This window comes from Solea solea, chromosome 21 (genome assembly GCF_958295425.1).
Source record: "Solea solea chromosome 21, fSolSol10.1, whole genome shotgun sequence".
Taxonomy (NCBI): Eukaryota; Metazoa; Chordata; class Actinopteri; order Pleuronectiformes; family Soleidae; genus Solea; species Solea solea.
In genome coordinates this window covers 6,610,618-6,751,357 of record NC_081154.1, presented here as the reverse complement: position 1 = coordinate 6,751,357, position 140,740 = coordinate 6,610,618, and the positions used below count along the sequence as shown (strand labels likewise).

The 140,740-nt window shown below is 40.9% G+C and overlaps 8 protein-coding genes across 18 annotated transcripts; 7 read left to right on the top strand and 1 right to left on the bottom strand.

The window, feature by feature from the left end:
• The first annotated feature begins 12,062 nt into the window (after positions 1 to 12,062).
• csnk1db (casein kinase 1, delta b) lies at positions 12,063 to 20,455 on the top strand. Of its 5 annotated transcripts, none has more exons than XM_058620713.1 (10): positions 12,063 to 12,561; positions 14,765 to 14,875; positions 15,371 to 15,519; positions 15,702 to 15,930; positions 16,055 to 16,225; positions 16,317 to 16,465; positions 16,641 to 16,809; positions 17,030 to 17,169; positions 17,615 to 17,683; positions 20,389 to 20,455. In XM_058620713.1, exons 1-9 carry the CDS (start codon positions 12,486 to 12,488, stop codon positions 17,666 to 17,668), a joined length of 1,248 nt encoding a protein of 415 aa, XP_058476696.1. In that variant the 5' UTR covers positions 12,063 to 12,485; the 3' UTR covers positions 17,669 to 17,683; positions 20,389 to 20,455. The 5 variants fall into 5 exon arrangements, with proteins under 5 accessions (XP_058476696.1, XP_058476701.1, XP_058476700.1 ...); XM_058620718.1 differs by having other exon boundaries at positions 17,030 to 17,076; positions 17,610 to 17,683; positions 20,389 to 20,449; XM_058620716.1 differs by having other exon boundaries at positions 12,064 to 12,561; positions 17,610 to 17,683; positions 20,389 to 20,449.
• A 5,252-nt stretch (positions 20,456 to 25,707) lies between these two features.
• slc16a3b (solute carrier family 16 member 3b) lies at positions 25,708 to 32,959 on the bottom strand. 2 transcript variants are annotated; one of them, XM_058621208.1, is made up of 6 exons: positions 32,903 to 32,959; positions 28,856 to 29,131; positions 28,606 to 28,749; positions 27,882 to 28,486; positions 27,214 to 27,394; positions 25,708 to 26,265 (listed from the first exon to the last, which is right to left on the bottom strand). In XM_058621208.1, the coding sequence occupies exons 2-6, from the start codon at positions 29,076 to 29,078 to the stop codon at positions 25,979 to 25,981; spliced, it is 1,440 nt and encodes a 479-aa protein (XP_058477191.1). In that variant the 5' UTR covers positions 29,079 to 29,131; positions 32,903 to 32,959; the 3' UTR covers positions 25,708 to 25,978. The 2 variants fall into 2 exon arrangements, with proteins under 2 accessions (XP_058477191.1, XP_058477192.1); XM_058621209.1 differs by lacking the exon at positions 32,903 to 32,959 and adding an exon at positions 32,340 to 32,475.
• Positions 32,960 to 34,109: 1,150 nt separating this feature from the next.
• ccdc57 (coiled-coil domain containing 57) lies at positions 34,110 to 49,186 on the top strand. 2 transcript variants are annotated; one of them, XM_058620178.1, is made up of 19 exons: positions 34,110 to 34,171; positions 35,673 to 35,833; positions 37,033 to 37,155; positions 37,591 to 37,734; positions 38,327 to 38,435; positions 38,558 to 38,659; positions 38,745 to 38,902; positions 38,986 to 39,060; positions 39,239 to 39,439; positions 39,534 to 39,692; positions 39,801 to 39,963; positions 40,142 to 40,234; positions 42,948 to 43,224; positions 43,898 to 43,983; positions 44,288 to 44,510; positions 44,675 to 44,769; positions 45,297 to 45,431; positions 45,597 to 45,777; positions 47,368 to 49,186. In XM_058620178.1, exons 2-19 carry the CDS (start codon positions 35,691 to 35,693, stop codon positions 47,574 to 47,576), a joined length of 2,676 nt encoding a protein of 891 aa, XP_058476161.1. In that variant the 5' UTR covers positions 34,110 to 34,171; positions 35,673 to 35,690; the 3' UTR covers positions 47,577 to 49,186. The 2 variants fall into 2 exon arrangements, with proteins under 2 accessions (XP_058476161.1, XP_058476160.1); XM_058620177.1 differs by lacking the exon at positions 34,110 to 34,171 and adding an exon at positions 34,196 to 34,344.
• A 1,246-nt stretch (positions 49,187 to 50,432) lies between these two features.
• fasn (fatty acid synthase) lies at positions 50,433 to 71,786 on the top strand. Its single transcript, XM_058620728.1, has 42 exons — positions 50,433 to 50,877; positions 55,166 to 55,301; positions 55,410 to 55,562; positions 56,220 to 56,393; positions 56,480 to 56,680; positions 56,768 to 56,890; positions 56,991 to 57,106; positions 57,242 to 57,376; positions 57,558 to 58,020; positions 58,323 to 58,510; positions 58,679 to 58,868; positions 58,963 to 59,057; positions 59,154 to 59,288; positions 59,527 to 59,730; positions 59,864 to 59,979; positions 60,109 to 60,284; positions 60,376 to 60,567; positions 60,690 to 60,770; positions 61,161 to 61,343; positions 61,462 to 61,641; positions 61,732 to 61,935; positions 62,058 to 62,374; positions 62,464 to 62,865; positions 63,077 to 63,241; positions 63,325 to 63,440; positions 63,569 to 63,723; positions 63,894 to 64,097; positions 64,190 to 64,340; positions 65,203 to 65,381; positions 65,507 to 65,626; positions 65,786 to 65,908; positions 66,068 to 66,291; positions 66,414 to 66,615; positions 66,775 to 66,926; positions 67,069 to 67,160; positions 67,270 to 67,664; positions 67,750 to 67,941; positions 68,167 to 68,394; positions 68,500 to 68,711; positions 68,855 to 68,953; positions 69,633 to 69,884; positions 70,317 to 71,786. The coding sequence occupies exons 2-42, from the start codon at positions 55,175 to 55,177 to the stop codon at positions 70,452 to 70,454; spliced, it is 7,554 nt and encodes a 2,517-aa protein (XP_058476711.1). The 5' UTR covers positions 50,433 to 50,877; positions 55,166 to 55,174; the 3' UTR covers positions 70,455 to 71,786.
• A 707-nt stretch (positions 71,787 to 72,493) lies between these two features.
• rab3gap1 (RAB3 GTPase activating protein subunit 1) lies at positions 72,494 to 85,311 on the top strand. 4 transcript variants are annotated; one of them, XM_058620799.1, is made up of 26 exons: positions 72,494 to 72,568; positions 72,698 to 72,753; positions 74,072 to 74,150; positions 74,258 to 74,390; positions 74,537 to 74,615; positions 74,733 to 74,852; positions 75,086 to 75,251; positions 75,609 to 75,708; positions 76,054 to 76,135; positions 76,824 to 76,892; positions 77,013 to 77,086; positions 77,240 to 77,332; positions 77,434 to 77,606; positions 77,709 to 77,816; positions 78,093 to 78,265; positions 78,350 to 78,404; positions 78,587 to 78,955; positions 79,548 to 79,685; positions 79,773 to 80,000; positions 80,085 to 80,181; positions 81,134 to 81,237; positions 81,362 to 81,403; positions 81,530 to 81,645; positions 81,750 to 81,852; positions 82,082 to 82,105; positions 84,391 to 85,311. In XM_058620799.1, the coding sequence occupies exons 1-26, from the start codon at positions 72,551 to 72,553 to the stop codon at positions 84,622 to 84,624; spliced, it is 3,033 nt and encodes a 1,010-aa protein (XP_058476782.1). In that variant the 5' UTR covers positions 72,494 to 72,550; the 3' UTR covers positions 84,625 to 85,311. The 4 variants fall into 4 exon arrangements, with proteins under 4 accessions (XP_058476782.1, XP_058476784.1, XP_058476783.1 ...); XM_058620801.1 differs by lacking the exon at positions 81,362 to 81,403 and having other exon boundaries at positions 72,515 to 72,568; XM_058620800.1 differs by lacking the exon at positions 82,082 to 82,105 and having other exon boundaries at positions 72,515 to 72,568.
• Positions 85,312 to 85,583: 272 nt separating this feature from the next.
• Positions 85,584 to 91,232, top strand: galk1 (galactokinase 1). Its single transcript, XM_058620803.1, has 8 exons — positions 85,584 to 85,915; positions 86,575 to 86,764; positions 87,649 to 87,768; positions 87,891 to 88,026; positions 88,133 to 88,314; positions 88,936 to 89,086; positions 89,175 to 89,337; positions 90,619 to 91,232. The coding sequence occupies exons 1-8, from the start codon at positions 85,751 to 85,753 to the stop codon at positions 90,691 to 90,693; spliced, it is 1,182 nt and encodes a 393-aa protein (XP_058476786.1). The 5' UTR covers positions 85,584 to 85,750; the 3' UTR covers positions 90,694 to 91,232.
• Positions 91,233 to 91,785: 553 nt separating this feature from the next.
• llgl2 (LLGL scribble cell polarity complex component 2) lies at positions 91,786 to 112,071 on the top strand. 2 transcript variants are annotated; one of them, XM_058621213.1, is made up of 27 exons: positions 91,786 to 92,022; positions 99,525 to 99,644; positions 100,263 to 100,360; positions 100,636 to 100,717; positions 100,844 to 100,959; positions 101,236 to 101,394; positions 102,257 to 102,419; positions 102,526 to 102,658; positions 102,746 to 102,800; positions 102,901 to 103,055; positions 103,888 to 104,099; positions 104,659 to 104,726; positions 104,826 to 104,979; positions 105,146 to 105,250; positions 105,474 to 105,569; positions 105,657 to 105,853; positions 106,141 to 106,288; positions 106,399 to 106,546; positions 106,638 to 106,754; positions 106,840 to 107,006; positions 107,881 to 108,145; positions 108,276 to 108,405; positions 108,501 to 108,520; positions 108,753 to 108,800; positions 109,180 to 109,222; positions 109,764 to 109,826; positions 110,237 to 112,071. In XM_058621213.1, exons 2-26 carry the CDS (start codon positions 99,570 to 99,572, stop codon positions 109,801 to 109,803), a joined length of 2,994 nt encoding a protein of 997 aa, XP_058477196.1. In that variant the 5' UTR covers positions 91,786 to 92,022; positions 99,525 to 99,569; the 3' UTR covers positions 109,804 to 109,826; positions 110,237 to 112,071. The 2 variants fall into 2 exon arrangements, with proteins under 2 accessions (XP_058477196.1, XP_058477198.1); XM_058621215.1 differs by lacking the exon at positions 108,753 to 108,800.
• Positions 112,072 to 112,861: 790 nt separating this feature from the next.
• On the top strand, positions 112,862 to 139,899 carry myo15b (myosin XVB). Its single transcript, XM_058621109.1, has 67 exons — positions 112,862 to 112,942; positions 113,255 to 115,605; positions 115,806 to 115,958; positions 116,151 to 116,215; positions 116,312 to 116,375; positions 116,886 to 116,995; positions 117,091 to 117,165; positions 117,596 to 117,689; positions 117,808 to 117,911; positions 118,019 to 118,082; positions 118,297 to 118,410; positions 118,487 to 118,648; positions 118,720 to 118,833; positions 118,908 to 118,966; positions 119,260 to 119,383; positions 119,469 to 119,564; positions 120,446 to 120,577; positions 120,732 to 120,857; positions 121,029 to 121,106; positions 121,200 to 121,348; positions 121,808 to 121,853; positions 121,951 to 122,075; positions 122,326 to 122,440; positions 122,522 to 122,697; positions 123,221 to 123,314; positions 125,096 to 125,155; positions 125,253 to 125,310; positions 125,437 to 125,561; positions 125,955 to 126,050; positions 126,124 to 126,356; positions 126,904 to 127,073; positions 127,159 to 127,231; positions 127,317 to 127,484; positions 127,580 to 127,689; positions 128,237 to 128,304; positions 128,567 to 128,651; positions 128,901 to 128,933; positions 129,073 to 129,153; positions 129,778 to 129,881; positions 129,966 to 130,301; positions 130,654 to 130,732; positions 130,815 to 130,946; positions 131,051 to 131,201; positions 131,294 to 131,381; positions 131,557 to 131,788; positions 131,910 to 132,016; positions 132,201 to 132,260; positions 132,906 to 132,981; positions 133,200 to 133,318; positions 133,405 to 133,529; positions 133,702 to 133,843; positions 134,035 to 134,146; positions 134,248 to 134,566; positions 134,651 to 134,714; positions 135,221 to 135,293; positions 135,380 to 135,456; positions 135,549 to 135,625; positions 136,461 to 136,591; positions 136,676 to 136,770; positions 136,880 to 136,957; positions 137,045 to 137,141; positions 137,370 to 137,518; positions 137,620 to 137,747; positions 138,244 to 138,377; positions 138,486 to 138,619; positions 138,719 to 138,859; positions 139,381 to 139,899. The coding sequence occupies exons 2-67, from the start codon at positions 113,281 to 113,283 to the stop codon at positions 139,465 to 139,467; spliced, it is 9,771 nt and encodes a 3,256-aa protein (XP_058477092.1). The 5' UTR covers positions 112,862 to 112,942; positions 113,255 to 113,280; the 3' UTR covers positions 139,468 to 139,899.
• The last annotated feature ends 841 nt before the right edge of the window (positions 139,900 to 140,740 follow it).

Genomic DNA, 140,740 nt, shown 5'->3' with positions numbered 1-140,740 from the left:
GGTTCATGACCTGGTCCAGCCATGGGTCTTTCTCTTCTATGGAGTTTGCATGTTCTGCTCATGTACAAATTGGTTTCTTTGATTTGCTGCCACAGTCTAACACACATGCAGAGGTTAATGGACACACTAAATTGACCATACTGTAGGTGTGAGTGTCTAACCTGTCCCGGATGTACCCCAACCTTTAGCCCGATGTCGGCTGGGTTTGGCTCCAGGCAGCGACCCCCGCAACCCTCATGTGGAGGATGAAGCAGTAGACGATGAATAAATGAACTGATGAAGTGAGTCACTGACCAATTAGAAAACAATACAGCATAGAGTATTATAGCTATCAGGAAGACATGTTTCCTTTATGTCCTTACGAGGAAGCTCAACAGTAAGGAAAGCTGAAGCTTCACAACCACACACACACACACACACGTAGAAAAATCTGTCAGACAATAGCTGAGGTCCCCCCACGGGGCAGTCTATTAGAGCTAATACCCACCATCCTTTGTGCATTGTTCTCTGCTCCTGATGATTACACAGGGAACAACCCCTGTAACAACACACAGCCCATCGTCTGATATCACGTAACCCATGTAAGAGATGTGGATGGTAGCTGAGGGAAGGGGTAGTGGACGGGGGGTGGTGGGGGGGGGGGGGGGGGGTTACTGGCAAAGCATTAATACTACTACTCAGTGGTGCGGTAAATTAATTTTGGATTGCTTCTCTGGGTTTAAACAAAATTGTTTTGTTGAGGGGAAAAAAGAGATTAAGGTTTTTAATTATACTGGGTAATTCATTCCACAAAATAAATCCCCAATATAACTGTCTCTTCAGTGGCAGAGGAGATGTGTCAGACATCTCATGGTGTTGTTATTAAGATATGCCACGTGCACACAAACACACTATCAGTCCACCATCAGTCATGTTCACCATACGGCTGCCACTTCCTCTGTTCTGCAGTTTACCACCCATTTAAACTTCATGTTTATGAGAGGAGCAGGTTGCCACATTAAAGGGTAATTCCCGAGATTTTTCAACCTAGGCTCTATTTTTATTTTTATTTTATTTTATTTAATGCCGGTGTGTAAGTTAATAGGACTTATATATATGCCACAAACTGATTCAAAAAGATTACAATCGGTCAAACTGATCTACTAATATTGTATTTTCATTGAATGCCAATAATCGCTGAATGTGTTCCTTAGTTCGCTTCAGTTAGCGGGGCCAATTATTTGTTCATGCTTCTACCGTCATACGATTTCCTGTCATTCCAGGGTCAGGTGAGCTGTGTGAAGTGTGTGAACCTTATATTTATGAGAATCATGTTTGAAATAGAGGCGGAGGGAGCACAGTTCTGACCCTGTCCCCAACCATTTTTTTTGCCAAATTTTATTTGAATGATATCCAAAATATTAGTGTGACAAAACAGGGCGTATTTGCTGTAATGGATGGTTTACACCAAGAAGCATTTAGCATATTCTCATTCACACATACTCACACATTGTTGACATGTGTGAGAGAGTGTACACTATCCTGCTGTGTGGCCAGCCTTGCTCACTGTTGGCTGTGAGGAATAGCTCTATTTACCACTGGTCATCTATCTCAGTCACATCCGGTGGCTTAAACACACACACACACACACACAGAGGGGGTCAATTTCTCTCCATGTGTGCACTTTCACATAAATACACACACACACACACGTAGCCAGGCAGCTCAGTATTTAAAATGGAGAAATGCAATCAGAGTGGGATGCCAGATTGTGTTTACAACACTATCCACTTCTACTGCCCTCTTCTTCCTCTTCTCATTTCTATTTACTGCTCTTGTTGAGTTTTATTTCCACTTCTCTTATCCTCTTTCCCTTTATTTTTTTCCTCCGCTTTTCTCCCGGCCTGAATAAAACAAAGTGTCGTGAGTTGTTTAGAGGGGAAACGGCGGGGCAGGAAAATGAGGCAGGGCTGGAGACAATAAAAGGAGGAGAACTCCACTTGCTAAATCTATTCCTCTTGCTCGAGCTGTTACAAAGAGTTGCTGTTTTTGCAGTGAAACATATTCAGAGTTGAATAATATTTGATCATATTTTTTTGATGATACATAGAAGTAGTACCAGCAAAGAGTTGTCGTTTGTTATTCATCAGTCACAAAATCACAACATGTTTCTGAATGAAAAGTATTACGATGCAATGAATATCCTGCACTCTTAATCATACAGTGGCAACTTTTATTATTGTAACAATGCCATATATAAAAGGTTAGCATTGCCATTATGCAACATCTTTATTGTTGATATAAATTTAACAAAGTGTATCTCAACTATTCAGATGTGATACAATAAAAAAAGAGTTTTACATGTGAAAAGTGAATATGTTTAAAAAATAAAGCTCCTGCGTATAAGACGTTGAGTGTTTGTACATTGAAATTAGAATAGTGGGCAGCATATTATATCTGACAAGATTTGAACTGGCATCACTCTGGTGACAAGCCAAATTCCCTTCCACTTATCCATGGGCTGGCTCCCATGGCAGTGTTCAGGAGCCGGTGGTCATAGCCTGTGTTTGTCTGGGTGTGCTGGAATTATGTGCTTGTGTTTTTATATTTGAGGGACTATGAATTAACCTCTGTGTGTGTGTGTGAGTGTGCGAAAAGTTAATCGCCATGGTGTGCTGGGATAGCTCCTTGCCCTTGGCATGTGTTTGACAAGAGCTCAATCTGTAAATCCATTAATTACCACCATCCGCACCGGCGTTGCCGCTGCCGCTGGATCCGCGAGACGAGATGTGCTGGAAGCAGCACTGGGTGCAGTGGGGGGGGGAAGGGTTTGATGTATAGGTTTGGCTCGCGAGTGGATGAACGGTGATGAGACATCCAAAGGACGGCATCTGGACAGACGGCAGCTCTTCAACGAGACCAATAAAATGCTTCAAATGCTTTGGGTTGCTGAATGCTTTATACCGTTATACTGTCCACGTGTCTGTCTTTCTGTGTATTCACTTCTCTCTCACTCACACGCACACACATAGTTTAGTCATTAGTTTGAGTGCGATTAGGTTCCTCAGAGGAAGAGCCTCTGTGGCAGACAGATTCATTTCACCAAATGAGCTCTTATTGTTCTGGGCCACACCAAAGCAGAGGTTTAGTGTGTGTGCGTGCATGTGTGCGTGTGCATGCATGTGTGTGTGTGTAGGAGACGGGTGTGGGACCATAGACCATATCACATCTCCACTTGACACATCACCACTTGACACAGTCGGCTGAGCGCTGATGAAGCAGGTCCCCGGAGCGCACACAGACACGCACTCGTGCAGCTACGCACTTAATATTGCATGTGGACGCAGACTCAACAACCCAGAATTTATGCTCTGAACACAAACACCAACACAAGGGGCGGCGTTTGTCCTAATATCTCACTGATGGGCCTTAGTCATTAAATATCTTTGAATTCAGATTAGGCAATTTGCGTGTGCTCTAGATTTGCATGTGAGGGTTAGAGGGTCTGAGTCCTGGCTTCTGTCTGGACGTTTCCAATGTCAGTGAGATACAGACAGCTATGAAATCGATAGGCACTCCAAAAATCATTGAATCAATAGCAACGGGACTCAAATCTGCAAATGCAACACATTCAATTACTTTGGGTTAACTATAACTGAAATGAATGAATTAAAGTTCATCAAAAGCTATAGGCATTTTCTGGTTATGAATATGTTTAAGAGCACAATTAATGGGATCCTTCCACTTTTAATCAGGAGCAAATATCAATCTCTGAATACTTAACCTTTATTGTAATCATTTTAAATAATAACTTCTTTGAAAATGTTGACCATGATCATTTTTGTAGCCCCAATGTTTTAATCTTGAAATGTCTGAAACGACACTGTTGGTGTTACAGTATTTCTGTCCCCTTTGCGCCTTCTTGCGCTGCTTTTTTTGCCTACAATTATCCCTCTATCATTATCAAACTCTGTCTCTCTCTCAGGCTCTGCATCACCTTATCTCCCTCCCCCTCCCCCTCCCCTCACTCTCTAAAACCCATTCGGTCTGATGTTTAATGTTTCTCTTGCATAGAAGCAGCTTTTAATCATTCCTGCATTTTTGTTCCTCTTTATTAGTTTCTCTCCCCGGAGACGTACAGTAAGCACAGAATTGAGACAGAGTGGAGAGGGAAGGAGAATGGGAGAAAATATGTGTATTAATGTTTCATATTTCCCTCGCTTTGGGGAAGGAGCTGATATTTATTTAATGTCGTGGGCATTGTCTTTTTCTTTATCTCTTACTTTCTTTCTTTCTTTCTTTTTTCTTTTCTTTTTTTTGTCTTTGGTCTCTTGGGTGTTAAGATAGTGGCACCCAGACAGCCATCAGAAAGTGGGGTCGTGCTTGCACACTCACACACTGGTTTCCATGACTTCAGAGGACATTGCATTGACTTACATTCATTTCCTGAAGATTTACTCTAACCTGAACCATAAGTAATACTGGCCTAACCTTAACTAACCCTAACCTCAGCCTAACTTACCTTAAAATGTAGTAATTTACGGTTTTTGTCCTCATAATGTGACTGTGTAAACACATTTAGGTCCCCACAGCATAAGGAATACCAATTACGCACACACACAGTTAGCTATCTTTTTAAGGACACTGCTCTGACTTCTTTTCATTTAGACAGCTTAAACAATCCCTAACCTTACCAGGTTAACCAGCCCATGCCTAAACCTAACCTTAATCTAACCACAATTCAAATCTTAGCCCTCCAAACGGTAAAAATGGTCTACGGTTGATGCTAACTCGCTAGAAGCTATCATTAGCACCTGATGACATGAGCAGGTAACCATACAATCTTCTTACTGCAATGCTGCTAAACAGTTTAACCATATACACATTAAGTGAGGGAATAATGGTTATGTTAACTGGCCTATTACACCATATAAGGTTGCCTGTGAATCACTTATCTTATTTCTCTGTCCCATTCACCACATACGTCGGTGAGGGATGGCGGCAGAATCGAAACTTGACTTAACCTTGACTTAACCCTTGTGGATGTGGTCATGTTGAATTACTCCAATAGAATTTACTGTAAAGTTTTGCTCCCACTCTATTGGACACAGGTAATAGTTATACTCCAAAATGAATAATTATGACTCTTTGGGAGGAAAATAAAAGTAGTTTTTGTGTGTAGGTTCTGCCTCATTAGAACCAGGTTCTTCATGAGGACAACTGGTCCTGACAAGGTCAGTATTTATGCCAGATAAGGTCCTGAAGAGGTAAGAAATACAAGTACATACACACACATATACAGAGAGAGAGGGCCATGCTGTTGGCCACAGAGACACACAAAAAAAGATATTTTTCTTAACTTAAACTAAGGCTTTGAAAACCAACTTTCCTTCATGGATCGCCTAAACCATCTCTAGTTTGAACACTAACACACTTCTCCCACAGACACAGTTTTCCTTCTCTTTCCCTCTATACCCCCCTTTTTTCTTTCTCATCTCACAACAGATTTGTGGCCATAAAAGGCACAGGAAGAAGACAACTCTCTACCTGCTCTGATTGCTGTTGAATAATTAAAGACGATGCTCAAAGCAGCACCACTGAGCCCCAGGTGACACACAAACACACTTGCTTCTCTCAATCTTTGCTGTGTGTCTCTCTCTCTCTTGCATTGTTCAGCTGCTCCTCCTGCTCGCTTCTGCGCTTCTTATCTTCATCCTCTTTTATACTTTTATGAAGTGTCTTTTTTTTATCCTCTGTCATTGAACTGTCTTGACATGATTCGTCTTTTTATCCAAAATGCACCATTGGAGAATTAAAGCACCCCAGTTTGCCTAGACTAGTCTTTGTTTGGCATTCAGTGAGCGCCACAGGTGGGAATATCCGTGCCAACGTAAAGATAAGACACGGAACAAGGGGAAGAAAAGCCTTTAAATTAAACTCAAACAGGAGAGCAAATTTATGAATACAGTTTCCAATCCAGGTCCGGCTGTAACTTGGTCCTTATAGGGACTGTGGTGTCATGGTTCCAGATAACAGATCATGCACATACATTTAAGTAGTTTTCCTGCTTCCTTCCTGAAGTCAACCTGGAAATAAGAATATATTGAATAACCACAAGGGGGTGAAAATAACTCCTTTTAAATGAAAGGCTATGGTTTTGTAACATCAGGAGTTAATGGCATTAGTGTCAACACATGATATAGATTTTGTGAATTATGTTGTATGGTGTTTGCATGTGGGCCTGGGTTTTCTCCGGGTTCTTCGGGTTCTCCAGGTTTCCTCCCACAGATGTTTCTATATGTGGCCCTGTGATGGACTGGGGACCTGTCCAGGTTGTGACCCAGCTGGGATTGGCACAGCCCCCCCGACCCTCCTGTGGAGGATGGATGGGTGGATGGATGGATGTTCGCATTACGAGTAAAATAAAGGATAAAGCATGGCACAGATTAGTGGAAACAGTGTAATTGACCTCTGATTGCAAAATGTCAACATGGCGAATCTCAAGACGTCAAAACAGGAGTTGCAGATTCCTGAAATATTGTGGCCAGACAGGTATAGAAGAGCTGGAGATGCACATTCTCGTCTGCCTTCACAATAAACACATACAATAAACCTAGCGGCATTTTAGGGGACTTATGTGTCCCCAGGAAAGACGAGACATTAAACCAAATCGAACAGCCAGCATGGGGCCTCATTAGGGGTTTGCTGACTATGATTTCATTGCAGTCTTTTATACATAGCCAATCATAGAGTTTCAGGGGATTCCCAGAAAATTGTTTTTTTTTTCGTTATTATTCACATAATCAGTCATTCTCAGGGCCCTCCTCACAGCTCAGGGCCCCAGGCACTTTCTTGTTTTGCCTACCATGTTGCAGCACTCCAGGCTAAGACCTAGGCCTTGTTTGCCTCTGGTGCTTGTTAAAGATGCTCTTCTGTACCTGCTAAACTTCATTATCGGCTCCGGCTCTTCCTCTTTGTACATTTCATTGAAGGTTTGATTTACATTTACCTCACAATACTGCAGTTTCACTTGTTTTATGATGATGATGAGATTTTTCTTTTTTTCCTTGCATCAGTGTAATGTGAGGTCTAATTAATCTAGCATTTAATTCCTTTGTTAAATCAAAAAAACAGACATTCCCAGCTGGGTATTCTATCCAAACGCTACTCACGTTTTCTCATTTTCTGAATTAATTTCCCAGATAATCTATTCTATACAATATTTATTGTTGTAGAGATATACAATTACATGCGCAATAATAGGGGAGTTTATCCATATGGATGCATTAAACAATGCATGATTTTAAACAGTATGCTTTGTCTCAGTCAGACTGTATGCATGTAAGTTATATGCACTTTTTCAAACTCATATGTGTATTTGTTTTATACTGATGCTATTCATACACAGTTTCACTTCTTTACGCCTAGAAAACAGGCATTAATGTAGCTTCACTATAGGCCATCATGCCTTATATAAATGTTTCTTACTGTATTTGCAACGGCCTGCATATACCGTCTTGTCTCCTTCAATGATAAGGATCACATTTCTTCTTAACACTTGCAATTGCTTATAATAATATATGTCTCTGTCTGTTGCTGTCAGCCTCCGGACTGCGGCGGGGATTTTCTTTGACAGTTTTATAAACATTTTTTTTTTTCCCGAGATCTTGATCTCAGTGAGGCCACATGATTAAATAAAGGATGGATGAAAAATTGAAACGCACACCCACACAGACACAAAGGAGGCTGATGAGCGTCTCTGATGTGCTGTGGCTGCGGAGAGGAGTGCTGACACAGCCAACGCTGTCCCGTCATCGATTGGTCTGAGCAGAGGGAGAGTATCATGGTCAGGAGACACAAAAGAAAGTGGGAGAGGTGTCTCGGGGTTTAATCTGCCGTATAGTGGGTTCAACAGTGTCCTCACATTCACTGCTTCACATCTCGTGAGACACACATAAATGGCTAATCACTACACGTCTATGCCTTTAGGCATGTTTTCTGACCAAACGCTGATATTAAAAAAAGAATTTTTGTTTTCATGTGTGCGTGCTGTTTGTTCTCTTCTTCTCCTACTTCAGTTTGATGCTCAGTAGCTCCGGGACTTCAGATAAATCTTAGTAACGCACGAGTGGTGTTTTGCTACTTCATTTATGATTCTTTAGAAAGAATCACACCCACCTTCATTCTGTCCTTTCCCCTTTTTACATAACCCTCTTTCTTTCTTTTATTTATTTTCCCTCACCCCTTCTTTCTCTCTACCTTTAAACCATTCAAGATCTCTGTTTGTCTTTTTGTATTTCCCCTATTTCACTGGTTCCCATGCTTTATTTGAACCATTTTATGGATTCGATTGGATAGAGACAACAAAATGCTGCGAGTCAATTGTAATTTTCAACCATTAAATATTTTGTAATGTTACTAATCAATTGGTGCGCCCGTTGTTTTTGGTCTTATTGAAAAACTTCATTGGAGAACTTTGATATGTCTGGGATTTTTTCCAAAACAGATTTCTAACCTATTTATTGTTTTGCCCAGAACCATAAAATCTGATTCACTTTGACTTTGAGGATTTCTTTTATTGCAGTATAACAGGATTTTGTTCACATTACTGGATTTAGTGTACTGTATATTGACATCGGACCAAAGAACTCTTTAACTTTAGATTGTTTTTTATAAATGGCCTCCAGAAACAAGAAACATCAGTGGAATCGATAGAATATCAGTAACCGATATAGTCCTAATAATGACCATTACAATTTGAGTTAAACAAAAGACCATCAGGGAGATGAGAAATGTATGTGGCCCAGTTGAGGACAGTGTGAAATCACAGATGTTCCTGTTTGACATGTAATTCAAGCTTGGCTAGAGACTATAAAATGTCTGAGGGGGGAACGTGAGCTCAATCTTTAATAGCTAACAAACCATGATGGAAATTACATCTGGGATAAATCTATGTTTACATATACACAGGTACAGCATGTAATATGAAATATCAATGCCTCACTGGTCGCCCCTGTGAGGGTGATTATTTAATGCCGGCCTCCCATCGACATATGCTAATAAATAGACCACACTGTCGTGTCTGTATCAGTCCATTCCAAGTGCTTACTGCTCACTGAATTAAAAATTGATATTGCTCATATAGCCTTCACATATGGAATCATGTATCCAGCACTGTGCTTATAGGAGCTCTATTTATGAGTATACCTACAATTCCCTGGGGGGATGGCTCGCTGTTGCAGCCATAACACAGAACATGTCATGGATTTTCTTTTTCAAAATTAAAAGAAAACAAAGAGTAAAAATGTTACAATGATACAATACAGCAGAGGCTTCGTATGTCAACAGATGTGTAAGTTCTGGACACATTTCAACATTTTGTTTGTGGTTAGTTTTTCACGTTAAACACGTTATAAGCAGCTCCTGTGGTTCAGTTATCACTGCAGTGCAGTAAAGGACACTCTTAAGTCAGTACAACTGCTTAGTTTTACTGTTTACACACAGGTTTCAGGTCCATTTCAAGACCAAAAACACAACAAATACTATCTATGTAATGTTTAAAATGTGTACAGTATTTATTAACCAAATGTTCATTTAAAAGAATAAATAAATGAATAAATAAATTAATAAGACGACCATGTTTGAATGTTATTGCTACTTAAGAGGGGAAAAAATGGGGTGTGAGATTGGGCCGCCTTGCATGAGACTCACTCAGAGGAAATTACAGTCAAGTCTGCCATCATGTGGCCTGAAGGTAACAACAGCTTCTTACAGCTTTTGATGACAGACTTCTTTTAAAAATGCCTTGAGCAAAAATGTGTTAGATTCCAGATAAATCAAATATATCTTATTTTGAGGATTCCTCATGCAGCAGGTCTCCATGCACACACAGTTAAGAAATCACAACACTGGAATATTTGTAATATTATATGGAGGCACAACCCACAGCTTATTAAGATATAAGCAACAAAACATTTTCATTATACATACAGGTGAAATATTATTCTACAACATTGCTGCAAATGCATGGTAAATCTGGAAAAAAATATAAAGCAGTACTTTTAAAGATGCCAATGTTTCGTTTGTGTTTTTTAAGGCAATTTGACATAGAAAATAAATAAATAAATAAGTGCACTTGCATTAAGTTTACAGTGAACCTTAACTTAAATATAATTGATATATAATGGATACAAAAGCATGTGTCTCTCAGAAGCAATGTAAACCAGTCTTCATGTTCACTTATTTCAAGTGTCATGTACAGATTTTTATGCCAGATGCCCTTCCTGTGATCAGTTTAGACCAATTAGCAATGGGGATCGGGTACCTCAGTCGGGGGCACTCCAGCCCTTGACCTGGCAGGGACTTGAACTGGCAACCCTCCGGTAAATGCACCTTCACTGTAACTTATTTGGAACACAAACTACATCAGAGAACTTCATCCAAGAATCCACTTCATTGCACTACTGTCAGACATCCACTAGAGGTCACCATTAGTTTGAACAACTGAAAACATCATTGAGATGAAACTCTACAGCCTAATAATCTATAAATCTGTGAATCTTTCTTAACCTCGCAATTTTTGTCATTGACATTTGGATAGTAGATTTTTACAATAACATTGTAATCCTATTGTATTCTATTTTTAGAGTAGATTTTGGATGTACACATAAAAAATTTACTTTTTGTGTAAGTGTGTGCATTTACTTAAATTATGTCATTGTTATTAACGGCAACACTTTTTCATAGTAATGAATGTACGGTGCTTAACAAATGTATTAGAACACCACCCAATGTAAAGAGTATGTCACAGCTGCCCTAAATTCACAGCATTGGCAATTATCAAAATCATTTTTTTTATGTTTCTGTAATGGTCAATACACCAGTATATAGTAGCTCTTTAACTGAAATGATATTTTTAATGCTAAAATATAGTTATCATTGTTATCCATGAATTTTCAAATTTACTGTTGCACAAAAATCCTTAAAAAGTAGTACATCATTATTTCTTGATTAAGATGTCAAATTATAGTTATTTACTTGCATCCCTGAACAGAAAAATAAACTTTAGTGGTTGACTGTTATGATTGATTAATTTCTCAGAGACCCAAGTGAGTTGGCTCAAATTTGGGTATGAATAGGTGAATTCAGTTTGTTATTTTCCAAATAAGTAACAGTAACATTTTACACAAGCTTTTTTTTTTTAAAGTTTTTTCGTTTTTTTGACAGGTGGCCTAATACATGTGTGTGTGTCCATGTGCATATCAATATCTATGTGCACTACAATACTTTTCATGGTGTATTATGTCTTATATGGATGGTTGTTTGCTGTATGTAAAGGAAATAAGAATTGTAGGGATTGCACTCAAGTGGGCAAACTTACAAATTGGCTGTAAAAAAAAAAATCTGACAAAATGCAGACTAATTTACCAATTTGTTTTGTAAAGACAAACATTATTCCTGTTGTTGAATGATTCCAATATAATGATCTTACGCTGTAAGTCACAGTCACGTGACACAAGTACAGCCTGCTGTGTGTGAAAAGCATTGGCGTGCACGTGAGTTCCTGTTACCCAGTCTGTAAAACAACAGTTGTGCCATGTGAGCTGCCTCAGCTCTGCGGAGACTGGCTCACGAACAGCCAATGAAAAAAAAGCTCCTGTGGACAAGGCAAAGGCAGCCAATCAGAAAAATCAAGACGGAGTTTAGCGGGCGTGGCTACAGAGCTGGAGCTTATTGTGAAACAACGCTGCATGTGCAAAAGCACGCACACAGTAATATTCTAACTTGCTAATGTTTTGCTATTTTTTTCTTTTTCATTGGTATTTTACCAACAGTAAGTAAAACACAAAACTTAGTCAACGAGTAATGTAAAATATTCGGGTTACACACTGTTGTCTTTATTATTATATTTGTAATACTTACTGTTTTATTAACGACACTCTTTACTCTCTGCTCTGCTGTAACACTGTACTTGTTGGAATCATTATTGCATTATTAGTAGTTTATTATTTCTTTTAAGTAGGAAGAAATATTTTTACTTCCTTTATTTTTCCAGATTTGCCCATGGTTGCTAGGGGAAGTGACGTCAGCTCCGTCAATCAGTTTTCATAGTGGAGGAGAGGAACTCAGTGTTCTGAAGCTACGTACGGACCGGGCTGCAATCTGTCAGAAAAATCCGTCTCCATCCTTACGTTTTGGGTCACAATGGCCCATCTGACACGCAGAACATAAACTAGACGCTTCCCTTGACTGGATCACATCGATATTGTAGCTGTGCGCTGCTCAGAAAGATATAAAAGGAATGGTGAAATTTGGACTGTCAGAGAGGGAAGTGGGATTCTGGAGGGGAAGGGGCTTGTAAATTCAGGGGGGGGGGTTGTGAACCGTTCAGAGAAGGCGGAATATTCACCGAGGAAACGTCAACAAACAGGTGAAACGCTTAACTTTTATGAAAAAAAGCAAACTGCAAAGTGAGGCAACAGAGGCAACGTTAGCTTACAAGAGAAATGGAGCTACGAGTTGGGAACCGATATAGACTGGGCAGAAAAATCGGAAGTGGGTCTTTCGGGGACATCTATTTGGGTGAGTAAAAATCCATCATCTTTGTGCGTTCACGTAAAAGCCTCTTCATAAGCAACATTTGTGGGGCTTTCCCTTCATCCACAATAACAAATCTTCACGTCATGTTGTTCTTAATCAATTTACGTCACAGCTAAGCTAGCTGACATTACCTAACCTCTGTCCTGCTAATTACTGTGCTTGTCTGCTTGATATTGTAAGATAAAGCATCGTCGATTTCAACTAATACGTTGACAAATTAATGATAGTGCAGTTATTTTGCAAACTGACTCATTTAACGACGAAAAACAAGAAATACCAATAAGAAAAAAAAAAGTTTTTGCCTGTAGCCACCCTTTTCTCATTGGTATCATTGTGTTTTATAAAACTTATGATGATAATGAATATTATTAGTATTAATTAATAATGTCATATTTTGATGCATTCAGTTGGGGAATTGGCAGAGTTTGCACTTTGCTGCAAACTCTGCCAATTCCCCAGCTGAATGCATTTAATAGCAGTTGTTCATTGATGACACATGACAGTGGTAACATCATGTGATGATTAAAGTACAATATTTATATAACTGTCTATTCCCTATTGATTTCATTAGCTTAATACAGGATAGATATCTTACAGTTGAGAATCAGCGCTCACTGTCGAGCTGCTCTGATTCCTGTTCTTTGTTGTTTTCTGGTTGTCTTTGTTAAACTCCTTTGTAGACTTAAGTTACTGAGTAACAGAGTCCATGCTGCCTTCACAATACATGTATTAAGAATGTAGTTGAACATACACATAACAACAGCTTTGATATTGATTTTTACTGGGCTAAAGTATTAAACTAAAAGGCCAAATCCTGTGCCATCACTAAAATCAGGGCCATTATCCAGGTCCACACTCACACACATGTCTACGTTATTACTTGAGAGATTAAGGAAAATATCTCTACCCTTCTAATCTGGTCAATTCCAAAGATTAATGCTTTCTTCCTGGGCCCCCATTCCACAACAGTTAAGGAAAACCTCTTTAGTAATTTTTTGTGTAATCCTACAAACATGCAGACCAGTGTCTTTAAAAGCAACTATCATGGTGGAGGTAATTAAAATGACATAGTTGTAGCCCAGTCCTGTGGCTTGATGACTGAAAATCTGACTACTACCCAATCCCATTTTCATTCTGTCATGTTGTCCTGTTTTACGTGTTTGTTTGTTTTTACATAAAAATACTTGCTACACTGGTTTTTTATGGTGTCATTTAGGTTCAATTCCCTCTGACTTTTCTTTAAAAGACATAGCTCTTTCTCAATATATGGATTTATGGACCTGTTTACCTCAGATTAACATAGTGTAACTAACAATACATGCAATATAATAAGTCTAATTATTATTGTCAAAGGTCCCTGAAAATATTGAGATTATATTGTTTTCCAATATTGCACACCCTTATTCTATGAATGTAAATGCTCCCAAGAAATATTGAGTCAATCATTCAGACCACAGTCAAGCGGTCTGCATTGAATATGGTCATGTTCTGTTAGCAGTGTGAGCTTAAATTGCTATATAATGTTGTGGTAAATTTTATGACTAGCCACAGTTTAATGATGAAACAGAAGTGTGTTTACTATGCAAAGAGGAACAATGTTATGTAAATGCTGAAATGAAATAAACATCTCTCAGGTTCCTCCATGCATTTCTTGGTTTAGAAACAAAGAAGTCTGAATATTGCATATTTCAAGACTGTTTGATAAAATTTTGGGGCTGCAACTAACGATTCTTTTCATAATCGATTAATCTGTCGATTATTCTCTCGATTAATAGTTTGGTCCATAAAATATCAGAAAACCTTAAAAAATGTTGATCGTGTTCGTCAAGCCTGGAAATAATGATGTTCTCAAATGTCTTGTTTTGTCCACAAACCAAAATGATACAAAATGTGAATGATTTCTTCGTTATCCACAGCAAAGACATTAAGAAAATATTCACATTTAAGAAGCTTAAAAAATCATAAATCTTGTTTTAATCATGAAAAAAGCTTCAGACCGATTAATCGATTATCAAAATAGTTGTCGATTGATTTAGTAATCGATTAATAAACGATTAATCTATTAATCGTTTCAGCTCTATAAAATTTCAGATCTGTGTTGTTAAGTTCCACAGGTTGCTTGTGTTTAATTTAGTAAAATAGAAGATTTAAATTAACCATGTTATTATTCACTGTTTTTTTCCAGGCACAGACATTTCAGTGGGTGAGGAGGTTGCAATTAAATTGGAATGTGTGAAGACCAAGCACCCCCAGCTCCACATCGAGAGCAAGATCTACAAGATGATGCAAGGAGGAGGTAAAATATTATCCTGCATACTGAATCCACATCTCTCATCTTCCCCATCCTCATTTCATACTTAGTTATGTGGTCTTTCTCCCTTGTACCCAACGCTTTCTTGCACTCTTCTTCCTCTTCTACCCACATTACACCAAAATGAATGTGCAGATATGTGTTTGAATAGAGACAGTTGGATTTTGTCAAACAGCATTGGAAATTGTGTGTCCGTCTTGGTATTACCAAAAATATGACCCCATGCCATTTGAGGGAAAAATTTGGGTTACGTGGACAAGAAAAACTACCACTTATTTGCTATTTTTGTATGTATTTATGTTGTGTCAACTAAAATGCACGACAAATGCATTTATTTATAGTAACCATATTTATTTACAAATACTAAGTCATTGCCTTAGGAGTGTTCTGCCATAAAATGGCATCATTTTGTGTGAGCAAAACATATAATATGATGAACAATTGTAACTCTTTTTTTTTTTTAATACCATTTTTCTGCAGTGGGGATTCCAACAATAAAGTGGTGCGGAGCAGAAGGCGACTACAACGTGATGGTGATGGAGCTGCTGGGCCCCAGCCTGGAGGATCTCTTCAACTTTTGCTCGCGCAAGTTCAGCCTCAAGACGGTCCTGCTTCTCGCCGATCAAATGGTGAGACGGCTTGCTTTCTTAAGCAATGCATGCTTTAACTTTTTTTTTCATCTAAATACTTAAACCTTTATTGCTGTTACTTGAAAAAATAAACAACTCTAAATGATATTTACCAACTCTAAATGTTTACATGTTGCACTGAACTAACGTTAGCATTTTTCTTGTGTGCTTCTTCACAACAGATCAGCCGTATTGAATACATTCACTCCAAGAACTTCATCCACAGAGATGTGAAGCCCGATAACTTCCTGATGGGACTGGGCAAAAAGGGAAACCTGGTCTACATAATCGACTTTGGCCTGGCTAAAAAGTATCGCGATGCTCGCACACACCAGCATATCCCCTATCGTGAGAACAAGAATCTGACTGGCACTGCGCGATATGCCTCAATCAACACACATCTTGGAATTGGTATTGTTTTTTCCCCGTCTTTTATTCACTAACAGTGAATTTAAAGCTGCATTTACATCTAACTGCAGACAGTAATTTGTCCTTCTCTTGTTATCTTTAATTTCTGTCATCTTTATCTCCACAGAGCAGTCAAGGCGCGATGACCTGGAGTCCTTGGGCTATGTTCTCATGTATTTTAATCTGGGATCACTGCCTTGGCAAGGCCTCAAGGCTGCTACCAAGAGGCAGAAGTACGAACGGATAAGCGAGAAGAAAATGTCCACCCCTATTGAGGTGCTTTGCAAGGGTTATCCATGTGAGTATTAAACTTTTCTATGTTTTCATTACTAATTTCATCATTTCAGTCGTTCCGTCATCTGAGAAATGTTTTCTCCTCTTTCAAACAGCCGAGTTTGCAACTTACCTGAATTTCTGCCGCTCACTGCGTTTCGATGACAAGCCAGACTACTCGTACTTACGGCAGCTCTTCAGGAACTTGTTTCACAGACAAGGCTTCTCTTATGACTACGTATTTGACTGGAACATGCTTAAGTTTGTGAGTACTTATCATATTGTCTGAGCTGAACTGTATTTGCTTGAATCATCTAAGTGATCATTTTAGTTTAAAAATAGTAACTAATGGCTTTGAATGTACAGATTTCAAAACACAACATTAGTCCGTCATTTCTTTTTTGGCGTGTGACAGTGTTTGCTTTCGTTTGTGATCACAGGGAGCCAATCGTGCTGCAGAGGAAGCAGAGAGAGACCGCAGAGACCGGGAAGATAGGCTGAGACATGGCAGGAACCCGGGTGCCAGAGGAGTGCCTGCTGTATCAGGAAGACCAAGAGCAACGCAGGAGGGAGCACCGCCTACCCCACTAACACCCACATCACACACTGGTCAGTTCACATAAATGTGATAAATGTGCTGCAGAACCATCGACTGTGTGTTCAATTATTTGTACTTTTCTCTGTTGGCTTGTACATGTACAGTGTTAAGACATTCATGATGAGAGTATCACATTTGAATTTGTATTAGGAGACTCCATATATAATGTATAAGTACAGAATGTACCTTTTTTTTGTGATAAATGAATAACCTGATTTCTCGTCTCTCCAGCAAACACATCTCCTCGACAAGTGTCTGGTATGGAGCGTGAGCGCAAGGTGAGCATGCGACTGCACCGCGGTGCTCCTGTCAACGTATCATCCTCAGATTTAACAGGACGGCAGGACACCTCCCGCATGTCCACCTCTCAGGTACAAGACATCTTCCAGATGTATCCTAACGTCGCACCAAATCCAAAAGACAGAGAAGACACTGTTCTTAATAGAGATTGAACCACACCCCAGGCTAGGACTGCAGTAGGAGCTCTCTATCCTGGAGGGAATTTATTCTAAATACTATTTAAATTTCTACAAATCGATCCCAATTAATGTCTGACCTAAAGCCGTCGAGCTTCTTAATAATATTGTATTATTATTCTCTGATAACTGCTGACCCTCTTGAAGGGTTTGTCAACATGATTTACACAAGATCCAAACGCAAGACTCAAATTCAAATCAGTAAGAACAAACCGTCATTTCCTGATAGAGAAGTGCTGCGATTCAGCCCATATTTCTCCAGGTGTGTGGTTGGTACAGCATTTGGGTTCTGACTTGACATATTGGGCCTTCTCTCTCCCTTCCCCAAACCTCAGAATAGCATTCCCTACGAGCATCACGCTACCAAGTAGACGCTCGCCACGTCCTTGTGTGACGGCGGCAACACTGGGTGAGTTCTGCTACTAAAGCACCAGGGATGCATGCGGTTTAACTCCAGTTCTCCGCTGGGCTGCATCACTTCCAGCACGTTTAATTTCTTGCCTTCATAATCGGTGTCATTTGAGACATTATCTCAACATAGAACAGGCAACGGAAGAAAATCATCATATTGGTATGAGATTAGATAAGCAACATGCTCATGCAACACCACAGTAGATGTGGAGCTGTTGTTTGTAAATTAGTTACAGCCATTATTATTATCAATTACTTAGCTCTTAATAATTTTTTCATAGTTGCATTTAACAAGTCTCAACTGATCAATTAGATGTTGACTACTTCCTGCAAGAGTGAGCAGCCCGCTTGAGAACTGGGGGTAGATAATGCATCGCAGTGCATCAGAGCCTAAGAATGTAACCCCTGCCCCGTTGATCAGCTCTGTGCCTGTGGCTTGTTGCTTGCAGTGTTGGTTTTGATATGAGGCCACATTGATAGGATAGCAGGCCGACAGCCATAGCACCAAAAGGAACAAAATCTTCCTACACCCAACACCCCCTCACCCCCCACCCCAACCTGATGTCTGCGTCTCTGATCTTCTACTCTAAACGCTTGCATGGAATGAAGGAAGTTGTTAAAAAGTCAGCGTTGAGCTTGCTCATGGCTGTGGCTGAAAGTGTGTGATTAAGTTCAGACACGGAGTTCATGCTCTATGTCTTTCTAGAATGGAATTCTTTCCAATTAACTTGTTAAGTTTGTTGTGGGAATAAAACACCGGTATAATAAAACTACATTTTACACACCTTTTGTAGGCCTTTTGGTTCTAAACTGTATTTTGAAATCTTTCTGGTGAAAAGTGAGCAGAACATGGAACCTACATTTAAAGCATCTCTGTGTAAATATATTATATTCACAATTTAAATGTCCATTTGTGGGCCACAAACTCTGTTTATGCTTTGGTCTGTTATGCCCTGCCAACCACTCAAGAACGCAGCTCATAGCACTTACCACACCCAGGTTGTCATGAGCGTTAATTAAACACAGTGAGCATGAACATGAACCACACCTAAAAAGCCTCACTGTCACAAAAACCCGGCAAAAGAAAAAAAGGTTTTGCTGTGTAAAGTCATTAAAAACATAAATGGCTGTTGAGAGGAAGTTGATGACTTGCGGGGAAGCACACAGGAAGCCAAGGTTAGATACAGTTCTTTCTTCCTCTCCCTCATACACATTGTTCCAGAGACAAGCAGCTCTGTGTTGAAGTGTTGTTTTTTTAAACATTTATATGATTCTAAAGTGCCATATTACGTGTTGCAAAATGTCTAATGTAACTAATGTTAAATGGCACCATGGATTTTTGTTCATATCATTTTATATTGAAGTCTTTCCACACAAGGATTACTTTATAGTTTCTTCTACCACAGTTACTTCTTTCGCCCTTTCACTGTGTGGTGCAGCAGTGAAAAGGGTCCCCTGTTGTACAGTGTTTGGCTGCGCCACACTCTACTCACATACCAGTCTTGTGATGAATTAAAAATTCACATCATAGGAAAAAAAGAAATACCGCCTAGCACTACTTTCATGCCTTTATGCACTGAGTGTATTCTTGTTTTTGGAAGTCTCACTGGTTTCTGAGTGGTTACCTCATTACTACGTCATGTGTCTGCCGCTGGTTCTCAGCTCTGCCGCTAAACGCACTCGCTGACCTCCTTTACTCGGTTATATAAATGTACAGACTGATGCACATTTCTTTTGCCTCATGGCTGTAAACGCTTCCTTCATCACGGCAGTATTAAAGGCTTTTGTTTTTCAATTAAATGGTTTAAATGTAGCTTATTACTGTCGAGTTAAGACAACAGTGAAAGGAGATTAATAAGAGACCACAAACAATTGGGACATTAGCCCATCTGTTTCTCATTATACATTCACAGTGGTGGTGGAAAAAGTAAACCTTAAATTAAATAACTGTTCAAACCTTCATTGGTAGTGTGTCCTCAAGTTGTGACAGTGCTAAATTGTCTCTCTTTACAATTAGTTTGAACTTAAGACTGATGTACAGTGTATCTAGTATTTGAGATGTAGCTTCATGCACATCAACAACACTTGTTTGTTTGTTTTTGTCAGTAAATGTGTCTTGTGAAGAGTGAAGTCAACAGTTCTAGCTCTTTTCCAAACTTGTTTAATGTCATGTAAACGTGTTAGTCTGACTAAAATCAAGGTAGCCTTAGTCGGACTAACGTACCTGGGTCATAGTCCAATTACTCCTGCATGTATACGCTTAGTCAGACTGGAGTTGGACTTGGCGTTCTGTGCATGCACCAAAGTTTGACCTGGAAGTAGAAGAAGAAGACGTATAGACGCCGGCGGCGGCATCTTTCTTTGGACAACACGGCAACCTCAAGAGCCATGCTCGATCTAATTTGTATCACGATTAACATGTAGTCAGACATACGTGGCTAATAATTCGATTTTCTCCTCATTTATATTCAGAGATCATCATTAGCCCAGGGGAAAATTTACTTTGACAACGGCCACTGTGAAACTTTACATAATAACAGTACAAATCTTGTAATTAGTACAAATGAATGCAAAAAACAAAAACCCAGGCGATTCTAAAGGCGACACATGCTTTTTCTTGCCACTGTATTTCTGTAGTTTGAGCAGTGTCACTGGTGCTTGTTGAATTTGACCCTCCTGCTTCTTGTCCTGTATTTCCTCTAGGTGGCGCCTGGTGCACTGCCTGCAGGTCACCATCTTCTCACTCCTCGATGAGCCCCCCCCCCCCCCCCCCCCCCCCCCCCCCCCCCCTCAGAGTAACCTGGCAGACCAAGCCCCGCTTACTTGGAAGCAATCTGACACACCAATACGATCACTGTTAAGTACTACTACTACTACTACTACAGCCACCATTGGGAGTGAGCTTCTGACCCGGCACAAACTTGACTTTGACTGACTGTACACCCTCCATTCTTTTTCCAGTCCTGTGTTGGTCTTGTCATTTTTTTTAAAAACAAACACCAACATGTCAGACCCCAGAACTTTTCTGTCCACTCGTCCAGGAGATATTTGCACAACCCTCCATTCACACTTCCCCCACCCCCACCCCTACCACCAAACTCCAGATGGGCATTGTATTGTCCAGGGAACGCATGGTCACCCAGCTATTTTTCTGGGTCACTGACTGATTATACAGCTACTGTGGAAGAACTCTCTTCTGGTGTCTACATTTCCACTGTCGGTGATTTACTAGATCATAAATCTGCATTTTTGTTATTATTTTATTTGCATTAGGCTCTATTAAGCCAAACCAGTTGCTCTTTATCTTCTTCATCTATGGGTAGTTTTGTGGTCTGTGATGCTTTTCATTGATATTTGCATTTTTTTTGCCCCCCCCCCCCCCCCCCATTTAATTTCCTTCCTACAAACCACCTTTCCCGTCTTTTTTAAAATACTAACCACCACTGACGGCAGCAGCTCTATAGCCATTTGTAAGAAACAAAAAGAAGCTTCTTCTTTGCATGTTTTCGAGGTAAGCCTTCACACTCAGGTCTGGAGGCCTTGAGTGCTAGCCGAACCCATGAACATACCAAAAATCTGCTTTGGTATTATGGATGCAGGAGGTTGTTTTCACCCATGAGGTGCTAACTCCAGACGCTGGTTTACTGTCCAATAAGCACTGGTCTCTCTCTCTTTCCGAGGTACTTCACATACGAATTAGGGACACGGACGTCAATCGACACAAAACATGTCCTTTCACTGTACACAGAAACATTTTCCTTTTTGTTTTATTTTGAAGCTGTGAAGTACTTGTTATACTGATGTAAATGATTTCTCATGTTTTTTTGTTTTAAGTGGATTAGTGTAAAGATTGGGTTTGACCACAGCTACCGCTCTTCAGTACGAGAGCCGGAGCGATCCTGTTACCTGTGTTGCAAACAGCAGCACTTCATAGGCATTGTGTTAATCCCCTTAACACGGTGTGCGGATACTCTTAACATAAATGGTCACAGAAACCTGGAGAGCAAAGCTCAGCTTCACCGTTTTTGCAAGCTTCTCCAGCAGCAGTGATTTTGATTGGGGGGGGGGGGGTATGTTTGGCTGGACTTGTTTGATACTGGCTGTAATAAACAACAATGTCCCGTCTGTCCGAATGAAGTGGCCCATTGTAATTTCTCCTTGCTGCTGCTCATTCCACAGTAGTTGATCTGGAACTTTGATCTCTAACAGCCATTCTAAACCCATTGTAATGCGTGAGAAACCAAATCAACAAGAATTATGTTCTCATTTATATTTGTTTGTGTATTTTCTCGTGTAAATAAATGAATTACTTGTAAATGTAAAGTGTCGTGACTTTTTAAATGGATGAGTCGGCTTTCCTCAAACACAACAAGACCTTTTATTGCAAATATCAGGTTATGTACAAATATCAGGTTTGATTGTGCCACAAAGGTGCAATGAAGCGACCGTGTATTTGGTGACTGTTAGAATAAATTGGAAAAAAAAAATAATCTAAACGCGAAGAAACGTTCCATTTTCTCCACCAAAAATATATTTATTTGGGAACAACTAGCAACGTATTAGACATTAGTCAGAAAAAAGTGCTAGTGCAGCAGGATGTGCGATACATTTCTTCACCACATGAGTAAAAGCTTTCTAGTATTGGTCTGCTGAGCGTTGTATCCAACAGATCTACAGAAAGGCATGGAGCACACATACATCACGGTATCTGAGACACAACGCAACATCACAGCAGCGTCCAGTAACAGTAATTGCAAATCCCCCCCCCCCCCACCCACCCAGAACACTGAAGACAATGTAGGGCATATGTATGATCAGCAATAACTACAAATATACATCTCCCCAATATATTGCACACACAAACCGAGTATCCTGCATACATTGTCATCAGGCGAGTGTTACACACGGCTCATACGACACATACACACACACGACAAAGCAGAAAGACTTCGGACTTCAAAGCAATGCGGTTATGCTTTAACAGTTATTGTGTATGTTTTGAGTTGTCCCCCTAGTGGTTTAAAAAAAAAACCACACATTTCAATAAATACCTGGAATAAATAAAACACAACAATGCAACAAAGGACATTGAAACATTTTGAGCGTGAAATGAAAGTCGTTTTTTTTTCCCCATCACTTGTTGCTGTACTTCAGTCATGAGAGTCATGTGATGAGAAATGGTGAGTAATTGTTGGTGAACTCATTTGGAAGAATAATAAAAATCCCCACAGTAGATGTGGAGAGGACACCCGAACTAGGTCCATGTGCTGATGAAGGCTGTGATATGATTTTAAAACTGCAGAAAAGGCAGCATGAAGACTGATTTGTTTAAAATCATTAGCCCAGACTGGAAAGAAAGAAAGAATCTGGTGAAAACTGGAACCCCAAAGTTTTTCTGTGTTTGACACAGTAGGAAACAGTAACACCAAAGGGATTGCTTTATTTGCAGCACGTCAAGTATGTGGTGTGGCTTATTTTAAAGCAACACTGTGGAACATTCGCTGGTTGTTGCTGTGGCAAACACACACCGCAGTGACAGCAGGTGTATTCGTTAAAGCTGTAGCGTGTAACTAAAATATAAACAAATATCCGCGACAGCTCATCCATGACATTCTCCGTGTTTCTCGGAATAGCAGTGTTTACATCTTGTGTTGCCTAGCGATATTCTAGTGAGCGTGAGGTGGCTGCAGCCGGGTTAAAGAATGACTGAAAACACAAACAAGCACCCAGGGAAAGTTTCAGAGCTGGATTCTACTGTTGTAGAAAAATTAAAAAAAAGGAAAATATCAGTCATTCCGCAGGTTGACGGGACAAACGCGTCATGCCCCCACCTGCCCCTGCTGCTGCTGCTGTATGCACGCTGATAGTATTGCTTCAAAGAGCCCACTTTGTGATGGAGGGGCGCAGCATGCTAACCACTTTACATAGTTTCTGTTCACAAAGAATAAAAAGAGGCAGAATAATAACAACATCGACAAAGTCAAAAGTTAACTTGTCGAGAACTTACTGGCAATTTGTGCCCTCAAGCCGTAGAATGAAAGAAGCGCCATTCTCTCTTATTACAAGTCAATGACCCATCAAACAGATTTAAACATTAATATTGAAAAGAAAAAAGTTGGTGTGTTGCTATAACTGCATGTTAAAGGCAAGAGAGAGAGCATGTTGCATTCAATTCAGTTTGGATAAAATCACTTCTAAATGAGGAACCTTCTCAGCATGTTATTAAACTAGATTTCAGTAGTTTTCATTTTTAAACCCCCCCCCCCCCCCCCCGCTTTGTTCCCTGCATTCTCTATTTGGGTCCATGTACATTACCGTGCAAAAGTCTTGGGCCACCAATAGATTTGTCGATTTAGCAATGTTATGACTATACGTTATAACGATGTTTCACTTTAATCGGAACACATCCAGAGAATATGTAGTTTTAAAATAACAAATAATAAAAAGAGTGAGCGAAAACAAGTAAAAGAAGCCTCTACAGTTAAAAGTGTCAAGTATTTTGTGCGTCCTACCCTTAAACTTGAACAGTAATATGACATGACATGGACTCCCTTCAACCTGGACTAAACTAATGTCACTGGTGTTAGTCCTTACTACTTGTCAACAAATATCTGCTGTACAAAAAACAAATGTGCGAATATACAGTGGGGCAAAAAGGTTATTTAGTCAGCCACCGCTTGTGCAAGTTCTCCCACTTAAAATGATGACAGAGGTCTGTAATTTTCCTGGAAATCACAATTTTTAAAGAATGTATTTGTAAATTATGGTGGAAAATAAGTATTTGGTCAATAACAAAAGAACTCAATACTTTGTAATATAACCTTTGTTGGCAATGACAGAGGTCAAACGTTTAATGTAGGTCTTCACCAGGTTTGCACACACTGTAGCTGATATTTTGGCCCATTCCTCCATGCAGATCTCCTCTAGAGCAGTGATGTTTTGGGGCTGTCGCCAGGCAACACAGACTTTCAACTCCCTCCACAGATTTTCTATGGGGTTGAGGTCTGGAGACTGGCTAGGCCACTCCAGGACTTTGAAATGCTTCTTACGGAGCCACTCCTTCGTTGCCCAGGCGGTGTGTTTGGGGTCATTGTCATGCTGGAAGACCCAGCCACGTTTCATCTTCAATGTATCTGACGATACATGGCCCCATTCATTCTTTCCTTAACACGCATCAGTCGTCCTGTCCCCTTTGAAGAAAAACAGCCCCGAAGCATGATGTTCCCACCCCCATGCTTCACAGTAGGTATGGTGTTCTTGGGATGCAACTCAGCATTCTTCTTCCACCAAACACGACAAGTTGAGTTTGTACCACAAAGTTCTATTTTGGTTTCATCTGACCACATGACATTCTCCCGATCCTCTTCTGGATCATCCATATGCTCTCTGGCAAACTTCAGATGGGCCTGGACACGTACTGGCTTAAGCAGGGGGACGACGTCTGGCACTGCAGGATTTGATGCCCTGTGGGCGTAGTGTGTTACTGATGGTAACCTTTGTTACTTTGGTCCCAGCTCTCTGCAGGTCATTCCCCCCCGTGTAGTTCTGGGATTTTTGCTCACCGTTCTCAACATCATTTGAGATCTTGCGTGGAGCCGCAGATCGAGGGAGACTATCAATGGTCTTGTATGTGTTCCATTTTCTAATAATTGCTCCTGCAGTTGATTTATTCACACCAAGCTGCTTGTCTATTGTAGATTCACTCTTCCACTAGCCTGGTGCAGGTCTACAATTTTGTTCCTGATGTCCTTCGACAGCTCTTTGGTCTTGGCTGGTGGAGTTTGGAGTCTGACTGTTTGAGGTTGTGGACAGTTGTCTTTTATACAGATAACGAGTTCAAACAGGTGCCATTAATACAGGTAACGAGTGGAGGACAGAAGAGCTTCTTAAAGAAGAAGTTACAGGTCTGTGAGAGCCAGAGATCTTGCTTGTTTGTAGGTGACAAAATACTTATTTTCCACCATAATTTACAAATAAATTCTTCTTTCTTCTCTCACAGTTGAAGTATACCTATGATGAAAATCACAGACCTCTGTCATCATTTTAAGTGGGAGAACTTGCACAATCGGTGGCTGACTAAATACTTTTTTGCCAACGTTCAGTCTCACCATTCCAATCCGGATGCCACTGGTCACAGAGTTTGACCCACACCGAATCAACAACGCTGCTGGTGCCCTGAGACTTTAGCACAGAACTGTATATCACACTGTTAAACACTATTTCTTGTGTGTGTGTGTGTGTGTGTGCACACTTGAGGGCAAAGTTCATCTCTTGCCTCCGCTCCACTTGTTCTCTATAAAGACGTCTCAGTGTTTGGCTCTCCGCTCTCCTTCATCGTCGTCACCTTCTCCTTCGCATGCTCCCCATCCTTTGGCTCCTCGTCCCCCGCGTCCCCCACAGAGTTCAGTCCCTCCCTCTCGGCGGCGGTCACCGCCATCTCCAGCTTGGCCTGCGGGTCTTCCGGTTTCTTGTTCATGCAAAAGCAGTTTCCAAAGGTCAAAATAAAGGCAGCGAGTGTGACCTCGCAGCCCGCCAACAGGAAGATGTACATGTACTTGTGCGTGGCATCCAAGAGGCGACCTGGTGGGAGAGACCAAGTGTTAACATCTTCTGAAGGGAAACAACATCACTTTACCAAGTAAAACAAGGAGAGCAATGAGAAAACACACCAGCAGGTAACAAGGTGTCATGACTAGAGACTGTGGTACAATCTAGTGTTGGATTAAATGTGCCAACTTGTTGTAAATGACTACTCTTTAACCAGTTATTGTACTGCCACACCTTCACCTGGTTTACCGTAAATAGTGCTTCTTTCTTTCTTGTCTTTGTGATTTTAAACTGCACAATAACCCCCAGTTCAGATCCGGTTGTGTCTCGGTCTGCTCTTTTAATCTGAGCAGATCATAAAAAGCACCACACAATGTGGTTTGGATACTACTAGATCAGGGGTGTTAAACTCAAATGACCTGGGGGTCAATGAGCATCTAGTCTGGTCAAGCGGGGGCCGACATAGAGGAAAAAAAGTGGAAAAACAACTATTTAGTAGCCGGTGGGCAATATAAGATATTCATTATGATATTAGACAGAATTGCAGAGTAAAAGTGCTTGTTTTGATATAAAATGATTCACAATAAAAACATATTTATGATGCACAAGAACGGAGAATTAAATATATATATATATATATATAATAATGATAATAATAATGATAATTGTGATTAAAACAGCTTAAATTTTGAGTGGAATACATTTAATAAAGCAATGATTACAACCGAAGGTCTTATTACTATTATAAAAATATTGCCGGCAAATACATTTAGTCTTATATTCTCTCTCTATTCCATCACCTTGCACAGTAATGGGCGGGCCGCATGTAATCGATTGGAGGGCCACATGTGGCCCCTGGGCCACCAGTTTGACACATGTGCTCTAGATAGACTTGGTTCAATGTGCTTATTAATATTTATTCCCCAGTCTAAGATTAGTACACGTGTCAGAGAATTGAATCCCTTCCTGTTGTGCTCTAACCTGCTCCAGGAGGTCCCAACAGCACAGCGATAGCTTCCATCAGCAGCACCAGGCCGATGGCACTGGAGAACTTCTCCGTCCCCACGATCGCCATGAGGACCTCGAACTGCAGGGCCCCCACCATGCCGTACGATATCCCGAAGAATATGCAGAAGATCACGAGACCCTTGTAGTCAGTCGCCTGCAGGGAGACGGATAAGAGTTTTTATGAATGTACAACAACTTCAAAGAGGGACGGTGCTGGCGATCTGACACGAACGCCGGAAAATGTCCAGACAATGGGGATAAGACATTTTTCCAGGCTTTACTGATCACTTGTCAAGAACTCAGCGGGAGATCGCCGGTGTCAGAGGCTTTCACAGCAGCAGGAAAATGGAAATGGGACATTCAAGCGAGGGGCGGTGCCCGGGTCGAGCACACAGGAGACAGGACACTGTCCCATATTGCTTGCTGTGTGTTTTCCTGAGATTTTCCCTCACATGATGAGCTGTCTTTAGTGCAGCCTGTCTTAGTGAGGAATGGACAGATTCTCAAATGGGTTTACTTGAACACCTTTGAGAAATATGTGTCCCTACATTTCAGCACATGTGTGAAAGCAGCTCCACAACAAACTAGTAAAGACATACTTTGTTATACAGGCCACTGTGGTGTGCGTGCTGCATGGTTACCTGTGATCCCCCAAGGTCGGTGATCCCGTTGAAGATCATCGCAAAGGCAAACAGGTAGATGCATTTGGGTCGCACGGACTTCATGCCGGCTACGAGTCCTGCGAGGGGACGAGCGAACATGTCCACAAATCCCAATATGGTGAGCAGCAGTGCCGACTGAGTGGCTTCGTAGCCGAGGCCTTTGGCATAGCTGACCACGAACACGGGGGGCACAAACAAGCCCAGCACCATGACCGACGCGGCGATGGTATAGATGAGGAAACCTCGGTCCCTGAACACGCTGAAGTCCAACAGTTTCTTCTTAGTCGCGGGCTTCTTCACTTCCACTGCGGGCGTCCCATCAAGCTCATTGGCAGGTTTCTTAGGGGCCAACAGGGGCCTCATAAGGGCGCCACACGCACAGCAGTTGAGCAGTATGCCCCCCAGTATGAGGAAACCCCCCCTCCAGCCATAATTGTACTGGAGGACCTGTCCTAGTGGGGAGAGACAGCACAGCGCCACAGGGCTGCCTGCTGCTGCCAAGCCATTGGCTAGAGGTCGTTTTTCACTGAAGTATCGATTCAGCATTATCAGAGACGGCTGGAAGTTCAGCGCAAGACCCAGACCTGGCGACAGACAGAGAGACAGACAGACAGACAAGGTCAAAGGAAAAAGAGTGACTGAGCAAAACAGTTCAATGAAAATACAAAGCCCTAATGCATGTGTGCTGTTATGACTGCGATACCTGTTATAACTCCAGTGCAGAGGTAGATGTGTAAGATGCTGGTGGCAAACGAGGCGAGAATCATTCCCAACGAGGCAAAGAGCCCTCCAACCATCATTACCGGTCGGCAGCCAAACCTGTTCACCAGCACACTGCATAGAGGACCTAAGAGGACACCAATCCATGTATGTGTTATACATGTATGGAGTTAACAGACAAGAGTTACAGTGTGTGTGTGTGTGTGTGTGTGTGTCATCTCATCCCGTTCTACCTGTGCCATACAGCATGGCGAGCAGTATCGATGAGATCCAGGCAGTGTCGCTGTATCCGACGTCAAACTCTCGGATCAGCTCTTTGAAGAAGACGCTGACAGCCTTGGGGAAGGCGTAGGAGAAGCCAGTGATGACAAAGCAGCCAAACAGAACTGCCCAGCCCCATCCGCCATCTGGCGCCTTCACCCCACTGGGCCCATCGTCCAGCGCGACTCCTCCCATGATGCTCTGTGGCTGTTGTTGTTGAGGTCAGTAGCTTTACACAATCTGTGATACTAAAAGAAAAAAGGGGGAAAAGAAACATATTCTTTTATTTACATAGTCTGCTTCACAAGTTTCCCATGTTCTAAAATAAATAAAGGTCAACCGATTTTGGGTTTTCTACAGCTGATATTGGTCTTTAGCTGTCAGGTCTTTCTCTGTGATTCGATTTCGTATATATCTATATCTTTTAAATACAAATAATGTACACATTTCATGAAAAGAACTAATCAAATACATTTTGGATGTGATTATTAGGTTTTTGGGACTTTGCAGCATTTGTCAAACATTCTGAGCACATGGATGTGTAAACTTGACTAGAAAAACTCTGTACTATAGTTTACAACAAGACATGAAGCCATAATTACAGAAATGTGCAAAAAAAAGTCTGTACAGGTCACTTGTGCAGAAATCAGCTACTGTACAATTGTATTATAAGAAACAATCCACTATACGTGTTTGGTTTTGGTACAGCGTGTGTGCGTGAGAGGTTTTATTTAAGGTGCAACCTATTTCAAGACTGTGTGAGTGTGTGTGCGTGTGCGTGCGTGTGTGTGCGTGTTGTGGAAAGTAGTATCCGTGTGCTGCACAGGCGAGTAAGTGCTTTGTCGTTGAAGAGTGTAAATATGGGAACACAGTGTCCGTGGGGGCAGATTTACTGGTGACTGCCCCTGAGAAAAATTCATACTCAGCCACGGGACGGATATACACACACACACAAGTACACAGAGATTTGCAACTATTCTTCTTAGGACTGTAGGACACAGAACTGACTTCCGTTGATTCAGACAGCCTAAACAACCTTAACCATAACCACCAGGGAATGGCTAACCCTAACCTAACCACAATTCAAATCTTAACCCAAAATTGACCGGTGGTCCCTTAAAAATTAGGTCCTCCCTCTTTTGGGATCAAGATCAGTGTTTATGACAGAAAGGGAACAAATATAAACACACTCATACACTCTGTATATCAATATATGTATATATACATATATATATGTGTATATATATATACATATATATATATATATATATGTATATATATATACATATAAGCTGACACACAGAGACAAGTTTTTCTCAGTTTTACCACCAAACCTTCAGATGACACACTGCGTACATACATACACACACTTCATGTCAAGGCGGGAGACACTTATGTAGCACTTATGACATCAATATCCTGTCACAGACAGTGCACAGTGTGTGCAATGTGCATACATCCTTTCTACGCCTTGCCTTTATTTTCAACCTGTCCACCAGATGCCAGAGTTTCCCACCCTTTGTCGGTCACCTGATTTGTCCCATCCCTTAACACTCTCTCTCCCTCTCTCTCTCACTCACTCACCCACCCACACCTGTCGCGTTGCTGCCATGCTCCCATTGTGACCCGTGCAACATTCAGCAGCAGCCCCTAGTTACCACCACCACCACCTCCATCCACACTGAAATAGGACTCTTTCATTCCTCACACTCACACACACATAGATGCCGATGAAAGGCAATTGGCACAAATCCTTCATTGTGTTTGTATTACAGTGTATAAGCCTATCAGCAGTGGTGCAAAGAACACCTCTAGAAAGCCAGATTTAACAATAGAATAAAACCATAGTTAATACTTGTAAACTTGTTGGGGAAAAAAAGTTGCCTATACCTAAGCATCACATGCGTCTAATCGTTACAGGGCACTAATCTCTTGTGTCCATCTGTTGAAAGTTTAGTGCCATATTCAAACTCTTTCTTCACCAAATCCTGAGGGAAGTCTCTGGCTCATTTGTTGCTAAATCCTCCACTGCATTCACTAGATAATCTACTGTATATAAGTACACTTCCAGACAGCAGACCTACATGTGACACAACTAATGATTAGCCGAGGATCACATTTAATTATGTTTCACATTCAAGTAGGATCAGCCAACAAACGTTGTACCCATACACCCGATTTAATGGGGTCTACGAGTCTGCAAGCAGGTGATCTATAATGTACAGTACATTTTTACATGACACGACAATGGCTCCGAATGAATGAAAAGGATGCTCTGAGGTATTCTGACGTATCATGTTCACAAGAATACGAAGGAGGGAACAAATCTGCCTCCAACATGTTGCTCCAACGTGCACGCTGAAAGCAAGTGGTCCACTGTCCAAAAGGTCGTTGGTTCGATCTCTGGGCAAGAAAAAAAAAAAAGCCTGCCCGAGGGCTGTGTCACTCGTGTGTGAATGGGACGTGTGAGTGATAAACAAAGAGCTAAATATAGCAGCACTGTGTCAATGAGTGAATGTGACTTTGAGTGTTTGGGATGCTATGCACTATAAAAAATTATGTGCATTTATTATTGACCACGAAGTGGCGATAACTTTTTATATTTGTTTTTTTATTTATATTTATTTTATATTTATTTGCATTTATATTTGTTTGCAAGCAATTTATCAATGTGACATGAGTTTACCTTCCAGCGCACTATATAATTTAGAGTTTAATTCATAAACGCACTCTGTTCTATCTTTAAATTGACTTACATTTAAACAAAGTTTCACATCACAATGTCATGTTGCTATAATTGTCTAGAGTGGTTCTCAACTGTGGGTGCCCAGGACCACTGGTGGTCGAAGATTCATTCATTGCAGTATTTTTTAAGGATTTATAGTGTAATCATTGAGTCAACTTATTCCAACATGTTTATTAACATGTTTTATCTTGTAGACAAATTAGAGAGAAAGAATGTCTGCCCTAAATAATAGAAACACATAAATAATATCTGGGTTTATATGAAAAGACTTTCTGTATACCCTCACATTCATGTGAGTGGAATCCGCTAGTGATACGACACTAATTTCAGTACTTTACACACACACACACACACACACACAGAGAGAGGAAGAGGAGGGGGACTGAACTGTGAGACAACCTCACACTTGATGAGCAGACAGAGCAGTTTCAGTCTCAAGGTTATAAAACTAGGAAATGATGAATTCTATGGCTTATAGTGCACGTACACACGCTCTGACACACCTCTGCGTCATATCCACTACATTTAACTTTATCAGCATCTCTCTCTCTCTCACTCACACACACGCGGACTTCATCACCCGGCGACAATCCTCTCTCCTTATATGTGTGCGCGTGTCTGTACGTGATATAACGTTGCGTCACTTTCCTGCGTGTTTTCAGACGAGAATACAGCCAAAGAAGCTCCAGTTTTAAGTCAAAAAGCTTTACCTTCGTTTTTTAGCGGCCTCTTTTTCCTCGTTACGTCTTCTCTGTATAAAAATAGCCCGCTCCCGTTTGACCGTGCCGCCTCTGCTACTGCGCTCTCTCTGTGATGTTCATCTCGAGGACAGATGTTATATACCGGTGTGTGTGTGTGTGTGTGTGTGTGTGGCGGGCAGACCCCGGTGGTGCCTACGTGACGACCAAGGTGTAATTCCTGTGCATCCCCTATCACCGTGATGCCTGACCGGTCCTTTTATCCAGACCGCCATACAACATCAGCTATATTCAAAATAAAACACACACACACACACACATAATTCATAGCACTCACAAACTAACCCAAAATGTCAATATACGCGGAACATCTTCATCTAGCTACTTGTTCGCCCGCCTGTCACCTGTTACTCTGGCGCACACTGCTACATAATGATGTATATGAAACAGGAAATTAATTTAAAACATGTAGAATGACCGACATGTGAGTATATAAACATATGTGTATATATACAGACTGGGGGTTAGAAATAATTTGGTATTAGATTAGATTAAAGTAAGAAATCCCACAGTACCTGGTGTGATGCTGTCGTCCACTTTCAGATGCGCTTATCATGTGCGCGCGCTTCCGTCACCGTCTTATTTATCACGGTGGCGCGCAGTCCGGCCTGTGCATGTAATGGATGTCTCTAGCCCCGCCCCCTCTGCCACTGGTGTGCACGTAGGCATTTAAATCAATCAAGAAATAAAGAAATAAACATAAAACCGCCTTTACGACGTAGTAACACTACAACAAACCAGTAAAACTGACTTTAAATGGGGTTCACTCAACAATTAGCTGAGAATGGGTGAAGGTTTTATGTATCTATTTATTTATTTGTCATCTTGCTTTTTAAAAAATATATGACATTTGTTGTTCTGAATGTTGTTGAAGCTCTTTGGGCTGTATTATTATCCTCATCATCATCATCCTCATCATTATTATTACATTGTTTGTTCCATATGTGTTTAAAGGTCCATTTAGGACTTTTTAGGAGACAGAAATTGAATACCATACGCATGTGTTCGTATACATATGTGATTTGCTTTCAAATAAAAATGATTTGATTTTCTCAGCCTTAGAATAAGCAATTTATAAGTACTTTAGGCAAGAGCCTTGCCCCCTCAGTCACTTAATCCTGGTGCCAGCCCTGACTATAAACTGTACTGCACAGTATAGTACAGTACAGACTGTACTATTCTTCACTATACTATACTATAAGTATTTGAAGGAAGGACCTAACAACACGATTATGTATGTATATAGGCCTGAAATGTCACGAAATGCACGTCATGCTGCCTCCCAGTGTACTGTAGGAGAGTGTCACATCCACATAACCCATTGTTCTTATCAGCATCAGTCAGGTTAGAACTGCTCTCTGAGACGTTTTTGATGCCTGGACCAATATAAACATCCGTTTTTGTGTTTCATGTATTTTAGTTACTGATCATCTCATTGTGTGTGTTATGTCCCTTCCGTGTACCCGACATGGGCGTGCTGTGCCCCAACAATTATCAGCCGCCACACAATGGATCTTAATGTGTATCTTTTTTGTTCGGTCCGTCACTGACGCTGTGGAACAAAGTAGTTAAGTGCAAAAAAAAAACACTAAACACTTCACTCTGGTATCAAAGAGCCGGGATCGTTATGTAACCCAGCGATTATTATTATTCTGATTCTGGAGGACAAGGCACCACTGTGAACGTGGTCAGCCTGCCGGAAAGCGAAGCACAAGAAGGAACCATTGTGTTTCATAACAAGGGGGGGGGCAATTTCTCAGACGTACCGGTTTCCATAGAAACAGGTAGAGCGCAGCGGGCGTGCCAAATTTGTAATTCACCTGTACTGCAGCTTGTTTAATGATGTAATTAATGAACATATTACTTTTTATTTGTCTAATCGCTAAATGAGGATTTCACCGTTAAGTATGGCGACTTCGGGTACAGAGACTGAAGCTAGCTAAAGCTGCCTGCTATGGTAGGCTAAGCTAGTATGTGTGTTAGCGTGTGTATACTTGAGGACCAGTTTGACTCATAAACAAACCATAGGAAACGATAACATTTTTGGAACGTAAGGATATTTTGGCTCGTCTTCATGGGTTTAGATGTGGTTTGGGTTTGAGGTAGAATTAGGTTTAGGGTAGTTATAGGTTAGGTTAGGCATTTGGTTGTGGTGGTTAGGGATAAGGCAGTGTATGTATGTGTGTATTTGCTACCTCTTGAAGGAACAGTGTAAGAACTTAAACATTGAACATTGAACATAAAATAATCATACTTCATTGTTGTTAGTGTATAAACACCTGGTTGTATGAATGAGGCTTTTATATTTGTTTCTAAATCGTGTATATGTGTTGTTACAACAGCCCCCTTTGGACAAATTAAACATCTTTTTAAGTTTCCGAGTTTTATGCTCACCGATGGCTGCATAGATTCTCCAACACACTTTGAGGATAATACACGGAACTTGTAAGGACCTTGTTCTGGTATATAAACAATGACTTTGTTCTCAGGACCAGTTGTCCTTATAGGGACCAAACCTCAGTGAACCTAATGAACCGGAGGCTCATTTCTGAGGTTCTGTTCTGGTTAAGAATGAGGCTTTGGTTTGGCTGTCTAATTAGGGCATTTTAACAAGAATAGGCACAAATATTTCATGGGGCAGGGGCTCAAGTGACAAAAGGGAAACCTAACCCTAATACTTAATTGTGACAAGTCTTGTACTTACTTGCATATCTATTAAATTCAACAACTATATACTCATGCAGATGTTAAATAGGCATACATACAAATCTCTACAAAATTATTCTTTAAAAAAATGTCTGCTGTCTTACAGAAAGTACAACTCGTCCTGATCAGGGAGCAGAAGGGCAGATGCTTGAGTCTGTACGTGCGTGACAAATTTTGGCTCAGTACCATCATTGTAATGGGCGGTCCTCACAGCTTCTTTATCTTTTGTAGTTGAAATCTTACAACCTGTCTGTTCTGCTATTATTAGTGACACGTGAGAGTTTTGACAAACCGGCTTTGAAGTTGAAGGTTCTCACAATCACAGTCCTAGCCATTTGACCCTCTCGGTTTCTGCGTCAACTGGACTTGTACATTTCTTGAACTGTATCTGTTTGGTACAAGCTCACATGTCACTTTTAGGTTCCACGGAAATAAAACGTACAAAATATTTTCACCAGTATAATTGCAGTAGACTATATCAAAACAGAAAGTAGACATTCCATGGAACAGATAATGTGGAATAAATAAAAGTAATTGTGGTGCACACAAATGAATGATGATGTATTCTGTGGTTCCCAGGTAAATCCTAGTACCATTATGCAGTCACATGGGGACAGTGGATTTGATCTGGAGGCCCAGCTGGCACGAAAAGAGAGGGAGTGGAAGGAGCTCCAGGCTGTAAGAGTTAATCAGCTGGAGAAGGCCTTCATAAAAGCCCAGGAGGAATGTTCCACACTCCGGTATATGTCCATCTCATTTTAAAGTAACAGTGAATGTGGATTTCCTTGTTGAAAAGTTCAATGGCATCTGTCTCCATTTCAGAAAAGGAACAGGAGGGAAATAATCTATACATTCAACTTTGCTCATAGATTTTGCCCCATGTTCATGCCAAACTTTCCTCATTAAGGCCCTTTTTGTCTGTGTAAATGTTTGTATATCTGGTGGATATGAGACTCACTTCATTTATTACAGTCATTTTGAAGGTTGGCATTTGATCAAATAGAATTAAACACAACCCTTGCAGTAACCGACATAAAAATGACATATTTTACAACCTTCCCTTGCTAGTTAATAGATACCCACTGGCTTCTGTTTCAGGCCACAGTCAGGTGCTTAGAGCAGCCCACAAGTGTTGAGTGTTACCACAAAGTGTGAAGACTCAGCTGGGGAAGTCTCAGCAGCTGACATTTCTTGACCTGCCTTAAAAGCCCTAGTGGCAGTGGGTGTTAAGTGAGACTGAATGCAAATTACTAGTGTCCACAATTACTCTTCATTTCTCTTCTATTTTTTATTCATAGAATTATATATATCAGTGCAATAACATTTAAAAAACAGACGTATAAAAGATATATGATTTCCCTTGAGGAATACATTAATATATAATGTATACATATATAAAAAAAAAAGATATAATCAAGTCTCCAATTAATTAAAAGGATACCTGTTTAACATGACACCAGCTTGAACTCTGTAAGTGTTGAGCCAAGTTACAAAAGTCACCCAGCAGTAATGGTATCAGGTCGCTTTGGCTCTATTTGTGCAAGTTTGGAAATATGTGTCAAAGATAATTGTCTCCAAACCAATACAATGTGCGTTGGTCAAGAGAATACCATTTCATTACGAGCCAGCAGACTTTATCTGGACACACATGTTGCTGTTGAAATGTTTAAATGGCTTTCCTCAATGGCATCAGCCACACAAACTGAACACTGCACACCTTCATTGTACTGGGGTAGAGAGAAATTTCTCAGAGACAAACATCTCAGTCTGAGCATAAAAAAAAAACCAGAAAAGAAATCTGATATGAAAGATTTAAAAAAGATGATACAGAGCCGTTTGCAATTGGCTGAGTGTGTTGAAGTTGTGTCCACTGAGCCAGTTTGTTGTGGCTCAAATGAGGTCATACCAAGTTACTTGTTTCAATTGCTTCAATTGTCAGAGAACATTACCAGCAACTGAAGGAAGACTTCCAGTTCAACTTGGCCATCTTAGATGAACGAGACAGAGAGTTGGAGAAGTATGACATCATAACTGCCAGAGCTCTGGCTGCAGAAGACAAAAGGTATTTGTATTTGGCCCTCTTTGGTATCTGTGGTATCTGTGTTGATTCACATCACCCTGGCCATAGTTATCTCATGTTATTGAATCAGTAGCAAATGGACTTGTACATTTCTTGAATGTAGTTTGGTACTAACTTGCGTGTCACATTTAGGTTTAAATGTAAGTAACAGGTTTATTACAGGTCTTTATTACATGAGTGCATAACTTAAGTAATATTAAAGGCAGTCCTGAGGTGTGTATGAAGTATCGTATGATTCCATTCTGACTGATTTTTCCAGGTTAAGCAGTTAGTTCAACTTAGTACATTTAATCAATTTTGTTAGACATCTCAACATGAAATAATGCTCTACATCACTCCTGAAGCTAGACACAAGAAGAACTGTGAAGTGTGTTGACATTAGTCAACCAACTCTGACAGATTTCTGTCATCTTGCAGGCAGAGGGAGCTAAACCAGCTCCACGCACACATCGCAACGCTGGAAGAGGAGTTAGCCAGAGAGGCTGAGGAGAGGCAGAGGGAGAAGCGGGAGAGTCAGCACGCTGCTGAGCAGCAGAGTTTGCAGATGCAGGAACTGAAGCGGTGAGTCGGGTGGAAGAAAGTCAGAATAGAAAGAGACAAAAAAGCATAGCGATTAAGTGTGTCAGCACATTTTGCCATCATCAACCAGTGACACCAGTCAGTGAGACTAGTCTTTGGAATGTAGACAGGATTTCAGCTGTGATAGCAGGTGGGGGCGGAGTTTTGCTACAGCGAGGGTGGGATCTTTTTAGCACCACAGAAGTTAGTGTGAGGATAAGTCGAGTGATGTAGATTACACTGTGGCACGAATAAATAGCTTTAGCATTTTTAAACATTTTATTTACTTGAATTAAGGGCTCTTCGTCATACAGGAATAGACTCTGATAGTTTCACATGATCCCCTTTTTCAGTTTTTGTACAGTGATCATATATATGTGGATATGCAAAGAAAAATGTCAGTTGTCGTGTTTGTTTGCCACAGATCGATCATTGAGGAACTCTCTGACCTGCTTAGCTTTATAGGGTGAACAATGTGTCACTTCAGTGTGTAATTCAAAACCTTTAATATCTCTCTATCTCTATCTGTCTCTCTCTCTCTTTTCAACTCTTTCTGTCTGTCTCTGTTCTTGTGCGTGTGTGTGCCGGATGGTAGCTCCATGGCTGGCGAAATTCAAAAACAAACAGAGGAGTATGAGATGGTGAAAGTGGATTTGCAGTGCAAAATACAAGAACTAGAGGGAGAGATGACCTTGCAAAGACAGGTGGGCACACACGAGCATGCAAACATAGTGTAAAGTAAACAAACTAGAGTTTGGCATGGTACCTCTATGCAGATAGGATGAATTGTATGTAATAATCTCTGAAGATGACTCTATTCTGATAGGAGATGACAGCAACCTTTGACAGAGAGCTCAGGCAGCGGGAACAGGAGATCAACTTGAAAATGGATGAGATGTGCGCTCTGGTGATGTCTCACAATCTCAAGGTGAGGAAAGGATTGTGTGTTGGCGTGATGGTATGTCGTCATTATTTGTTGCTGCATGTGTGTGTGTATTTGTGCCCTTGTCTAGGTAAAGCTCCTATCTACAGAGAATGAAGTTCACTGCCAGGCGCAGGTGCAGGCCACAGAGGCTCTCAAAGCGTCTGAGGAGTTTTATCGGCGGCTGCAAAGCCAGCTCCAACACAGAGACCGTGAAATTAAAGACATAACTTCTGTCAAAGACCACAGGTAGGCACCTGTAATGGTTTTGTGCCGGTGTGTGTTGACTTGATTGGTGTTTTAGTTGAACTGCGGGCTATTTTCTGTCTCAGGATAAAGGTGCTGAAGGACGAGGTGAAAAACATGGAGACTAAACTGAAAGAGATGAAGGAGGACTTCATGAAAAAGTCAGTCACTGATAACAATACGTCCTCATGTAGTCATAGCCAGCTGGTGGCTCAATAGTAGCCCTGAGAGTAAAAGAAAAAAACAAGTTTGTGCCTGTTTCTAACATTCAGCTATAGTGGTAATAAATGCTGTTACCGCCAAATCATATTGTCTTAATAACATGATGGATCTGTCAAGATATGAGAGTTTGGTCCAAACTCTGAAGGTGTGTGATGTACGACTCGAGGCTCAATATCAGGCCCACACAGGGAAGCTGCAAGAGGCTGAGAGACACATTGCTAAACTAAAGGACAGAATGAAAGTCCTGGCAGCACAGGTACGCTGCACGGAGAAAGAACAGCGAGAGGCCTTGGAACAGAAGGATAAGACAATCCAGAGGTGAGACGGACAATGATGAGGAAAAAAGCAAACATCATCATATCAATATTAACTTGAGAACCTGTGACGTGTGCATGTTTTTGTGTTCTCAAAGGCTTTGCACAGAGGTAGAAACAACACGGACTGGCTGGGAAAAGTATATGAGTAATGTCTCCAGGGAGACGGTTGCCAAGGATAATGAGATGATCGCCCTCCAGGACAGAGAATCCAGAGTTAGGGCTGAGCTTGAGAGGAGCAGGGAGGACACAGAGAGGTGAAAACACTGGATAATACAAACATTTGAATGTGATTACAAAAACAAAGGAAGAATCTTAGATATCAGCTATATGACCAAGTCTAAAAGATCTGTTTGTATTGTCAGGTACAAGCAGCAGCTGTGTGACGGTTTGAAGAGAGAAAAAGCCTTGGAGCAGAAGAAAGTCCAGGTGGAGCTGGAGTGGCAGAAACACTGTGAAGACATGAAGGCCAAAGTCTACCTCACCAATGAGAAGCTAATACAAGAACTGACGCAAGCTCGAGATCAGGTCTGCCTCTCAAACCTTTCCTATTGATGTGTGATAACATTGCTCTGTGTGCTCTACTTTTGCTTGAGTTTGTGACGTCAGGAATGTTTTAGAAACAGAAAGAAGTGTAGCTTTTACCTCCTGCTTTGAATGCAATCAAAAGTGGTCCTAGTCGAGGCTTTATTTTGATCTCTGTCAGGCAAAAGCCGAGCTGAAGGAGAAAGAACAAGAGCTACAGGAAATGACTGCCCTACTACGCTGTGTGAAATCGGAGAGAGACCAGGCAATTCAAGTAAGAATATCTCCACCTTACACTGTGCAGGTTAACAGAACTATTAAAAACCACTACTCTTTATAAGCCTAAACGTAAATAAAGCAAACAACTAACTTAAATAACAAGGGACAATTACTAATTGAGATACTGACATGGTATAAATAATTGCCTTCTACGTAGAGGTACATGTTTACTGGATCTAGTTTTTGCACCAAAGTGTATTTAAACAGAAATTCAAATTTAATCTATCTCCATCTCGTGAGTTTAATGGCTCTTTAGCTCTCAATACAATTAGTGACTGAAGAATGCTGTATTCCTCCCCAACAGCGAGGATAAAAGTTAATGGGAGCCTTTCGAATCAAATAATGCTACAACGAGGATGTAGGCAAGGCTGCCCACTAAGCCCACTACTTTTCAATCTTTTATCGAGCCCCTTGCCCAGGCTCAGAGAGGAGGCTGCTCTGGAGTGGAATAGATGTGGGAAGTGTATAAAACAAATTGTTTCTATACATGGACGACGTCCTTGTTACACTTAAAAATCCTGAATCTGGTATCCTACTGCTTATGAACATCCTGAGAATGTATGGGAAATATTCTGGTTATACACTTTGCGCCTTCAAAGCAATTGATGGATAGGCACCAATTTAATTGGCACCAATCGCAACTTAAATATCTTGGTGTCTTACTGACAAAAAAGCTTTCTCAATTACATGATGGTAATTATGAACAGATAAATAATAAAATATATGATGATCTGGGTAGGTAGAGCTTGCTCCTCCTCGACCTCTGTGGTAAAATCCGGACAATCTAAATGAATATTCCCCCAAGGTTATTATAGCTATTCTCAGCACTTCCAATAGAGGTTCCTGCAAAACAATTCAGAGAGTGGGATAAACATTTTTCAAGGTTCGTCTGGAACAATAAACAACCAAGGGTGAGATACCCAACATTACAGCAGCCAGGAGAGAGGGGAGGCTTATTATCTGTCAGCTCAGCTAAGGTATCTTGTATGTTAGTGTAACCCAGCCTACGAAGCTAGGTGGAAAGATATAAAGCTATCTTTAATGGAAATATCTATTCAGTCAATTCTAATTTAGTTCTAATCCAAGCCCTAATTTAGCTAATCTTCATAGGCGCTTACAATTGTAAAAGCACTAAAAGTATCACTGGAAAACTATACAAAAGCTTTACTTTATTGAATAAAAACTCAACAGATTACATTGTTCAGCGCTGGGACTCTTATTTCTGGTGAGAACTCCCTGAAGGCCTCAGTAAAAGAGACACATATCTCCTGAAGACTTTTATTGTTGCAAGTAAGAAAGCAATTACAGTACTAAATGCTGGCTTCAGAGGAATCCTCCCACCATAAGACTCTTAACAAACATTATAAACTCTATCCAGGCAATGGAGAAATTTACTTTTGTGCTGCGGCTTCAAAAGAATAAAGAAGAGGAATACTGGAAAAATGGGATTGTTACAAACATTAAGACTCTTAATTCTATTCCAATGTGTGGATATCTGTATTGTGTACTATACCTATGCTTTTATTATTTTCAAAATGTGTGTGCTGGCATGTCCTAGCCCTCTTTTGTTTGTTTGTTTCTTTTTTTTAAATATTCAAATTAGTCCCAAAATAGATCCTTGAGGAACACCTGTTGTTACTATCAGAGGTGCAGACTACTAATTTTCTATGGGCTTATAGTACATTCTTCCAGTCAAATAAAATCATTAAAACTTGTAAAACTTAGTTTCCCATTAAAAAACCATACAGAGTGTACACCCGATAAATGTTTTTATTTTCTATTTTTTTTTATCTTCCCAGTCTTTAATACAGACACTAAATTATCCAGGGAGAAATACTAGCTCCGGCACCAGTTCAACCTCCTTCTAGGAACAGCATTGCAGAGTGTCTTAAAGGTCCCTCAGCAATGACAGCAACTCGGAATATCTGCAAATGATCTTCCTCACAATTATCAGAAAATAGAGAGCTGCGGTATGGAGGCAGTCACACTGGAGAGAATTATGACCTTTGACAGCCCACCAAACCAGCTGATGCCACACAGTTGAATTTAGAGTTGTCCTATTATTTACCTTTGGCCTTTTCCTTTGAGTGTCCTGAGCGGTATGGTGGCCTTTCTGTCCGGCTTAGTGCTTCCCAAACATACCAGACCTGCTAAGCTCCACTGGCACCCAGAGGAAAAACATTCCAGGGTCCTGGCTGAGTTTGGTGGGCTGGTTAGATGATTTATCAGTGTTCTTTGATATTCATTATGTATTTATTTGGTGGTGTGTGTAAGTACTGTTTGTATTGGAATGAATATCATTTTAAAACAGTTGTTAAATATGGATAGCTTCATTTTGGGTGCCTAAATATACACTTTTTGTTCAATATCTCAGTCTACAAATATAGAAAACTGTATCGAGCCTCACTTGTAGGGGAATCAAGTTTCTACTGTCCATCGACCGCATATAGACATTTAAAGAAGACAAATCTTAAGTGTCAGAGGAAATGTTATGGTATTTTGGAATCAAATATGCACACAGGCAAGGCAGATATCAGATAAAAGTTTATGAAATAAGAACAAAAATTAGAAAAAGGAAAAAGGAAAGATCTGAATTAATACAGATTAAATAAACAAAGCCAGTGTTATGTTTTGATATGTCTAAAGTGACTATAAATGCTGTCCCTGAATTACTCTGATCAAATGAGTGTCTACTTATCCACAAACAGGGTCTCACACCAACGTCGGACTCCCTGGCATCAGAGCAGATTTGTCGCATGCGGGAGCAGAACAGCGTTCTACGGGCTGTGGTTACTCAGATGAGGAAAGACATGGAGCATCTCAGCCATCCCACACTGCTCTCCCGGGCCCAGCCACAGGCCTCGTCTCCTCAGCCATTTCAGCATCCACCTGTTGACACGTCCATCACCTCTGCAGCTAAATCCCAGATGGCAACAGAACCACCTTCCGAACCCACTGACATCACGTCCAAAGTCAGCCATGCAGGTGTGGACAATACTCTTTCACACAAAAATGGGTATATTATTGATTTTCAACATTTTCAGTTAAACACAACAACTTTCTAGATAGACATCTATTCAGTTCAGTCACAGTTTAGTTTAGTTTAGTTGTCAAAAAGTGTGCCAAAGTACTAATGTGTAATTTTCAAAACAAAATGGATCAAGCAACTTATCACATGTGCATTTATTGCTACACAATGTGGCTTTATGTTTTGTGGTGAGGTCCTCAGTGATGTAATAAAAGACAAGAGGCAACTTTTCACAAGTATTTGTTTACCCATACTAGTGATTTTGCAAGTTAAGGTCAACTACCATCTGCTTAGACCTTCCATTAATCACCAGACATGCAGCCATATTTTAGTTTGTTGCTGACCACCCATGCAGCAAGGCAAATGTGCTGTGTTAAAGTGCCATAATTCTGAACATCTCAAAGCCTCATTCAGGTGGTCTTCCATGGTACTAAAATCAGTTATTATGGTTAATTTTTATTTATATAGTGCCAAATCACAACATACATTATCTCAAGGCACTGTACATAGTAAGGCAGAAACCTTTATTATTGTCAGTCTTAACAATCCTTTCTTTTAGAATGTCTTTTTATTTTTCTGTTTGTTTTTCTTCGCTATCATTTACACTTTCCCCATTTGGTCGATTTTTAGAGGGTCGTGCCGAAACCTCTTTAATGAAGAAGCAGCAGAACAAAGTGGCACCTATTGAGGCTGCTGTCACCAACACCATGCAGAAGGTACAAAAGGAAAGAATGAAAGTAGTATAACTTGTATCCATGTGACTGTCTGGACCATATGTTTGGAAGACAAGTCTCTTAGATGAACCATGTCTCAACATACAAATGTCACAAATCCCCCTTGTCTTGAATGTCAATATTAAATTACCAAAGTTAAAATTGTGTTCTGTGCCCTTTTACTGTGTGCCACACATCTTCCCTGTCTACTCATTTCCTGTCTTCGTCTTGACAGCATGAATACAGATATTGTGTAAGTGAGAAAAGTATTTCAGTTTCTTCAAGTTTTATCTTGCACTCCCTCCAGAATGCACGGGTGCAACAGCTCCAAGAAGAAAACTTGTTCTTACGGCAGCAGCTAGCCTCAGGTTTGGCTGAAGATGTCTCACACACTAAAGGCAACCATCCTATTTTGCATAAGAAGCTGAAGCAGGCGGCATCTTGCATTGCTCGTCTGAGCAGAGAGAAGCAGCAGCTGATAGAGATTGGCAATCGCCTTCGTGCCGAGATCACCACGGCTGGACTACAGGGTACAACAACAACAACATTTGTCCTATTTCATTGATGTTATTACTGTCTGAAGCCATCATTTCTGTCCCACTGTGCGCAAGGACAGGAGGAAGCATAATAAACTGAATCTAATTAAGTTGTCTAATTCACTGGAATGTCCTCTGCAACACTGTCTGTCTAACAGAACCCATGGAGGCAGAGAAGGACACTGAGGAACAACAAGAGCAACATGACCGGCTGTCTGCTCTGGAACAACTTCAGTACCAGCTCACCACACAGGTACGTGTGGCCTAATACTACTAATAATAATCCTTCAAACGCTTAATTGACGTATTATGACATGTGCTGTTCTGTGCTGATGTAGAAATACCCTTGAGCGTGACAGGACATGAGTCAGCCACTGTGAGAGGAGTGGCACAAAGTGGGCGTGTAGTGTTGCTTTACCAGTTATGTCAGTCATGCAATTTCATGTCAGTGAACTAATTATGGCTTGAATTTCTATACATATTTTAAAGTATTCTATACATATTTTTAAACTTAATTTGTGTTTTTGTGCCAACTACTCAATTCATATAAATACAGAGAAGACTGTAAATACAAACTATTTTAATCATATAGGATATTACACAAATATTGGTATAATAGTCAATGAGTGTGGCCAACTGGGGGATAACATGATCAGCTGATGTGCTCAGAGACACTAACATGATGTGAAAGAAGTTAGAGGAAGAAGGAATCATGGTGCAAGTATTTATTTCACCACTAGAGAGCGCACTTTGTCCACTTGAATGCACTTCTGCTTTCAGGAGCTGCAGTATGCCTTGAGGCAGGCGGCTCGCACTGGTGCAAAACAGCTTTCCCCGATAACTGAGAACCACGGTCCACCCACAAACGGTACAGCCAACACGAGCCACAGTCACAAAACCACAGACACATCTGAGGTAAGAGCAGTGTCTTAAATACAGCATTAATAGAGAAACAACAACAGACTGCTCAATCCACTCCTCTCATTGAATCATTAAATTATTCATATTTTTACATTCACATTTAAGATAAAAGTGAAGCATTATAGCATGAACTCACTGCCCTACTCACGTCTTCTCCAGAGCTGCAAGAACAAAGAAAACTCTCCTCCGCCCAGCCAATCACAGAGCTCAATGGATGCAGGGCCTCAGCCCCGCTCAAACCTGTCTAACGTACAGTTTTCTTCAGTGGATTCACTGCAATCGCTAAAGGAACTGTGGGCAAAACTTGACCATGTAAAGAGTCCATCTACTTTCTCAGAAGGTAACCAAATGTGGATGTTTTAGACTGAAACTGCAGCTTGTGTGAACATGTCGTCGATTTACCATTATTTGCCTTCAATGAATGTCTTGAGGGCAAATATACAGGAGAGGTTTTTTTTTTTTTTGAATATTTCTGTTTCATAAGTGTCAGCTGATGCTTATCTTGTATATACTGTACTATACGTAAACACAATGTGTTTGTTTGTGGGCTAGCAGACCTGTTATTTGATGAAGAAGCTTTTATTATAATGCACAGCTGTTTGCAGACTAATGCCGTGCATCATAAAGTCACATCCATGGAAACTGTTGAGATCTTAATTTGCGTCATTGCTCATTTTATCCCTTTTCCTGTTGAGCAACCACACATGTTAACTTGAAGTAACCACAGTAGCAGATCATAGTATCTGTGAGGACTAAAGTCTGGTGAGTGGATATATGGATCAGTTTTAATGCATGCTCTGGGATATTAGGAAGATACAGGTCCCTGTACAACTACTATTCTCTAATGTTTTACTATAAAGAATCTTAAAGGCAGCTAACTCTGAGAACAGGTCATTTAATAGATGTGTCTATCACCACTAATATCATACACAGTAGCAACAGAACAGCTACAGAATATCCCTCTGACGAAATACAGTATACGACCCTTAAACCCAGACTGACCACCTTGGCAATGGGTGACTGAGTGCAGGACAAATTCAAGGGTTGTTGCCCACTGTGTGGTGACAGTTCCTGGTCAGCTCTGCTGAGACCAGTTTCCCAACCGGAGCTGTAGCCAGATCAGGCAGGGACTCCGTGATAAGAAACATTGTACCATCAAATAATTGTGAAATCTGACTTTTGCAACAAAGGGCATCAGTACATATAATAAAAATTAGATAAAGTATTCTCCTATTGCATTGTTATACTAAGAGTTTTGTATCTTTGCTTCAAAATCCAGCACAGCCTGTCTAGGAGTCATAAAAAATGTATTTATACACCCTCTAGCCACTTTATTTGGTACACTTGTTCAACTGCTTGTTAATGCAAATATCTGATCAGCCAAATAAATGGCAACAAATTTTGGCATGTCAAGACGAACTGCTGAAGTTCAGCCAAAGCCTCGGGATGGGGGAAAGAAAGGTGATTTAAATGGCAGGTGGCTTGAGATGATAGAGAGACAACAGTGACTCAAATAAGTACTTGATACATCCAAGGAATGCAGAAGACCATCTTAAACCTTAAAGCAGATGGGCTACAGCAGGGGAAGAACATGCTGGGTACTATGTGTGCCATTTTATTAGGTTTCCTGTGTACCTAATAAAGTGGCCACTGAGTGTGTGTTTTCTACACGGTCTCTTTCAGAAGAGAAATGATAAGTTGAGTACACTAAGAGATGTCATGTTGAAATGTCCTCCACAATAAATGACATTTAAACAAAACAGTAGAAACTGTTGCTATGAATTATGTACATAAAGGCTACATGCACAGGAGGATGTTATTTAAGCACAGTTTATTCTCTTGTCAAGTTCAATTATAGGTTTAACCTGAACAAAGAATGCAAATGATAACATGTCATTAATAAATGTACCTATCCTGTTTGCACGTAAAGGTAACAGTGAGCTCAGTGTGCGGGAAGTGGCCGAGCCTGGTGGTGCTGAAGTCCAGATGGCGGTGCATGGCATAAGTGCCCCCATTCATAGGCATTCCCAAACTGAGGTCCAGCAGAGGACGGACACCGTTAAAACTCCATCAAACACTACCAAGACCCGCAGACCTGGAGCGTCTGGCAAGATCAGAAACTACAGTGTTAAAGACTGACACACACAAGCAGGGCAGTTTGTTAGTATGCTGGTCATGTCTTACTCAGCCTGACAACAGTTGTACAAAATCATCAATGGCTCTGCTGAAGCCTTGCAAAGCCGGGCACCGTCGGATTTATCTCGGCAACAGTTTCCTAACAGAAAAGTGTACATTGCAGATTGTAGGCATGCAGTCTATGACGTTTCTTTACTTCGAGTTTTCTCGATAACTAGACAATCATAGGATTGCACATGTTGCACATTGTAGTTTTAGCTGGACTCGTACTGAGAGATAAAGATTGGGATAAGACTTTGTCCCAGTAATCTCTAATCTGTCTCTGCTGAGTTCACAAGATTCATAAAAATAAGTGAACACAATGTGTGAAGAATTGGTTATATTTTACATATAGTCTCTGTATTTTTGTATCCATTTTCTATGTTTTATTTCTTGGTAATGAACTTTTCACATTGCATTTTTGTTTTCTATTGTTTCCCTTTAAAAACAAAAACAAAAAAAACACGACCAGTGCCTGCAGTTGGATACAGATTGCACATGGAAGAAGTTTGCCTTGAAACAAACCAAGTAGGTTTTGTTGCCAGGGGCCACATCTGGGTCACATAACGTGCAATTTGATCTCAAGTGGGCCAGACAAGTAAAGTAATAGCATAACTATAAACATTTAATGAAGTATCTTTTTACAAAACAAATAATGAAACAACAAAAAATAACTTACAACACATTGACATTTTCAAAAAATTCATCCTGTATGTTTGACACCTCTGATCTAACCAAACAGTGACTCACTCTCACTCATCTTCTACCGCTTTATCCTCCACATGAGGGCCACGGGGGGCGCTGGTGCCAATCCCAGCTGACACGGGGCAAAATGCCAGTCCATCACAGGGCCACATAGAGACAAACAACCATCCAACTCTCTCACTCGCACCTACGGTCAATTTAGAGTGTCCAATTTGCCTAATCCCCAAATCTGCATGTTTTTGGACTGTGGGAGGAAACTGGAGAACACGGACATGGTGACAGTAGCAGCGGCAGCAGTGCCAGTGTATGTTTCAGATTAGTAGTGTGGTAGCAGGCATACAGGTTTGATACAGTAAAAAGAAAAAAAAGGGTGTGTTGGTTGTGCGTTTGCCGTGAGAACAGTATAGTATCTGTCACGTGAGTGTAGCAGCAAGCAACGCTGGGCCGCCTACTAACTAAAGCTGTCTATGAATTTTCTATGAGATGTTTTATATTTCGTAAATTGTGGTTTTTATACAGAAAACCATTTCTGTCTGACACAACTTATACACTTGGTTTATACATTTTTTTGACTTTGTTTGATTACAGTCAATAACCCCATGTATTTGTTCATTGTTGACATTATTGATTGTAGGGTCATAGTGTGCTGTTAAAGCTTATCACGGTGTTGCTTCAGTAGGTCAATGGCAGAGAAAAGGGATGCTGCTGGAGAAGATCATGCTATGTGAAGTGATGAACTCCAGTAACCCTCCAAGAAGTCAGACGAGCTTTCCTGCATACGTCATCACTGGCCCCGCCCTGTAATCACCCTATCTCCCAGCAGCACCCTCCCACAAACTGTGATTGGATTAAAACTCACATCCCTACCATGTGATTGGCTAATTCTTATGCTTTCCAGAAAACCCTCCTCACTGGCAACCACGTGTGCTGAAGAAGCAGCACTTTCACACTGTAAAGATATGTCAGTGTGAGTGTGAGAGATAGTGTGGATGTGATAAAGCATCACAGACCTTTGTTTGAAGGCAGGGAGATAATGAATGTCATTAGACTCAATGTGGACTATACTTTGTGAATGTTTTATACATAAATGGTCCAAATTTGGTCTATATTAGGGCTGGTGGGTGTCAATAAAACACATATTATTACTGTGTGTTTCACATGGTCAGTTATGAACCTTACAAACATGACATACATAGGCTCAATCAACATGGTTTATAATAAGAATTTTGTATTTGGCTGAATTCTGCAGAAATCAGTGCAGCCCATTGTTGCTATATGACGATCAAATATAGCAGATAATCAATAACAAATGATACACAAAATGGCTTTACCAAAAATACGCTATCTTGAGCAACACATAGTATTTATCTACAATCTGCATTTTGTGTCACTTGTATAATATTTTAAAGTGAACATAATAAACTAAACTAAATGCACGGAACAGGAAATTTGTCAAATAAACATTTAAATGGGGGAAAAAAGTACACCTAGCAGCATTTGTCACGTTTCTGAGAACAACAATATGTAAACTTACCTGAGTGAGTAATATTGAATAATGTAACTATATAAGTCTGTGTGAATAATTAAACAATAATGAGCTAATGTCACAAAAATGGACACATATACACAAAAAGAGTATAAAAGGGAAACTGTGGTGGATAATTCACAACATGTATTGTGATCATTTGATTTATTAATGCACATTTTGAGTTCTTACATTCAGATTGTTCCCTTATTTCTTGTATTCTCCGTACAGTTGTGGAGTATCTTTCTTTCGTCCTTCCTTGACACACTTCTTCCAGCCTATCTATCTATCTATCTATCTGTCTGTCTGTCTGTCTGTCTGTCTGTCTGTCTGTCTATCTATCTATCTATCTATCTATCTATCTGTCTATCTATCTATCTATCTGTCTATCTGTCTAAACGCGTTGTCATCCAATCCATTAATCCAGCACGTCATTTGCGTCAACTGTAGTTCCATATGTCGTAAAGCGTGCTCACCAGGAAGTATTTCATTATTTCACCTTTCAGGCAGAAATAACACTTTTTGGTGCAGTTTCGTGAGGATGAGGAGGGGGACGGAGGTGAGGAGGGTGGCGTTGTGTTTGAACTCTGGTAAACTCACCGCATCAGTGAAGGTTTTTTTTTTCTCTTCTTCCTTGGTGTGACAACACGGGGGCGTTCAACGAATTACTCCATCACTGGCTGTCTCCAAAAAGGCCTACCTCTTTTCTCATTGGACTGTCCAAGTCGTCAGCCCATGTGGCGTGGCCAGACAGTGTGAGACATTTAAATTCATCGGAGGAAAACACACATACACACACACACACACACACACACACTGGTTCACAGGAGCTCAGGGGCTAACGTTAACGCAAACGACGACAGAGAGAACAGAGGCTGCCCTTATTTTTCCCTTCCCCTGCGGTACAAGTACGAGGAACAGCACCGCGGACGGTCGCAAACTAGCTTAACGGAAATAACGAGGGAGAAAGACGTGCCTTTCACTTCAACCTGTCGTGACTTAGCAGGGAAATCACGTAGCGTGGGAACAAAACCGGTAAGTGAGTGTTGTGCCTGTCTTCTCTGACTGTGACATTATTGTGCAATTTCTGTTAAACCTGTTACTCAAAGCTGAAGCTTTTGTCACAGTGTTCTTTGTGTTATGAAGAAATCATTTTTCGACTGAATGACTGAGCATTTTAAAATGTTCTTTGTGTTTATTTATCTGCGACATCACCTCGTGTATTAGGCACCACATCACACATCACTTTTGCATGTGACAGTTGTTACTGTTCCTGGTTCCTCTTGATGGAGATAAACGACATTGGTTGGTGACTTTCAAGGGTTTTTATTCCACATTAGTTCAACTTATTGTGCAAATAGTATTTACTATGACCTATTACATCCTTAAAAAATCCTTACAAAGATACAGTATATTGATGTTGATGTGTATTTGCCCAGTCACCACAGTCAGCAGGAGAGTTCTGCTTCATTGCTCTCAGATGATAACTGAAGCTACAACAGGGCAACAGTGGAACAGCCAGGAAGGGGTTTATTAGTGAATGCTAACTTAATCTTATAGCATAGAGCATAGAAACACTAAGATGCAGGTAAAAGTACAGTATGCAAATACCCTTTTTGCTAGGAATGGGCATTTCCTAGCAAAAGTGGTATTTGAATATTCAATGGTACTATTCATCTAATATTCTTAACTGCAGTGCATGAGCGCTAGTGTAAGTGATGCAGGTTACTTCACATCATGTTGAGCTAACAAGATGCATTGAAAGACCCCAGAAAATTCCACTTATGTGAGATCTGCAGCATGTAGGAGCAGATTGAATATGCATTCAAAGAAGCCTCTTTAATTACGTCACTTCCGCAAACCTCCTGCCACCGTGCGATAATAGATGCATCACAAATTGGGTCATTGGAGTAGGAAGATTTGTTCTTAAAAAAGCAATCATTCATTTGTTTTGTGTCTTATGTATTACGAAAAGTAAACAAGAGAACAATCAAATAATCCCTAATATTAATAATAAGACAAGTTGGTGTTTTTTTGATCAACAGTTTACTCGAAAAGTAAATAAATGTGGGGGAAATGTAAAGCGCTGTCAATCAAAAGTGTATTTATAAGCTGTGCAAAATTACATGGCCAGTAATGCCACTTACGTTAGCCATGACTTACACGTGAACTGTTGTGTTGACGGAAATAAACATTGTGCAACATGCACACCAGAACAGCACTGTGGGAAACTAAAATCTTAAAGGTAAAGCGTCAACACAACCTCACATCTGCAGTGAAAATGTAGATTCTTAAAATGTCTTCCTGTGAGGTTAAATAAAGATACAGTATGTGATGACAATAATGACGGGGATGCAACATAGCTACCATCACATGCAACTTGCTATGTTAACCGTTGATTTATATTGTTTTACTCAGTCGTGTTGTAAGTGAATGTTACACTAATTCACTCTACAATTTCCGCAAATCTCTGTTTAAAAAATGTAGCCAGGAAGCTACAAGCTAAGAAGGCATGTTTCAGTCTTCAGTTGCCCCTCCTTCATTCCAACCACAATGGGAGATACGATGAGTCAGGCACTCACAAGGTTACATTGGCTGAGTTGTCACAGAGACTATGGTGTTGTCCATATTTCACTGGGTCATTTATCAAACTCCCTGTGAGCTTGCATATGTCTCATCTTAGTCAGATTAGGGTGCCACCTTAATTCAATGTACCTTGTTAAAATAACTGCTTCAATTCAAAATGCCTTAATCCGCTTGCAGGTGTGTTTATGTGGAGCTGTGTTTGTTATCACACGTTATGCAGAAAAAAGTGTGCGCTATGTTGTATGTCATGTCATGTTATATTATGAGCTGGTAGATACCAAATGTTAAGCCATGATTAACACTATACATAAAGGCCTTTGTCAACAATGATAACCTGCAGGTGACCGAGGCCATTAGTCATCCTGGTACTAAACTGGTACCAAGAAGTGAAGATTTAAAAAGTAAGATTAAAGAAGCATCTCAAATGTCCTCTACTTTAGTGACTGGGAACACAAGGCACTGTGGCTTCAACCTGTTTGAGTTCATCAAAAATGATCACATTTGTCAAAGAGGCTCAATAACATGACCAATCTGAAAACTGTTTGTCACCAATTAGACAACAGAACATAATCAATTAAAGATACAGTGTGTACAATTTATTTATTGGTGAAGTTGCATGTTGCAGCACTCATTGGTGATGTCTTGAAGAACCTAGCCTTCAGTTAACATCAAAACTCAAAAAAGATATTTAGTTTGTCCATTGGGGGCTACTGTAAAAACATGGTTGTCCAAAGATTTGACCTGGCTCCTGATATAAATATAAAAGGCTGATTCTAGAGTAATAAAAAAATAAAAATGAATACAATCAAAAATGAAGTCTGATTCATTTGACACTGTGGACCTTTAAGACATTGTAAGAATGGACACAGGTAAGAAAATGAATGTAATTGCATACAGCCATGTTATGCAAGACACAATTTCAACAACATTGCATTCCTCTGATGTCACCATGAGTGGATGAGGAGCCACCAGTGTGTTTGCACCTTTTCTTTTCAACAAGCTATTTGGTAAGCGGGGGCCTTGTTGTTCTTGTGCAGTGCTGCTGTTGTGTTCGGGCGGATGTCGTCCATGTTGTGGATTGTTGATCAGTACCACATGAGGCCAAGATGGACCTAGCCGTGGTCATGGAGTCACAAGCAATTGTTCTATTCGTGTGTTGACTTGGCCAGCTCATAGTTTCCTAATACGTCGCCTAATGCCCGCAGTGAGGTGCAGGGGGATCTGGGTCAGCAGTTGGGCAGCCATAGACTGTTAGTTTTATCTAGGGGTATCGAATAATTTGCCAACTGTGTGTATGTTAAGCACTTAACCGTTGCTCTGTTAACATGTGCAGTCATGTGTGCAAAGCATCTGCATCCACCACTGTAGACCACCGTGGACATAACGGCAGCAGATAATGAAATTATAAAATGTAATTGCTGTATTGGTTAAATCCTGTGTGTGGTGTTGGCGTGCTGATTCACTGTCTTCTTACCAGCAAACGGAGCTTATGCTAATCTGCCACCTTGAGCTGCTTGAGCTGTTTGTTATCACTCTTGGCAAGAGAAAACGAAGAAAGTGAGGCCCTCCACTGTAGCTTTGTGTTTGTCATTGTCACACGTATTACACGTTTGCTTGGTACAAGTTTTTATCCGTTAAGATAACAATACATTAGCATCTTAATGATTGAGTCGCTCAGTCTCTAGTGTCAGCTGGGATTGGCTGGATGGATGAATAATTGAAGAAATGTTGATATTTCATCTCCCTAGCTACAGAAGACAGCATGTGAGTGGAAGGGCAGGCAAGTGATCTGAACCCTTTGATGTACACATACTTTTTAAAGGAAGGAGTCGGAGGATGATGGATGGACGTCTGCCCTAAACTGATGAGGAGATACAGTGTAACTCTGTTCTAAGCTGCTTGCTCATTGGTTGATATTTCCAGTCCCGTTGGCACGAAAAGGCCTGGCCTAGAAACAAGGAACAAAGGCCAAGCACACACACATATAAGCAGACTTCTTTGTCTCCCGTAAATGCTCATTCATGCGTGCTCAGTCACCATTCAGTGTCAACGCAATGACAAATCTGTCAAAACACATTTGGTTGTTTGCTTTTGATGGTTCTACATATTTTGCTTGCAGTTCATTGCATTATATACACAATATGGTGTTGTGCAGGTGAAATGTGACTTTATCAGGCGGTATCCTCCTGTGAATCAGCTGACACACGTACACGGAGATATTCAAATTGTGTTTTTAAAAATGTCTTAACCTACATATAGCTCAGGTGCAGATTAAAACATTTAGTATGAGAAATAGTTTAGTACACTTCTTATCCGTGCAATATACACACCCCACACACATTCACTCTGCTGTTCAATGTACAATGTACTGTATCATATACTGCATATTTCCCTTACTGGCTCCCACTGTAAATACTTTGAATACTTTTTTTTTTTACATATCCTTCTAATTTTGTCGAAGGTGCACTGTTTTGTTTCTTCTTCTACTCTGATCTCTTCACTTGCACTACTAGAGCTGTCCTTTAATCTCGTTGTACACGGTATAATGACAATAAAGGTGATTCGGATTCTGATTCTGAGTTTGGATTATGTTAAAGAACTGTAATATATACTTTCATAGAGTCATTCAGCTGTATATGTATCCAGTAGTGCTCATTATGTTCATCACAATGTATATAAAATTGTATACCTCTAAATATTACTGAGATACTGTACCTCCCTCATACTCTGTTCACAGTGAGTCAGCATGGATGAGATAGTTGTAGCAGGCATATCAGGCCGTTTGCCTGAGTCCAACAATCTGGAGGAATTCTGGGAAAACCTTATCAATGGCGTAGACATGGTGACAGAGGATGATCGGCGGTGGACACCAGGTGAGACCCCATATACAGCTGGATTTGTTGGATTGTTAATGGTTAGCCTAGTCCTGTGGACTGTTTGTGAAATACTACCTTGAATGAGAATATCTCTCCTTTTTTAAGGTTTATACGGTCTTCCAAAGAGGAACGGTAAACTGAAAGACATCAGCCACTTTGACGCAGCCTTCTTTGGAGTCCATCCAAAACAAGCCAACACTATGGACCCACAGCTCCGTCTCATGCTGGAGATTGCCTATGAAGCTATTGTAGATGGAGGTGAGTCGGTGTCAACTGCATTCTGTGTTTTTCACCTGGTGCATCATTAAAAATATTAATGTTCACTTTAAAATGTGATCCCAGATTAGGTACTTAAATGCACCTTTTATGTGATATGACCACACAGTGCAATTTAATTTAGTCTTGAACTTTAAAAAACAGTTTGATTTGAAAATACACAGCCTAGAAGTGCTTTTGACAGTTTTGAAGTAATTTCCAAGTTGTCCAACAAAGAGCAGTGTGAACACAACCTGTTGCGCAACCACACCCTCCTTGACGACAACAGTGACGTTATGTTGTGTTGCGGTGACAATTGAGGACACAAACAAACTAAACTGCCCTTTTGAGTGGACATTTACGTCACCAAAGCACCTGAAAAACAAGTAGTAGCAAGTATTTCAGACTTAGATGTTAGTGATACTGGAGCTAATGGCTTATGGTCGTGCAACTTTATTGGTGTCAAGTCTCACATAGTTTGAGATTTGTGTAGAGGATACAGTAAATGGCATGCACTGTGTTATAACACTAATCTGAGGATTGTCTGCATTGATGTCGGATCTTTCAACTGAAGATCTATTTGAAACATTCTCGGAGACAAAAGGTATATGATGAAATGCTGAGATACTGGTTTAACAGCAGTAAAATTCTGCTGTGCAGGACTGAATCCGGCCTCCCTACGTGGCAGCAAGACGGGCGTTTACATTGGGGTGAGTGGTTCAGAGGCTGGTGAGGCCTTTAGTAGAGATCCAGAGGAGCTGCTGGGTTACAGCATGACAGGCTGCCAACGCGCCATGTTGGCCAACAGACTATCGTACTTCTTTGACTTTAACGGTAAGAAGACACATGTGTTTTGATGAAGTAATCTTTCAGTGAGTTTTTGGTGGTCTTATTTATGGTTTCCTCTTTTCTTCCTTCAGGTCCCAGCACTGCTATCGACACAGCCTGCTCCTCCAGCTTGCTGGCTTTAGAGAACGCATTCCACGCTATACGCCAGGGCCAGTGTGATGCTGCCCTTGTGGGGGGAGTTAATTTGCTGCTCAAGCCAAACACCTCAGTGCAGTTCATGAAACTGGGCATGCTCAGTCCAGAGGGAACCTGCAAGTCTTTTGATTCATCAGGTAAAGGAAGATCTTGTGGCTTTGTAGTTAAAGTTGGCAGCCATGTACAGCAACATAATGTTTATTTTGTAATGTTTTGTTGGCCAGGTAATGGATACTGTCGTTCAGAGGCAGCAGTGGCAGTGCTGTTGACCAAGCGATCGGCCGCAAAAAGAATCTATGCCACAGTGGTGAATGCCGGCAACAACACAGATGGATTCAAAGAGCAAGGTGAGCCTCGGTCTTTGACGTGAATGTAATAGCAGAATAACAGCTACCCAGCAGTTATGATATGGCGTTCTTGTCCTTTCTTACTCCTTGTTCCTTTTAGGTGTAACATTTCCTTCCGGTGAGATGCAGCAGAGGCTGGTTAGCTCCCTCTACCAGGAGGCAAATATAACTCCTGAACAGGTGGAGTACGTTGAAGCCCACGGCACGGGAACAAAGGTTAGAGCACATTCTCTATTTTAAAATTACATTTGAAAGGTCATCCACTGCTTGTTTCTGTATCACAGGACAAGAAATGAAACTTTCAGTCATGGGGAATTTCTCACCTCCATGTGATCTTGACTTTACATGCAGGTTGGGGACCCACAGGAAGTGAATGGCATCGTTGGTGTGTTCTGTCAGTCAAAGCGAGAGCCTCTGCTTATTGGCTCCACCAAATCCAACATGGGCCACCCTGAACCAGCATCTGGCCTGGCAGCCCTTACAAAAGTGAGTAATTGTCTTTCATTCAACTCTTACTGCATATTTGTTTTATAGCATTCATTGCGGCTGCACCTCTTTTCACTCTTAGTCTGAAACACTTGTTCCACTTCTTTTGTGACTGTTTAGCTTGGTGCATGAATCTGAAATGGTTCCTTTTTAATTTGGCTGTTCTATGTCCCTCAAATAGGTGTTGCTTTCTTTGGAGCGAGGCGTCTGGGCTCCCAACCTGCACTTCAACAGTCCTAACCCTGACATTCCAGCACTCAGTGACGGTCGCGTTCAAGTTGTTGACAGGCCTATTCCTGTCCGAGGCGGCATCGTAGGGGTCAACTCATTTGGATTCGGTGGCTCGAATGTTCACGTGATTCTTCGTCCCGTTGAGAAACAAACCAATGCAGCAGCTCCACCCAGAAAGATTCCCAGGTTGCTGAATAACTGTGGTCGCACAGAGGCTGCAGTAAAGACAATACTCCAAAAGGGGCGGGAACACGCATCGAATGACAGCTTCTTGTCTTTGCTGAATGAGATCTCTGGAGCTCCCACTTCCAGCATGCCCTACCGAGGCTTCACGCTGATTGGCTCTCAGAACGATGTCATGGAAGTGCAGCCGGTGCAGGCGGCAACCAGGCCCCTCTGGTATGTCTGTACAGGTGAGTCATCAAACACGTGAATCATAACATTGTATTTCAGGATTAAGATTATTGTACGATGAAGCACTCTACTGTACTTGGTTAAAAAATTTTACTTAAAGATGTTTTTAAATTTGATTTGATTGTGAGGTTGGTCGAAGCCAATGATCAATTTTTGTCAACAATGGTTATATAAATTATAACTCAAATGTCTTACCCATAAGTATTTAAGTCATGGGTAGCTTTCAAAATGTGACCACAGGTGTCAAACCATCTCTGATGATTAATTGTTAAAATTCAAATGTCCTATTTTGTATGAACAGGTATGGGAGCACAGTGGGCCGGTATGGGCCGCAGTCTCATGCAGCTGGACATCTTTAGAGAATCCATCCTGCGGTCGGACATGGCCCTGAAGGACACTGGCCTGGTTGTCTCTCGTCTCCTCATGGAGGCTGATGATGCCACTTTTGAAGAGACTGTTCATGCCTTCGTCGGCATCGCTGCCATACAGGTAGAGTGGAAACATGTGGGAACCCTGGTATACTAACACGGGGCAAATAGGTGTCATTTACAACTCTGTGATTGAATAGAGTAGCTGTGCATCCATTTATTATCAGCAAAATAAACACAAGCATTTTAAAGCAAATCAATTTATGTTCTCTGGTTTACCTTGTTATAGATTGCTCTGATTGACATCCTCAACAAGTTGGGTCTGCAGCCTGATGGCATCATAGGACACTCGGTGGGAGAGCTGGCCTGTAGCTACGCTGACGGCTCGCTCAGCCAGACTGAGGCCGTCCTGGCCGCTTACTGGAGAGGCCGCTGCATCAAGGAGGCCAGCCTTCCTCCAGGAGGCATGGCTGCTGTCGGTAAGAAAGAGAGAGAGCAGTGATTCTTTTCAACAATTATTAATCTATTTATTTACTAGAAATCTCAGCATTTTCCTTGTTGTCTGTTTTCCAGGTCTGACCTGGGAGGAGTGTTTGGTCAAGTGTCCTCAGGGAGTCGTTCCTGCTTGCCACAATGCTGAGAGTACTGTCACCATCTCTGGTCCTCAGGTCAGACCTTCTCTCGCACCTTTTGTAAATCATCTAAGTCCTTTGCAGAGTAATGTGTTTTGACGGTTGTGGTGTGTGTTGTTTGTGTCTTTCCAGGAAGACATACGTGCATTTGTGTCCGAGCTGAAAGAACAGGGAGTATTTGCAAGAGAGGTGCGCACTTCTGGTGTCGCATTCCACTCCTACTACATGGCGTCAATCGCTCCTACCCTTCTGGCTGCTCTAAAGAAGGTGCATAACTCTGCTGTGTTTCATGTGAAGCTGTTTGACCTGTTGTTACAGAAGGACTGCATTCTCACGACTATTTGGTTAATAAATAATGAAATCCACTGTTTCATGTATTATTGTTTTATGCCATACATAATTGTGTCCTGTATTGAGAGTTTTGTTCATTATCGTCATTATTACTATGGTGCTCTATGCATGCATTTGAAGTGCCCAAATCAACAAAGTGCCATCTTGTGTACAGGTGATTCTGAAACCTCAACAGCGTTCACCCCGCTGGGTGAGCACCAGCATCCCAGAGGCTCAGTGGGCCTCTCCTCTGGCTCAGTACAGCTCAGCTGAGTACCATGTCAACAATCTGGTGAGCCCTGTGCTGTTTAAGGAAGGTCTCAGCCAAGTTCCAGAAAACGCTGTGGTGGTGGAGATAGCACCCAACGCTCTGCTGCAGGTACACACTCAATATGTACAAACAAATAATTAACCAAATTGCTTGTATGAATGCCTAAAACCAGGAACCAAACGCTGGGGTACTATGGTTTTAAAATGTTCTGGAATTAACCTATGAATTTTCTTTTGCACAGTCCGTCCTGAAGCGCAGCCTGAAGTCTACGTGTGCCATCCTACCTTTGATGAAAGTAGGCATTGCCAACAACCTTGAGTTCTGCCTCTCCAACATCGGCAAAGTCTACATGAATGGGTCAGTAGACACCGCAATCTGTCTGTATTCAGTCACTTTTCATGCATTAATGTAGGTTACTGCAGGGAAGCCTGTTGAGCAGTGTTTGAAGGTTTGTGAGCACTCATCATTTCTGATGCACCCTTTTAGCATCAACATGGATAGTAACGCTCTCAGTCCAGCTGTTACGTACCCTGTGCCTGTTGGTACTCCTTTGATCTCCCCCTTGGTCTGCTGGGATCATGCCCAGACCTGGGATGTCCCCAAGGTTGAGGATTTTCCCTCTGGCTCAGGAGGATCCAGTTCTGCCACTATCTACAACATCGGTAAGTAATACTATCTGGATAAGTAAGCTGCAGTCATCTTCTTGAGTGTGTATTTTTCATTTCATTTGGCCACCTCTTTAACCAACCACAGACATAAACCCAGAGTCTCCAGACTATTACCTGATTGGACACTGCATTGACGGGCGCGTCCTCTACCCGGCAACGGGTTATCTGTTCTTGGCCTGGCGGACGTTTGTGAGAAGTCTTGGAGCTGTCATGGAAAACACTCCTGTCATCTTTGAGGACGTCACCATCCACAGAGCCACGATTCTGCCAAAGACAGGTGAGAGCAGGGCAGCAGAGGTTAGGAAGTTAAAGTGATGATATAGATGAACCGATCGATCAACTTTTATCTGTTTCTCCCACGGTGTCTTTGGTTTCATTTTGTCTTTCTACACTTCTTAGGCTCAGTCCAGTTGGAAGTGCATCTCATGCCTGCAACCAACAGGTTTGAGGTTTCTGAAAATGGAAACCTGTCTGTCAGTGGTAGGTGTTTTTTTCTTTGTGTTGTGTATAGTTTTTCGAATAGGAAGCAGAGGTTTTTTTTTTATTTAGTATATTTTAAGGTACAAGCATTTTATTGCAGTACTTCTGCTAGCACGGACAATTTCTCCTTGAGTCTGCTGCAGTTTGTCAACTTACAGAAAAGGATCAGGTGGTAGGAGTGCGATGAATCAATCATGAAATAAAGTTCAGTCAGGAAGCAAACACCGAGAGCAAAAGAAAAGAAAAATTATAGTAAGAGATCTGTATAACTCTGGAGAAAGCAAGTCCTGTGTTGGCTTTATTGAAGGAAGATATTATTCCTTTTTAATTAAGCTTAAACTACCATATGATAAAGACAGCGTCACAGAATATCCCATGTGTGTTTTTCAGGTAAGGTGAGCCTTCTCGAGGATGCAGCCCTGGATTCCTTCCATAGCCAGATAGGTCAGCAAGTTTCCAACGACAGTGACCCCAAAATGAAGCTTACAGCACACGATATCTACAAAGAGCTGCGACTGCGCGGCTATGACTATGGGAAAACCTTCCAAGGGATTCTTGAGTCCAACAATGCAGGTATCAGTGATTGTTTATGTTTAAAGTAGCATTTTCCAATCAATATTCATCTCCCAGCTTTTAGTAGTGATCTGGTGCTACACAATGCTCCTGCTTATTGTCATGTGACTATTTCCAGGTGACAGTGGGAAGCTGCAGTGGACAGGAAACTGGGTGACTTTCCTGGACACCATGCTGCAGATGATCGTGGTCGGCCTGTCGGGTCGCAGTCTGCGTTTGCCGACCAGAATCCGCTCGGTGTGCATCGATCCAGCAATTCATGTGGAGAAGATCTGCGAGTATGTGGAGGAAAAGCAAGGTGTGCTATGCAGCTATTTATTATAAGCACATTTATGTTCTGTGTATGTTGAAGTCCAGACTAAACTTTGCTCCCTTTTAATTTCTGTAGCTGTGGATGTCCATGTGGACCGTTGCCTTGACAACATTGTCGCGGGTGGAGTCCAGATCTGTGGTCTGCACGCCACCGTTGCCCCACGTCGGCAGCATCAGCAGAGTCCCCCCACCCTGGAGGAATTTGTGTTTGTTCCCTATGTGGAGACAGACTGCTTGACTGCCAATGGGAAACTTGCGGAGCAGCTCAGGCTCTGCAAAGGTAATTAGATCAAACCCTTTGTGCTAATTACTGCTTCTTCTTTTTCATTGCAGTAATAATAATAATTTGTAAGTTGCTCTCTAAAACTTCTACAAATACCTCTTTCCACTCCCTCCTCACAGGTTTCATTCACAGACTGCAGCAAAAGTTGGCCCCTCATGGCATCAAGCTCGCCATCCCTGGGCTACAAGGGGAATCGAACAACTCAATTCCCATTCAGGAGCCCTCCGAGCCCGGCCTGGTGAGGCTGCTGTCCCTGCTCTGTGGCCTGGAGCTGAATGGTAATCTTAACTCTGAACTGGAACAGTTAGTTGAAAAGGAGAGGGCATGTCTGCTGCAGGACAGCTTGCTGTGGGGCCTGCTGGACGACCAGGCCCTCAGACACTGCCTGGACATTGCCATGGAAAACAGCACACCCGGAAAGATCAAAGTCTTGGAGGTAAGAGTGAAAGCTAGAAGAAAAGTGTATGTCCTCATTCATAGTTAAGCTTCAGTCTCAACAAGCTCTACTTCTCCAACCCCTGCCAGGCTCTTTCCAATGATGGCCAGCTCTTCTCTCGTGTGGTACCACTCCTTAACGTACAGCCCATGATGCACGTGGACTACACGGCCACAGCAACCAACTTAGATCTCCTGACTCCTCACCAGGCCACACTTGACGAGCTGGCAATCACTTCAGCTCAGTGGGATACTCTGAAGTGTGCAGCTCCTGGAGGTATGGCGAGAGGAGCAGACCTAGTGATATGTAATCATGCATGGGCCCCTCTAAGGATGGATCCTGTACAGCTGGTGGAAAATCTATCTTCTGGAGCCAAACAGGGAGGATTTGTGCTTATCCACACGCTGCTGAAGGGAGAGACTCTGAGTGAAACGGTGTCTTTCCTCTGCAGCACGGCTCAGAGCAACAGCCAGCAAGGACTACTTACACAGGTCAGTGGAGACAGTGATGTGATCAGTGAAAGATGACTATAAATACTCTTAATCCTTTTTTGCCTCTTATAGGTATTGCTATAGATAAAGCTGGAGCTTCAAACTAAAAAAAATTCTACACCAAAACTCAACAATTTCATTTCTTATTTTCAATAAAGTGTTGCAGGAGATGCTAGCTGTTTTGCTTATATTATCTTCCTCTTCTCTTAAGGCGGAGTGGGAAAAGGTCTTCTCTGAGCTCTCCCTCAGTCTGGTGGCTGTCAGGAAGTCCTTTTATGGCTCGGTCCTCTTTCTGTGTCGCTGTCAATGTCCCGGCAAACAGCCCACTTTCCTGTCCGTGGACAGCACTGACTACGAGTGGGTGGAAACACTCAAGGTGGGGGCCCCATGTCCTCTCTATGTTTTACATGCGAGTTCAGTCATCATTTACAGAATAATAACAATGATTGTGTCTGGCAGATGAAGATGCAGGAATCATCAGACTCTCCAGTGTGGTTGACTGCTTCTCAAGCCAACTGTGGAATTGTGGGAATGATTAACTGCCTGCGGCAGGAGCCAGGTGGACACCTAATACGGTAGGACACATGATCAAATATACTGCTGTCAAATTACAAAATAAACTAAACCAAACTCGATTTTTGTATGTTTTACATCTGTTATAATGAGTGTTGTCTTTTTCTGGTTTCCTGCCACCATGTTACAGCTGTGCATTTGTGTCCAATCTGGACGAGTCCTCAGAAGCACCGAGCCTTGAGCCGGCTCATAAGTCAATGCAGTCGGTGCTAGAAGGGGACCTGGTTATGAACGTGTTCAGAGATGGACTCTGGGGTGTCTTCAGGCACCAGCTCATCACTCGTGGTAACAGAATATTACTTGTGCTTTGGTTTTGATATAGTTGTTTGTAAGAATCATAGTTGTTTTGTCTATAGGTTACTTTTGTGAGACTGTTATGAGCAGTTGTTCAATAACATCTCTATTGTGACTGAGTGTTGCCATTGATTTGTTTGTCTGCGTTTTGTGATCTCCAGATCAAAATGAAGAGTTGACGTCGCACGCCTATGTCAATGTGTTGACTCGTGGTGACCTGTCCTCACTGCGATGGATTACCTCCCCGCGCTCTCCATCTGTAGCCAACAACTCTACCGTGCAGCACTGTTCGGTATACTACAGCTCACTCAACTTCCGAGATATTATGCTTGCCACCGGCAAACTGCCACCAGATGCTATTCCAGGTGTGTGTATAGAGAACCGTACACAAAATAAGCCCAATAATCATGTTTCCCACAGTCTCTTAAATTACTGTTGTTTGTTGTTCATGTGACAGGTGACCTAGCTCTGCAGCACTGCATGCTGGGCATGGAGTTTTCAGGGAGAGAGCCCAGTGGTCAACGTGTGATGGGACTGCTACCCGCTAAAGGCCTAGCCACAAGTGTGGATGCTGACAGTCGGTTTCTCTGGGATGTTCCATCCAATTGGTCAGTGTCACATTTTTAAATATGTCACATGCATTTTTGGTAGAGGTTAAGGTTAAGGTTAAGTTTAGGGTAAATTAATCAGTTAATGAAGACAAGACTATGCAAAGTCACCAAGCGTGACCTATGGCATAATTAAAGCATAACTAAAGTTGGATGGTTGTCAAATGCTGTTCCTGGAATAGTTCCTGGACTGATATGTTACTTTAATAGGACGGTCACAGGCTTAACTTGTGATGTAACTAGAGGAAAGTTCAAATTGAAGCAGAGAGAAGAATTCAAACCATCTAATGCTTCACTACAAATAAACTTACCATTTGTTCCTCCGAGTAATAGAATAAAAGTAGTTTGTTAAAGTGTTAATGTCACATAAAATCCTCTATTTCTATAGTATTGTTGTAATGTTAAATAAATACTATCAATTTATGGCTTGGGTTTTGTCTTTGCCTGAAAAACACCATATAATTTAGTTATTTAATGACACACTTCTTAGACTGGTTGTTTTTTCACTACATCCTTTAACAGACGGAGGATTTATGTCGTCCGACCTTGAGATTTTAAAGAGACGAGCAGAGTAAAAATGGGTCACCTATGTTTGACAGTGAATATGTGTCGAGATGGATAATGTTCTTATTTTGACTGGAAAACTGTATATAGCCTGCATGAACTACACTCCCATTTTTATACTCTTGGAGATCATGTTATCTAGTTGGTTATCTAGTCTTTAGCTTCGGTATAGTCTCCTGAAGTATTTTGACTGAGTGAATTTTGGGAACACGTACAGTAGTAGCTTTTTCTGCTCTCATGCATGTGTTTTATGTGGTACTTTTCCCATGCTTTATCTTGCACCTGTGTGTGTTTGCAGGACACTGGAGCAGGCTGCCTCAGTGCCAGTGGTCTATGCTACTGCCTACTACTCTCTGGTGGTGCGTGGGAGACTCCGCCAGGGAGAAAGTGTTCTCATTCACTCAGGCTCAGGGGGCGTCGGCCAGGCTGCCATCGCGATAGCGCTCAGCAAGAAATGCAAAGTCTTCACCACAGTCGGTTAGTACTCAACTTTGGCCTCGTAATTCATTAAAACTCTGGAACATGTTGTCATTAAATGCATTTTAATCAATTATGAGTTGTATTTATGTTGATGAAATCTCATGGATGTGTGTTGTCACTAGGCTCAGCAGAGAAGCGGGCTTACCTGCAGGAGAGGTTCCCTCAGCTCTCAGCTGAGTCCTTCGCCAACTCCAGAGACATTTCCTTCGAACAGCACATCCTGCTCCACACACAGGGCAAAGGTCAGCATCATTCACTGTACTAACTTGGTGTGGTTGACTTCGTGTAATTTCACAATTTCACAATCACAAACGAACACTCGTTTACGTTCTCAGACATACACAAATATACAAAAAGGCACTGACTGTGTTGTGGTGTTTTCTGTTGCATGTGTTCCTCAGGTGTGAATGTGGTGCTGAACTCTCTCGCTGAGGAGAAGCTGCAGGCTAGCGTCCGCTGCCTCGCCCGTCACGGACGATTCCTGGAGATCGGCAAATACGATTTGTCCAACAACTCTCCACTGGGTTAGTTTGAAGCCTCGGGATTACACACACTTAGCTCATGGGTGTCAGTGACTCCTTACATTTGAGACACAACCTTTCTTTAATTTGTATTTCCTGGTGATAACTGGTGGTTAGTTTTAACAGTGCCTAACTCTAACCGTAACCCTGTGATTTCTCTAGGTATGGCTCTTTTCCTGAAGAATGTAGCTTTCCACGGCATTCTGCTGGATGCTCTCTTTGAAGAGGGGAACCAGGAGTGGGAGGAAGTGTCCCAGCATCTGAAGGAAGGAATTACGGGGGGTGTAGTTCAGCCTCTAAAGACCACAGTGTTCGAGAGGGACCAGGTGGAGGCAGCATTCAGATACATGGCTCAGGGCAAACACATTGGCAAGGTCCTCCTGCAGGTTAGTGTCATCTACAATCCTCAGAACCTTTGATATTAGTGTGATGCATCGGGCTGTTCCAAATGGATACGATCTATTAATAAATACTTCCATCCTCTTAACGATACTTCTCTTTTGCACAGGTGCGTCAAGAGGAAAGCGGTGCAGAAGTCCAAGCTGCTTCCCCTTTGTCTCTCCCAGCTATCTCCCGCACTTTCTGTGTCCCCTCCCACTCGTACATCATCACTGGTGGACTCGGGGGCTTTGGTCTGGAGCTCGCACAGTGGCTGATTGAGAGAGGAGCCCACAAAGTGGTGCTGACGTCCAGATCAGGCATCAGGAATGGTATTGCACAGTGATATATGGACACTGATTTGATATGATTACAAAGTCCATAATACAAACCTGAATCTAAACCATAAATAATACAAATAGGTGTACCATCTTAAACCTTGTTTAGCTCTTCTTCTTTTTTTTTTACAATTCTTTTCTATCTGTTCATAGGATACCAGGCAAAGCGTGTGCGTGAATGGCAGAGTCAAGATGTGGAGGTGCTGGTGTCGACCAACGATGTCACCACGCTGGCTGGAACCGAGAAACTCATCACAGAAGCTGCTGCACTAGGACCTGTTGGCGGTGTCTTCCACTTAGCCATGGTAACGCACCGAGCAAACTCAAAATCAGTTGTCTTGCACTCTATTTTTAAGACTGAACTCGTTGCTGTTGCTGCTTGAATAAACTGCCTCCCAGTTTATTCCACTTTGTATAAACCCATATTGTTTGCTGTGTCTTTCTCAGGTGTTGAAAGATGGCATGTTGGAGAATCTGACCTCTCAGCACTTCCTTGATGTCAACAAACCAAAATATGATGGCACCGTAAACTTGGACAGGTAAGGCCCTCCCTTTAACCTTCTGAGTAAATCCTGGTAAATCAGATAACTTATGAATACTATTGACTTCTTTCTTGATCTTGATGCACTCCCTTCATTTCCTCTCCAGGGTGACAAGAAAGTTGTGTCCAGACCTCAGGTATTTCGTAGCCTTCTCCTCAGTCAGCTGCGGGCGCGGCAACGCCGGGCAAAGCAACTATGGTTATGCCAACTCTGCAATGGAACGTGTGTGTGAAAAGCGCCGTTACGATGGTCTCCCTGGTCTGGCAGTTCAGTGGGGTGCCATCGGTGATGTTGGGGTGATTCTGGAGACCATGGGTGGCAACGACACAGTGATCGGTGGCACCCTGCCACAGCGTATCGCGTCCTGCATGGAGGTGCTGGACCGCTTCCTGTGCCAGCAGAAGCCAGTGATGTCTAGTTTTGTACTGGCAGAGAGGCTGGTGGTGAAGAGCGAGGCAGGAAACCAGAGGGACCTGGTGGATGCGGTGGCTCACATTCTGGGTAAGAACTAAGCTGATTGAAATCCTTCCCACCAAACATAGTTATAATGTCTAATCTGACACCAATAACTGTCATTGTGCTTTAGGTGTACGGGATGTGAACAGCCTGAACGCCGATGCATCACTGGCTGATCTCGGCCTGGACTCCCTGATGGGTGTGGAGGTTCGCCAGACTCTGGAGCGTGACTACGACATCGTCATGGCCATGAGGGAGATTCGCCAGCTCACCATCAACAAGCTGCGAGAGCTGGCCAATTGCAAGCCAGGAGGAACAAATGGTATATTTATGAGCGTTAAATTCCTTTCTCATCAATAGATAGAGATCTTCTTTGACAAGGCTCAAAAGATGTATGTAATTCCCATCAAAGGACATTAAAACACTTAAAAATGTGTAATAAAAGGTGCAGTGTCTACTTTGACCTGCATTAACCGTGGTTGACATTTTAAATGCTGCATTTCCATTCAACACAGAAGTTTTTTGTGTTTTCATTTCTACTACTCAGAATCTAAACAAGGTCCAGCCAGGCAGGATAGCATTCGCTCCCTGCTCGAGTCTGATCTGACCCAGCTGTTGGTAAACCCTGATGGTCCCACGGTGACGCCACTCAACAAGGTTCAGAGCAAAGAGAAACCCCTGTTCCTCGTCCATCCGATCGAAGGCTCCATTACGGCCTTTAATACGCTCACCTCCAAGCTCCCTGTGCCGTGCTATGGTTTACAATGCACAAAAGGTATACTACGTTCACAGCTCATGTATGGCCAAAAGAAATGGAAATGACAACCAGTGTGTTGCATATATTACAACCTTCTTAGTGAATTGTCTTTCTCTATTCCAGCTGCTCCTCTGGACAGCATTCAGTCCCTGGCAGCCTACTATGTGACCTGTATCAGACAAGTTCAGCCAGAAGGGCCGTACCGAATCGCTGGCTACTCCTTTGGTGCGTGTGTGGCATTTGAAATGTGCTCTCAGCTGCAGAACCACAATCAGTCTGTGGAGTATCTCTTCCTGTTCGATGGATCGCACTCCTATGTGGCAGCATACACACAGGTTAGAGCAAAAAGCTCACTTGCACTAATGAAGTCAAATATTATATTTTTCTTATTTGTATGGGAACATCAGCAGTGCATTGTATGAAATATAAAAAAGAGCTTCAATTGATAAATTCACATTGACTCTCACATTGTTTCTAGAGTTACAGAGCTAAGCTGACACCTGGGAAAGAGTCTGAAGCCGAGACTGAAGCTCTGTGTGCCTTCATCCAGCAGTTCACTGGCATCGAGTACAACAAGGTATTTAGTGTGTGACAGATGTACACACCAAGAGACACACAGGTCTGTGCAGTTATTCTTCTTTAAAAAAGGTTTTATCCCTAACCTTAACAATGACCAGTTAATGTCCAACCCCAACCTGTCTGAAAAGTTGTAAGGGCCATCCAAAATGTCCCCACAAAGATGGTTTTGGATCAAAAATTGGCCTCCTACACAGCTGTGCACACACAGTCTAGTTTCCAAGTCTTTAGAGGACGTTACATTTATTTCCTGGATACTTACCTTAAACGTAACGTAACCTGATTCTGACCATACAACGTGATTTACATTATTGAGACTTGCTTTTTGTCTCCATAATTAAGACAAGTCAAGTCCCCATAATGTGACTGTGTAAACTTATTTAGTTCCCCCATGAGATTTAGTTCCCCCATGAGTAATACCTGGAACACACACACACACTCACACACCACAAAGATGCTGTTAAAACTCAATATGATTGACATTTGTTCCCCTCATTGATATAAGAACATCACTGTCCGTGTAATATAGTCTCACTATAGGTGTGTTACATCATGTGTAACCCTCATGGGGTTTGTCCTTGTTATCAACCGGTTCTGTGGTCTTGTCTTTTACTATATATACGGTATATATTGCTTAAACAAATTAATTGTTCGTGTTTTTTCTCTTTGATATTCTGCAGCTTCTGGAGACTCTTCTCCCGCTGTCGGACCTGGAGGCCCGCGTCAACATGGCGGTGGACTTGATCACGTCCAGCCACAAGAACATCAGCCGAGACTCGCTGCACTTTGCAGCCACGACCTTCTACTACAAGCTAAAGGCAGCCGATTGTTATGTGCCCGCGACGAAATACCGTGGCAATGTGACATTAATGCGTGCCAAAACCAACAGTGAATATGAACAAAACCTGGGAGCTGACTACAAACTTGGCGAGGTAACGTGCACCGGCACACAGTTGCCAATGTGTCTAAAAAAGAGACCTAAGAAAAAACTTTATTCATGTCTTTGGGATGAAGACTTCTGTCTGAATGAATTGCCTATAAGCATCTCTAGCATTCCTTGTTACTGCACATTAGCCTGTAGCACATCCTCTTTAAGTGTGCCACCACCTCACATTTTACTGCTCAGCTGTGTGACTGTGTCTTAGGAGGAAGAGTGACTCATCCACTAATCAGAGTGGCAGCTCCTCCTCTCCACATGTCAGTGTAAACCACCAATTCCCCCAAACACTGAGCTGGTAGAGCTATTTACAGAAGCACTGTGTGCATATGAGTCAGTGTTCTTTTAGTCGATAAGTAAAGTGTTTACATTATAACTGTATGTAGTAAATCTGTGATCTTTCTACTTTGCCTTTGTCTCCATCCAGGTGTGTGACGGCAATGTTTCGGTCCACGTCATTGAAGGGGATCACCGCAGCTTCCTGGAAGGAGAGGGCGTGGAGTCTATCAGAAGCATCATCCACAGCTCACTGGCTGAGCAGAGGGTCATGGCGAGGGAGGGCTAGATGCACCTGATCCAACCCTCAAGCCTCAACCCTCTCCCTTCACACTTAAATCCACAACATTCCCAGAACCAACCTCTTCTATTTAGTTTACATTGTAGCTTTACCTTGTAAATTAGGTCATAGAACAAGTTTAAAAAAAACCTCATTGGATACTGCATGTCTAACATCCCAAATGCACCTTATTGCTCGTTCTAGCACCTTTTTTAAAATAGCAATGGTCAAAGCGCACACTGTCCTTAATTTATCCGAGCTCTACGTTACCACCTGCCTATTGTGTTTATAGAATAGATGCTGTTATATTTAGTAAGACTCCCCTAAAGACCACACTGGTCTATAAAAGCGATGGGTTTGGAGAGCGTTGTGAAAAGACTGTTTTAAAATTTGGTGTATTCTAAAGTGTTATTTTTGTCTATATTTTGAAATACCAAGAATTTTGAACACTTGTAAAACCCCCATATACCCTGACACTAATATTACACAGTGATGCATGTGTGTAACCTCCACCACTGTCAAGTTATTGGACCTTAAAATGTCTTTGCTGCGTAACACGGAGCACCTTGGTCGGTGTGCAAGTCAGTCAGTCGTATTCCTGTAATTTACTGCAGCTTCAATGCAACAAACGTGCAAATCGTGTTATCTCTAATGTGATGTTTATGAAATAGCAAACCAGCTAGCAAGTGCCACTTAGTTGATAACCTCTCATCTTAAGTGTTGACCAAGGGTAAAATTACCTTTATGCTGCATTGCTGAAATGAAATATTATAGAAGAATAGAGCTGACACTCATAGGGGACTTCTTAAAAAATTGTTTACACGTAACCTGACTTGTGAAACGAGACTTGTGTTGTTACTCTGATTGACATTTACCAGTGATAGAGTCATAGTGAAGTACTGAACAAGTTTAGTACAGAAATGTCTCGCTTGATTATGTTTTTTTCCCAAATCTGTGCTCAGGTTGTAAAGGCACCTGTTGCATGTGGACGTAATTGTTCTGAACAACAGGCCACTGAGCAGCAACGGGACCCTAACTGTCTTGGGATCATGGCTGAAAGGCTATTTCCTCCTAATACTGTCTCTGACTCCTATGAACTCTGCTGCTTTTTTTTTTTTACCCCCAGTTAGCTGTTTTGTTTCTGCATATAACATCAGTTAGATGGACTTCTGAGACCTTAGTTCTGGTCTGTGAAGAGTCCGGCGACTCGAAGCAATTGTGGTGACTGATTGCATTGTGAAAAGGAGAAGGAAGTGACAGTATATGGTTTATACAACTCTCTTTGTTTTGTGTAATTGCCAGTATGTATTTTTACAACTAATAAATATATCTCACTAAGTATTTTATGCCTCTTTTTTTTTTTTACCCACATTGAGAATGTAATGTGTGAATGTCTTGATCTCTACCAAGAATTCCAAAAGATGTACTCTGAATGTACAGAATACAGTGAAAACAGCGTGAAGAACACAGTGGAATTAAGTCTCACAGAGAGTGGAATTGGGATCAGAGACCAATTCTGCCATCTCTGCCTCAACAACAACAAAACAGCAGAATGAAATAAAGACATTTGAATAAAAATTAGAATACAAAGAAATAATACCAGTATTAAAATACCTGAGACACCATATCACGGTCTACCTTAATGTTTTATACAATCTTTATACAATGCACTCTTCTAAATTGTGTCATAAAACTGCATATTATGAAGCATAAGTACAAATACAGAAGTTATATAAAAAGTCTATGTATTTACAAATAAAACTACTGTATATTGAAGTGTGTGAAATGTAAATTAATGTATTTATATTTCATAAATGTATTTTTTTTGCCAAGTAAAAAGTAGAATAAAAGAGATTTAAAAAGTAAAACTTAGAATTTAGCTTATTCATTCGTTTATTTAATGATAATTAATGATTAATGATAATTTATTTATTTACAAATCTTATAACGTCATGACTTGATTAACAATAACGAGAGTCAAACACTAGAGGGCAGCAACACGTCACGCAGCGTTCATAATACCGGAAACAAAAGAAAAAGAGTGAGCAGCTACAGGAAGTGGACGTACAAGAAATTGACAACAACATCAACAGCGGGACCTCGTCATGGCTGCCGACAGTGACGTGAGTTCACTTTATGGGTGTTTTTCAGGGGCCAAATGCTTCTGTAATGAGTGGCAGTGAAGTGTGAAGTAAATCGAATACAAAACAATTAATCTTGGTCAATTTTCAACGTATGTCTTTCTCCTGCAGCCCGAGTCTGAGGTGTTTGAGATCACCGACTTCACCACAGCGTCGGAGTGGGAACGGTAGGCGAACTTATCATCACTGCCACACAAATACATACACGAAGCAACATTTACAATGTCGTACTAACTGTCCTTAACCCAAAGACAACGCTTGAGGTTGTTAAACAAAGAAAAGCCGTTGACATTTGACAAACAATGCGACATGCCCACGTCATTGTGAACTTAATCTGAATTCCTGGCCTTCATAAAACCATAGGAGACAGCAACACTGGTATTATGACAAGCCTTTCAAAACATTTATTCGCCACATTTGACCATTACAGATATATGTGACGTCATTTTGACCAGTCGTAATCTCGTATGTATTCACTAGTATGAATTGTAGTTGTAGATATCTGTGACGTTATTCTTACTAGTTAAAACTACAGTTTCAGATGTCTGCAATCAGTTTTTACTAGTCAAAATGACGTCACCTTTGTCATTCACGTGTATGGGGTTTGTCATTACAGATATCTACAATTAAGTCACAATTCAAGTTTGAGAAACCTACGACTTCATTCTGACTACCTGAAACTTAAAGATATGTATAAACGACAACGTAGATATCTTCCATTGAGGATAATTAAAGATATCTTGAACTTGAGTTATGACAAGTCATAATGACATTGTAGAAGATATCTACAATATCCACAACAAAATTGTCAAACCCCATAAACATAAATGGCAAAAGTGATGTCATTCTGATTAGAAAAATTGCAGATATTAGTAGTGAATATTCCTGTCTAACGATTAAATCTGCTTGCCATAGCCCATGGCCCTTTTTCTCCTACAAAGCTGCACTGGGTAAACTCCCTTCATTACAACATAACCCTAAAATCAGTAAACAATAACTATCATAATGATAAATCCTGTTAGACGTGGTGGTATATATCTTCCTAGGATTTTATCTATACCTGGTAGAGCAGCCTTCTGCTTCCTGGGCATGGAAGAACCTTCAGGACACATTAAAGATGACTAATTTTGCCTCCCCTGAGTTAAAAATGTGTATCTGTTGTTATTCCTAAGGTGGACTTGGTTTTGTGTGTTTGTTGTCTTTTGTTGATTTTAAATGTGTTCGTTTGATTTGTTCCTTGTATAATTTGTACTTCGGTATTGTGAATTGTCTTGGTTTTAACCTCAAGGGGACTTCCTGTTCAAATATAGATTAAATTAAAATGTAAAGACTGCAACCACAGAAAGTTTGGAAGTTTGTATTTGTTTATTTGTATGTAATGTAATTTCAATGGTATAGGGTTTCATGTCAAGTTAATTCCGTCTTATTCGTGTAATTAAACCAATCCCTGCTACTGGTGACACCAAGTCTTTTGTCTCCATGAAGGTTTGTGTCAAGAATCGAGGAAGTGCTTAATGACTGGAAGCTGATTGGTAATTCTGCAGGACGGTTGCCCGTAGAAAAGGTGTGCTGCTCCTATTAAGCCTCAAATATTCAACAGAGCAACAACATTATGCTGCCAGTTGTTGTTTTTTCATCTGCCCTCCATGACCAAACATTGTTTGATTACAGGGTGAATACAACAGATGCTCCTGGGGCGAGAAAGCTCAAGAAATAAATTTCGCTGACTTTAAGTTCTTAATAACTCACTACTTCCTGATAGAAGAACAGGAGACGAACGATGAGAAGGACAAGCATGAGGAAGGTATGACCTTGACTTGAGTGCTCTTTAACATGTAGTTTACATAATAGAGTTATCAGCCATGTTTTAGGATTTGCATTTTAGTTTAATATTCCACTGAGAGAGTGCAGAGCTCAGCATTTGACATGGCTCACTTCTTCACTGTGCAGATGCCTTCCCCTTGGCAATGCAGGACCTTCTGTGTATGAATAATGATTTCCCTCCTCGAGCCCACTGTCTGGTCAGATGGTGAGTTCTGTCAGCCATTGCCATTTTGTTTTCTGCCATATATCATTAGATTATTATCAGTGCAATAATGTAAAAACATGATTTTGATGTTTTGATGTCATTCCTCTGTGGTGACAGGTATGGTGTACGAGAATTTGTGGTCATCACCCCTGGAACTAACTGTGAGGCCGTCATCAGCGAGTCAAAATGCAATCTGCTCCACAGCTCCATCTCCATTTCTCTGGCCAACAGTGGCTGGTGAGTGACTTAACTGTGTGACTGATTGTCTTATAGATGTAAACCACTTTAGGTTCTGTGTACCAGGTCTTGATTTGGGCATCACGATAACATAATATGTCATATTGTGTCATGAAGCAGGCTCTGAAAAACTACAGAGATCAAAACTAAAAAGGAGCAGTAGCAAAGAGATACAAAACACTGAATTATTTATTCATAATAATACCTTTTCCTCTGTATCTGTCTGCTTTCAGCCAGGTCCCAGTGTTTGTTCAGATCCAGCAGAAGTGGAGGAAGATGTATGCCGGCGAGTGTCAGGGACCAGGTGTGCGCACTGACTTTGAGATGGTCCACCTCCGGAAGGTGCCGAGTCAGTACAACCACCTGTCTGGCCTGCTTGACATCTTCAAGTCTAAGATAGTAAGTGGTATGGTGCAAGACACACCTGACGTGTCTGATATACAGTGTCATACAGCTCTAACTCGGTGTAATGCTCTTTGATATAGGCATCCACTCATGCAGGGGCAAGTAACAAGACTGATTGCCTATAAAAGCAAATTGAGTTTGTTTTCATGAGTCAACAACATTGATTTAATATTCCAATTAAGGACAAGAATTGGATGAGAGCCTGAAGTCCATCTCGCATCTTAAATGGAGGATGTCCGTGTGTGTAGTAAATTGTATATATGTGAGGAAAGCAGTGAAGAACAGGGGGTGTTGAAAATGAGCATGCAAACACAGTAAACACACACAGTAACCTTATTCTTTTCTTCTCAGGGTTGTAACCTGTCACCTCAACCACCGGTCAACATTGCAATCCGTTTTACCTACATTCTCCAGGATTGGCAGCAGCATTCGTGGCCACAGCAGCCTCCAGGTATCAGTTATTTCAATTATCAATATTTTCAAATATTACATTCTCTCACAACTCTGTCATGGTATCATAGTGCAGCACAGTAATACAACATAATGGGTAAAATTGTGAACCAATTTTGACTATTATTGCAGTATCATTTGAAAATAAGAGAAACATTAATACATAAACTTCTAATTAACAAAGAAAAAAAAAATGTATGTAAATTATAATCTGTGCCAAATCAAATGTGCAGATCATCCACTGTGAATGATCAGCCGTAAGACAAATTACTTGTCATGTTTTTCAGCTGATTTTTCATTTGGTCTATGTGTATTTAAATTTTTACTTATTTCTTTTTTGTGGCAGACTTTGACACACTTCTTGGCAGTGAAGTGGGAGGAGTGGAGTTTGGGAAGCTTCCCTTTGGAGCCTGTGAGGAGCCGATCAGGTAAAGACCCAGGATTTCAGTGGGATTAGTAAATGTCAGTTATCTTAATAGGCATGTTCATACATTTAGCACTTCATAGTTTGGCTTACTTGAAGCTCTTACTTACTTCTAGCTCTTATTTGTACCCAAATGTTTAAATGCACTTATCGTAAGTCGCTTTGGATAAAAGCGTCTGCTAAATGACATGTAATGTAATGTAATGTAATGTAATTTAAATCTGAATCTGTTTTTTGTTTCACTAATAACCAACACTTATTATTAACCTGGTGGATATCACCTGATGCTCCAGGAATGCAGGGTTTAGAATTAGGGAACGTGTGTTTAACTCATACACTGACATGGTCTTGCAGTTTGAAAAGTGAAGCCTAGGAAGTTGAATGGACATAGCAGTTAGCCACTAGGGGGCGACATTGCTGGTTACAAAAAGATTACGTTTGAAGGGAAAGTCTGTGTGGACACCATTGTGAGTGACAGCTAGTATTATTTAATATGTACCAGGTTGCAGTTGACTGTGAATTTCCAGTTTCAAAGGCTGACATGGTGCTGGCCTCACAACAGGATGTTGTTTTGTAACTGGAAAACAACGTACATTTTTACAGTATATACGTTTTTTACAGTATAGTAGTATACGGTCTATGATTTAATTGAAGAGTATTTGCATATACAAATCTGTTATTTTCTCTTGTAGTGAACTTCATCTTGCAACCACTTGGCCTCACCTGACAGAGGGCATAGTCGTGGACAACGAAGTCTACAGGTGAGAGTTTGTCATAGATTCTCTGTCTGCACTTTATTTCAGTGGAATAAATTCCACTGCAAAGCATCTGTTCTGAACAAGATTTTAATCTAAGAATGCTTCCTTTGTGTTACCTGTCAGTGACCTTGACCCCGTCCAAGCTCCTCACTGGTCAGTCCGAGTCAGGGCGGCAGAAAACCCTCAGTGTTTGCTGGGTAAGATGAATCCCTTGGTGTCTAACAGGCAGTTTGTGTCTTGATTTGAGATTTGTTTGTTTAAAAGGTATTCCGGGGAATATGTACTGCCAAGTGAACTGCATTTAAATGCTGTTTACTTATATAAAGTCTTATTTTAATCTCCCATTGCAGGTGACTTACTAACCGAGTTCTTGAAGCTTGGTGGTAGGAAAGAATCAACAGAAGAAGTTCTTGGAAGACGAATGGTTGAAGACGATGGAAAAGGTGAGATCACGATTTCTCACTGTGAAGTCAAAAAGAAGCACAGCTACATTTAAAACATGGAGCTAACTAAACATTCTGTTTTTTCCCTTTTCTCTCTTTAGAAAATAGTGACATCAGCTCTGCATTATCAAAGCTAACAGAGCCGACAGCAACGGTGCCAATCTCTAAACTGTCCGTCTCCAATATGGTGCACAGCGCCAGAAAACACATCAGGCGCCACAGACGCAACGATGAGTCGCCCCTCAACGCTGATGTATTAAATTCTGTCCTTCTGGTAAGGGTTTTTCATGGGGACTTTTTTTTTTTTTTTTAATAAGTATCATTTCCACAGAAAACAATCATGAAAATGGTTGACACAATTTCTTTTTTGTCTCAGTATCTCTTTCCTGACGCTGCGGTGGAGAAGTCGTCAGACAACAGCAAGAACAAAGCTGCAAAGATAAACTCTTGTGGGAAAGTCGACCAAGATAAAAACTCTGACTATGTAAGTCTGCTCTTTTAATACAAAGACACTTTCACATTTAGAATAAAAAGTGGTGATTAGATCATGTCACATATTGGTTGCAAAAGTGTCATTCTTACCATATAATCATTATCAAGTATTTAGGTTGTGTATGACTTCATTGTGACTTCACAACCCCTATAATATCATATTTTGTGATTATTCTGATTTTGTAATGATTTTCTCAGCAATATAAGCTTTATATAATCTCTATAATTTGCATATATAGTGTTGCCTACTTTGCACTTGTGTGTCCAGAACCTTTTCCTCCAGCTGAAGTCAGCGCCCAGTGACAGTCTGACCTTCCGCCTGGCACTGTGTGTGTGTCTGGTGAACTATAATCACGGTGGACTGCGGGCCGTCGCCCACCTCTGGCAGGAGTTTGTGCTAGAGTTGCGTTACCGCTGGGAAAACAACTACCTCATTTATGGGTGAGTCTCCTTTACAGATAAAATCTCTTGACGCAGTCATGTTTATTCATATTCAAACTTGACTCTTTGCTTCTCCCTCTGCAGCCTGACTGGAGGATCTCCTGACCTTCGCTGTTGTCTTTTACATCAGAAGCTCCAGGTAGTTCTTTATGTAAAAGTGTGTGTTTGTACAATAAAATGCTTCTAAAGCATTTCATTCATCATCTACTGCTTTATCCTCTACATGAGGGTTGTGGGGCTGCTGGTGCCAAGGGCTTAAATTGCACAAAGGATTTGAGTTTGGTATTCCGTGACTGAAAGATGCCTCATATTTCCGCACAGATGCTGAACTGCTGCATTGAGAGGAGGAGGGCCAGGGATGAAGCTCGCAAGCTGCAAGACGATAACAAAGAGAGAGAGCGCAAAGTGTCAGGCGGCGGCCCGAACAGCAGCCAGAGACCGGAGTCCGCGACGTTAACGGCGACAGCAGCCGGCTCGACGAAGGAGGTGTCCCCGGGAAAGTCCTGGGACTCGTGGAGCGACAGCGAGGAGGAGTTCTTTGAGTGCCTCAGTGATCAGGGGGAGGCCGAAGCTCAGCATAACGACGGCGAAAAGAACGGAAGTAAAACCAAACCTGAGGGCAGACTGCACCCTTTTAACAACATGACTCTACTCAACTTGTCAGAACCTCTCTATGTTCCCGTTACACAGGTCAGCGTCACTTTCACTCACACATTTACACACATCAAAATCTTTTAGATTAAATTAAGTATGCATTCAATATTTTTTATGATCATAGGTGTACAGTATACTATTATTATTATTATTATTATTATTATTGCTATTATTATTCAGTTATGCACCCGTTTTTCATGTCAGGTTGTTGTATTTGTCAAATTGTCATTTTATTTATTAATATATTGGTTTAGTTCATTAATCGCTAAGAGTTTCAGTAGAATTTGAGAATTAAGGACTGGGGTTTTTCTCGCTCACCTCTTGAGCACTTAAAAAAATTTACAGCAAGAACATCAGATAGGTGGAGTTTTGCTTAAGAAGTGCTTAAATATTATTTCAAGATAGACATGCACAGGGAAAACGAGTAGTAAATAAAGTAGTAAAACCTTTTTTGCCGTGTCAAATGTGCAACAAAAACGTCAGATGCTCCTCTTAAACTACATTAAACCAAGTAAATGTAAAAAGATGTTGAAAAAGTAGCTCAAGTAGCTCCATCAGCTCCTGATTGTATGTATCACGATTGCAATTGTCAGTGGAGGTTGCTGTGATTATTTTTTTTTTTTTTCAGGAACCTGCTCCGATGACAGAGGATCTGTTGGAAGAGCAGTCAGAGGTTCTGGCCAAACTGGGCACATCAGCTGAAGGTACACACCTGCGTGCACGGATGCAGAGTGCCTGTCTACTCTCTGACATGGAGTCCTTTAAGGTGAGGAATGCCAGTCCACTGTCAGTGCAGTCTACTTAGTTTAGGATGTATTTGTATATCTGAATCACTGTCCATGTCTTTTCACAGGCGGCCAACCCGGGCTGTGTTCTGGAGGACTTTGTGCGCTGGTATTCGCCCCGCGATTACGTAGAGGAGGAGGTGGCGGATGAGAAGGGTGACATGGTAGTGAAGGGCAGTCTTAGTCCCAGGATGAAGATCCCAGGCAACATGTGGGTGGAAGCGTGGGACACGGCCAGAGTGATACCTGTACGCCGCCAGAAAAGACTCTTTGATGATACTAAGGAGGCTGAGAAGGTATTTATTTTTTTCAACATCACTGAATTAGATTTTCTCCTGTAAAACAATGTTCCTGACTGGATATGGCATTTGTGTTTTTAGGTGCTGCATTATTTGGCGTTACAGAAGCCTGCAGATCTGACCCGCCATCTCCTGCCGTGCATAATTCATGCTGCTATTCTGAAGTTAAAAGAGGAGGGTACGTCACTGTTGTTTCGTTGCTTCTCGTCACGAGTGCCTAACATCTCCTTTAGAGCTGCAACTAATGATTATTTTCATAATCGATTAATCTGTCGATTATTTTCTCGATTAATCGTTTGGTCCATAAAATGTAAGAAAAATCTTAAAAAATGTTGAAATTACGATGTTCTCAATTGTCTTGTTTTGTCCACAAACCAAAATGATTAACTTTTAATGATTTCTTTGTTATCCAGAGCAAAGAAATAAAGAAAATATTCACATTTAAGAAATCTTGTATTAATCATGACAAAAGCTTCAAACGATTGTCGATTAATTTAGTAATCGATTAATTGTTTCAGCTCTAATCTTTTAATCCTCATAAAGTGTCTGGAAAACTGTGCCTTTGACAGTTCACTGTTTAATGTTGATGTCAAAATCATACCCAATCTCACCCAATTTAAAAAGACTAAACAGTATATTAAAAGCTCTAACCTGTCTAACAATTGAAGTATGTTGCTATATGTGAGAGCAGTGAGCTCATTAGATGGTAGTGATGTGTCCATGGATACAGAGAATTCAACCATGTCCGGTTTGCTGGTAGGTATTTTTTTTTACACGGACTCAGGTATAAATCACGATCAGATTCTTCCTTAGTGTCTGAAATCATGTCAGTGATTTTTTTTTTTTCTTCCAATATCTGCTTATTTTCCATTTCCGTACAAGCACATAAGAAACAAGGCAATCGGAGATGGCAGACTTCAATGACATAGAACCCCCTCCTACACATGTTATTTTCATCTTCACCTTGATTATTTGTTCTGTATATAATATATATATATAATATAATGTAGTTTGAGGTAAACACAGATTATTCTCTTTTACAGAATGGAAAAATGTAGCTTTAATGTTTAGCTTTAATCAACTCAACTTTTCAACGTTTCTCTCCTGTCTCTTCTCTCTCTCTCTAACAGAGTTGGTAGAAGATATTCCGTCGGTCAAGAAAAGCATTCAGCAGGCGATATCTCAAGCCTGTAAGCTGCTTCACCCCTACAACCAAGACAGCAAGAAGTTGGAGGTCAGTGACAGGCGGGGTTGGGATTTTAACCCTGTGTTCATTCATTTATTTGATTTATTTTTACCTTTTGTTGTTTAAATGTTCTCAAAAACACACCTTGATTAAATGTCACCTTGACCTGTAGAGTTGGTCGCGCATTAACCAGAGGTCCGTGCTTCATCCCCGTGTGAGCAAACCGTTTCCTTAAAACATATGGATATTTATATGGGCTTGTTAGTTTGGTGGCGGTACAGCATGTTTACTTTTAAGTGCAGCTCTTGTTCTGCCCATGTGACTTTTTTTCTGTCTGCAGGATTTCATCAACCAGCTGATATCCATGGAGATAGCCATCACCCGAGCTCGCTCACTCAAGGCCAAGTTTGCTGTCAATGACGCCGAGAAAGGAGAGAACAGGGATGAATTGGAGAAGTGAGTCGTGCAGTTTTCTGCTGTCCCAGGTCTCTGGCTGACCCCATGACACATGCTACCAGCTGCTGAAATCATATTGGTTGTTTGATTCTTTTATTTTCTAGGTTTGTGGGCTCACTGTTGGAGGAACCAGAGGTCGTAGTCATAGGAGCAGGTCAGGGCCCGGCTGGCAGCATCATTCACAGGCTGTTTGTCAACTCTCAGAGGGTAAGAAGTCTCACATTCTCACTCCTGCGGTCTGTGATACTGTTGATATCTTGTTTCTTTATCGTGAGGGAAATCATATGTGTAAGTGAATGGATAAAGTAGTTCCTCAGACCTTCTTGAAAACAGTTATGTGATTTTTTTGTTTTTTCCTTTTCTTTTTTGTCGTTACACTTTCTCCATCCGACCATGTGTTTGTGTATTTTTTCCCCCCCCTGCTGCTTGTGTAAAGCTGACTGACTTCACCAGTGATGAGGTAACAATGACCAAAGAGAACTTCACCTCCCCCCTTAAGTACAAGAAACCCCCCAGTCCCTCTACTGTTCCATCCATGGCATGTGAACAACAAACATGGAAATGCACATATATGCATTTATTTCAGCATATATGCAACGCTTCTGCAGAGTCTGCACCTCTTTTCAAATTTTCAGGGGTTGATTATAAAAGTCCCCTTTATGATTTATTTCAATAATTTCCTGGAATGGTGTTTGGTGCATGTAATGCTGAAAAGTGTTTTTTTTTTTGCTTTTCTGTTATTTAAACTATTACGTTAAGTGAGATTAAAACCCTATGATACGTACATTTTATGACTTTATATTAAAATGAGGTAAAATACAGTCCAGCAGCAATCTCTGCTTAGTTTCTTAAATCGATTAGTAGACAATAATAAAATGATTCAGTATTTAATATATACAAATGGAGTAAATTCTTAAACATTTACTTTCTGATGAGTCTTAACAGAAGTGTCTGTGTTTTATCTCCCTTTCCTCCCCTATGTCTTCTGATGTGTCCTGTTTTAAAAGGAGACTATTTTTGGTGACATGGAGGTTTGCACAGCAAAATATTACGTGTACATTTAGTGACGTGATTATAGTCTTGTTGTTGCCGTTTTGCTGATTTAGTGACTAGCTGGTGTTTGGTTCCCTGTAGTTCCAGATCGGCAGTCTCGATTCCCACTGTTATTAAACAGATAACGTAGCACGTAAAACCAAATTACTGTCTCATCCTATTTTTGTCCTCCATTTTCTGTCTTCCCCTGAGTACTGTACTTCGTCAAAAGTCTTGGTCCTTTGAGCTTTACGTGTTTAGTCCACTATAATTAATGTTCAACTTCTTTTTGTCCCTCACCCCTGAAACATGTTCCCCCTTATTTAAGGTGGTATTCAGTGACCTCGCTGTTTTTTGTTTTTGTTTTGTGTGTGTGTGAGCTTTTGCGCATGTAAACATCATATATGGGTTACAGAACACAGAAAATAAATCTATGGTTTATTACACATTGGCCAGGATAATCAACTCATGGCCATAGCAGAAAAACTATTTAAAAGTCTTTCTAGCAGGAATAAACCATAGTTTCTACTGAGATTATTCTGTTTAAGTGTAAACCCATATCTAGATTCCTGATCAACAGCAAAGTCTCATGTGCATGTGATGAAAGTTATGTTATAACTATGTGGGTCTATGAGTCTATTTTTATTAAGACATTATTTTATGGGTATACTTTTTGCCCTACTTTATTCAAGGATGTCAACAAAACAACCAAACAAAAGGAAACAAGACAGAATAGTCGGGAGACACAACATGAGTCAATGAATGTGCTGTGTTCAGCTCGACTACTACTAGCTACGATCATTTTTATAGAGTTTTGATATTTAGGCGTTGGTCACAAATAAGTTAATGAATGAACACTGAGGAATGTAGAAATACTTTTGGTTTATTGTGAAACTGTAGCAGGAAAGGGTGATATCAGCTGAGTAGGCGGTCCTTCACGGTCCATCACTGTGGCACAGGACACAATTACATTCACAAACGCCCTCGGATTCCAGTCTGACTGATCCGTTCTTCAATGTGTCTTGGATGTGTTTAGACACCTGTACCTAGAGGTTGTGATTGGATCACTCAGGATGGATTACTGGGTCTTAAGTAGGAGTGCCACTGACAATTGGACATGTTAACATTACCATAGTGTTGGCTTCAGTCTTTTCTTTTACTAGATACAGACTGATACAACATGAATAAGCCATTAAAAAAAAACATACAGTATAAAGTATTTAAATGTACAGTGTGTGTAAAGTTGCCTGAATATCCCTTTACCTCACCCTTCCCTTCCAAGTGTGTTGGAGAACCTACATAGTTTTCGATTAACATTAATACTCAAAAGATATTTAGTTTGTCCATTGTGAGTGATTTTACACTTAATTTAAGTATAATTATTTTATCTTAAATTTCTGCCAAATGAAAATAGTTTCACTTAAATTTTACAGTTGACAGTTGAAAAAACTAAGCCCTTCACATGCTTCACTTGTACCTTTTATTAGTATAATTACTATTGTAGACCATAGCACAAACAGAAAATTAACCTGTGCACAGGCTGGATATTCAATGTCTCCACAGTGTGGATATAAACAACCACACGTTTTCTTTTGGTTTTAACTGGTGCATCATATTTTTTGAACTACATGCACATTACACACAGACCTCACCCCCCTATGTTTCCCATTTTTCAAATTGTTGATTAGTAACTTCCCTTTCTCTCCCCCTCAGGCTGCCCTACTATCACCACTGGACGAAGACTCAGGCAGTGACAGGAAATCGACAGGAGGAAGCAACAAAGTGCCTGACTTCCCGTCTCCGGCAGGCCGGGAGATTCTTTTGCGAACGTGCGTCCCTCGGCCGGCGCCGTACTCCAAACCTCTGCCACAGCGTCTCTTCTGTGTACTGATGAGGGAGGAGTTCAGGCTGGCGGGGGCTTTCTCTTTGGACACCTCCTTCTTCTAATATCACACGTTTACACAGTATTTAATCTTACAAACCACGTTCCATTTGCTAAATAAAAGTTGCACCAGAAGCAGAGGATCATGTAGGGGCTACGTGGTCACGGATTCATAGGCTTACTTTCTGTATAGGAAAACACTTTCACTGCTCTGAATCTTGAGCTCAACAGAATTGATGTCAACTTGTGGCTGCAGAGGGCGCTGCTGCTCAACCAGAGGTACATAGTTCCACTTTAAAATGATTCCCAATTGCAGTTAATGAAAATGTTTTTGTGGTTTCCTTTATGTGAGATTTAAAATATATTATTGACAACATGCAAAGTAATACCATAAAATCAGGTCGATGTTTTCAAGTCCATGATATTTTAATTTATTGATTCCACTCGACTGAAACAGTTGCTGATCCCTAAAAACAAGAGAGCGTTTGCATAAATAATTATTGTTAATATATAAGTTAAAGAAGCTCAAAAATGAAATTGTGTAACTCGTATGTACTTAATCGCAGCAGCGGCCAGCCTCATTGCTCAACAGTTTGCATTCACTTCACTTCATTTCTGTGAAATTTACTTACTTTTGTCATGTTAAAAAATTGTATGTGTACTGATGTGACAAGTGATCTGTAATGGGTGCGCGGCAAATGTCAAATGTGGGTCCAAAATGTATGTAATGTAATAAATGCTGTTATCCTCAATCTGTGCTTCTGTCTTGGTCATAAACATCTAAAATCACTGCTGCTCTACTGTTAATACAATAAAATGAAATGTTCAGATTATGAAATAAGGGTGTGACTTGAAAGAGGAAAAAGCTTATAACGGAAAATATCATTGATTAATATAAATAAACTAAGGAAATAGAGCACTTTTTCAAAGTGTTTGTAATAACTGGAATGAGAAACTGTTGTGAATACTCCAATCCAGGAGAGGGCGGTAGTGCAGTGTTACTAAATCTTTGCCAACCACTATTAAACAAAAAGAAGTCAACAACCAGGAAGAAAACTTGTAAAACTTGTTCACAACAAAAACTTACACGTCAACTGTTGTTTTTTCTCCATTCCGGTAATATTTTGCACGTATGTCTCAGCCTCTCGGTTGTCGGTAGTATAATTCATCTTTTAAGTGATCTTTAACTCAATGGCCAGTTCTTTTCCAAGCGTTTCGGAGCTGGTGGCAGGTGCTCGGCATCAGTATGGAAAGGTGTTCGGGGAAGAGGCGCCTCTGGTAGCGGTGTGTGCTCCGGGAAGAGTCAACCTGATCGGGGAGCACACCGACTACAACCAGGGATTTGTTCTGCCAATGGTAAAACCTTTATACCCACTTATATTCACTTATGTGTGAGTGGTTGTGTTAAACCTGAAAAGTGCAATTCAGCTTGACTCTTATTCTTGTTGTTGACAAGACACTCCATTAAAAATATTTAAATACCCGCTAAAGTTAGTTTTAGGTTGGTAGTAACTGATTCCATGTTCCAAGGTTATTGGCATCCTGTACAAAATACTGTATGTAGAAGCAGGAGAAGAAGATATTGTGTCATTGGGAGTCTGTGTGTCATCTGACATGCAGTCATATGACACAGTGTGAGTGAATGTCAAATGTTCAATGCAAAACTGACTTCACTGCAGTACCACATTCTCCACTTCCTATGCTACCAGAGATTGTACTGACAGGCTGCCTGGAATGTAAACTTGGACACCATCACCTGGATCTAGAACATCAAGTCTGTTTGCTGCATAAAATCTATTTGCTTTCCTATATAAACTGTCTGAATGAACAATGAATCAAATTTAGTTTGAAAGACCCCCAGCAGCATAAGTCTACATGTTGTACTTGTGGAATAACATGATTGAGTTTAACAGATGAACAGAGCCTGCAGGTATGCACACAGTTTTCTTGTTTGATATATATATGTATATATATATATCACTCAGCTGCACTTGTTTGTTTGTTTTGTTGCAAAGGCACTGCCTCTGGTTACTGTGGTGGTTGGCAGTAAAACCTCTGAACAAGACGTGACAGTGGTAACGGCAACCAAGGATGTTGATGAGCCTGTTAGAGTGGACTTCAGCCTGCCCAGTGATGGATCACCGCTGAGTCCTGGGTCACCTAGTTGGGCAAACTATGTGAAGGGTGTTATCCATCATTACAGGGGTAAACAAAAGAACAATGGCTGCATCCACAACTCAAAAAATCCACCGTAATTATTATTTTTACTTAAAAAAACGTAAAACAATTATGGCCAAAGGTATTAAAACTGTAGTGTAGAGCTCTTAAATATAAACAAATGTCAGTTGCATTCATAACATTGTCAAATGAGTTGACACAATGCTAATTAAGCCTGTCTGCGCCACACGATTCCCTCTGTGTTTCTCAGTATAGCAATGTTTAGATCTCATGTTGCCTGGCGACAGGAAGTGATTTTATTTACATCAAGATAGAAAGAGCAGCAACATTGCGCGAGTAAAGTGAGGCGGCTTCTGTTGCATGAAAAACCCAGTTCAGCAGTTTGAAGGGATAAATGCTCTCTTGGTCATATCTGATAGTATTGCCTGACTTCATATTTATATATTTTTATATTTATTTATTTATTTCGGTCATGACATTTAGATCACTCATCACATAACAGTGCAGTTCACACAATATACATAACCGAAAGGGAATGCGGGAGAAGCAAAGCTTAACTAGTCCCGCCCCCATTATCATCATACATTTCGTTTCCTTTTTTTTTTTTTTTTTTTTTTTTTTTTTATGACATTTTGACAAGGAAAACATGTTTCAGCATCCGATAGAACTCAGAGATATAGTCTAGCTCTAGACAGTCAACTTCTGATGAAGAACGCAGACCAAATAGAGGCAGAATAATATCAGCAGCAACAAAAATCACCTAAAAGCTTTAAATCCTCACTACTGAAAGTAAATGAGAGTAGACACACAGCAGATAATTGTTAATCTCGGTATTATCTTATCTTGCGTTGTTTTTTGCAAAACATGACATTGATGTAATGTGTATTATCGCTGTGTTTTGTTTGCCTCAGCACCTCCTGTCCCAGGTTTCAGGGCAGTGATAGCCAGCAGTGTCCCTCTGGGAGGAGGCCTGTCCAGCTCTGCCTCTCTGGAGGTGGCTGTCTACACATTCCTGCAGCAACTCAAGCCAGGTCAAAGTCACAGACTACAATCACTCTGACAGTCAGTCACTGAGGAATCTGTGTTGCAGTATATTAAAGGTTGTGGATCTACAGGTGCAGTATATGAGCATTTATTTGCCCTGTTTCCATAGATGATGGAGAAAAGGTGGCCAAAGCTCTGAGCTGTCAGCAGGCAGAACACACTCATGCTGGTGTGCCATGTGGCATCATGGATCAGTTTGTGTCCGTCCTTGGGAAGGAGGGGCATGCTCTGCTCATCGATTGCAGGTAGTGTAAACATCCAGTGAGAGTAGATGACTTCAAATGTTCTCCACATTGTCTTGTTACACCATAAACGCAGCAGCAGAAACTCTACATATTTACATTAACATAGGTCACTGGAAGCCACCTCCATCCCCCTGACAGACCCAGAGCTGGTCATTCTCATCACTAACTCAAATGTGAAGCACTCTCTGACTGGCAGTGAGTATCCCACAAGACGCAGACAGTGTGAGGGGGCTGCGTCGATCCTGGGAAAGGCCAGTCTCAGAGACGCCACCATGAAGGACTTGGAGGGTGTGAAGTATATTTTGTTGATTATCTTGTACTTTTTCATTCTGTAGCTCTGCCCATATAATATATTAGCATTCAACTATTTTGATAGTTGATTAATCAGTTTGAGTGTTTGTTTGTTTTTGTTTTAACAAAGAAATAATTTGAACTTATTTTAAAATAATTTTAGTTTGAGAATAAAACAAGACATTTAACATCCATCATCATTTCAAGGTTTGTGAAACATTTTTCAACATTTTCTGACATTTTATGGACTAAATAACTAATCAATTAATTAAGATAAGATTAAACTGCCTCCTAACCTGGTTGTGCATTTTAATCTTGTATTTGAATCACATCATATTTCATCTTGTATTAGTTTATTATTTATTGTCCTGCTGTAACACAAATAATGCGCTTCATAAATGTGAATATGTCAGTAAACTGGATATCTTTGGTTTAAGGACAAAATAAAGTGGAATCATGTTGAGGTTTCGGAAAATAATTTTTTACCATTTTTTGATATTTTATGGACCTATGATGTATGATAATGAAAATAAATATCAGCTTTAGCTTCAGTAGATCAGAGTGAGAGCAGTTTCACTGACAACACTATATGTTTTTGTTCGTTCCCTCCAATTCCAGAGGCAAGAGACAAAATGGATGATGTTACTTATCGAAGAGCTCGTCATGTGATAGAGGAGATCGAACGCACCGTTCAAGCTGCTGAGAGCCTCAAAAAAGGAGCCTACAGAGAGTTTGGCAGGCTCATGGTTGAGAGCCACAACTCTCTCAGGTAGAGTTCAAGCAGCTGTGTCTCTTCCGAGACAGAGTGTTGGGAGACATTTAAGGAGGTGTTCAGTGACTTGATGTGTCTGTGTCAGGGATCTGTATGAGGTGAGCTGCAAGGAGCTGGACGAGCTGGTATCTGCAGCCATGGAGGTGGAGGGGGTATTTGGCAGCCGGATGACAGGCGGAGGATTTGGCGGTTGCACTGTGACCTTGTTGCAGGCCGGTGCCATTGACAAGACTATACTTCACATAAAGGTGAACTCACTCATCTCATGCATGCTCACTGTTACTGTTTACAAAAGACTTGGTTTCAGTGGAGAGACTTTCCTGGTTAAATTCTGATCAGATTTTTACTTTAACATTGAGGATATTAGCAGAGGTCGAGTGTGCACCTGGATGTGGAACAACCGGTTCTTTATTTGTTTTCACTTCGGAGAATGTCAGCATTGTCAGCATAATTCTACCCAGGTCCTTTTTCACCATTTTAACTTCCGCCAAAAAAGACAAAAAAAAACCTATGAGCTTCGTTCATGCTCCGTTCAAGCCTTTTGTATGTACATGTAACATTCTCCTAGTCCTGCTTTATGAGCACTTCTCCTACAGAACAACAACTCAGGGTCTCAAGAGCCCCCATACATGCACCTCGAGGCCAAGAGGGCTGAAACTGGAATAGCTGCTGAGGCCTAAACTCCCACAGGACCACTATGACAAACAGTGCAAACAGGCAGTAACTGCTGGTAACATAACCCCCGGAGTAGGATTAGATAATAAGAAAAGATGCACGTGAAATTATTGCCAGTTTTTTTTCAAAAGTCAAGCTCAGGTTTTGCTGAAAATAAGCATAGGAATTTTATTAATGTGGTCCGTCTTGTCACAAACTGCAGAGAAACGGCTTCAAACTGAGAGGGTAGTCACACTACATGTAATTAAATCACGTCAAATTTCTTGTTTTTAATTCAACAAAGAGTCTTTCATTCTGACAGCATTCAAGCATGTGTTGATGTTTTTGTGCTCTTAGTTTGTCAGAGTCTCTTGTTTGCCAGTAACTAAAACATCTGCACCAATATTAAATTGAGCTTAAACACAGTATTTAATGACCAGTTAAAATGACTATTGCCTTGTGCCAGGGCTGTGTTTGTTTGGCTTTTGAATGCTAGGTATTTAGTGCGTAATCTTATTGTTAAAGTTGCAGTAGCAAAGGAAGAAAAGGTAGAATAAGAAGAAGAAGTAAATTCACATGTGTCTTGGCAGCAGAGGAAAGGTGTCTAGTTGTGCAAACAAGTCCAGTCTTTTCCTCCTGCACTCTGAACTTCCTTCCTCAGACTGTGAGGGATGTGGTTATGGCATGAATTGTTCTGAAACTAATAAAGAGGGAGTGTCTAATTAAAATTTGTTATTCACGTGTACATGTCACATCAGTGTGTTTTCATGTTTGACTGTCAGATTTACTGATGATTCAGACTCTGTGTTGGCATAAAGCCTCAGGGGTTTCCCGCGCTCATTGTCTGCATGTGTTTGTTTTTTCTTTCTTAATAGGAGCGATACAATGGAACCCCGACATTCTATGTCACAACTCCTTCAGAGGGAGCTCGGACTCTCAGTCTGTCCTGACTTACTTCAACACATCAACCATTTACCACTTGATGTTTTTTTGTTTACAATCACTGCTAATAACATTCTAATCAGTTATGCAGAGTTAGAACTGTACTAAATCTGGGGAAGTGCCTTTACACTTAAACAAATCTCCCTTGTAACTTTATGTTCCATTTCAATGATGAAATACTTTTGCCTCTTGATATCTTGTAGCAACAGTTTTTAAATGTAAATGCAAACGCTTGATAGATTATATACTTCTATTTGACTAATATGAAGTGAAGGGTTAACTCGATGCCAGGTAGCTTAAATGAAACCTTCTGTGGGAGAGTCATGAGTGTGTCACGGCTTAAAAGATTTGCCAACGTTTATTTTACTGAGACTGTGGTCTGTTTTCAGATTAAGTTTTACCCACAGTGTCAAACTTTACACATCTTAATTTTCCCTGGTTATGTATGTCTGTCTGACGTGTTCAAACTCAAATAATCATGGTGTACTGTATGTGTTTTTGCATTGGTGAGAATAAAGAGAAGAGGTTGCAAATGATATAAATAATATCTTTTAGGTGTGTGGATTCATTTGAGCCCAAAAAAAATCACCACAATTATATTTATTTTAATCACATTTTTTAAAAATGTTAAGATTAAATCTTGCAAGGCAGTACAGTTGTAGACACCCAGTGTTTCGAGATAAATTGTCACCAACTTCATTATAACTGTTTATATATATATATATATGTATATATATATATATATATATATATGTATATGTATATGTATATATGTGTATATATATATTAGGAGTAGAAGTAGTAATGTGTCTATACTACATTATGGGCATGGTGTATTAATATTGTGTATATTATATTGATTGGACTATGCAATCTCTTCTGTATTACTGTATCACCTTATCTTTATTTTATGCTAATTTAATTTAATAAATGTTTCGTAAAATGTTAATCTGGAGGCCCAGAAAATCTCCTATTGGTCCCACTCTTTGGGAATAAGAGCAGTTGCTGTAAAGTTGTGCGATGTACGAGTTGCACTTGAATGCATCACCAGGGCGGAGTTAGCAAACCAATGAAGTTTAGCCTAGCAGGAAGCGCCGAGAGAGGGCTACAGCTGCAGTGGTGAAAGAAGGAAGAGCGACAGGGACGTACCTCGGCTCCCAGTCGTGACGTTCCTCTGTAAATATTCAGTCGCTCGGATCTTGGGATTGTTCTTTTTCGGTCTCACCACATTTTTACTCCACTCCCAAGGAGGCGAGGGCTCCCGGCCAACGACAGTCTTATCTGGCGGCTGTAGACTGGAGGAGGACGTTGGCTGAGCCACGGACGTTTTGAATCAGGTGGGGATTTAGGAGGTTGGGCCCGCACGGTTTCACATACAGTGAGCTGGTGACCACAGGTGTTTGCTTGGCAGCCAGTTAAACAACAGCCCAGCTCACTTCTGTTCCAGCGCAGGGAACGCGTCCAACTGAGGCTAGTAAAAGTTGCTACCTTAGCCTGGCATCACTCTTCGCGGTGCCTTATGGCTAACAGGCTAATCCCCATAATATTCCGCTCAGACATCAGGCACTTCAACGTTGTTGCCTTGTTCGGAGCTAACTTGCTAATTAGAGAGATTTAGAATTAGACTTTTCTCCGCTTATACATTTAAATATGAGTATTCTGGGTGGACTATATTTGGTGTACGATTAACTTCCACTCACTTGAGTCACGTTTAACAATCACATTTTCTTGCTTAACCATATTTGGCGAGCTCTTTTAACGTGTGCTAGGTGGTTGTATATTTTAGATAGCCTTAATGTGAAGTGTGTCATATTATACACAATACAATTCATGTTTCAGGGTGGTTTGTTTATTACGACACCAGCATGAAATGCGGCACAGGGACTCAAAGATATTTTATGTTTTTATTGGGTTCGGTGGCCATTAAGTGAACTCACAATACAATAAACAGTGTGTTCAGGCAATAAGGTAGTTAAAGTGCCGGGTATCGAAGCCTAGTGACTTATTATAACCTGAATTGCAAAATGACGGAAACGGTGTAAAGCTAAGCTAACTTCAGCAAGGTGTGTCTCCTCAGCAGGTATGTTAGTAAGCCCTTTGAGTCAACTGTCTGGTTTTCGGCATGAGCAATTGTGGTGTGTGTTTGTTTGTTTGTGTGGGAAATGATGTGTTTCACCGGTTCGGCTGGTTTCAGTTAAATTCGGTACTGAAATCCAAGAAATAAGCAGAATATAATAGTTAAATAGTATAACCCATATAGTCTGTATTCAACCACCTCAGTGTCAGCACTGAAAAGTGAGATGCATGTGGGTTAATTTTGTGTTGGCTGCATCTTCCTCCAACATCTGCAAATAGAGCTTGGTCCACTGCCTTTTTAAAACCTGGCTTGTGATGAGAGGCTTAAGTTTTACAGCATTCAAACTGCACCAGCTACAGCATGTCTAATCTGAATACTGAAGGACACAAGGGCAGTGTCCCATGGCTCCACCTGCATCAGCACAAGACTAGTCAAACAAAAAAAGCCTTTGTTCTCTGTAAACTTTAGTGCTATCCCACCTGCATGGTAAAGTCCACCCGAAACGAATATGGTGGCAAAATAAATGGCCCTTCCTTACCTTAGGCCAAGTCACTTGCTCAGTTTGCTATAATTTAAGAAAAACTAGTCTTGAACTAAAATGCATTTTAATTTATAAACAATGTGATATATAAAAAAAATCAGTATTTTGTTATACATAGGTAAACTAACACCATGAACATGTGAGATTATACTTTAAACATCAAACTCCCCTGACTTCATGTACAAACCTATTTGATTAAGGTTTGCAAAAGTGCAGTACATACTGAAGGAACAGATATTTTGACAGAAAATGCTGTGTTTTATAAATGATAGATTGAAATGATTAATCTTCACTGTCTTTTTACTTTATTTATTCTCAATCTAAGATAAAGGTGATATCTCACCTGTTGAGAACAGAAAGCTCTAAACAAAGTGTGGATGTACTATCTAAGCCTTCCCTTTCAAAAATGTGTTTTCTTGTGCACAGATGTAATATTCTTATGCTGAGCTTCTGCTGTCACAAAGGTGCACACATACTAGCTCAATGGATCTTGTTTCTTCATCAGTCCCCCCAAACTGAGCAAGTTATTTAAGGTCCCAAGGTTTTGAGTTTATTGTCTGTAAGGTCATTCACCCTAATTCCACCCATGTGGGTAAAGGTGTCAAACACAATGTTGATCCCAAGCTGCTATTTTCTAACAATGCTGTGTTGCATGTTAATACTGAAATATTAGTTTCTCTCTACTGCAAGTGCAGTTTGAGTAATGGCTGTTGTGTGTTTTGACCAGCTTTTCTGTAATAGAATGTAGTCCATTACTAATTTGTCAATTTAATTAGCTTTCTATCATTTTTGACCTTTCACTCGAGCATTTTCACTCATAATTTCAATCCTGCACCCTCAGCTGTTTCAGATTGAATCCTGACAGGGAAAAGAAATGGATACTTTATTTTTTGTGTCAGTAGATATTTTAATATTTTTGCTGTCTTATGCTTTCCATGTGTCCACTCCACTGCTTTAAAATCATATTGTAACCTTGGTAATCCAGGGTTAAACCTGAAGGTAACACAGGGTGCCAAGTGGTCATACAACAGTGGATATCAACCCTACTTCAAACTACTGTAGGTTTCTTTTCGTAGCACGTTCACTTAAAATGGTCATTGAGGACAGCACATGACCTCACTGGCAGCAAAGCAGCATATTTTACAAACGAACAGCATAATTTGCTCTCAGATAAAGTTGATCTTGTATTTTTGATTAAAAGCAACTGTTGCAGTTTTAAAATGCTGGAAGGGTGGCAAAAACACTTGCTGACTGTGTGAAGGTATAAGTTAAAAGGCATATATAGTAACATTTGTGTTCATGCTCATTAAATTAAAATCTAAAATCAGAGCTCATTCATGTTTTTTTTTCATAAAACGACAGAGGCAATGATTGCAATTATTTGTACATATATACTTGGATACACAAAGGCAGACACACCCATTTACCAACATGGCAAAACAATATCAGCATGCTGATCACAGCTGTTTCTCAGTTCTCATAGCAAAATGAACATCTTTTGAGGCTTGTTTTAGCCATTTTGAGCTCACCTTCATCTTCATTGTCCCCGCATGACTATAGCAGGTGGAACCAACTCACTTAATATCATTTATTTTTTACATCACCCAAAAGCAAGGGTAAACAAAATATATCACACACACAAAAACACTGCTCATACTGATTAATTGTTGGCTAGTGATTATGATTGATTGATTATAAATACTCGGTAGGGATCACTTTCTCACTTTAAGTTATACATGTACATATATGTTTATACTGTCACTTATTTCAGGTTAATTTGACTATATATCAAAAATGATACTTGTGGCATCATATAACACAATAATTCAAGCAGGTGGAGGTGTACTGGTCATCAAACTGACCGTTTGGGGACAGCAACACTGTGAAATATGTTATTAATATGTCAGAAACAGAGCAGGTAACTGTGACACAATATAATTACCCCACTCTCGGTTGCCGTTTCAGTTTTCGTAGCATAAACATTGTGTTGTAATCATTCCTGTCTTCCCCGTCTCTCCCTGTTTCTGATTACAGGAAGGAGGGAATGAGTTTGTGAGAGATATGATACTCTGCAAGCCACACCCAGAACTGACAAGATCTCATTTCTGTTGTGTTGAGGACAGTGGAAGAGCTGTTCCCAAGTGTTTAGGTCATATTAATTTGTACACAATTGTCACTTTTTGCATAGAAGCTGACATTATAATGACTCATTATCTGGGATATGAAGTTAATCATTTGCATCTTGACCAAAGCTCAGTCTTTAAATCCTTTAATACTGTGTAGTTTTTTTTTTTTCATGTTTGGCTGCTGACAACACCGCCTAAAAGACCTTAAGACTGTATCAGGCGTCATCTTTGTCCGTACGAACACTCCTAAAAATGCATATCACATGACCACTCACATTGTCTTATTCAAACCACTTTTTTGTCTAGGATACCGAAACTGGTGTCAGTCTGATGTAGTCAATACACATCCGTTAAACTACTAAACATATTTTTTACTAGCCATGTCAAAACATGATGCTCTTCCAACTGTGTAACAAAATGATGCTCCTATTAAGAAGAAATAATCACAACGTGACCCAGCAAACATGCTGTTTCTGCTTTGTTTTTTTTGTTTACATTTTTGCCGTCTGTGCTTAGTGAAGCATTTTTGCAATAGTTCCAATATGAAGTATGATATCAGCCTTACATTTGCTTGCTTTGTTGTGACTGATGAGAACTAGAATCTAGAAGCAAATGCATTTGCAGTTGCAGTTTGCCTTTGAAAAGTCCAGATGAAAATTCAACTCCAAATTTTTGAAACTTAAGCTGGACCCACAGCTCCAAACTAGTGTGGATGCCTGACATAATGTAACAAATGTTTTATATTTTCAAAGTAATTTGTTTTAGCATACGTACTTTAGTGCTGATTTTAGAACCAAGAATAGCTCACTGACATGCTGTTCACCAACAGTTTAATTTTACTGCCTTATCAGCGGCCTGTTTGTATATGTTGAAGGGAGTGTTGTCACAGGAAGGTCGACAGTGTGTGCAAGCCAACTCTCTCAGGCTGTGGTGTCTGACAGCAGCTGTCTGACAACATCCACTACCTTGGTGTATATGGTTTATTTTCTAGCCTCGTTTTGATAAATGTGTGTGCACTTGTGACTTTGATCAGATGTTTCTCTCTCAACCTTTTCCTGTCTCGCAGCAAGTGCTGGCATAGCGGCTGATTGCATAAGTCCATAAGTGAGTGTTTTGGATTCCAGGCATTTTCTGGCAGCACATACTAGCATCTCATTAAGCACGAAGTTGTTGAGAGACGCAGCCCATGTAGCACCTCTGCTAGCTGAGTGGCCTTTTCCTGCAGTTGTTGTTATTGTTGTCGTGTTCAGGCAAGTTTTTTCACATTTCTTTCCTCCATTGACTCCCTCCTCCACTCAACCGGCTTAGCAGATATGCTGGGAATCTGGGAATTTGATGACATCACTAAACCGTGACGGGAAAGATAATAAATGTCACCCCGCCAAGTGTGAATTTTAAGCGAGGGGAAAAAAAGATGGAGACGATACTTGTGTTTGTGTGAGAAGGGTGAATAAGCTGGTTGAATTTGCTACCATCGGTTAATATTAAATGGAACCTTATCTTGCTGCTGAGATGAGCTCACTGTAGATCAAACAATGGGAGGAAAATGCAGCATTCATTATCTGTTACTGCTGTTTCTCACTAGGCTGATTGCTCTCCCCCCGCCAATCTAAATTCCAGGTGAAAATCCATATCTGAGGGTGAAACAGGCAAACAGTAGAACTGGGCTGAAACTGGTCTGATCTGTTTCTGTGTTGTTCACTTCTGACCTGCCATTGTTCTTCTGATTAACCTGAAACTAACAGGTACTTCCCTGTAACAATAACAGCTTTATTTGGCAATGCAAGTGACCCACGTGAGTGCTGTGTAACTACTAATCCACTCATTTAGTGGGGAAAATTTTGTGAATTCCATGCAGTAACAGAATGATAATTCCCTTGAATTATACCACTATAATTTGCTTAAAGAAATTAGCTTTTTGTAATATAAGATGATTCAATCATTTTGTTGTAGATAAAATATGAGAAAAAGGTTTATGTTATTCAAACAACACATCAAATTCTAGAGCTGTTAACTTAAAATACAAGATGTTGTGAATTGAGAACATGAGAGCAACAAATGTTTGACATTTTACTTGAAATTGGAAAAATCATCTTGTCAATTCTGCTGGGACATGAGCACTATAATTATGTTTTTGTATTCCGTGAAATGATTGTGTTTCTTGGATTTGTTCTGTTATATTTTCCATTCCTTAGCCTTTTTCTTTAGCTGTGACCCGAGCAGCATTTATCACATTTAAAGTTGGATTCAAATTTCAACCTGAAGCTCTTTGGAATAAAACTTTAAATCGTTGCAGCAACTGGTCAGGCCAGCCTCCCATTCTTTCCTGTGCGATGTTTGTATGTTCTTCTTGTGTTTGTGTTGGTTCTCTGGCTTCAGAGAGGTGGCGGGGAGGTTAATCTCACTGTCGGAATAGACAGCTCTGCTGTTCACATAATTGTAATGTGCAGTCTCATCTGTGGCCACTGATAAATACTGGGTATCAAAAATGAACACTTGAGTGGGAAGTGACTGGTTAATTTGGGTCTTAATGTCTGTCAAGTCACTTGAAAACCCAGAATTAGTCAGATTGGAGGGAAAAAAAGAAAGTGGGATTACTAGGTATGAATGCTGCAGAGGCTAACCCACACATGACACACGGCATGTGGTTGATGGCTGTTTTTGATAATAACCACCATGCTCACCAAACTGCTCATTGGCTTCCCTGTTTGCATCTTTTTGTACATATGCCACAGAAAGTCATTAGCTGTAGGCAGGTTCCTATGGGCTTGACTCGTAGATACTGTATTAATTCATCAATCACCAAGGCAAGAAAGAGTTGTGTGAAGCGTTGGCACATTTATTTCCACTTGCCGTACATCCAAGTTACATTTCTATCCAAGTTTTAGGATCAACAACACATAGAATTGACATTGATTCAAACGGTGATATAAAGTAACCTAACGTGACAAAGCGTGGTACGGAACGGACACACCCACCTACAACACTGCTTGATATTTTCCAGTTCATATCTCCCAATCCCTCTGATATCTTTGACGGCTATGATAGATAAATTGTCCATGGTAAAGTTAACTTAAGGCCAACAGTTAACTTTAACTGTTCACACATTACACTGTAACAAGTAATCCTGTACTAATAATTTAAAGTAACCCTAAACTAAATTATCTCAACACCAGGGCTGTTAAATTGCCTTATTAAATTGTCAAACTATTGTGTGACTATTAAGAAAATGCTATTCATTTATTTGGCTTATCAGCCTTAGTGGTGATGGCACTACCTATATTGGTACTCAAACAAGCACTTTTTTCACTTTATGAACAAGTTAAAAGTTATGATGACACGTGGGCAAGCTTTGTTTTTAATTTGTCTAGTCAGAGAAAACAACCATTTGATTGTCTTTTGTAGGTTTGGATATTTGTACCATGTTTAGTAAGTACATCTACTCTTAAATGCAGATTTTTTTATTTTTTGTTCACATGTTTATCCTTAGCCAGGAGGGATGTGATGGCAAACTGCTGAGTAATGGGTCGGTGCCCAAACATCATTATATCTCGTGTCAAAGTAGTGAATGGTTTATGTGCATACATGCTCAAAAGACAGCTACTCATGTTCATGCAAGTACAGTATGTCTTACTGTTCAGTGGGATGCCAAAAAATATAATCACCTAGATGGAAAGAAATCATTGTTAAGATGTAATTCAGTGGGGATCTGAGCTTAGTTAGAATCTAGTCAGCTGTACCCTTTCTCATTATAACAGTGTTTGAGGAGGCTGGAGCTGGAAAAGCCTGGCAGAGCCCAGCAGTGAGTCAAGTCAGCACTGCTAATATAAGCGTATAATTTGGACTGAAGAAAATGAGCTGGTTCAGACGGAAAACTGTGATTCATGGCTCAGACGTTTGTCACAGACTGGTGACAGACTTGTGGATCATATGTCTGACTGTAGTTGTGAGATGTTTCCCATCTCAGTCTGTAATATTGTGCACCAAGCTTCTTTCTTTCTTTAGTCACTTAATTCTGTGGGCCTCGGTTCAGACACATACACATTGTCTAATTTCTTGTTTCCTCTCTCTGTCTCTTCTCTGTCCTTCATGCAGCTTGTGGCAGAGAGCCTGCAGGCTCTACACTAATGCTGAGAGAGGATGAAGAGGTTTAAGCGACATGGTCATGAGTCTCACAGAGATCGACTCAAACAGGAACTCTACCAGTTCAACAAGGCAAGTGAACCCAGACTCACCACAGGCTTCTGAAACCTTTTTTAGATGCATCACAACAGGTGACACGTAACACACTGTCATCACACGATTGTTACACATAACATAACTGCATCAATTTACACGGGGTAAATTGATGCTGTTATGTTATGTGTAACAATCGTGTGATGACAGTGGCTCTTGTTGGAGAATTTCCGCTAATGTTGCACACATGCTATATACATGAAACTATACTTCCTGATTGCTCCTGATTATCTGACTTGAAAAATTTGATTTAGTACAATTTCAGTCAGACTTGCATGTATTTTTAATAATCTGGTTTTTATTTGAAATAAGACAATAATTGTTTCTAATGTCATGTAAACTGACTGAAACATATACAGAATAGTGTACATAAACATCAATTTGTAGTAATAGTAATAAAAACATTGACTGACTTGGTGTTTATTTAGCAATGACAGGTGTCTTCATATTTCTCTGTTTCCTGTACTTGATTTTGTTACTTGTCTGCTTGCCCCTTTGTTTGCCTTATTCTTTGGTCCTTTTGCGTCATTGTCTTTGCTGTTGGGGCTCAGTCTCACCCTCCACTTGTCTGTTGTCTTTTCACTCTATCCTCTGCAGACATTGGAGCATGGGTTCCCGCACCAGCCCAGTGCTTTGGGGTACAGTCCCTCCCTGAAGCTGCTGGCCATTGGCAACCGCTCCGGAGCCATCAAACTGTATCCTTGACTTAACACATTCAAAATGTTGATACCTAAGTAGAGTATAAAATAAATTAAAGCTGTTGAGATTTTGTATGTAACCTTATGTTTAAACAATTCAGCTCTCATTCATGAATAGTGGTCAAATAAAATGCACAACACACATGATGTAAAGTAAAATCACATGGTTCTTAAATTATCTGTAAAATCCATGTAGTCATTAACCTTGCCCCTGATTGGCTGTCTTTTGTCCAATCTATTATAAATGGAGTCTGTCCTTGACCAGTGGTCAGGTACGGAGATCCAGGTGTGGAATTCATGGGTTTACATGACGAGAATGCTGCCGTCACACAGGTGCACTTCCTTCCCCACCAGGTAATGTGAAAGACCCAAGTTGACCAAGTATTGCTGTCAGTACACTTAACAGAGCTTTGAATATATGATGCTAACCACTTCTTAACTTCCTATGTGACATTTCTCGATTGTGCTGCTCATGTGCAGGTTGAACTGGTGACTTTGCTGGATGACAACAGTCTGCATATGTGGACTTTACGAGCCCACAATGGACTGTCGGAGCTGCTGGAGGTCGGACGTTTTATGCTCACAGGACCACCTGGGTAAAATACACAAGACTACAAATAAAACATTTTTGCTCTTTCTAACCATTTCTTTTTTCAGGTACTTTGTACTTGTTTTAGTTTTTTGGCTGTAATTTCTTAAGCAATCAAATAGTGTTACCTTTTCAATAGTTATTCACCAAAACCTTTTAAATTAGTTTGTCAAAATTGCAAATCCATAAAGAAACTAGGTACTCCCAGTTTCCTAAAGTCACTGCAGCTACCCGTCCTCCTCCACCAAATGACGTCACTTTCCTCCTTGTCTGTTCCTTCTAGCGCTCCTCCAAGTGTGACGAGAGTCACAGCAGTGCTGGCCCACTCGTCGGGTGAGCTTCTGCTGTTGGGTACAGAGGGAGGACACGTCTTCGTCGTTGAAGTCCCTGGGTTTAGAGAGCTGGAGGAGAGGAACATCAGTCTCGAACAAGTTGCCAGCAGGTTTGCAGCCACAGCACATCATCACACTGCACCAGACTGCTGTCTCTCTCTCTCTCATCCACCTATTTTTTTTTTCTAGAATATAATAGAAGCTGGTGTCACAGCTATGGCCACTTAGCAGAGCGAGAGCGAGACTTGGATTTACATGATAAATGGACCATGGTGGCTTCAAACATGGCTTGGTGCCAGTAATGTTTACTAAATGATCTATGAATCATCTGTCACCACTTCCTCTTCTGCCATCCAGTATAATCATTCATTGTCTAGCTATAACTGGATGGGTTTTTGTTTTTTTTACAGTAAAATGTGTTCTCAACTTAAAATGTTTTTTACTTTTCCACAGGGAAATACAAAGTTCACAAATAACCCTTATAGAGTTATCATAAATCTTATGAAATGTATATCAAATTAACACACTTACAAACAAAATGAACTAATTTAATAAGGCTACACCTGCACTGCTTACAATCATAATATTCTAAACATGCCACCCTCATTGTGAGTATGCTTAAGTATCAAAACTGTTTTAAATTTCCAGCACAGTTGAATGTTTATGATTAACAAATTGATTAAATTCTGTTTACTTGTCAAGTATAAAACAGCACTGTAAAATTAGATATTAAGACCTAATGTGCATATATGTAGTAAATGTAAATCTAATAATTAAATGCTGCAAGAAACATGTCATTTTAGCATATCCACAGATTGCCTTTTCATTCTACAGAAGAAAATGGCTGAATCAATTAAAAAAACAAATCAAAGCAATGCAATGTACCGTGTGTGGTGTAGGATGAAATAAAACACATCAGCTCTGATTTACTTCCTCTCTCTCTCTCTCTTTCTCATTCGTCCTTCTGTGTAGTGTACCAGATGACTACATTGGCCGACGGAATCTGGAACATGTAGAAGCCTTACAGGAAAACCCAATTAACCCAAACCAGGTTGTTATTGGCTACGGTCGAGGTCTCATGGTAATATGGGATCTTGAGAAACAGTGTGCCAGACAGCACATCCCTGCAACACAGGTACTTGTTCTGGGACAGACTCTAAGGCACACATTTATACACCCTGCCCATAACCATCACGCTTGGTTTTTAATAGTTGCATTGTCTATTTTCTATGTAACTATAGCAACTGGAGAGTATATGGTGGACAGGTGACGGTAGCTACATTCTCAGTTCTCACAGCGACGGGAGTTACTGTCGATGGATGGTCGGTAGAGAGGATGTAAATGACGAGGAAGAGAAATCAGACATTCCTTACGGTGAGGACAAAAAAATAGTCCACTCAGCAGTCTTTTCTGTCAAACAGTAAGTGTTTTTTCTACAGTATAATGATTCTCTCTTTACAGGACATTTCCCCTGTAAGGCCATTTCTAAAATAGTTCAGGTACCTACAGAAGAAGGGTAAGTGAGATTAATTTGTGACACGTGGGTTATATGGCCATGCTATGGCATTATTTTCGGAGCAAGCTGACTTAAATCTTGTTTTTTGCATGACACACAGACCTCCATACCTGCTGTTCAGCGGTGGTATGCCAAGGGCCAGTTATGGGGACAGACACTGTATCACAGTGATCCACGGTAAAAAGCATGTGGCCCTGGACTTCACCTCCAGGATCATCGACTTCTTTGTCATCAGAGATGGACCTCAGCACACAGGTAGACAATGCTATTTTTATATTGTGTAAAAAAGTAGTAGATTTTTCCAAGCTTGTTTTCTCCTGGACAAAAAGTAATTTCTGTACGCCCATCTACTCTTAGCCTATATCTGGATACATTCTCTGGTTAAGTAGAAACTCATGTTGATGCAGGTGAAACGTAAATGGCATGCTTTGTAATTGTAATGTGATTGTATTGTCCTCACCTCATCTGGAGGTGGTTGAGCTGTGATGAGAACATTCTTGAGGGAGGGGTGGGGGGGAGTATCACTTAAGAAGTTGAAAGGTCACCAGCCTGACACTCTTTCTCTCTCCTGCTGACTCAAGCTATTGTAGTACCTTCCTCGTGAATGACGCACTAAACTTGCCTGCCAGGCTTGTCTATTTAAATAACTTATTTACAGCATATTCGTGATATACAGCACAGGAAGAGTTGTCATTGTCCAAATAACTCATCCAGTGATCTGTGTGCAACAAGCTTTCCAGTTACTTTTTAATTTATCCTCAGAAATCAGTCTCTGAAACTGTAAATGCAAATTTTACAGTCGTTTGCCTTGGACAGGGTATCAAACGGTTATACTTCTCTTAATGAAGACTGAAATTTGTCTATATGCTAGTTTGACATTGAAGGCTTGCTATGATTGAAACAAATTATTTCAGGTTTTATTCAAATTTGGATATATGGGTTCTTGTATTTAGGCAACATTTATCTTCTGTCGGTCTGGCTTCATTTGTTACATGGAAAAAAGTGTTAATATAAAATAATTATTTAAACTATCCACCCCTTCATAGATTATCTTATGTGACAACAATTTTTCTTTGTTGATCTGCAGGAGATCCCACTGCACTGGTGGTCCTGGTCGAGGAGGAATTGGTGGTGATTGACCTACTGACGGAGGGCTGGCCAGTCATTCAGACACCATACCTGGTTCCCCTGCACAGCTCCGCCATCACCTGTTCCCACCACGTCTCCGCCATTCCCCTCAAGCTCTGGGAGAGGATCATTGCTGCCGGGGACCTGCAGAACACACACTACTCTAAAAAGGTATGGTACGCCTTAGGTCATTTCAACAAAAGTGTCAAACTGTTCCGTGTTAGTTGATTTCTGATTTACAAAAGTTCCATAGACTTTCAGTTTGTTCATTTATAACAGCCACTCTGTTTTGATATTATTTATAAATTGTCTATTACAAGTTTTTTTTTCTAAATGAAATTACTTTGTAACCCTTTCATTGTTTTGCATATGTTCTTGAATTCATACGTTTGTGCCATCTTTTGGCCTAACTCTCATAGTCAACATAGTCAATTACAAATATATCACTATATTATCATTAGTTCCATTATTTAAAGAAAATAAAAAGATGTTTAGATTTTCTATTATATTTTTTCTAAGTTGCCTTTAAAGCTATATTTGAGAGCTGTCAATTTAAATAGGCCAACCTTTATAGTGTAAAGTTAACACTCTTGCATGTAAAAAAAGAAATTCCCTGCAGACATTTTTATTATGTGTGGTATGCAGTGGTTTATATGGTATTCATTTATGGTTGAGCAAATCTCATTTACTCTGTTATTGTTAAACTTTCATTTCCTCTCACTGCTTGCAGCCATGGCCAGTAACGGGAGGCAAGAACTTGGCCCCAGACCCTCCACAGAGAGACCTGCTGCTCACAGGGTCAGTGCAGGAGAACTTTGGGAACATCTGTCGGAACATTTTTTGACAGACTGCAAATCGTTTATAAATATGGCGTTTCTTTTCTCTTTATGTTTGTAGACACGAGGACGGAACGGTGCGTTTCTGGGATGCGTCGGGAGTCTGTCTGTATCCCATGTACAAGCTGAGCACAGCTGGAGTTTTTCACACAGACAGTGATCCCAATGACAACTTAAACCAGGGCACTGAGGGAGAGTGGCCGCCATTCAGGAAGGTTTGTACTACAGGGAATGCACAGACCATTGCACTTTTGACTCTAGATAAATGTGGAAAATTTACTGAGAATCCAGTGTGGTGAGTCAGCGTGCTGGCTTTAGCTTAACTGTTTTTGCAACCTCTTGTAAGCTACATTGTTTTTACATTTCCACTGCGTCTTCCAGGTTGGCTGTTTCGACCCCTACAGTGACGACCCGAGGCTCGGTGTTCAGAAGATCCATCTTTGTAAATACAGTGGTTATCTGACTGTGGCTGGCACGGCTGGACAGGTGAGATGACTGTCCAACATTTATCAATATTATTTTATTATGCTGAGTACCATGTGTGGACCAGACCACATGACACATTTAATTTAAAAAAAAAAACCTTTGGTGTAAATATTACTCCTACCACCCATGTATATTATCATATAGCAGCTTTTACAGAGGTGTTCTGTTTATTAACTTGTTAAACCACTGTGTTTTGTGGTGGTGGTGTTGTTTTTATTTGCAGATTCTGGTGCTGGAGCTTAACGATGAGGCAGCAGAGCAGAGTGTGGAGGCTAAAGTTGTGGACTTGCTGCAGGGCCAAGAGGGCTTTCGTTGGAAGGTAAGTTGACGCTAAATCAAAGCTGAAATATCTTACCTCACTGTTTCATTACAGCTCTAATCTTATGACTTTGTTCTTGTTGCTCAGGGTCACACTCGTCTGGATGTGCGAGATGAGCCAGTATTGTTTCCGCCAGGCTTCCAGCCCTTCGCTCTGGTCCAGTGCCAGCCTCCCGCTGTGGTCACCGCCCTGACGCTGCACTCGGAGTGGAAGCTGGTAGCTTTTGGCACGAGCCACGGTTTTGGCGTATATGATTACCAACAGAAGAACAACGTCCTCGTCAAGTAAGCTTCATCGAGCACACATCTACACCCGGCATTTGAACATATTGAATAATTATTCAAGTCGACCTGCCTTGTTGACACAGTAGAACATCTCTCTGGTGTCAGATGTTTTTGTAAGCTTTTAACTGCAAGTCTGTAAAGTCATCCACATTTCAACTGACCTGAAACAACAGAATATAGGAACAAATTTGTAAATAGATGGATTAAAAATGGTATACAGAAGTGTTTTTCAAAAAAACAGAACTACTAAAACAGTATTTCTCATTTTTTCCCCATTGTTTCTGTAGATGTACCTTACACCCCAGTGACCAGCTGGCAATGGAAGGTCCTCTGTCCAGAGTAAAGAGCATAAAGAAATCCCTCCGTCAGTCATTCAGGAGAATGAGACGCAGCAGAGTCTCACTAAGGAAACACCATGTCAACAATGCAGCGAAGGTTGGTCGGTCATGTTCTGTGCCTCCACAGAGGTGATAACGTAAAGTGGCCTGCGTCGCTATGAAAAGTTACTATTCTAAGACTGTCGCCACTCTCTTCTCTCTGAGCAGCTTCAGGATGCCAACGCTCGTCTGGAGGCAGAGCTGGCTGAAATGGAGCTGGCTCCGGTCCAGAGGAAGATCGAGGCTCGCTCCTCGGACGACTCCTTCACCGGTCTTGTGCGAACGCTCTACTTTGCCGACACCTTCCTCGCAGACAGTGAGTCGCACCTTCCATCTCTTACATCGTCCATAAAAATCTTAACTGTTTATCATTCCTCCTCATGTTTTTCCACCTCATTGTGTCACAGGTTCACATAACACACCCTCCCTATGGGCAGGGACAAATGGTGGTTGTGTGTTTGCATACATGCTCCGCCTTCCTCCTGTAGAGCACAGAGCAGAAGAACCTGTCACAGCACATCCAGGTAATCAATGTCACGACAGTTTACTCATCTCTGTCCCATTGCTCCAGTTAACCTCTCCTTTCTGTCATTGCACACTTGAATCCAGCTAAGGAGATCCAGCTGATGCACCGGGCTCCTGTTGTTGGTATAGCGGTGATGGATGGACATGGCGCTCCTCTCCCTGAGCCTCTAGAGGTGGCCCATGACCTCGCTCGCTCACCCGACATGCATGGGTCACACCAGCTGCTGGTCATTTCTGAGGAGCAGTTTAAGGTTAGGATCATGCGCACACACACTCAGTTACAGAGTACAGTCAAGGAATTAGCTTTATGTTGTTTACAGTGGAATAAAAAAGGAACATATTCATTAAACCTGAGGTTTTTTTTTAATTTAAAGATCCAAAGTATGAATAAAAATGAATTAAAGGTTATGGCCTGTTTTGTGATTTAACGGAGGGGATTCATTCCGATTGTAAAGAAGACTGTGCTTTTACTTAATTGTGTCACTGTATTTGTGACGTGATGATTCATCTGATTATTAACAGCTGAACAATTAAGTTCAATTTGAAACAACGCAGTTAGCAAACGACAAAGACTGCAATTTACAACACGCGCCATCATTATTTTTAATAATCACTTTAATGATAATTAAAAACAACAGTTTTACTCATTAACTCATACTTCATTACTCGTGTTGTTGTCAGGTCATGTACTTCAATTTTGACCAAGTTAAACTTTCTGTATTCAAATGTATTGGATCTCAATGAGTGATTAACTTTTAAAATTGAACGTCCTTCAATTAACTTCGAGTCAGAATCTTCATGTTTCTATCTCATAATCTTGGCTTTTTAAGTAAAATCCTTGACCTGGTTGTGCTTTTTGACATTTTTTGGCATAGATTATCTTCTGTACTTTTCAGATAATGTATACCTGAAGTGTGACAATTTGGTTGTTCTATGTTGTTCTCCAATTTTAAAACAATGTGCTGTATGAATGTCAAACAATTCGTATCTTATAGTTTTCATCCTTGCATTTGAGCACAGTCGTAAATAGTTTGATGATATCATGTTGTTATTGCTCCTTCTTGTGTTAAATATATAACACAGAACAAAAATATTCAAGTTAAAAATGTGTTCCTGTGTGTTCAGCTCTTCAGCCTGCCTAAGGTGAGCGCTAAGATGAAGTTAAAGCTGACGGCCATTGACGGCTCCAGAGTACGGAGGGTGGGAGTCGCCTGGTTTGGCAGCAGCCGGTCTGAGGACTACGGTGAGAGCGGCCTCATGGTTTTGACCAATCAGGGCGACGTGCACGTGGTGTCGCTGCCCGCAATCAAGCTGCAGGTTCACTATCCGTGCATCCGTCGAGAGGACGTCAGCGGCATCGCCTCCTGTGTCTTCACGAAGCACGGCCAGGGTAAAAACATGCTCGCTCAAACATGTGTCCTTTTATACTCGTGAGGATAGTAATTTTATCTAAAAATAAATGTTATTCTCTTTCAGTTGCACCTCTCATAATTCTCCTGTGTGCTGTTGTCTTCCTTCAGGCTTCTATCTGATCTCTCCGTCCGAGTTTGAACGGTTTACCGTGTCAACGCGGCACTTGGTGGAGCCTCGCTGCTTGGTAGAGGTTCCTCATTCAGGCACAGCCGTGCAGCACAGGTCACCACCTGAGAGGTACAGGACCCTCTGGGTTTGTTAATTATGTTGTGGAAATTCCTTAATTTCTGACAGAACTCAAGGTTTTTATCTTTTTGTCTCTTTTCTTCTAGATGCAACAGTGAGGACGCAGGTAAATTCTCCTTTTAAATGCTGGAAAAACTGCATCACAGTCTCACTTGTATGTGCATTTGGCTGAGGAACACTACATGTGTAAATGTAGTGTTCTTTTTCATGTTGAAATCTGTGCTTTTGCTAATGTGCTGTCTTGTTTTTTTTTTTTGTTTTTTTTGTCACACACACACACATCTCGTTTGTGGCTGACTGTAATCATGTATTCGTTGCCTGCCACCTGTGTGTTCCAGAAAGTGCAGCTAGACGTGTAATGGAGCATGCTTTGCTGAATGACGAGAGTGAGTACTCGTATGAGAGGGAGACGGAGGAGAAAATGTATTCAATTCATGAAACGTTTATACACAACAGGTCCTTCTGTTACTGTATTTGATCCCTTCTTCAGTCTGGCTTCCATTGTAAATGTACCACCTGCTGCCTTCTCTAACTCTTATGTCAGCTTTTCTGCTCCCATTGACATAAGTGAAACTTGCATCCTCAGTGTTAATGGCGTTCTGATGTCACAGAGCTATGTTAAGCAGACACGATCCCATTGCATGACTTGTACAGCTTCGATTGACACCAGCAAGCTGCATCCTAATGTGAATGAAATGTAGCTACAGGTCTCTTGTGATTATTGAGACCTGTTTATTTACAGTAATGTGTTTTTTTTATATACAGAAGTTCTCCAGGAGATCCAGAAGTCACTGGAAGGAGACCAGATGTAAGTATCAATGGCAACCTCATTTCAATCTAATGAGGTGGAATCATGAATGTTGGCTTTACAGCTTGCTCCTTGCTACAAAATGATTTTGTATGTTTAAAATAAGTCATTAAAGTCAGGAAGTTGTATTCAAATTTACTCACATGATGTGTACGCAGAATAAACCTTAAAACTGAGCTGAGGGTCCACTTCTGACCATATGCTGGAACAACAAGGCTCATTAGAAGTAGTTTTGAGTCCTGCAACTGAAGATGGCGATGCTGATGATAGTGCCACTAAGAAACCTGAGTAAAAACAAAGATTTAATTCATTTTCCCCTCCTAATGTGCTCACATCAGTTGCCCTCTCATAATAAAACCAATCAGAGATAGATGTAGGTCAAATAGGCGTTGACGTCAGGACATTCTTTACATATTGTATGTCGTACATTCAACATAAAACTTAAAGTGCACTCCCTGCATTGGAATACCGAGCTATAATTAAAAGTATGAAGTGTATTGAGAACTCAATCGTGATGCTGGTGTTTGTCTGGTAACCTCAGGTCATTCCTGGAGAATCATGTGAACAATGCCGTAGCATGAGGAAACGCTGCTCGACAGTGCAGGTGAGAGGGCGCCACCTAGAGCTGCATCTAACGATTATTTTCACAATCGATTAATCTGTCGATTATTTTCTCGATTTAGTCGAGTGATCGGTTGGTCTATAAAATGTCAGAAAAACATTGTATAATGTTGCTCAGTGTGTGTCAAACCTGGAAATAATGAGGTACTCAAATGTCTAATTTTTCATGATTTCTTTGTTATATGGACCAAAGAAATGAAGAACATATTCACTTTTAAGAAGCTGAAATCTTGTTTTAATCATGAAAAATGCGATTATCGATTATCAAAATAGTTGACGATTAATCGAGTAATTGTTTCAGCTCTAGTGCCACCTGTTCTGTTCTTAGAAGTCAACATGGTGTAATGTTGGGCCTTCATGCCTAATCAACAATTCTCTTTGTGTCTCCTCCAGAGAGAACTGACTTGCTGATGCTTTTCAAGCCTACTGCAGTCCTGTAGCTACAACCACTACTGTCCCCTGACCCTTCTCCTCAGTGACTGACCTCCCGCTGACTCTTAGTTCACCTCAACCCTCGTAGAGAGACACCAAAGGGCTCTTAGTAGCAGCAGTAGTAGTAGTAGTGTACTCGGAGCGCCACAACGCTGTTTTGAAGGCCAACAGTGTAGACGGAGTTAAAGGAAGAAGCCGCCTGTGCCTGACGACCACGCAGCGTGGTCACGACTGCTTAACCCAAATCTACACGATGCACATTCCTGACCATGTGACCAGTGCTTTCAATCATCCAACCCATTATCTCACGTCTGCCAATAGATGCCACTTTTTCCAAAGTTGTGTGACTTAAATAACAATTACGCCCACATCCTTCTTGCAAGGCTTCACCACCACCTCCTGTGTGTCGACGGGACTAAAACCTCAGTCTGCTTCACACAGCCGCGAGTGACGGACGGTATGATTTCACTAATGAAGATGGGAAACGTTTTGAAGCTGAATCTTATGTGATTTGTGCCTTTTTTTTTTTGTTTTGTTTGTTTTAACTCCTGCCAGGAAAAGAAATAATGAGACGAGGCATGATATTAAGTTGATTAACCAGCGTTGTGAGATATTGGATCAAAAACAAGATGACTAAAAACTGAAATGATGATATCCCAAGCAAAAGTGATGATTATGAGTCAGCAATTTTAAATGGCTGCCATGTGTATTGGAAAATCAAGCTTATGGCATACTAAGTTAAAATGAATACATTTAAGTGTCTTTAAGAGAATAGTTGAATACCAAAGTCTCTTTTTTTTAACTCCTTAACATCTTTGTGTTTAAAGCAGAATTGATTTTTATTTTCCTAAAATCGTCTGTTTCACTCAAAGTCAGCTTTTTACTGAAGTTGTATTTCAAAATTTGGCAGTTTTATTATTGTTTTTACTTAAGTTAAACTTTGCAAATCTTTTTTAAGACGCAAGTCATAATTTTAACATCCACAGTTGTACTCATTACCTCATGCTTCATTACTCTTGTTTTTAGATCTCATACTCAAACTTTGACCCAGTTAAACTAAAAAATGTTTAGTCAGATTAACTTTGCATTTTGACGTTTCTGTAAAACAAACTTGCTTTCTCATAATCTACATTTTTGACCAACTATCTGCTGTACGTTTCAGATTATGTGTCAAGGGAAATTATTTTTAACAATGCCCCAGAAGAAGAAAAGAAAAAAATGCATTTATTGTGTATGTTAAAATATGGTTACTTGCTTTTTTAATTTTATAATTTACTTAACAAGTCACAGCATTACTGCATTGGAATAATAACACAGCCCTCACAGACCTTCCATCCTTTTTTTTTCCTATTGTGAAATAACCGGCCATAGGTACTTTGTCACTACTGCAGAGCTCACAATGCTGTTTTGTTTTTTTTGGAGGGAGGAACAGGTTTCTATGGGTTTAGATTTTTTTTTAATTATTTTATGTAAACCCCTTTTTTTTTTTTTTTAAATGTCAGCAATGAATGATGTAATTTAGGAATGTAATTGTAAGCTATTGTAGTAAAATGTTTTTAATATATATACGAGTATGTATGTGCCAACTGTACCTGTGCGCCTGTTGTAACTGGGGTTGGCAGCTTTTTAGATCATACAAGGAAATATTTTGGTACTGTGTCTCAGAATGCTGGGTATTTTAGCATCAACCAAGAATATATTTTTGTAGTGAACTGATTTGAGAAGCAAATTTTTTTGATCTGTAACTTCACACTACGGTTTCATGTTGATAATTATATCATGTTTTTCCCAAGCTATAGATGTGTGTGTTTATTTTCCTTTGTGCACCTGTGTCTATTTACTTTGTAACAGGTATTTTTGTCCCCATCTGCTCTGTGCTGCTTTTAGAGTATTTGTTCATTTGTATAATCTTGGTCTGTGCGAGTCGCAGACGCCAAACCACCTCTGGTGAAGCGGATAAAGGAGAGATCGGTTGTCATACATGCATATCCAAGAGTTTTGATCATCCATTATAGAGGCACTCTCATTGTCCCCTAATTGCCTGAAGCCACTGCAATATGAGCTGTGTGAGGACCTGGTTTACCCTAAACTACCTTTTATAGTAGCTGCTCTCTTAAAGTAGAGGACAATCTTTAAGATGAGTGTCTGCGTCCAACTATTTATGTATGACCTTGCTGTGAGACCCGGACACTATAGGAATGAGGGTCAGTTTACCTTACCGGCGCACTCACACAGACACTCACTCTCGGATGAAAACCCATTAATGAGCCGTCTGTCTCCCTCCATCATCACCTTTTGTTGCCACGCTAAGCAGCACCTCTCACCTTTCCTCCCGAGCATTCACCAGCTGACCGTGTGGGCTGCATCACAACATTATGGCTTGCCACATAAAGCTGAATTATTCAGGGGCCACTTTGTGTTCGTGTGTGTCAGTGCGTGACGGCTCACCTTTGTCGACGGGGGCATTGTATGCATAAACCACGCAAACTTATGCCGGGGTAGCGTTGCATTTTTGGCCGCGTGCCTTCCTGTATAATATTAGTGGGTGGGATATTAGTGTGTAGCTGCCCCCCAGTTTGCTGGTCTGTATCAGTGACACCAGCTCTCCAGGATAAGCCGGAGCACCTTGCAGCCCCCAGCCATGCCTGTGTTCACCTGAGAAGCCTGGTAAGCTATATTACACTGAAATGAGCTCACACTGCTTTACCCCTGGGGCACTCAGGCTACACGACTGTATTTAGTCACATCTCAAGATAGCCTTTAACTGACATTAAGATTTAACAAGAAGATTAGGCTGTTTGCTGTTGCAACACGAACATTTGAGTCCATCTCTTAAAGCATGGATAGATTAATAGCCACTTTGCTTGTATTTTTCTCCCTCACTTTTTCCCTTTTCAAATTGTGAATTTTGTGTTGATTTTCTGTCAAAATATCAAATGGCGACACTCATCTAATTTATTTGATTTTGCTGTTCTGTAGGTATTTTACACTTAAAGCTAATCTTAATGTCACCAGTCAAGTCCCAAGGCAGAGCCAATGTCAAGAAACCGAGAGCAGAGGCAACCAGAAACCCCCAAAATGTAAGACCGAGTGGTTCTAAGGCACCCCAGCCTCCCTCTAAAGTGCCGAAAAGGAAACATAAAGGAAGGGAGAATTCACCAAATCTAGAGGATGAAAACGGCGATAAAGTGAAGCCTCATAAAAGGAAAGAAGCAAATGGTTCATCACGACCACCAAACAAGACAATCAAGCTGAAGGATCCACCAAAAGCGGCTACAAAGAAACCGGGAAGAGTCGGCAGCAAGTTCCCTGCCAAGACTGAAACCAAGAGAAATGGCAAAGAAACGCAGAGTGATGAGCAATCGGAGAGTAGTGCAGAAGAGTCTACGGGTGTGAGTGAAGAGGAGACTAGTAACAATGAGGATGAGGAGGAGGAAGAGGGCACTAATGAAGAGCAAGCTGAGACACAGGAGAGTGAGCAGAGTAGTGAGGAGGAGACGGAGGCATCAGATACTCAAAGAGACACAGAACAGACAGCAGCAGGGGAAACTGACAGGGAGTCTTCAGAAGAAGCCAAGAGTGAGTCTGAGGTTGAGCTAGTGGCGTCCAACGCAGAGGAAGAGGAAGACACTGAGGAAGTTGTAGTATCTAAGGATTTCACTGAGGATGGGGCTGAAAATGAAGAGATAACCCAGGAGGACCTATCTGAGCAGCCAACAGCTGATAAAGCCAACAGAAGACGCAGACAACAACCAAACTCCAAGATGGTTAAAAAAACAAAGGCAGAAAAGCAGTCGGAGAAAGCAGAAAAACAGAGGGCCAAAGCAGAAAAGAAAATGCTAGAAAAGGAAGCCAAACAAAAAGCCAAAAAAGAGAAAAAGATACCGCAGAAAGAGGGCAAACCTGCTTCTGGAACAAATGAGGTCAAATCATCTGTGAAAGGTTTTCCCCTGAACAAGGTCGACATGGAAAAAAACAAGACCTTGTTATCAAACAAATTAAAACACATCAAAAAGAAGGATCGTCTTGTAGAAGCTGATTCAGATGAGGAAGATGAGGAAGAGGAGGAGGAGGAGGTGGTGGAGGCTGATACACAGTTGTCCAAAGCCATCAAAACCCAAAACCGAATAACGCCTCTCAAAGCCAAAGGTAAAGACCTCAAAGCCATTCTGGAGCCTGACGAACCCAAAGAAACCCAAAGTCAAGAGCAGCCACAGAGTTTGCTTTTACCCAAGGTCAAGATGAAAACTTCCCAAGACGAAGAAAATAATTCAGATCCTGATATGGAAACATCAGCAAATGAGGCCATTGATGATGAGTGTAGTAAACGAATGGAGCGGATTATTGCACAGAAAAAGAGAACGACAGCTCTTAACAGAATGTCTGGATGGATTCAGAAGAAAATGCACAGGGAGTTTAACTTCAGGAGGAGGCTTTCTGCTTGGACTAAAGCCATCGGCGTCTCTCGCTGGCTCTCCTTTCGTGCCATAAAACAAAAACAAGGCACCAGGAAATCCAAAGGCACTTTCTTCAAACATAGGGTGGCCATGAGAGTCGCCAGCACGACTAGCCTGGCCAGAAGAAACAAAAACAGTTCCTCTCAGGAAAAAATGGTTGACGAGAAAGACGGAGGGGGTGTGGAAGATGAAGGAGCCCCAGTGGAGGAGAAAGAGATAGAAGCCAAGTACGCCGTTGTACTCCCCAGGATGAACATCGTCAGCAAGGCAAAGTCAGTCGCGGTGTCGCCAGGACCTCCTGGGCCTTCCACTTCATCAAGTACCACAGAATCACCAGGAGAGGCCACAACTTCTCAGCCCAAACCCCCAAAACCAGGTGCTAGACTTGTGCTCCCTGTCAAGCCAGATTTCAGCCTCCTTAAGACCATCAAGAAGCCTTTGCCAGGAACATTATCATCAGGTGGGGATGTGGCAGAGAGGGTCCCTGGGTCCAGCGGTACACTGGAAGGACCAACCAATCCTGAAGACAGAGGCAGGAGAGCCAACCTTGACAATGGGACAGGAGTCAGTGTGCTACAGGCTGCAAGAGGGAGACTGGGCCCCTCCCAGATCAACATGACCAAGATGTCTATTTCAGGAGGAATGCCAGGTGGAGGACTGACTCGGGCCAAAGAACCGGAGCCAGAGAGAGACGATACAGCTGGAATACCCAGTTCAGCCGCTCAGCCCTTACCAAATGGAGAGGCAAATGCAGTGATGTCAGGCGTGTGCTCCTTGTATGAAGAAGACACTGACAGGGAAGTAGCCCAGCTGATGGGTTTGGAACCCGAGGTGCACTGGACTGGGAACCCACGGATGAGTGGAAACCCACAGGTAGGTGTCCCACTTTTTTGGTGTTGGATTAATTTATTAAAACATAGAAGAGACGGAGAATAGAAAGAAGCTGCAGAAGAGGACAATCAAGAAAACGGGGTTTGTTATTAGAGTTTAAAGTTCAATGTGGAGGTCCCGTCCAGTCCAGTTCAGTTATGTGTGTGTGTGTGTGTGTGTGTGTGTGTGTGTGTATGGTACAGGACTGGCTCAGTGCCGACAACCTGTTGCCCCACCAGACGGTGGAAAAGCTAAACAAATGGACAGCCTATGACAACGGGGGACAGTCCAGGGCCCCATGGGAATCAGAGGACCCCACCCAGGTGATGTTGGAGAGCCGACTGATCAGCACACAGGTGTTCATTCTACATTATAAAACAACAATTGTAAAGTATTTGTGTTTATCCATTGAGTAACACGCAATCAAATCCTCTCATTCATTTATTTATACATACAGTATATGTTCTAAATTGGGTCGTGAGTCGTTCCTGATCCTGATGCGACCTGGTGATGCTGTTACAGTCGCTTCTTCTTTCTTTTTTTTTCAGTTTGTTTTGCCAAGAAGCAAACAAGTTGTCGAGGTGGATGAAGTGGAAGATTTGTCACAACTGAAGTGCGTTCACAACACACACACACACACACACACACACACACACACACACACACACTGTATTTATGTCATGTTAACCTCGTTCCTCTGTGTTCTTAGAGAGGTCAGCGAGAGCTCTGTGCTTTTGAACCTGAAGAAGAGATTCCACCGTGATTGTATTTATGTAAGTTTCATTACATTCGTTATAACGGTGTTAATAATAACAACAAGCTCGAGTGTTAAAGGTGCATTTCCAGGAGTTATCTGAATCAGGCGAAGGTATGCCTTCTACTCATTACCCCACCTGGACCAAGTCTGATGGGCCCTGCATATGTAACAGCTAATCAATTGTTACCTATCGGAAAGGAAATCAAATATTTATGTTAGTAGTTGCGTGGTAGCTCACCTAATGGAGCTGGCACCCCCATGTATTGAGGCTTGAGTCATCTGCAGCCGCTGCTGCAGGTTCAGTTCTGATTCATCCTGGCAGCAACAGAGCCTGAGTGACAGGTACGAATGTATACGAGTCGGCCTGTTTGCTAAATACTGCATGTGCCTCACAGAAAATTCCTATTATTATAACAAGCGCAACCAGTTTCTCCACCAACAACGATTAAATTCTCCAATGCTATATGGTTTGTTTTAGAGTGTTTGTATGTTATAATCCACTGAACGCATGTCATTGCTCTTCCAGACTTACATTGGAAACATACTTCTGTCCATGAACCCCTTCAAGGCCCTTAATATCTACACAGATGAGCTGAGACAGAAGTACCAGGGCAGAGCACAACAGAAAAATCCCCCGTGAGTCAAAAACCTACAGTGAATATTGTGTGTTTCAGTCGCTCTGAACCTCATTTCCTTCTTGAGTTTTACGTGCTTTTTGTTCTCTCCTTTAGCCACGTGTACGCCATCGCTGACATGGCCTTCAGTGAGTCTCAGAGCGACACGCAGGAGCAGTGCATCGTTATCAGGTCGTGATAAAAACCCACCAATTACATGAATTACACAGTATATTTCCATGTACTTTTGTTTTCCCCTGTGTATGCACACGTAAGATGATCAGAATTTAAGCAATTTTTTTATATCCACATGCATATTTTAAAGAATAAGGCGATATATATATATATATATATATATGTATATATGTATATATGTATGTATATATGTATATATATGTGTATATATGTATATATGTATATATGTATATATATACATATATGTATATATATGTATGTATATATGTATATATGTATATATGTATATATGTGTATATATGTATATATATATATATATATATATATATATATATACATATATATACATATATATACATATATATGTATGTGTCTTTTAATAATATTATTGCTAATTAACAGTGATGTAAAATGTGCATGTGTGCAGTGGCCAGAGCGGTTCAGGAAAGACGGAAGCCACCAAGCTGATAGTCCACTACCTCAGCTCGATGTACCAGGGCGCAGACAACAACCTGCGACAGGTAATATTCTGAGGAAAATTCATAAAACACCTCCGTTAGTGATGCAGAAAGCCAGTAGCAAGCACAAGTTGCTGTCTTTACAAACCCTTTTGCTTTCATTGACTTGTTCTTCTACCAGCCCATGGAGGTCTTTCCCATTCTGGAGAGTTTTGGGAATGCCAAGACGATCCTCAACAACAACTCCAGCCGCTTTGGGAAGTACCTCCACATCCACATTCTCCAGTGAGTTCCACCTCGTCTCGTCTTTGCTCTGATGTTTCACCTTCTGATTCCTCCTCCACAAGATTGACTCCAGCTGTTTTCTTTCATATTTGTGTCTTTGTTGACAGTGGCGTTGTCATAGGAACCTCACTGTCCAAATATCTCCTGGAGAAGTCCAGAGTTGTATTTCAGGTGAGAATACTGAGTGAGGTTTGCTGTGTGTTCAAAGTAGGATTATATTTGTGTATCTTTTATGACGTCAAACTCTGTTATTAATTGTTTTAGGATGATTCAATCACTAGATCTGAGTATTTCATTTATTTTCTTCTGTTCTAGGGAGATTTATTGAAGTTTTTTCAAGTTTTTTCAAGTTTTTTCAAGTGTTGTTGTCTTGTTTCCCTTAAAGGCCAATAAGGAGAGGAACTACCATGTGTTTTATGAGCTGCTGGCTGGTATGAATGACTGGGACAAACAGGAGCTGTACCTGCAGGGAGCTGAGACCTATTACTACCTAAACCAAGTAAATCAGACAAACATTATTTCTTCTTAGTTTCCCCTTTCTTTTTACTCACTAAACATGTGTGTCCTCCTACCAGGGTGGCTCCTGTGAGTTGAATGAGAAGCAGGACAAACAGGACTTCCAACTTTTGGTTCAGTGCTTCGAGACCATCGGGCTTCACGCCGACCAGATCTCCAACATCTGGGCCATTCTGTCCTCCATCCTGCAGCTCGGCAACATCTGCTTCAGCTCTTATGAGGTGAGTGTGTAGAAGAGTTAGAGTTAGTAAAATCGAACAGTGGCATTTTACGCGTTAGGGTGTTGTTTCAGAGCGAGTCCTTCGAGGTGTCCCACATCTTCAGTGAGGCTGAGACCAGGAGAGTGGGCTCCTTGCTGCAGATTTCCTCCGAGGCCCTGCAGACCGTCATCACACACAGAGTCACAGTCAGTAGCCTCTCCTGGCTTTATTTACACAGAGCTAAAAAAAATGGGCACATTGATGGGTCTCTTATCTGCAGGAAACGACCTACGACAGGATCTACTGCCCTCTGTCTGTGGAAAGTGCCATAGAATCCCGGTAAGAAGATCTCTGTATGATAATGCAGCACAGCGAGCACACACATTACACAACATGGATAACTGGATGATGCACAAACCAAAACTCAACTTATGATAAAAGTACCAGTTGGTTTACTCGTAACATCACCTTGAGTTAACAGAAGAAGAATCTTTCTCTTCTCACAGTGATTCTCACAGATTTTTCCTCACAATTTCAAAAGGCTTTGTCAGAATCAGGGCTGTTCTCCCAGGTTGTGTTGTACTTTCACCACTGAAAGGCACATGTGCCTCATTTCCTTCATTGTCTTGCAGAGATGCCATTGCCAAAGCCTTGTACGCAGTTTTGTTCGACTGGTTGTTGGAGCAGATCAACGACTGGCTGAGTCCCGCAGAGATGGACAGCACGGTCGGGATTCTGGACATCTATGGGTTTGAGGTGGGCGTCCCCGGACTCTGGAAGCTGACGAGGTAAACGGTCGACGTCTTGGATGTCGTGTCACGGTTGCTCTCTTCTGCTGTAGGACCTGGAGGTGAACAGCTTTGAGCAGCTGTGTATCAACTTTGCCAACGAAAAGCTGCAGCACTTTGTCAACAAGGCAGTGATCGCTCAGGAGCAGGTCAGTTAGGATCGAGTAATCATTAAAGATAATGTTTGTATTTTACCTTTCATACATACACTGCAACTCAAAGTGCTTAATAACATGATTAAAAAATATATATACACAAGAAGATAAAGTGCATAAATTGGGATACAGTATTATAGGGGGAAAGGGGCTTCAGTCTGGTTTTAAAAGAGGCACAAAAATAGAAGCAAAATCATTTATCACTCAAATGCTTGTGTGAATAAAATAGTTGTAGTAGCTGGACAGGGTGATCCAAGGGTTTTTGAAACCTTTAAACACCAGCATGGTGATTCTTGCTCAGTTATATGGTATTAAAAGAGCTGAAATGTAAGCAGGTGCTATTTTATTAAGGGTTTTGTACTGTTTTGTCAATAAAAGGACCTTAACCCTTGTGCACCCTTGGTAAATCGCTGTGGGAATATTATACAACTCCTTATATGGACATTGTGAGGGTGTTTTTATATGATTCATTTTTTAGTGCTTTTTAAAAAAAAAAAAAAAAAAAACGAGAGTAGCGATATATTGTGCAGGAAAATAAAATAGACTTTAGACTTTTTCTTTTATTTCTGTTCATAAAAACGAGCCAATCGAACTTTGAACTGTGAAGTTTTTCCACATATTTGACAAATTAAAATGTTGGTTACTTTTTACTCCGGTGTGTTTATATACAGTAGTTGGTGGAAATGAAAAACAAAACACTCTATATTGCACATTATTATAGCCTCTTTATTTAAAAGCTCTGTGTTCTCAGAGTTAAAGTAAATTCTGCTAAAACTGGAGTAATAGGCAGGGTTTCTTTTCACTAAAATCACTATTCTTTCAAACCAAACATCGCCCTCTGTAGTACCACTGCAGTATTACTCTGTCTCCTACAGGATGAGTACACTGCAGAGCACATCCAATGGTACTCGGTGCCACTCAAGAACTTCCACTCTTGTCTGGAGATGATCTCCTCTAGACCACAAGGCATCCTGCGTATACTGGACGACCAGACCAGCCTCCCTCAGGTACACACACACACACACACACACACACAAATACTTACACAGCCTTTATCTGATTCAGCCAAATACACAGGAATCCCAATAATGGTCTCAACTTGCCTTTCTCCTGCAGAGGTTTGTGTTTAAATGACTCATTCTGCTGCTTTGTACATCTCAGGCCACTGACCACACCTTCCTCCAGAAGTGCCACTACCACCATGGGAACAGTCCCTACTATGCCAAGCCCAAGAACCCACATCCAGTCTTCACTATTTATCACTATGCTGGAGCGGTCACCTATCAGGTATCAGTCAGAACAAGCACACATGAAGGAATCATTATTGTGTGTGGTGTTTTTAAATGTTCAAAGCCCCCCAAAAAATTGAGTGCCTTGACCTGGATTTATTTTACGGTGTAAAGTGTCAATTTTTCTGGTTGATGCTGATGCAAGGACATAACACTCCATATCTTCCAGGTCCATAATTTCCTGAATAAGAATCATGACCAGTTTAGGACAGAAGTGGTGGAGCTTTTTGCCAAGAGTCAGTTAAAGGTGAAAAACCTGGATACATATGATCTGTAGGCTTCCACACCAGCAGTGACGCACAGACAACGTAATGTTTCTTCATGCGGCCGTGTTGGTCAGATGGTTTCAGAGCTGTTCCGGAAGGTTCAGGACGGTTACATTCAGCAGAGAGAGTTGGGATGGAGAGGCAGGGGCCTCCGCCATCAGCCCTCTACTGTTACCTCACACTTCCTCCAGTCCTTGAATGAACTCACCACGCGCCTGGAGAGGTACAACTCACTCTTATACAACTCTCGGTCTTATGCACATCTGTAGCACTGTTTGACTTTGTGTGGATGACGTGTATCTAAAATCAAAGCGTGTTTGGATCATGGATTTAACGGATAAATCTTACGTTTCTTATCCAAACATCGAAGTGCGCACTCTGGTGCTCTTAGTCAGTCACCTGGCAAATTTGAATCCTGTTGGACAAACAGACGGTTAACAGACAGACAGATGGACAGATGTTCCTTGCACTTACAGATCGATGTAACGAGATAAGAGACAGGAGAATAGTTCACCAGGGATTTCACAAGAGGACAAATATCTTAAATGACTGAAAGGCTAAGATGTCACATCATGAATCACCTTTTACCACATGCCTGTTATTTGTATTACAGAAGACAATTCAGGTAAAAATGATGCTATGCTAACTTGTCTCTCTGCTTCCGCCCCCCCCAAAAAAACAGATGCAAAACTATGTTTATTCGTTGTGTGAAGCCAAACTTTGTCAAGGTAACCTCAACTATTTTAATTTCAATGTCACTGACAGCAGGAACTGTTATTTCCTGTTTCCTGGATAATGTTCTTGCAATTCTCTGTCCTTGAGTAGCTTCCTGGTATATTTGATGTGGACTATGTGTCAGCCCAGCTGAGACATGCAGGGATGATGGAGACCATCCACATCAGGAAAGAGGGTTTTCCCATACGGATTCAATACCATTACTTCATTGAAAGGTTTTTTTCACCATACTCTTAGTTACTTACAGGGATTCATGTGGAGGTTAAAGCAGTAGAAGATGGATGGATACTGATATTTCCTTAACTTAGATACAGTTATTTTGTAGTAAAACAAAAATACAAATAGGAAAATGTTTGGATTTTCAGTAGTCAGTATTGAAGTAACCGAAATGTGGAAAAAATGCACGACTGATTTTAGATTTGGGGCTTTTCCAAGACTACGACGCTATGTGTTTCTCTGTCACAGGTACGGGGTTCTGCTCAACCTGCGTGAGGTTGAGCAGTCAGACAGGGAACAGACGGTGGCTCTGCTGGACATGATTGGTGCAGAGGACGAGCACTACCGACTGGGCCTCACCAAGGTTTGGAAACCACTCCCGTCACGATGACCCCGATTACTTGATCTTTTCCCGTTTTGACGTAATATGTGCATGTTCGTGCAGGTGTTCCTCAAGGAGCTGCTGCACCAGCAGCTGGAGGACAAGTGGATCACCACTCAGACCTGGGCTGCCGTCACTATCCAGAGGAACATCAGGGGCTTCCTCTGCCGGAGGAACTTTAAGTTCTTCAGACAGAAAGCCATCGTCATCCAGAGCCACATACGAGGACACCAGGCCAGGTACAGAGATTATGGCGACCAGAGAGGATTTATATGAAATATTCCTATAAATACTAGAAGCATTAAAATCCAAAACAATATCCACTTTGTCTTTGGTAATAAAATTAAATTTCTGTTGATGATATGGTAAATCAAAAATGGATAGGTGGTTATAGAGAAGTAATATAATGGTAAAAAACATCATATTTCTATACTAATTGCTTGGTAATAACACTGTGTGGTAATTATTTATTTCATGAGCCTATAGTAATTATCATTGACAAGCTATTACCTGGATTTTATTTTGGAAATAACTGTAACATTACTATATTATTACATTAAAAATTCAAGATTTTTATTCATTTATTTATGAACAGACAGTCTGGAGACACATAAACATGAGAAAATGTCATATTTGACAACATTATCACAATATTACCATGTTGTAACTGTTTCATAAAAAGTGTAACAAGCAACTTAAAGATGAGTACAGAGAATCCGAATTGAAGAACACTGTGTGTTGCTGCCCCCTGTCTTCTTCCAGGAAGCACTTCAAGCGCCTAAAGCAGTCCTTCACCCAGTTCTGGGCTGCGATGCTCGTAACTAGAGACACCATCAAGAGACGCCACTGGAGGAAGGTAAATAAATCCCTCCCATCACTGCAGTGACAGGTTTCTGCACAGCCCTGTGTTTGCTAACTTTATTGTGCCGTAAACCTTTGCTCCGACTGATTCGGCTGCAATACTACGAGACGACTGACACTACAGCATTTAATCTATAATCGGAGAAGTTCACCCATCCCATCCCCCCCCCCACCCCCAATCAGTGATAACACCCTGTGTGTTTATTTATTAATATATGAACTATGAACAATAAAATAAAAAAAAAAAGTCTTATCTGGCTTATCTGGCGTTAGTCATGTCATTTGGACACACGCCCTGCTTACACCTCAGTCACTCCTACTTCGACCTGGACTTCAGTCCGTCTGAGTGAAATTTGAAGCAGTGCTGAATCTCTTGTTCCACGTCCTGTAACCTGTTCCTTCCACGTCCAATCCCACAGCAGTGACAGGTAAGGCTGCTTTTCTCTTAAGTAGTACAAAGCCAGTTGTTTGAACCAAGAGATGCTTCTTTCAGCTACAGCTACTGTCCAAACTTTTTGCGTTTAGTTTTTAAACCTTCAGGTGTATCACTGTCGGCGTATTGGGTGTTTTTTTAAGGTTGGACTATGAGCAGTATACCAGCTGTTGAAGGCTATTTACAAACATTCTTCAGCTGTATAGAAAAAATAAGATTTACATTGACAGATTTTTGCAGGTGACTCTTTATTTTCCTAATTATTTCCTGGAAAAAGGCCAGAGCAGTCAATGATTTCTCAGAAATGCTCCTTTAGAAGATATTACACAATGTTTTTTTATGGGAAAATGAAGACCCTTTTTGTTTAATGGTACGTAAGAGACAATCACTTCAAATATGACGAGCGGCAAGACATAAATATTTACTATACTCGGTCGGAACGGACCACTTATGTTAGAGAGGATCTGAAATAAGATGCTATAGAATTTCTTTATATGCCGTTAAGGGGGTTTAGGGACTAATAATCAAAATATTGTGGTTTTTTTGTGTCTTCCCCAGCTAAATTTGTTTATTTAAACGTGTGTAAATAAATAAATAAAGGTAAAGATGTCAGGTAAAGACTCAGTATTGTTCATACACTGAATTTGTTTTTCTGGATAAGTGAGAATTATCCTCCAGAGATTTAAGAATATGTGAACTAAATTCTATGATATTCCAAAAAAGATATATTTATTTTCAAATATTTTGCTAAATATGGCAGTGACCCTGTAAACCAGAGGGTGGGTTGGTTTGTAAATACACTTGTTTGGTTTGGGAAAGTCACTCATTAATCCGGGGTGAGGCTGCCTGACTATTTGTAGAAAAACGATTATGGATTATATTTGATAACTTTATTCAAGTGGAAGTCATGACAAAAGAATGTTTGTCCATGGATGTGTAAGACACAGTAAATGTGCAGTGCATGCCACAGCTGATCTGTAGTTGTTTATCTGGTGACCTATGACCAATAAGCATGACATTTAAATACACAAATATGAAATAAGGGTGGAATGATGCCACAGGGTTATATTCATGTAATTCCTCTCTGGAAAAAAAAAAAAAAACAACAACCGAGTGGACTTTTGGAACTATCATAATAAATAGGGCGGAGCAACAGGAGTATATAACAGAATGTGTACCCGAGAATAGAAACACACTCCTCAGGCGAGACGAGGAAGTGTTGATGTACCTGGATAACAACCTTTACACACTGGTCAGCTTGAAGTGAAATTTGCTAAATTAGGAACAACTGTGACTTCTTCAGTGGTTCGTTGTTGATTCGCTTTCCATGTCCGTTATTTCAGGAATTACATGAGAGAAACAAAGAAACGGTGAGAAAGAAGAAGTCTGTGTCTCCAGGAATGGTAAGACCACAAACTTCATCAACAACACAGATTTAAGTCTCTAAAAGCACTGAGCTTCTTTCTTTTACACTGATAACTGACGTGGTTTTACCGTCAGGATGTTGGGAGATTGGAGATTCCTGCTGAGCTGTCGGCCAGACTTCTCAGTTCCACAGGTTGGCATCAACAAGCAGCTCAACACAAGAAGACTGATTTATTCACACTACTATCTGCACACATTCATCCCCTCTGTCCTGTTGCATTGTATCATGATTGACTCTAGTTCCATTCTTTTCCACCAGGGCGGCAGCATTTGCCAGCGGTTACAGAGGCTGCACCTCCTCAGGTGAAAGCGAAACACAATCTCGGTCTGCCTCGGGATATAGACAGATTCCCGTTCTCTCGCTATGCCAAGTCCACATTAAAGGTGAGTGCGGCCGGATTACACACATTTGCATAAACCCAGTTCTCTGCCTCTGCACTTTACACCTCAGAGCTGCTGCTGTTCCTGCACCATGCAGCTCCAAGTTCTCCTATAATCACTCTGTACTAAGGACATAATTTACTAGATATGTGTAGTTAGTTATATAGAGAGCAGGTAATGTTTTGGTAATTATTCAGATGTCCACAGGGGGTGCTGGTGTTCTGAACTGGAGCTTTAAATGATTTAACTCTATTTGCCTGCCTGGAAATTCAACTCCAGGTTTACAGTCAGTTTTTTCTTTCTTTTTTTAGTTGCTGAAATTTATGTTGTGAGACAGAAACAAATGTCCACATTGCTTTTACATATTTACATATCTTCATGTGGTGTCTCTCTCAGGATACATGGGGCCAGCCTCAGGAATACCCCCTTCAGAGGCCGCTCACCCCTCTGGAGCCAGAAGATGCCAAAACCGCAGTGGAAATTTACAAACTGGTCTGTACCAGATGAAATTAAGTCTTTAAGTGGATGTCAACGCTTTCCTAATTTTCAATAATTTTCTCCTCAGATCTTGAGGTTTACAGGTGAGCAGGATCTCAGCAGCTGGCAGGAGCAAATGTTGGGTAATTACATTGTGGAAAAGTGCCAGAGCCGGCCAGCTCTGAGGGACGAGGTCCTGGCCCAGCTGGCTTACCACACTTGGGGCCTGCAGGAGGAGAAAGGCCTGAAGGGCTGGCTGCTGCTGGCCTGCTGCCTCAGTGCCTTTGCCCCCTCGCAATCACTGGACAAACACCTGCTCAAGTAGGTGCTAAATTTGCTTGGCCTCAATTACCAACAGTTAGTGAGGAACATATAGTATACAGTACCTTTTAAGTGTGTCACATGGGTTACATGCAAAACACCAAGCTAAACATCTTTTATGTTATAATAGCACAGAAAATGACACAAAAAATAATATAATAAAAACACCATAAAAGGTTAGCATTACCTCATTGGACGTTTCTTTTTTTTTCTTTCTTTTTTTTAATGAACTGATTTTACTCTTAGCCTCCTCAAAAAGAGGAAAAGTTTCCATAAATAAACTACTGCTTATAACTTTACGATGCCTGGTGTGTCTAAAGCCTGGAAAAAAAACAGTTGTTAGATTATTTCTAATGTATATTGTACTGTGGCTTGTAAGTCTATTTGGGCTGGGCTTTGTTTCCCATGAAAAATAATCAGTCAATCTGTATTTCACCTATGGGAGATCAATAAAGTATTTATCTATCTATCTGTCTTGGGTTTTTTTTGTCCCCCCCTGTGAGAACTCCTTTATCTGTCTGAATGTAACTCAGTGTTTCTCCTCCAGGTATGTGTCAGACTATGGTCCAGGTGGGTACCGTTCACTGTGCCAACACAAACTGCTCACGTCTCTGCAGCTTCCAGCTCCCACGTCACGCATTTACCCTCCCACCCACCTGGAGTGGACGTCTAGCCAGAGAAAGGGCGCCATGCTGTTGGATGTGCACACTTTTAATGGTGAGACTCACACATTCAGCAAAAAACACAGTTGTCTTTAGGCAACATGTCAAAACCAATAACTTAAAAATAACTTTTATTCAAGATGAGAAACTAGCAAGTGAAGTGGAGTCGTGGACTACTGGTGAGCAGCTGGCCTCATGGCTTCTCAATTTCAGGTACTAACCTAGTTTCAGACTATTTACTATACTTCATGTACTTATTAAAGTCTCTGTATTTAATGTGACGTGTGATGTGTTTTAGAGGTGTGATGGAAGCGACGCAGGGCTGGTCGGTGTCTCTTTTGAACGAGGAAGGCTGGTCAGATCTGGCCGGCTCAGACTTTGTCATGGATCTGCTGGGGGGAGCAGAATCTGAAGTGGTGCCACCTCTAGCTGCAAACTCGGACTACCTGTTCAGCCATGAAGACAGGTAGACCGGTGAAGCACTCACTGTACACTGTACTATACTCTAAGTCAGTCCGGATTGACTTACCGCTGTAAGTGTCTCTGTCTCCTTTCCTCCAGGACGTCAGCTGCAGATTCATTTGACATCATCCCACCAGCACCTCCAGTACAAGCTCCTCGCCTGTCTTCTCACGAGGGAGGACGCTGGGGATTAGATTATCCGCAGGAAGGTAATGTGTTGAGGCGGATTCATGGTTTGTGTGTCTGCAAACGTCACTCACGTCCCACATTATACTCATTGTAGGTAAAATACTGATAAATACTGGTAAATCATTGGAGGACACGTTTAAAAAGTACATCAAAAAGTGCATTAAAAATATAATAAAAGAAGTAGCAATAAATGATTTTGGTCATACCTGTCCTTCGTACACCTCAAATTGCGTAAAAAGAAGTGCACAGTATTAGCTGTAACATCAAAAATAAATGTGTTTGTCATCTCAAAGTGCATTAAATCAAAAAGGTGCACAATGTTAGCATTTGTTTCTCTTTGAAATAAGGTAAACATGTCATATATGACCCACAAACATCTCAAAGTGCCTTAACAGAATACAAAAGAACTACCACTGCTATCAGACTACTGTAGGAATCTTTGAGGGACAGTGAAAAGTGTCTCTCTCGTTTAGCTGGGCCACTATATGAAGTTGGTTATGGGCCACATGCGGCCCACGGGCCTCCATTTGAATAGGCTGGTTCTCACTACTCTACGCCTGTTTGCAGGGCGCAGTCGACAAATAGATGCCTACGTTGACGACTTGTTTGATCCTGTACTCGACCAAGGACCTCCGGTGAGTGATATCATCCGGTCTTTCTTTATAAAGAATGTGAACGTGATGCTTTCCACTGCAGTTTTATAATATAGGGTGTGTAGAACGGGAACTTTGCTCCCTGCTGGATTGTGTAACTCCGGTTTTATGTCATGTGTGCAGTCACTGAGTTGTTGTATTTGCGGTAAAACACACTCCTCATGTCGGTAGTTGTTGTGAAATGCAATGTGGCGTGTTTACAGTATATTTGTGTGTGTGTGTGTGTGTGTGTGTGTGTGTGTAGGACAGGGACAGAGTAGCCATGTTCAACAACAGGATGAGAGGAGGAGGAGGGATTGGACCCATGCAGCCTGGCATGTATGGAGCTGGTAGGAAAACTGCATCTACACAACACAGTGCACACCATTATTTTTTTTTATTTTAATCAATAAAATAATAAAGTTAATTCACATTGTAAGACAATGGCCATTTCTGTTGCACTGTTACTTTTGTGAACAGGTAAACGAGCCATGTTTTAAAGTATTGACGATACAGAATAACGACAAAACTAGCAGCAGGATATAATATTATAATATAAATTGTTACCTGTAAAAACGTGTGATGTCTCTGTTAACCAGGTATGCCGATGACAATGCCAACCTATCCTATGGGTAAGTAGAAGGCCCATGTGTGCCGTTAGTAAATAAACCTTCAAAGACTTGAATCATTTCATATGAAGTAGTAAATAAATGACATGAAAATTGAGTTTTCTAAGCTCATGTTACTTGTTTGTTTGTTTTTTTTCTCTAGGAATGCCAGTTACCCCTACAATGCCCACCTATGGTGCCGCTCCCATGATGCCAACTATGGCAGCCATGCCAACCATGCCAGGTAATCCATTCACTCTATTACTATTTTATTTAGGTGCCTTTTTATTGTCAGGCTAATCCCTATTTTTTTGAAAACTTGTGACCCAGTGCCAACACTGTTTTACTGCCCTTGAAGGACAGGAAACACCTCTTTGAATATAGTTTTACTGCTTTTCAGGTTTAAATGAATGTTTTTGTTTTGAGCCACTCTTTACATAAAAATGAATTGTGACCCACTGACTTCAAACCAGTGGCAATGAATACAAGAACCCTTTTATTCTAGTCAAGAAGTCACAGTTGTTCCTGATTAAGCAAATTTCACCTCGAGGTTAACTCTTTTAGCACACTTGAATAGATTCTGATCATTTATTAAACATCATCAATTGCTAAATATGTAGAGTATCCATATGTTACCTGGCAGGAGCAAAAACAAAAGCAAACACAATATTAAATCTGCATTTCTTTCAGTGAGGCAGTAAAACAAGCCATCCGAAGGAAACCTCGTAGCTAACAGTGGAGTCATAGAACGACATGAACTGGCAGTTAATGTGCTGAATGTCATATAATGTCATGGTTTGTCCATGAATATATTAATAAATGCTCAGTATTTAAATTTACCAGATAATTTACATCTGTGCCTACACAGCCATGATGATGCCTCAGGCCGCCATGCCGACTCCTTCCATCATGGACCCAATGCAGTCTGCAGCAGCACAGCAGGCCCTTCTCAACCAGCAGGCCCTTCTCATGGTGAGATGCACCACCAGCAGCCAGATGGTTAATTCTTTCATCTTATTGCCAATGTCTACTCTTTATCCCTCTGTGTCTCCACAGGCCCAGCAGATGACCATGCAGGCTATGAGTCTGTCCCAGCACCAGGTGCAGGAGCAGCAGAAGAAAGAGGAGCAGAAGCAAAAGCAGACGGAGCAGGAGCAGAGACGGAAGGACGACGAGCAGAGACGGAGGGAGGACGAGCAGAGACGGAGGGAGGAGGAGAGAAGGCGGGATAGGCGTCACGACGAGGAGGAGCGGCTTCAGAGACGCAAGTCAGATCGACGCAGCAGGGAACGCTCTCTGTCGCCCGCCGCTCGATCTCCATCACCTCCACCTGTCCAAGCCAGGCCACCAAAGAAAAAAGTCACCTCCTCCTACAAGGCACCTAAACCACAAGTATGCATTTTATATATTTTATATAACATTTATATAGTTTGGGCCTTTCTGTCTGGACTTGATGTTTTCCTCAAGTGCATGTGGGTTTTCTTTGGTACTCTGACTTCCTCCCATAGTCCAGAGTTATGCAGATTAGGTTAATTGGATGCTCTAGATTGTCCACAGGTGTGAGTGTGGGAGTGAGTGGATAAAGTGGCAGAAAATAGATGGATGCAGTTGTACATGATCTGTGTAAAATCTTCATCTCTGTGAGATTACATGACTATAGTTTATATAAAACACAGTTTGCCTTTGTCTTTAACTCCTAAATATGAAACACTGATGTCACTGTGTGTGTTTTGTTCTCTAACAGTCAGAGGAAGAAGGTGAGTCATCCGATCCAGAGGACCTGCACTCTTTCAGAGAAAAGAGGGATTTTTTCCAGAAAAAAGGTGACTGACAAAAGTCAGTTAGTGATAACGCTCTCATGTCTCTCCCCGTTCCTTACCTTCGCTCTCCTCCACTTGTCTTAAGGCAAGAAGCCCAAGGGTAAAACCGAACCCCCAAAGCGTCAGTCGACCCGCTCCCGAGAGCAGCGGCCTCCTCCACCTTCTCCTTCTCCTTCTCCACCACCTTCACCTCCTCCTCCTCCTCCAAAGCCTAGTAGTAAATAACAAAAGCTGTGTTTCATATATACTTCATATATTATATCAAAAAGAATGACATGCAGAGCTTGGAATTTACTGTATTCTGTCTGCTTTCTCCTACAGTGAAGGACACCAGTGACCCCCCTGCTAAGGTAGAACCTCCAAAACCATCACCTTCCCAGCCTCGGCCCGAACCGACCTCCAACATCCGAGATATCATCAAAATGTTCAACAGCCGACCCGCACAGGACCCCGAACCCTTCGAGCCCGTCAGGTCTGTTTTTGTTCTTTATTTCTCTTTTGTGATGGTTCTGCCTGTGAAACAATACTTCATTTAATGCTTGTCATGTATTATTCTTTTCACAGACCCACTACAAGGCCGTTTGTGAAGAAGGGGAACCCGAAACAGGAAGCTCTGGACAAACTCAGCAATGTGTCACCAGTACCACCACAGGTCAGCAAATGTTGGATAAGTTTAGCTTTTGTCAAGTTTCTACAGTTTCTCTGTCAGAACAGTCAGGCAGTCACAGTTAGAACAGCTGTTTGAAATTGTCATGGGTTCATGGGTCTGAATATTCCCTGAGGCCTCAGTTACACCCTTCCTTTTTAACTCTCCTGTCTGTGTACAGGAAAGACGCCTGCCACCTCAAACACCACCCAAGCCTGACTCCAAAGGTCCCCGCTCCATCTCCAACAGCATGAAGCAGAAGCAGCGCCCTCTGGTGGAAATGCTGCTGTTACCGCGCGTTCCGCAACCTCCGCCTCCTCCCCCCGACTGCCCACCACCGCCTCCTCCTCCTCCACAGCCCATCCTGCAGGATATTCCTGAGCCACCAACCATGATTGCCCCATCTATCAGCGGTTGTTGCCGTTTGCATTTATTTATTTATGTTTTGCTAGAATTTGAATGAAATCACAGCATATGATGTTTTAACAGATACGTGTGTGAAGCATTTGTTTATTGTTTTTTTTTTTTTTAAAGATATGATGCCAGATGATGACGGCATTCAGTCGCAGCTGCATCGCTTTTCAGCAGGCGTCTACTTTGCCTACTCGAACATGCTGGGGAAACTGTACATGCGAAAAGAAGTAAGAAATGAAGGCACCACAAACACACACGGGGCATTTATCACAGGACACTGATTAGCTTCAAAATGAGATGGACTCTGATAGAAGTGGATTGTGTCAGTCAATCATACTGCACATGAGTTTTCAACGACACTGTATCGTTGTACTTGTCTAACCATGAGTACAATTGATCTATTTTTTTTAGGTTTTTTACCCCAAAGAGATGTTCAATCAGCCGTACATCCTCAATCTGCTCTGTGAACAGGTGAGTGCATTCACAAGTGCAATACCTCCTTCAGACTCGATGCTCAAGCACTCAGAAATGGTTTCTCCCCTGGTGATTTCCCCTGAGTTGGTATTATGGTCTGTATTTATATAGAGCTTTTCTAGTCTTGATGAGCTGCTTTACACTCACACAAGGTTAAGTGTCTTGCTCAAGGACACATATAGACTAGCAGAGCCAGGAATTGAACCACAACCTTCCAGTTTGAAAGACAACTCGCCCTACCACTGAGCTACCATGACTCAATCCTAACTCCTCCCGTTTTTTAATACATTTACTTCTAAAACCTAAGTACATTTTATATTAGAAAATGTCATAGACTTTAAGACTTTTATTTAGTAATATTATAAAAACATGACTTCAACTTCTACCAAATTCATTTTCTCGTAAGATACCTGTACTTTTACTCAAGTCACCCTTTAAGGTACTTTACTACTAACATTGACTATGAGTTCACTCACTTAAAAACATTTTCTTTGTACTTCTAAGTAACTTCTAAAACTGTAATTGAATGACAGATTTTTAGTCATTATTGCATTCTTTATTGCAGTGTCCCAGCTCTTCTGGAAATGGAGTTTGAGCTGTAGATTTGCACGAACGACGTCGTAATCGTGTGCTGTTTTTCAGATCATGAGGGACACGTACTCCGACAGCTGTATGAGGATCGACAAAGACGAGAGGAGGAAGATGAAGGATCTGCTCGGTGAGAGTTGTTCTGACAGACTAAGATTACACTGCAGGTTTTAAGATGTGGATGGAGACTTTTGTTACATGCTAAGATCAAGGCATATCATTAAGATCACTCTTGATTACTCTTCCTTTTTCCCTTTATCTCTCCACCCTTAACCACTTGTTTTCTCCTGAAGAGAAAAGCTCTCAAACACTTCCGCTTACCTACTTTATGCTGATTGCACTTATTAGCAAACTTCAACGTGGGAACATCTATCAGCACTATCGAGGACGACAACATGAAGAGAAGGATTGTCATTGCTGCTCGAGACAACTGGGAAAACTACTTCAGTCGACTCTTCCCTCTGATGGTGAGACAGACGAAACTTATTGTTATTTTCTTAACGTGAAGCAGCTCAGTATCTGTGGTTTCAACGACATCTTGTTATGTGTGCAGCTGTCGCAGGCGGACAGCGGCGATGCTCAGGTTCTGGGTGTGTCCCATCGTGGGATTAATCTCTTGAAGGTTGTCGGAGCGTCTGGCATCAACCCCAAACATCTCCGTCACCTTAGAAGTTACAGGTAAACGTGCAGCCAAGACAACACACAGTCATGTTTGACCTCTGAGTGAGAAGCTTTGGTTTAGTGTACACTATGGCAGCTTGAATTCAAACGTCCGTACTTGCTTTCATCTTCATTTGTTGTGGCTGAGGTCTGTCGCACAGAATTTAATCTCAAATCCGCCCGGCCGTAGCTTTGCAGAGTTGCTGTCCGCCGACCTGCAGGACGCAGACAAGGTGCAGGTGGAGTTGAAGCACGAGAACCTGGTGCTGAAGTCCAACAGAGCTCCTCAGATCACTGCCATGATCCAGTTATTCCTTCAGGAGCTCATCAAGGTGGTTCTCTCACACCATTATCGTCATCATTCGTGTGGATGAGGTTACGTTTGTCTGTCTGACTGTAAATTGTGATGAAATTGTGTGAGGATGTATATGTAAACAAATATCTGGAGGGGATTTACTCTTGATAGAGGTTTGCAATCTCTGACTGCTTTTTCTAGGGACTTAATCTTCCTGTTTCTCTGTAGGGCTCGGGTCATGTCGTTGCTCTGAAGAGTTTTGTGACAGATGAAAAGAGTCTGCTCAGTTTCGACAGGGGTGACATCATCAAACTATTGCCAATGGACGGACTTCAGGAAGGTGCGATCTACATTTGTGGTTGTTTTTTAATGCTTATTTTAATGCATATCAACACCTCGTCGCTATCAAATAACCTCGTCTGTGTGTGTGTGTTCCACTAGGTTGGCGTTTTGGCTCCATGGGAGGACGCTCTGGTCTTTTCCCAGAAGACCTCACTCAGCCGTCTGCGGCCCCGGAGTACCAAAGTCTACACCTGGAGCGAAAAGATACTCGGAGGAAAAGCGTGAGGCGCACTAATCCTGCCGGTGCAGCCACGAATAAGGCTCCAGCAGACACGCTGCTTCTCATGGGCAGTGTTGATTCAGAGCGTCCCAGGAGGGACACCCTGCAGCAGGGCTCAAATCGAAGCTCAGTTCAGGGCTCTGTCAGTGATATGGAGGTCCTCTCACCCATGGCTAAATTCGCCATTAAATACTTCAGGTATGAAAGAACAAATTGTGTTGTTGATGTTCACTTTTTTTTGTGTTAAAGTGACGTGACATGACATTAATTCTTGTGTTAAAGAGTGGGGAACATGTCTCTGCCAGCCAGTGGGAGGAATTTTTCGGAAGCTGTTCAACACACAGAGGTAAGACGGGATGATCCCTCGCGTCCCGAGTCATGTCGTACATATTCTTTGTACATGAACAAATCCATCTATATAATTAGCCTTTGACATTTTAAAATTCAGATTACTTCTAGTTTCAAATATCGAATCCTCTAGAGTTGTCAAAGCATAGTTGTCCCCCACTATAAATAATAATACCAATACAAATAATTAGTATTTTTCCACTGTTATACAGTCTACTTTCATAGCTTTCTCCAAAAAGTTCTAAAAACATAACTTTTATAGTTGTAGTCAGGGATTGTTGGTGTAAGAATTGCATGGACTCATATGGAAAAAAATATATATTCAAAACCAAAAGGAAACCTGTGTGTTAATTCACTGCTTATACCATTAAATAATTTAGTGACATTCCAACTATCAAACTCACCACACTGAAGGCATCAGGATACCTATGTTTTATTAATGAGGCCTTGCTTTGGAAGTTTCCAACATCCTTACTTCTACTACTCACTTCTTTTTTTATTCAGGTTCCCATACAGGAGTCCCTCATTCTCTACAGTGATTCTGAATTCAATGAATTATCTGTCCAGTGCTTCACGAGTGAGTGCATCCACACTAACCATATTAATATACTGAAGCCACTGGGTTTTTTTTTTTTTCATGCTTCCATTTTTTGGTCCTTCCAGCTGTGATGCAGTTAATGGGTGACCTGCAGCTGAAGAAGAAAAGAACCCAGGCAGACTGTCTGCGTGATATCTTACTGGTCAGTTTGCATTCAAAGTGTGTATTTGCCAAAAATGATGTCTTAAAGATGTTGACTCTGGGGTTTAAAGAGACTTTCTGTGATCTGTTCAGCTCGGGAAGGAGAAGGAGACGCTGAGAGATGAAATCTACTGCCAGGTCATCAAGCAAACCACTCTGAACCCAGACCAGTGAGTCTGTGTATTTGTTGAATTTCTGACTGCTGTGTGCATTTTAAACGCTTTTCATTCTTCATTCTAATTTTTTTTTTTAAATACTACAGTGAGGGTAATATACACTATGGACAAGCAAGTGTTACACTCATAGCGTTAAGCACAACAAATGTCCCATTGAAACCCATTCAAACTATAATTTTTGATTTCACTTCCATTAAAGCACAATACATTTTATTATATCTGGGTGTCAATCTGGGATTTTGCCCTGGAATTGATCATTTGGCGATATTTGACATATGGAGAAAAAAACAGGCTTATATCCACTAGATGGCACTGTCACAAGTGTTACTTCTATTCATTGACATAATCCCAGGCCGGTGGAATAATTCAACACGAAAAAATTTACTTTGTATGTGTTGAAAATAATTCATATTTACTGGCATCGTGACAAAAACCAAAGTTCAAATCTTAAATGAATTAGTATTTGATATCGATAATTAGGTCAGATGTAGGTGAAAGAAAATCAGCTCAGTGAAAGTAGAATATAATAATAGTATATAATGTATTATTTTTTATAGCTTGCTAATATATATAGTGTATATATGTGTGACTAATATTAGAGGGTTAAGAAGTACATGTTAAAAAGAATAGATAAAATCCCATTCTTGGCTTATTTTGCATCTTGTGTAAAAATGTTTAAAAATAAACTATAAATGAATCTACTTTTATCTAAAGCTCTGCATATGAAGTTTTGACGAGTGAAGAAGAGGAATGTGGGGGAAAATAAACATTCAATAGTGCTCTGCTTTATGTTAGATTCCTTTTTCATTTGTGTTTGTTCTCTCCACAGCTCCAGCTCTAAGCTCGGCTGGTCGCTGCTCAGTACGATGACCGGGTTCTTCTTGTGCTCTGGCACGCTGATGCCGTACGTCACACAGCACCTAAGCAACATTTCTCAGGACGATGACCATTCATGCCGAGGTAGGAGACACACAGTAACAGTTAACAATAACAAAAGTTGTGTTTAAAGAGGTTTTTTCAGTGCACACACCATCTCGTCCTCAGAGCTGGCCCACGTGTGCCAGGAAAACCTTGAACGATCTCTCGACTTCGGCTGCCGTCGTACCATCCCCTCGAAAATTGAGTTGGAAGCCATTCTGGTTAGTTAACCTATACACACTCATGCATATGAAAGCAAGTCTTTTCATTACTGCCACACTACATCATGACGTGCGTGAGCCATGAGTGACATGTTGTGATGTTCTACAGGCTGGCAAAACATTCCTACTCATTTCCATCAAGTTGCCAGGAGGAGTAAATTTACCCATTAAGACGCACTTCTTCAGCGTAAGATTTATTTCAATGCGGTCATTTTTTGTTTTATAATTACTTATTAAGTGTGCATGATTAAAGTTGTTTTTAATCTTCCTCTAGATGTCAGTCGATGTGCTTAAAGAGATCTGTACGGAAATGGGTATCACAAACATTACAGAAATGAGAGACTTCACCATCGTCTGCCATAGAAATAAAGGTAAGTAAGTCAGATTAAATTCATTTTCTAGATGTGAGGCAGACTTTTGACTTTTGATGCCATTATTTAGCTTGTTCATATATCAGTTATCTTTGGTTTCATATAATGCTTTTTGGGTTGTTTCAAAAAGTCAAAATGCAACTAATTTGCTTAGTTTGAGAGACAACACGAGGTCAAAATATAGCAAATGTGATGCATTTTAAAATGAAAGTCTGCACCTCCTGCCAGATGGGACTGCTCGTCCCCTCCATCCTCAGGAATATCTGTTCGACTTTCTGCTGGAAGACGACTCCATCTTCCTGTCCCTGAGGAGACTGTTGTGGAGAAACACCCTGTCCTTCAGGACTGACCTCTATCTGGAGTTCCACTACGAGCAGGTGACGAGATGATCTTACAGCAGCTGAGAATATTAGCTATTTTAATCATGATTTGCCCAGTTTCCATCTCACTTCAAATTATTATTTGTGTGTGTGTGTAGCTCCTGGCCGACTACCTGAGTGGCTGCGTGTTGCTTCCTGCTGTTATGGGTGCCTCATTTATCAAGCACGCGGCGGAGCTTTCGGCTCTGCAGCATCTGGCTCGGGGATTAAAGAATCAGCCGTCACTGTGAGTCACACATACCGATCTGATCTCAGTAAATCAAATGCTGACGGATCAATGTAGGAATGTAATATTTTGGGAGATTTGGATGAAATGGCACACAGATACTTACCTTACTTTGGAAATACTATACGTATCTAAACTATGGTTGGAGACTGAACTCGAGACCTCTCATCCAAGACGCTTGTTCACTTCTGACTAACCCGTGGAACAACCAGGTTTTTAGCTGATGAGGCTAAACCCAGAGTTTGAATTATAATCTTATCTTTGTGGGGGGGTCTCTAATAATTGACGTCAACTAAGACTGAGATAAGTACATCTTGGGGTTAGTGCAGGCCAGAGAGAAAGGGGCAGTCAAAAAGATTTGCATGTGTGCTTTAGATATGGGTCTAAAAACCATTGATATGGACAATCTGGCTTTCTCCAAATACTGATGGGGATTGGTGTTTTTCTGATATAATGCTCTAAATATTGACACTATGTGGTTGTGCTTCCCCTTAAGGTCGGATATGAAGGAGTACCTGCCATCAGAGGAGCGATTCAGCAGAAGAGCTGAAGGGATCCATTCCAACTGTCTGGGTCATTTAGCTGCCATGCAGTCTCTCAGTCCTCGGGCTGCCAAAATAAAATTCATAGGTGAATACTTTTATTTCAGCTTTTCTTCTTTCTTCTCTTCTCTTCTTCTCTCCTCTTCACGTCATGACTGATGACAGCTGCGTTTGCTTGAACCTTCTAAATTTTCAGAGGTATTGAGCGGCCTGCCTAAATTCGGCTCCACCAATTTCTTGGCCCAAAAGGTCAGCCAGCGTGACTGCCCTTCTCCCTGTGTGGTCAGCGTCAGCCAGGAGGGTGCACAGTTTCTTGACCCAAAAACACAGGTACATTTAGCAGCCACAGCACAAACAGTGGCTTTCATCATTGTCACACACTTATCATCTTGTCACGAATCTTTTTTTTTTTTTTTTTTCCCTCTTCAGGAACAAGTGTTCATGATTCCACTAGCAGAAGTTCAGCACATGCGCACCACCCCACCCAAGAAACAAGGCAAAGCGTCATCGGTCATCATCAGTTATGGAAATCCAGCTCGACCCAAAACACTCACCGTTCATCTCAAAGCGGTAATGATTCACAGTTGTGATTGCATATTCATTTTGTTTAAAACTGTCCTCCTTTGTTTTTTATCAATTAGTGAAGTTGCATGTTGTCTCACATCTCCCTTGTGTTTCCATCATGGTATGGTTTGGTTTGGAACGGTAAAGCCCCGAGTCAGGCTTGTCTTGTTGAGACAGACTGCAGGCATTTGCCTCGACTTCCATGGGATATTTACACCAACTTTTTTACACTGTCATGAGTGGAGTCGGTTTAGCTTCACCCTGACAGTACCGCACCATTTTACTCTGGTTCCCCAAGGGAGAATGGAACGGTTGGGGCTGGTTTATTTGATACTATTTGTAATGGTACGTACCGAACCAAACTGAACTCACTTGGTGGAAACACACTGTAGGTGGCATTTCAGGTGTCATTAAAACTCAAAAAGGTGTTTAGTTTGTGCATTGAGGACTACTGTAGCCTCTGAGGAGTAAATCGCTCCTGATGTAAATATAAGTGGCTAACGTTAATCTATTAATCTCTCTTTCAGGCCAAGGAGTTGTGCCACATTCTGGCTCTGATCATCGAAGAGGTGATTGCACCATCAGTGAACAGTTCCATTTCAAATCCCCAGTAGACATCCGTTGGGCTGTTGACTAAAATTAACATTAAATCTTACCACTGCTTACGATACCCTAACTGTTTACCATAACTGACCCATAACATCCCCCCCCCCCCCACGAAATGTATCTCTCTTTTTGTGTTAATTCTTGAATTGTATGTTGGATATGAAAAAAATCTATGCACACTAATGCTAATCCTCTTTTAATTGTCAATTTTTTGAGAGAAAATAAAGCAGAAATGAAACATGTAACACTGGGAGAGATTGGGGTAATTTGCCAGCTGTAATGATATAATGAATGCTGTAAATTGTATGCAACCGTTGCACTTCATAATTCAACGGCTCCATTGTTGTCAAGTTTGTTTATAATTATTGGTAACTGTTTTAATATCTTGTAATATACAGAACGTGAATGATTTATGAGCATTAAAGAAATATGTTGATTCAGTTTATGTTGCAATTTTTTTTATATTTGGATCAAAGATGGGAAGCTCTCACAAACTATTTAAAAAATATTTTAATATTCGTGAAGAAAATAAATGATAAAAATCTATAAAAAATTGGTGAATCCATTTTTTGTGTGAATAAATACTTAGTTTTACTACACTACAAATCATAATGTTGTAAGAGTGACTGTCAGTGATGTGTCTGGTGAAAGAAAGTCAAGTATTGAATATCTTAGTATATGATGACATTTTTGTCTCTTTTTTTTGATTTTGGTTGAAATATAGAATGACTTTTTTTTTTAAATTGTGGACGACATACTTAAGTATGACTTTTTGACGACATACTAAAGTATGACTTTTTGACGACATACTAAAGTATGATTTTTTTGACTGATTTTGGACGACATACTAACCTATGACTTTTTTGTCACAATTTGGACGACACACTAACCTATGACTTTTTTGACTGATTTTGGACGACATACTAACCTATGACTTTTTTGACTGATTTTGGACGACATGCTAACCTACGACTTTTTTACTGATTTTGGACGACATGCTATACTATGATTTTTTTGACTGATTTTGGACGACATACTATACTATGACTTTTTTGTCACAATTTGGATGACACACTTACCTATGACTTTTTTGGCTGATTTTGGACGACACACTATACTATGACTTTTTTACGTGATTTTGGACGACATATTATACTGTGACTTTTTTGTCACAATTTGGACGACATACTAACCTATGAATTTTTTGACTGATTTTGGACGACATACTATACTATGACTTTTTTGACTGATTATGGACGACATACTAACCTATGACTTTTT

Excerpts from the sequence above, each read along its gene's own strand:
- myo15b (XM_058621109.1), top strand. The coding sequence starts at position 113,281 with ATGTCACCAGTCAAGTCCCAAGGCAGAGCCAATGTCAAGAAACCGAGA. Across the intron at positions 116,996-117,090 it reads GCACAACAGAAAAATCCCCC|CCACGTGTACGCCATCGCTG; the intron begins GTGAGTCAAAAA and ends TCTCTCCTTTAG. Across the intron at positions 138,860-139,380 it reads TCACCGTTCATCTCAAAGCG|GCCAAGGAGTTGTGCCACAT; the intron begins GTAATGATTCAC and ends TCTCTCTTTCAG.
- fasn (XM_058620728.1), top strand. The coding sequence starts at position 55,175 with ATGGATGAGATAGTTGTAGCAGGCATATCAGGCCGTTTGCCTGAGTCC. Across the intron at positions 57,107-57,241 it reads CCCACGGCACGGGAACAAAG|GTTGGGGACCCACAGGAAGT; the intron begins GTTAGAGCACAT and ends CTTTACATGCAG. Across the intron at positions 66,292-66,413 it reads TTGGCAAGGTCCTCCTGCAG|GTGCGTCAAGAGGAAAGCGG; the intron begins GTTAGTGTCATC and ends TCTTTTGCACAG.
- llgl2 (XM_058621213.1), top strand. The coding sequence starts at position 99,570 with ATGAAGAGGTTTAAGCGACATGGTCATGAGTCTCACAGAGATCGACTC. Across the intron at positions 102,659-102,745 it reads GAAATCAGACATTCCTTACG|GACATTTCCCCTGTAAGGCC; the intron begins GTGAGGACAAAA and ends CTCTCTTTACAG. Across the intron at positions 108,521-108,752 it reads ATGCAACAGTGAGGACGCAG|AAAGTGCAGCTAGACGTGTA; the intron begins GTAAATTCTCCT and ends TGTGTGTTCCAG.
- ccdc57 (XM_058620177.1), top strand. Across the intron at positions 37,735-38,326 it reads CAGATGCAGGAACTGAAGCG|CTCCATGGCTGGCGAAATTC; the intron begins GTGAGTCGGGTG and ends GCCGGATGGTAG. Across the intron at positions 44,511-44,674 it reads CACCACGGCTGGACTACAGG|AACCCATGGAGGCAGAGAAG; the intron begins GTACAACAACAA and ends TCTGTCTAACAG.
- slc16a3b (XM_058621208.1), bottom strand. The coding sequence starts at position 29,078 with ATGGGAGGAGTCGCGCTGGACGATGGGCCCAGTGGGGTGAAGGCGCCA. Across the intron at positions 28,750-28,855 it reads CGCCATGCTGTATGGCACAG|GTCCTCTATGCAGTGTGCTG; the intron begins GTAGAACGGGAT and ends GTGTCCTCTTAG. Across the intron at positions 28,487-28,605 it reads CTGCACTGGAGTTATAACAG|GTCTGGGTCTTGCGCTGAAC; the intron begins GTATCGCAGTCA and ends GTCTGTCGCCAG.
- csnk1db (XM_058620713.1), top strand. The coding sequence starts at position 12,486 with ATGGAGCTACGAGTTGGGAACCGATATAGACTGGGCAGAAAAATCGGA. Across the intron at positions 16,466-16,640 it reads ACTGGAACATGCTTAAGTTT|GGAGCCAATCGTGCTGCAGA; the intron begins GTGAGTACTTAT and ends TTGTGATCACAG. Across the intron at positions 16,810-17,029 it reads AACACCCACATCACACACTG|CAAACACATCTCCTCGACAA; the intron begins GTCAGTTCACAT and ends TCGTCTCTCCAG.
- rab3gap1 (XM_058620799.1), top strand. Across the intron at positions 75,252-75,608 it reads ACATCTTCAAGTCTAAGATA|GGTTGTAACCTGTCACCTCA; the intron begins GTAAGTGGTATG and ends TTTTCTTCTCAG. Across the intron at positions 76,136-76,823 it reads GCCTGTGAGGAGCCGATCAG|TGAACTTCATCTTGCAACCA; the intron begins GTAAAGACCCAG and ends TTTCTCTTGTAG.
- galk1 (XM_058620803.1), top strand. The coding sequence starts at position 85,751 with ATGGCCAGTTCTTTTCCAAGCGTTTCGGAGCTGGTGGCAGGTGCTCGG. Across the intron at positions 86,765-87,648 it reads TGTTATCCATCATTACAGGG|CACCTCCTGTCCCAGGTTTC; the intron begins GTAAACAAAAGA and ends TGTTTGCCTCAG. Across the intron at positions 88,315-88,935 it reads CACCATGAAGGACTTGGAGG|AGGCAAGAGACAAAATGGAT; the intron begins GTGTGAAGTATA and ends CTCCAATTCCAG.